General features: G+C 33.6%; 1 protein-coding gene across 13 annotated transcripts; it reads right to left on the reverse strand.

Moving 5' to 3' along the window:
- Positions 1-47,522: 47,522 nt before the first annotated feature.
- Positions 47,523-116,033, reverse strand: PAPOLA (poly(A) polymerase alpha). Of its 13 annotated transcripts, none has more exons than XR_012486624.1 (23): positions 115,809-116,031; positions 100,632-100,805; positions 95,616-95,682; positions 92,906-92,987; positions 91,043-91,152; positions 90,687-90,740; positions 86,234-86,345; positions 85,576-85,665; positions 85,340-85,478; positions 83,743-83,815; positions 81,809-81,929; positions 80,902-80,986; positions 75,384-75,437; positions 74,574-74,693; positions 65,682-65,791; positions 60,125-60,246; positions 57,953-58,092; positions 57,319-57,416; positions 56,906-57,126; positions 54,257-54,319; positions 53,256-53,330; positions 50,905-51,166; positions 47,523-47,794 (listed from the first exon to the last, which is right to left on the reverse strand). XR_012486624.1 is itself a non-coding variant. In XM_074291350.1 (22 exons), exons 1-22 carry the CDS (start codon positions 115,814-115,816, stop codon positions 51,071-51,073), a joined length of 2,214 nt encoding a protein of 737 aa, XP_074147451.1. In that variant the 5' UTR covers positions 115,817-116,031; the 3' UTR covers positions 48,947-51,070. The 13 variants fall into 13 exon arrangements, 8 of the variants coding, with proteins under 8 accessions (XP_074147451.1, XP_074147450.1, XP_074147449.1 ...); XR_012486623.1 differs by having other exon boundaries at positions 54,257-54,322; XR_012486622.1 differs by having other exon boundaries at positions 57,319-57,419.
- Between the last annotated feature and the right edge of the window lie 18,165 nt (positions 116,034-134,198).

Consider the following 134,198-nt stretch of genomic DNA (forward strand, 5'->3'; position numbering starts at 1 on the left):
AACTCAAAACTTTTTTACATTTAAAAAATTGTTTTAACATGAAATTGGGGAAACAATAAAATATTTTTTAATAAGAAAAAAATAAGACTTGGGAAAATGTACTATTGACATCAAAGATGTAGTTAATATCCAATGTAGTAAGAAAATAATGGTTTTATGATGATTTTTTAAATTGTGTCAAAATCTTATTAATGCAATACCAAATATTATGAAAGAAGTATGCCTAGTAAAAGCACAAACATGTTAAAGGTTAAGACAGAAAAAGTTGAAAATTATAAAGTTGTTTGTTGTATAAGTCAATAAATTTAATTGTTTTACTTTATTCTAGTCAATCTGCACACCACTATAAACTATCCTCTGAGTCTTAGAGGTAGAAAACAGCTCAAAGCTTGCCAACCTCTATCTGGAGCTTCAACTTGGGATTCTTGACTCCTATTTTTCACATGAATTTTTAGAGGTTTGCCTTAGTAAGAAGAAAGACTTTTTAACTTCCTGAGTAATTGATAGAAAAAAAGAGAATGTGAAGGATAATGTAGAAAAGTTTGGGTGGGATAGGGAAGAAGGAACTCAGAAGATATGGTCTCAAATTTCTCAGTAAAATAGGAAATTGGACCCTCTCATAAGAAAAGAAGATTGAGATGGGAATAGAAATCTGAAGAGAAAAAGAGGAGGTTTCAAACAGCTGTCATAAGGTGCATCTGGATGACTCAGTAGATAGAGCACTGGACCTGGAATCAAGAGAACCTGAATTCAAATCCAGCCTTAGATACTTGACACTCATCAGCTGTGTGATCCTGAGGTCATAATTGCTTTGCCAAAAAAACAAAAACAAACCAAAAAAGATTGCCACCACAGGAAATGTAATAAACAGTTAATAAGGGAAAATAAGGGTTTCTGGGCAGTAGATTAGTCCAAACCGAGGCTTTCTTCAATGGTGTTCAATAGCTGGAGTAGAAACAAAGAATGCACATATAGGGAGGTGCCAGGATTAGCATTTCATAAGATGTGGGTGTAGTTTGAACAGAGGGGCAAAAGACTCAAGGGCAGAGCATGGTGAAGAGTTCAACAGAACAAGGTTCAAGATTATGAAGAGATTAAATTAAGTCAGAATTGGGTTCCTGGGAGAAAACTAGGGTAAGTCAAGAGACTGAAGGTTTTAGTGAAAAAGAAGAATAAGAGATGAGACAGAGAGAGAGAGATAGAAAGATATAAAATTATAATCACAGAGGAAATTCAGAGCTCAGATTTATCAAAGCAGAATAATTATAGGTGATAGTGAGATCTAAGTTATGATCATCCCTCTATGTGGTTCAAGTGGAGTGAAAATATAGGTTCTGGGAGCTGAGGAGTCTGATACACTCCCAGGTCAGTGTGTGAGAGAATTGTAAAATATACATAAAAATTAGATGTGAATATAAAAGCTTATTTGGAAAGGAATATGGATCCAGGTGTTGAACTCTGAGAAAGGAAGGAGAGTAAAGTGGAGGGCAGAGTAATAAAGACAGAATGAGCCTCAGTGGAATAGATTGATGAGTGAGGGCAGCAGAGGTTGAGTCTGAAAGCAATAGTGATGAGCAAGGAATATTCCTTCTGGCAGTGTGTTGGGAAATATGAGAGAATGAGAACCACATACTAGAAAGGATGCCCAAGAACGCAGCACCTTCCTAAGGCAGCCAGGTTTCCATGAGTTGAAAAATGAAGAGTTCTAAGATAAATATTTTAAAATAGAACAAAAGAATACAAATGATGAAAAGGACTGAGGAGGATGGGAACTTGGAAGGGGTAGGGAACTGGATGATGGATAAGTGGAGTGTGGGACATGGCAGTAGGAGGATTTTGTTTTCTGGTTTAATTTTTCTCTCAGCAGATAGTAACTCTTAATTGAAGGGATTGATTTTGGTAGGGAAGATAACTTTGCCTGAGAGAAATATCACTAGACTGGGATTTCTAACCCCATTTCCTATTTCAAAGATCCTATAAATGTTATGAAAACATATCAGTCTGTTCTCTCTCCAAACACCACAGAAGAAAATGTTGAGGCAGAAATACCATATAAGATGTCTGATGATAAATACCTATAGATTAGGTCCCTGAGGTTTGACTGAATTCATATCTCAATTCAGTCATTCAGTTTCTTCCCAAAATAGTTGAGGCTGATATACTGAACAAAGGGAAGGGATTGTGGCACATTGGAAAATATGCTGGCTTTGGAGTAAAGAACCTGAATTTGAGAATTATACTATTTATTACCTTTACAACCTATTACCATACCCTTTCTAGGCCTCAGTCTCCCCATCTAGGGAAACTAACTGGGACATTTGACTAGATGATCTTCAATGTCCCTTCCTTTTCTAGATGTATGATCTTGTAAATGAAACATGCACTTGGCTCCTGATTCAGTTCAGTGTATAAAACTCTGATCCTGGATGGTTTCCTAATGGAAAGAGGCCTAGTGTCTGGGTGCCAGATGGTTGTGGAGAGCTTAAATATTATTGTTTTTCTTAGATGGATCAGTGAAACAAGACAGAGAAAGCAGTCTCTTCTTAGTAGCCTTTCTCTTGGCCATAGTTTTGAGGTCTTCCAATCCAGTTCTCAAACAAGCCAGGAGGGAAACAGCAATGATGCCAAAGGTAGAGAAGGGTAGGGAACTAGAGGTCAGCAACAGGTTGCCTCTACCTGGGTGGTGAACAGGCTGAAGCATTGTTGATGATTCACAGAGTAAGAATGAGCATAGGCAGAATAAGTTCTGCCTTTCAATGTAGCAGCTTACCATTACTTCTCAGAGTATATAATGGTGAAACAAAGGTAAAGGATTTTTTTTCTGTTTTCCCATATTATTTGGTGATGCAGGGCAAAATAGGAAATTTTTTCACATGTAGCACTGGGTCTTGGGGTGAAAAGGCCTCCAGTCCATTCCCTGAGAAGGTCCAAGACTTGAGGGCCCCATCTCCCTTGGGTCCAATGACAACATAATAAGAATCTGGTACTAAGACTTTCAGTATCCTCTGTTCTCCCATCTACCTATGCACCTGAAAGAAATAGTAGAAGGCTGAAATGTTTACTATTTAATTACTCAAGGAAATGTTCTTATTTTTATATCTAATTTTATTTTATAGGTTATTCAAGGACTACAGCTAAGAGAAATATAAACAGAACCAGAACTATTTATCCAGTGACCAGAACATTATAAAGGAAAACCTTAAATGGGTTAAAGAACATTGACCAATCCCGACTACAGAAGATTGAAAATGAAATACATGTTTCATCTCTGCATACAGAAGTGATAGACTAGGTGCAGAAGAAGAGAGGCATTTCCAGACATAACCATGACAACTCAAATTTGCTTTGCCTGGCTCTAATTTTATTTGGGGGAGGAGAAATTGAGGGAGTTTGAGAAGGATTAGTAATAGTGATACCAAAAAAGAGCAGGGGGAGAGGAAAAAAGATGTAAGCATTTATCAAATATCTTTGAAGTACACAGAAAACATCAGAGTTGGTTTTAGGGGTGGTCACAGAATAGGAAGACAATGCTTATACTACAGCATTAAATTTAATATTTGCTCAAATGAAAAAGCTGTACATGATGGATTCACAATTTCACATACAATCCACATCTGCCTCTAAATAGAAATTGTTTTTAAAACCTACCCAAAAAAGTAATCATCCAGTCTCTTTTTTAAGACCTCTCCTCTAACAGAGAACTCTGCCTTATAAGGTTATTCATTGAATTTTTAAGTAGCCTTAATTTTAGGAAGCTTTTCTTTATTACAAACTGAAATCTGTCTCTCTACCACTTTTACTCAATGGTCCTCATTCTGCCCCTGAAGGAAGAATGAAATAAATGTAATCTTTTAGAACTAGCAGCTGGCACTGGCACTTTATGCCAACTAAATCTGACTTACTGGTGATTCCATAGCCTAAAAGTGAAAGGACTCAAAGTCATATTTCTATTTAAGAACTTTTAAGAGTTAATAAACTCAAAATCTTAGTACTCTTTCTTATTTGAATCCACCACCAGTTAAGGAAAATCCAAATGTTTTAACAGAACAATACATCTCTGTCCTCTTGATCTCTTCTTATACCAAACTAGTCACTAACTTCCTCCACTGTGCTCTCCCTGTATAGCAAGTAATTAATTAATAGATATGAGTCATAGTATGTTTATAATCAGTTACATATATACATATCAAAAAGTTAAATTTAAAAATTATAATTATGAACACATAGTAGCACATTGTAGCTTAATAAATAGAGGAATAACTTACCAGTTATTCAAAGTCCTTCAAAATCTGAGATTGTCTTACCTTTCCAGATTTATTTCATACTATTCTCCTCCATATGCACTCAAGGAACAAATGGGAGAAAAAAATTTTGGAGTGTATATCTAATTTGTAGGCAAAGAAAAATAAGAGAGAATTAAGCCTTTCACAACTTTCTCAAGGTGCCAAGTTAGCTGCTTTTCTCCTCAAAATCCTAGAAGCTATGAACCCAGGCAACTCCAAAGACCAGTGGCAGCTTCTGCCATCCGTCCTGGCAGATAAAGCCAGTGCATTGGAATAAAGCTTAGTCCATCTCTCCACCTTCATCCTTTACCTCTATGTTCCAGTAATTGTACCCAGCTCAGAGCTATTCATGTTGTCCCCTTCAACTATAATTTTCATAGGTCTCTGCAGCTACATTCCAGAGACCGGTTACACCTTCTTTCTCATGACTCTTGTCTTCAAATACTTGAAATCTTTTTTTCTTCAGGTTGGACATCCTCTATTCTTTCAATAAATATTTTTATGGTACAATTTCCATCATCACTATCACCTTCCCCCTGAAAATATTCCATTTCATTAATGTTGCTTCATAAAGATAGTCCCAGGACAGAACATAGGACACAAATGTGACCTGACCAGGACAGAGTATAGTCAAACTATCCTCACCTTCAGTTTGCATTTAATTTTTTTTTATGGATGGAAGGGAGTTTTTGTGCCTTACTCTTTGTGCCTCATTCATATTGAATATGAGTCCATTTGAACCCCCAGGTTTTTCTTAAATGAACCATTGCCTAGCCATGTCTCCCAACTTTGTATTTAGGTGACTGATCTTATGAACCCAAAATTTATTAAATTTGTCTCGCTTGATTTGGACAATCATTCCAACTTATTGAGAACTTTGGGGTTCTTGTGCTTTGTATGAAGTAGACAGTGGTGCAATGATTAGAGTGCTGAATCCATTGTCAGAAAGACCTAAGTTCAAACCCAACTTCAGACACTAACTAGTTGTGTGACTCTGGACAAGTCACTTAATTTCAGTTTGCCTCAGCTCCATCAACTATAAAATGTAGTAATAATAGTACTTATCTCCCAGGGTTTCTGTAAGGATCATATGTGATAACATTTAAAAAGTGATTGCTTAGCATAGTCCCTGGAACATAGCAGGTAGTTAACAAATACTCATTCCCTTCCTTCTCTCCCCTTCCTCTTGTTTTACTTATAATATAACTTAAATGTCTAACAGAGTCTCTGATACATAAGGTTCTTATTATTAATAGTAATCATTAATTGACTAATTAATTAATTAGTAATCTTCCTCCCTTTTCTCTTATTTCATTTACTGTTTTTAAACTGTGTTAGCAACTGTTCTAAGTTCCTAACATAGTGCCTGGCACACAGTAGATAGTTAATAAATGCTTACATATTGATTTTTTTGATTGATCAGGTATTAAATATCCCTCCTAATTTTGAGTCATCAGATTTGATGTCTGGCATTTAGCTTCCATCTAAATGATAAAAGTGCTGACCAACACAAAACCAAAAACAGAGATATACCTCCAGTTTTACATACATCCATTACTAACTATTCCATAGTCTAGATATTCACCAAATTCCAAACCATATGCAAAAAAAGTTTATTATCTTGTCTCAAAACCTGTTCATGTTGCTGACTTCACTATCTATCTGTATGGTAGATAGACAATTTGGTGTCAGAAACGTGGGTTTGAATCTTGTCTGTGATATTATGTGATTTTGGTCAAGTCACTTGACCTCTCTTGTCCTTAATTGCTGTTAAGTGGTTGCCATGTATATAGTTCTCTGATCCCATCTCCAGTTATCTATATATTATCCTTTCCTCTCCCTCATTCCTCACATAAAATTCATCATCAAGTTCTGGTTTGTATTCTCTGTTTTGATTACCACTAACTGCCCTTGTAGCCTTAGTACCACCCATATGATGATTTGCAATAGCTTCCCAAAAGGTTTTCCTGTCTTCACACATTCCCTTTGTATTTTGCCACTCCACTCTGGATCTGAGCTAGAATCATTAAACAGTGAGTGGAAGAAAACTCATTTAACCCACTATATCTAACTGATCCCAAAGCATCTTGCACATTCCATTTGGCATTCTACCTTGAAACTAGATCCTACCAAGCATAGGATTTTGCCATCTGCCTATTCCTACCCCACTTTGTACCTCTCACTCTTGCTCTGTGAACAGTAATCAAATTAATGTTACCATTGGTATTGGAAAATATACAACAATAATCAACTGCCCTCTTGTTCCACTCATCATCCCTGGGACTCCCCAGATCAAAGATTCCTTCCTGGCCTCACTCCCCACAGTAGAATACATCCTCTTATTAGAATGCAAGTTCCTCAAAGAATAAGAGGATTCTTTCACTGTTGTGTTTTGTCTTTGGTAATTAGAACAATATTTGGCACATAAAGTCATGTAATACATGTTCATTCCTTCTTTCTTTAATCCTTCACACCAAAGCCAACTAAGCCTCTCTGTGCAAAGACATGGTCCTATCATTCCTAGACACTAAATCTCAATAAACTTTGGTGACTTCCTATCATCTTCAGAATTAAACATAAAATTCAAAATCTTTTATAATCCACCACCCATCCCCTCCACATCTTTCCCATTTTTACATTTTAAACTATCCAATCACCACTTACTCTGTAGGCCTGTGAAATTGGCCTCCCTTGCAGTTGCTCCCAGATAAAATCCCAGGTAAAATCTTATAGGAATCTTTTCCTAATCTTCCTTAACTCTAATGCTTTCTCTGCGTTCATTATTTCCAATTTATCCTGTATATGATTGTTTACATTTTGTCTCCTCCATTAGTCTGTGAGCTCCTTAAGGGCTCTGTATCCCCAATGTTTAGCATAGTATCTGGTGCATAGTAGAAGCTTACTGAAATTTATTGACTGACTATTTGAAGCCTTCAAAATCTAGAATTGCTCTACTTTTCCCACCTTATTTTATACTATTCCTCTCCACATACTTTTTTCTCCTGTCAAGCCATATTTTTCATTCATTTGCCACCACTGTCATTTGCTTATATTATTCCCTATTCCTAAAATACTTGTCCTATAAAGCCCAATTTGAGTGCTACTTTCTCCATCAATGAATTAATACTCATTAATTAATCAGCCTGTAATATATATAATTATTTTTTCAAAATAAACAATCCCTGCTCTCAAGGAGTATCATGTGTTACACTATGATGTTAAACTATGTTATATGTTAAACTATGAAAAGCCAATTTGTCTGAATAATAGACCAAAGGAAGGAGAATAACATACAATGAAGCTAGAAAGAGAGGTTAGAACCAGGCTATGAGAGGCCCAAGGAGCTAGAAGATTTTATATTTAATCCTAGAGTAAATAAAGAATCAATAGAATTGATTGAGCAGGACATTAACACGATCAGATCCTAACTTGAGGATGGATTGGAATGAAGAGGGATCTGAGACGGGGAACTCAATTAGGAGTCCAATATAATGGTCTAGACAAGAGGTAATAAGAGCCTGAACTAAGGTGGTGAATTGTTTTGAAAGTAGAAAAAGAGTAGCTTTATAAGTAGAAATACAGAAATAGAAATAGCAAGATTTGGCAACTGACTGTCATGTAGAAAGAAAAAGGAGTTGAGGCTAACACTGGGAAACTACAATGATGGCAGTATCCTAAATAGAAAGAGGGAAGTTTGGTAAAGGGGTATGTTGGGGAATTTCTCAGTCCCTATTCCTAGAGAAAATCTTGCCCATGAATGAATTTGAAGATTGGTGGTCAAATAAGCTCAGGAACCCAACTAAAGAGAAAAGATTTATTAGCATTCTAAGGAAGCTACTGACTGAAAGCAGTTTATTCAGAAAATGGTACATGGTTATACAGAAGGTATTTGTTAACATAATCAATAACCAGCATTCTGCATTTAACTAGATTTAACTAGATTCATTATATATTATTCTGCCCTTAAAGGAAAGTCCATTTTTGGACTTAAGTCCAGGCAATGAAAGACTCAGTTGTTTGTTGCCGCAAGCTTGCTTGACCAGGTTTTTGTGGTCTGACTTATAATCAGTCAATTGCAAATAGTAAACTAAAAGAAAAAGGTTGCCATTTTAATCATACAATATGTTTCTAAAATGGCATGCATAGGTGTGCTTAAGAAAGAAGGGGGGGGAAGAAGAGTTCTGTGTTGAACAAATTGAATTTGAGTTGCTTCTGGGATGCCCATCTTGCCAGTCAGTTAGTAATGATGGAGTAGAGCTCAGAAGAGAAAGACTGGGACTGGATGTATAGATTTGTGAGTCATCTCCATTTTTTAAAAAATCATAATTAAGTCCATGGAAGATGATATGATTACCAAGAAAAAGAATGTGGAGAAGCAAGAGAAGGAACACAGTAGAACTTTGGGGTTTATTCCAAGGTACACTATTGTAAGGTGTCATATGGATGATGATTACACAAAAGAAACTGAGAAGGAAATTTTCCCCAATGCCTCCCAGTCAGTAATATCTTTCCCCAATCCTAAATCTTTACAAACAAAGCCATATACAAATGTGAATTATTATAACACTTTGCTTGTACTTATCCTGCACTTATCATCTAGAAATTGTTCAATATATTCACTCCAGCAGGAAGAGATAGAAAGAAAAATTCCATTTAAAATAACCAAAAACAATATAAAATACTTGGGAGTTTTCCTATCAAACAAACCCAGGGACTATATGAATACAATTCGAAAACATTTTTCACACAAATAAAGACAGAACTAAACTGGTAAAATATTAATTTAATATTTATATTTAAATGGGCAGGCCACACCAATGTAAAAAAAAATAACAATTCTATCTAAATTAATTTACTTATTTAATACCATATCAATCAAACTCCCAAAGAATAACTTTATAGAACTAGAAAAATTCATCTGGAAGAACAAAAGGTCAAAAATATTAAGGGAATAGATGAAAAAATTATGAAGAAAGGCAGTTTCTGATTTCAAACTATTTTACAAAGCTGTAATCATCAAAAACAATTTTTGGTATTGACTAAGAAATAGAACAGTATAACTATTAGATTAAGTGGAATAGATTAAGTACATAATATTTTTAACTATTGTTCAGTTGTTTTAGTTGTGTCCAACTCCTTGTGATACCACTTGGAGTTTTCTTGGCAAAGATATTACAGTAGTTTGCCATTTCCTTCTTCAGCTCATTTTATGGATGAGGAAACTAAGGCAAATAGGGTTAAGTGATTTGCCCAAAGTCACACAGCTAGTAAGTATCTGAAGCCAGATTTTAACTCATCTTCATGAGTCTTTCTGACTTTGGGCCAAGTGCTCTATCCACTACCCTACCTACACAGTACACAGTAGTAAATGACTATAGAAATCTAGTGTTTGAGAAACCCCAAAATCTGAGCTTTGGAGTTAAGAATTTAACATTTGACAAAAATTGCTGGGAAAACTGGGAAGTAATTTAGCAAAACTGGCAACATCTCATACTGAATACTCCAAAGATAAGGTTAAAATGATAAATAATTCATAAATAAATTTGGGAAGCAAGGGAAAATACCTGTACCTGTCAAATTTATGCATAGATAAAAGAAGAGTTTCTAATCAAACAAGAGATAGAGAAGATTACAGAAACCAAAAAGGCCATTTTGATTATATGAAATTAAAAAGCTTTTGCACAAAGAAAACTAATGCAGCCAAAATTAGAAGGAAAACAAGAAACTGGGGGAAAGCTTTCAACAAGTTTCTCTAATGGACTCTTCATTTCTGAAATACAAAGAAAACTGAACCGAATTTGTAAAAATAAGAGTCATTCCCCAGATGATAAATGTTCAAAGGATATGAACAGGCAGTTTTCAGAAAAAGAAATCAAAGATATCAATAATCAAATTTTAAAATGCTCTAAATCTTTACTAGAGAAATGCAAATCAAAATAACTCTGAGGTGCCACCTCACATCTTTCATATTAACTCTCATGAGAGAAAAGAAAAAAGATATTGGAAGAAATTCTAATATTAATACACTTTTGGTGGAGTTATAAAATATTCCAACTATCCTGGAGAACAATTTAGAATTATGACCAAAGGTTTGTAAAGCTGTACATATCTTTTGACCCAGAAATATCACTACTAGGTCTGTATCCCAAAAAAGATCAAAGAAAAGGAAAAAGAATTTATTTGTATAAAATTATTTATAGTTGTTCTATTTGTGTTGGCAAAGAATTAGAAATCAAGGGGACGTTCATCATTTGGAGGATGATTGACTGACTAAGTTGTATATGATTATGATAGAACACTATTGTGCTATAAGAAATGATGAGCAGTTATTAGAGAAATGCAAATTAAGACAACTGTAAGATACCACTTCACACCTCTCAAATTGGCTAAGATGACAGGAAAAATATTGATAAATGCTAGAAGAGATTGGGAAAACTGGGTCACTAATATATTGTTGGTAGAGTTGTGAACTGATCCAACCTCTCTAAAGAGCAATTTGGAACTATGCCTAAAGGGCTATCAAACTGTATACCCTTTTATCTAGCAGTGTCTCTACTGGGTTTGTATCATTTCCGGACCCACATGTGAAAAAATATCTGTAGCAGCCCTTTTAGCAAGGAACTAGAAACTAAGTGGATACCCATCAGTTGGGGAATGACTGAATAAGTTATGGTATATGAATGTAATGGAATATTATTGTTCTGTAATAAACAATCAAAAGGATGATTTCAGAAAAGCCTGGAGAGACTTACATGAACTGATGATGAATGAAGTGAGTAGAACCAAAAGAACATTGTACACAGCAACAAGTTTATGTGATGATCAACTCTGATGTAATTGACTCTTTATCACTGAGAGGATTCTGGCCAATTCTAATAACCTCTTGATGGAGAGAGCCATCTGCATCTACAGAGAAGACTATAGGTACTAAGTGTGAATCACAACATAATATTTCCACCTTTTTGTTATTGTTGTTTGCTTATTTGGGGTTTTTCCTCTCTCTCTTTTTTTTTTTTGATCTGATTTTTCTTGTACAACATGATAAATACAGGACTATGTTTAGAAGAATTGTACATGTTTAATCTATATTGGATTACTTGCTATCTAGGGAAGTGGAGTGGTGGGGAGGGAGGGAGAAAAATATGGAACACAAGGTTTTCCAAAAGTGAATGTTGAAGGATATTTTTGCATGTATTTTGAAAAAAAAAAAAAAAAACTATCTTTAAATTTTTATTTATTTATTGCTGAGGCAATTGGGGTTAAGTGACTTGCCCAGGGTCACACAGCTAGGAAGTGTTAAGTGTCTGAGGTCAAATTTGAACTCATATCCTTCTGACTTCAGGGCTGGTGTACTACCTAGCTGTCCCCAAAAAAACTATTTTTACAAAATTAATGAGCAGGAGGATTTCAGAGAAACCAGGAAAGACTTGTATGAACTCATGCAAGGTGAAGTGAGCAGAAGCAGCAGAAAAACATTATATATATATTAACAGCAATAGTATAAGGATGTTCAACTATGAAAATTTAGCTATCCTGGTCAAGGCAATGATTCATGAAAGTCCAAAGGGCTGAAAATAAAAAATCCTATCCACTTGCAGAGAGAACTGATGAACTTTGATATAGATTTAAACATACTTTTTTAAACTTTATTTTTATTTTGTTTGTGGGTTTTGGTGTTTTATTTTGTTTTTGCAACATAACTAATATACAATATGTTGGCCATATCCCTACAAGCAAAATCAAAATCAAAGTATTTCCCTTCTCAAGCAGAGGGGAGAGAGATTCAAGCAGTAGGTAGGGAAAAAATTTAAATGATTCTTTAAAAAATTTTTTTACATGTAATTGGGAAGAATTTAATGAAATAAAATAATTTATATATATAAAATGCAGTTAGTGGCAGTGCATAGAGTCGTGGGAATCCCCGCTGGTCAATGCACAGGTCCAACACGAAGAATTTATAAACCTGAAAAGTCTGAATGGCAAAAGAGAAGTGTATTGGCACCGAGAAGCCAGCTTTGCTAGAAAAACAGACTTCTGAGTGGCAAGAGGTCCTGGCAGAGAAATAACAAAAGGTTATCACTGAGAAGAGGGTCTTTTCATAGCGGGCAGGAGTCCTGGCAGGCAGCTTTGCCAAGAAGAGAGCTTCATTAGCAAAGCATAATTCCTACTTCAGATTTCTGCAAAAATTTGGAGTTCAAAAATGATCATTTTATAAGAAGTCTGGGGGTAGGGGTTCCACTGAATGAGATTACTTCAATGTTGTCACTGCTCCCAGGCCTAGATTTCTAGTTGAATGAGACCACTTAAATTATATCAGGTCCAGATCTCCAGCTGAATGAGACCACTTAAGTTCAAGCTACTAAGTAGGGAATGGTCCTGGCCTAATCTTAATGAAACCACTTAACTGCCCTGAAGGGTGGGTTATTTATCATGTTCCCCAGTAGAATGTAAACTCAATTCTTCTTGTTGCTATTGTCTCCATCTATTAAGTGCTTGATTAATATTGATTGAATGAATGAATTTAATCAAAATCTTCTCTAATTAGTAAAATCAATGTCTTTTTCTCTTGGAAATATTGATAGGGTTATAAATCTAGAATTGGAAAGGATCTCAATGGCTTTCTAATCCCACTACCAAATTTTACAGATAAAATAACTGGTTTGAAAAAGTTCAATGACTTGTGCAAGGAAAAATAGTCAATAAACATAAGGTTTGAACCCAGTCAATAGTCTTTCTATTCTCTCACAATCCCACCCAAATCCTGGACTATTTCTTTAAGGAAAAAAAAAGAGAGAGAAATCATCTCACATTTCTCCCCAGAGAACAGAGTCAAATAACTTGGGAAATTTCTACCAAATTTACTGCTGAGATAGGAAAAAAAAAGCAGTTCCCAAATCTCAAGTGGTGGTGGGGAGGCAGTGAGGGAGAGGAAGATCTTTCTCTCAAATTTTAAAGAAACAGGTGTATCTATCAATGAGATTCTTCTTTTCTTCTTCCCCTATCCCTTCCCAAGTTTTCCAGTGTCTTTTTGTGTCAAATGAAGTTTTCTTTTAGATGACCATAACAAAGATACTATTGATGATAATAAAGGCTTTTGTGGAAAAGGAAACATCCTCTGGACTCTGGTATAGTTTAGCAGCTCACATTAAGGGAATTTGGCATGTGGAAGGTTAATTCTCTTATCAAAACTGTACAAAATCCTAATTTTGCAGAGTAGCAATTTGAAAAAAAAATCCCCAGCAATGGGAAAATGTTGGTTATGCAGCACTAGACATTCAGTACTCAGGGGATCAATTATAAAAACACTCATTCAGCTATTTCTATTCAAATGAACACCTGAAGAGGAGGCCTCAATGGTTTTAAAAGTGTGTGGATATTACTGGATAAATGTTAGTCCAATAAAAGAGATCATCATCTGTTATTTGTGTACATTTAAGTTGACACTAAAAAGATCTTTGTGGAGTAGTCATGGCTGCTTTTTAGGAGAGCATCTTTTATCTCATAGTCTTTTTAACACTTTGTGAACTGAAGAAAACAGACCAAATGCAATGTTGTGTGTGTGTGTGTGTGTGTGTGTGTGTGTGTGTGTGTGTGTGTGTAGATGGGAGAGAGGTAGGATAGAGAGATAAAGAGAAAGAGAAGAGAGGGAGGGAAGGAGGGAAAAGGAAAGGGAAAGGGAGAGACAGCAGGAAAGAGAGAGGAAGAGACAGAGATAGATGGAGAGAGATGGAGGGAGGGGAGAGAGAGAGAGAGAGAGAGAGAGAGAGAGAGAGAGAGAGAGAGAGAGAGAGAGAGAGAGAGAGAGAGAGAGAGAGAGAGAGAGAGAGAGAGAGAGAGAGGGAGGGAGGGAGAGAGAGAGAGAGAGAGAGAGAGAGAGAGAGAGAGAGAGAGAGAGAGAGAGAGAGAGAGAGAGAGAGAGAGAGAGAGAGAGAGAGAGATTTTCTGAATGTGTAATTTTGTTTTAAGATGTAAGGGAGCTATCCACACTTAGGAAGACACACCTGAAATCCGGAAGGAAGCAGCCCATTTCCCTCACCCTTATGAATATGTAATGATGTGCTTGAAGGCACAGTCACGAACTCCTAATAAGAATTCAAGAGTCTGTGTTTGAAAACAGCCATTTGCATTTGCCCTCTGGTCACAGAACATGGACCATTCTTATTCAAAAAATGTATTTGCCTTTTTTTTTTTTTTTTTTGACTGGAAATATTCCCCATCCTTTCTTCCACAATCAATGTTTTGTTTGGGATTCCTGGGAAGGGGAGATGAGATCTAAGTGAGGAAGAACCAAATTAACAAGGAGAGCTGTTTCTTGTTGTGTATATTTCAGGGCAAGAATGATATACTTTCCTCTTTCTGATAGGGGAAAATATGAAGGGGTTGCCCCTCATCAAAGAAATCTTCCTTGAGGATTTTGTGTGCACCTTAAGAGGTTTGCACACAGTAAAACATGGGATTCAAAAGACCAAAATATTGATTAAGGAATAAATAAACAATAGAGATAACTAAACATTCCAATTAGGCCCTGTTTAGGCTTCATTGTTTAACCATTTAAACATACTAAACACAAATCCAACCAAAGTGTGTATCTAAACTGGTTGAGGACCAGAGAAAGGGTAATCAGGAATAAATGTTCACATTCTATTAAATTTTTGTGCCATATAGCAGGATATTGGTCAAACAATTCAGGCAGAGGAATAGCTGACAGTAGATGGACATTTAACAATCGTTAATTGTTAAATAATAATACATAATACATTATTGTATTTCTGATATAAATTCCCTGCATAGAAAGCTTTCAGTCTGTCATGACTCAGAGAAGTATCCTGCAATTTCAAAAACTCTTAAATTACTATGAGGTAAACAGAAAATGAAGTTTGATGAGTTGAGAACCAACAAATAAAATTAGTACTTCCCTTCTTTATCATAAAAAGTCCTCATTCTCTTTCTTTCCCTTTAAATGAAAAGCACTTTAAATATACATCTTCTGATAGCTCCAACTCTTGAGCAAGAATGGATATAGTGTGATCAGGAAATAAAGAATTCATAAAAGAAAGACTAGAAAATTAATCTCTTACACATAATGCTGTTGATTAAGTTTCTGGGCTAATGTAAATTACTGTAAATAATTTTAACTATTCAGCACCTCATGGATCAAATCAGCTTTATAATGTTTACACCTGCTTAAGTCCTGCAGCAGCTCTATCTTCTGGTTTGCCAAGTGTCAGTGAAGGCTAAATACTAATCCCTAAATACTGGAATTTTGAATATTTCTCTATCAAAAAGTAATAGACTAATTGCAATCTTTCCTAGAGAGACATTTGCTTTCCTTGTGAGAGTGCTGATTTAATGATAGGTATTTACATGTATATTGGTGAGAGAGGAGGATAAGTGGTGTGTGGTGTGTGTGTGGGTGTGTGTGGGTGTGTGTATGGGTGGGTGGATGGGTGTAGTTTAGAGGAAAGAATCAAAGGGGAATTAATTCCATTTCTGGGTACTTTCTGGTCTCTTTCTATCTCTCTTTGAGACTTGGAAGAAGTGAAGATTTCACTGAAAACTACTGAAGTTAACAGCCACAGTCAAAGAGCAAAACCCTGATTTCAGATCTAACAGTGACACCTGCAGTTTAGCCCAACACATATCATCATCTCATATTGGGTCAGCAGGAATAGTGGGAAGGGTTTAAGTCAATCAGGCAGTCCCTCTGCTATCCAAGCTGACCTATTCCTTTCCATCAAATGGGTAAATAAATTCTCCTTGCCTCTGGTTACCATTTTAGGGGCTGTGGCCTCCTATTGGTCCAGCTAGAATGGAGACTACAAAAAGAAATGAAAGAAGTCTGAATTGTTATTCTGAGGTGTCTTATACCCCATATTCATCCATTTTAAAGAAATATGAGGACAACACCAGAAATGCATGGCTCCCAATGGTTTGTAGAAAGAATCCTAACAGCAAAGAAGACTGATGGCAGTACCATTTGACACTTTTTTGAATCTTGCCAGATCAGGACCAGAAATGGAAAATTAAATAACTTAGCCAATATCACACAAGTAGTGAGTATCAGAAGACAGAATTTGAACTCAAATCCACTGACTCTAAGAGTCAGCACCCTTTCTACTATATCAAAGGGTGTTTACAAATGCAACAATTTCAATGGAAATAATATTGCATTGTTTATGAATATTGTGCAATAATTCAAATAAATCTAAACTAATAGATATGAAGTCACAAAACTTTAATATTGAAGCAAACAGACCTGCATGCCTCACAGTGAAAGCTCTTTACCTCCAGTGGACAATAAAAAGGCTGTGATTTTTAAACTTTATTCAAGGGGTATAAATGCCCTATTCTCCCAGCCCCTGGGAATCCACCTTTGTTTAACTGCACTATTAAAAAACTTAGACTGGATATAATTGTGACTTCAGATTACAGTACAATTATGTCCTGATTCTTGTCTACATCTTTCCTTCATTTTGGGAAATTCCCAATCTAATCCCATCTCACCTTCCAACTATACACATGGAACATGCTCAGAACTATTCTTATTGGCTTTAGTTTACTGCATAATAGCTTTGTAGCTCACTTAAGGCAGGGTTTACAATGACATAATAAAGAGTTCTCTCATTGGCACCTGAGTTGTTGATGCATTATATTGAAATGCCTCAATTTCCCTGCATTGTAATACCTCAGTTTCCCTGCATTATTATGTTATATCCTGAATAAAATATTATGGCCAACCCCCCTTTCCTTACCCCATTAAGTTCTGGTCACTTTCATATTCCAGTGAATCATAAAATTCCAGATGGCTTATCTCAAATGCCTGGGTATTTCTTGCCTCAGACTCTCTGTCTCTTGCTCTTGACCTTCTTGATCCCCAACCTGTCAGAATTTAAAAGTTATGGTCCTTCCTGAAATTATGACTTACCCAGTGTTTTGGCCTCCCTTGCCTTTGTTTCCCTGATAGCTGGAGTCCTATAAAAGTCTCTGGAATTAATTGCTCACTGCTGAATGTTTTAAGACAAAAGTTCCATTCGGCCGACTAGCTTCAACTAGTCCAAATTCTCCACTATTAAAATATTAAAAACCTAATCTCTGTCTTGCTTCACTTTCTCCAGCATTACATTTAAGACAAAAAGAATCAACTTACCCATTCCCCTCCTTTTTTTTTTTTTTTTTTTTGTCTGGCTCTCTCTTGACTACCAATCTACAAGTTGCATAATATGACTTCAGTGAAAAATGGGCAAAAATGGATTGTTTTCCACCCTAATATCATAGTAACTTCCCATGTCTCTGGGAAAGGGATTCAACTAAGTAAACTTGCATATGGAAGAACTGGCAGACTCTGCCTCTTTTGTGTTTCCTTTCCCAAATAATAACGATTTACAGATTTTATGTGTCCAATCTCAGCAACAAGCTTTTTGAGTTTAAGAAATCTAAAGGATTAAGAATAGGGCAACATTGGAAAGGTTAGATGAAGCATAAGCCAAACAGCCCATTGGAAAATTTAGAGAAAGTTTGGATTTGAAGTAGAAACTGAAGGACAACAACAATAGAGAATGAAGGTGAAATGTAAAATTCCTGTTAACAAATAGTCTTGCAAAGACAGCAATGTCTTTGTGATGATAAGGTCTAAAGATTGGTGAACTAGAAGATCATAATAGGAGTTTTAAGTTGCAGAATCCTGTTAAGTTTCTGAACTCCATGAAGTTACTGAACCCTGTAATGTTATTGCACATTTGTAAAGGTTTCATTTTTGTTTTGATTTTTCTTTAATTTTTCTTAAATGTTAGAATTAAATTACCAATCCCATACCTAATTCACTTTGTATATTGAGTACCTTCCTTTCTGCCTCCCTTTGGGAAAATCTTTAAATTTGTGACTCAAAAAATAATTTACTATAACTAAAATTATGTTCCAGGTAGTCACAACTGGGGGATTTAGCAAGCTGATGATAATGAGAAAATGGACCATCAACTTCCTAGAGGTCAGATTAGTCTAAAACCTGGTCAAAACTGCATGCCTAGATGAACAAAGAACAGGGAGAAGTGCAGCACTCTAGACCCAAAGGCCCAGATTAGCAGTCTAGTTATAATAGATCTTATAACCTCCTTTATAATGGAAGTTTTCCTCAGTTCTTTCAGTAATTCCCAGACGCTAACATAGTACTACGCCTGTTCATCTGTTAGCCATTGATCTCAGTGCTTGTTTTCCTATTCCTCTGTGTTCTCACTGATATCTTTTACACCACCACTTCTTGTGTGTCTAAAAGATGGGCTTTTGCAACAGAGGATAGCTTGAGAACATTGGAAAACTCACAAACAAAAATCCACCTAACAACAAAAGCAGTATCCAATGGTATTTCCTTGAGGGGGTGACTTTTGTCTCTCTGGCACAGACAGCACATTTGAACTCAGATTATTAAGGTTAAATAGATTTTGCCCTTCATGTCTGCCACTTCATGTCCTTGGAGTCCTGGGTGACATGATCTGCTTTAAAGACTGCCCCCCCCCCACTTTGGGACATCTTCAAAGAGGTTTCATTGCTCAGAGAAAACCAACTATCCTGCTGGGAGAATGTGCCGATTCCCTTAGCAAACTGTTAATCTTCTCCACCCACATTCACAACCACACAAAGGCTGTCGGCCAAAGTTCAATTATTTTTGCAAATCTGAATTTGGTATAGGGGGCTATACGGCTTTACTTTAAAAGCTCCTAATCTATTTCCTCCTGTACATAAATATCTGTAAGCCAGGGTGAGTGTGGATGTATGTGAAAATGAACCAACGCAAAGATTTCTTTATAACTTTTCTCAATATTCTGCTGATTGCTAGTTCAGTAGCAGATGTGCTATGCTTAATGATGCATATACAAGAAACAGCCCCTAATCCCTAAATGAACTTCTTATCTCTAAATATATACAGGATAAGCTATATAAACTCAATTTAGCCACTATGCTATTAAATCTACCAGAACTGAAGACTGAAGGAAGATTGTTAAAGCCAAGCACCTGTTATTGCAAGCCAAAGGATAAAGAAAAGAGGGAGCTTTGAAGGCCTTAAGGTCAAAAAAAAGTAGTTGGGTAGGCCTGGATTGTATGTGTGTGTATATGAGGGAGGGAGAAAAAGGAGGGTGTCTCACCTCCTAAACAAAGCTTTTTCTGCATCAATTGTAGGTGACATGTGCTATGGGATGCCATAGCCTCTGCTTCCCTGGGTAATCACCCTCTTGGGCCAAGCAGTTCCCAGTTCTCAGTTTAAAAAAAAAAAAAAAAAAAAAAAAAAGGACATAAATTGCCATCATTTTCATGGTGTTAGGGCAGGGGAGAGACAGAGACAGAGAAAGGAATGGAGTGAGAGACAGAAATCTAAGATTATTGCATCACCGAATGTTATGGTAGGAAAAGACCATCAGGGTTATTTAATACAAATCTTTGATTTGTCAGATGAGGAAATTGAGGTCCAGAGAATAAGTGACTGAGTCAAGTTCATTTAAGTAGAAATGTTACAAAAAGTTCTCTCCCTTTCCAATTCTCTTTCCTTTGCCATTTTTTCCTTCCTCGTCATATTTTAAACACTGGAAGAGTTGGGGGGGAAGGACAGAAAAGAAAGGGTAAAGATAAGATGATTTCAAATCCCACCCTGTACAAATTACTTAATTTCTCTAAACTCCAGTTTAGAGAATAAAATAAGGATATAATTCTATTTCAAATGAAATAATGTATATAAAATATTTTATAAATCTTAAATTTATATGTATAAGTATATATATGTATGTATAGACACACATAAAATAATCTCTTAAGTGTTCTCCACAAAACTACAGAAAATGTCTCAGAATTTCTGAGTTGGAAGCAAACTCAGAAATCAGCTAATCTAAGTCATACATGAATATGAATTCCCCCAACAGCATCTCAAAATATGATAAGCTAGGATCAACATCATCTTGAAATCTTCCAGGGACAGGGGATTCTCTACTTCTAGAGTAGCCAATTCCACTTTTGGACAACACTACTGGGTTTTCATTGGCTCTTTCTCAATTTCAACCTTTGAAAAATGAATCAGCAAAAAATCTAGTAATATTCTCTCTCTCTCTCTCTCTCTCTCTCTCTCTCTCTCTCTCTCTCTCTCTCTCTCTCTCTCTCTCTCTCTCTCTCTGTCTCTCTCTCTCTCTGTTTCTCTGTGTGTGTGTGTGTGTCTGTTCTGTCTCTGTCTCTGTGTCTCTGTCTCTGTCTCTATCTCTGTCTCTGTCTCTCTCTCTCTCTCTGTCTGTCTGTCTGTCTCTCTCTGAATCACATAAAAATGATTATGTCACTTATGTGGAATCTATGGAAAATTTTTTCAAGAAGAACCAAGAAAGTAAGGTTGATAGCAAAAGCAAGTCCAAGAATCACTTGGACCATAATCAGAAAAGGCTTTTTCCCAGGTGAGTGGAGTTGCTCTATTCCCTAGTGGCTGCTTATTCCTGGCCACAGAGGCTTTTCAAAAGTTACCAACATTCACTCATATGATACTATCACATGAAAAAACTAAATGCATTGGCTAATAGGATCAGATTGAAGAACCATTCACCGATACTAGTGCAAGCCTGAACTAAGTCCTCTCAGTGATAGGATTAGATTCTCTAAAGACAGTATGGTATAATGGAAAGAGCATTGTATTTGGAGTCAGCAAAATAGGATTTGAATCCTGTAGCCTCAGTAGACTAGACCTTAAACAAATCCCTCTACTTCTCAGAGCCTCATTTTCCTCTTTAATAAAATGAAGTTGTTAAATTAAGCGATCTCTAAGTTCTCTTTCAATTATATAATAATGTGACCTTGCCTGAGCTCTGGGAGTTCCCTAAATTTAATGGGGGCACAGAGAAAAATAAATCACATGCCCCCCCTTTCCCAAAAATCCTTCCTCAAGCACCCCATAGCTAAAAGAAAGAACTATTGCATATGCAATACCCAGATTCAAAGGTTTTTCGATTACACTCATAGAAAAGCTGTGGCCTAGTTTGGGAAATCTATATTTCACTTAACGGCACACACAGCTGGGTTTAGATTGGCACATATGCTAATATGCAAACTGTAGTATCTGTATTCATAATGACATGTTTATGAAATAGCAGGGAGGGCACCTGGTTCCTTTCTCTTTAATTCTGCACAAGAGTAAACAAAAGGAAACTGTACTTATGGTCAGAAGCCAAGAGTCATCAAGGCACTTACTCCCTAGAAGGCAACTCTTCTATGGAGGAGATTCTGACCTCTTGGTAAATACTTGTTATGTGAAGGATATTCTAAAGTTAAGGAGTTTCAGGAAAAAAATCCAATAAGGAAACTTAGATTTATGGATGCTCCACAACTAGAAGAGGTGAATAAGGAAATGATGATTTATTAAGCATCAACTGTATACAATCACTTAACAAATATCATTTCATTTGATCTTCACAACAAACACCTTTGGGAAATAGGTTTTCTTATTATTCTCATTTTACAGTTGAGGAAACTGAGGGAGATAGGATAAGTGATTTGCTTAGGGATACACAATTGGTTGAGTGTCTAAGGCCATATTAAAACTGGGGTATTCCTGACACAGAGTAAGCTGCTTTATAAAAAATAACCTTAAAGCATAGAATAGATTGTTAGAGCTGAAAGTAGACTTTAGAACCCATCTAGTCTTACCCTTTCTACACTGTCTAGTTTTAATGCAATTAGGGAACTGAAACACAGAAAGGGCAAGTAACTTGTTCAACATTAAACAGCAAAATAATTTAGTTTAGTTTATGAGAAAAAGTGTTAAGAACTTCAGAAACAAAAGAGATCTTTGAAGATTCTAGAAAAATCCACCAATAAATCATTTTTGAGTATCTACCATAACAGTGACCAAGTTTCAAAGTGCTAAATACACTGTAGGTGAACTAATGCCATCATCCCCACCTTCATATCTGTGGTATATTTGTCCCTACTCTCCAACCAAAACTGGAGATCAGTCCACTACACTACGGGAACTGTTTGAGGGAGACAATTGATTGCTATCTATGTTCCACATCTTCCTAGGGAAGGTGGGAGTGGAGGAGGGAACAGGGAGAAAGGTAAGAGGCTATGATGAGGTTAGTGGCAGTTTAGAGAGTTGTAGGAATCCCCTTCTGGTCAGCACAGATCCTTTGTGAAAGAATTCACAAATCTGAAAGATTTAAGTAGCAAAAAGGGACATTTATTGTAGGATGAGAATTCATCTTTGCTAGGAGACTGACTTCCTCAGTGGCAGAGAAATAACAAAAGGCGTTTCGCTGAGAAGAGAATGTCTTCACAATAGACAGAAGTCATGGCAGGCAGCTCTGTTCCAGACTTCTGCAAGGATCAGAAGTTTAGAAACATCCTTTATAGAAATCTGAGTAGCCAGTGCTTCCCCAGGCCTAGATACTCATCTTAGAGTTTCAATCACTCAATATCAGGCCTAGATCTCCCAATAGAATTTGAATGGGGATCTGGCTATCAAAGAGGGTGGGGAGTGATTTGCCTTAAGGCTCAGCCTGAGAAAGATATTCTCTCATAGACTCTATAGAGCCTGGGAGACCAGGAATATCCTTTCTTTTACAGATCAAAATGGAACACAATTTCAGAGTGATAATTTTACTGATTAAAGGAGACACAGTTTCACACCCCGGTCAATTAAGGGGGTGATATATCAGGGTGATAGGCCACATTCTGTGAAATGGACTACCTCTCCTCTCGCACTACTGCATTTGACCACAAACAGCTTAGACAGAAGATGGTATCATGGGTCCAAATAAACCCATGTGAGAGATTCCAAGGCCTTACTACACCACTGGGGAACTCTTATGCAGCTTGAACCTACTCTTTTCTCCAGCAGCAACAAATTCTCTCTCCAAAGGTACCTTATATCTCAAGGTCCAAGGTTATTTCTCAAAGTCTTCTTACCCCATCTCACCCTGTACCTGACCCAGATTCCAGAATTCTAATTTACAGTTTTCACTCCTACTCAGTGTAATTCTGTACCTTTCATTTACTTCCTGGGTTTTCCTTTTGCTCATTTCAACTTTTGAATTCATTTTCAATAATGGAAGAAAATGAAAAAAAGTTAAACACATTTGTAGTTCTCAGAAATACCAGTTGTTATACTAATGGGGTATTACTTACTTGAACAATACCATTTCTATCAATTTTTTAAAAAGTTAAATCCATGAAATAATACAATAATCACTTTGGATCAAATAGATACAAAGCCTAGGCTCAGGAGCAGGTGATTTGATATTATACCAGTAATAGGATAATTTCATTTGCTAATAATAATGGTAACACAACTTTTGCACAAATAAATGTGTTCTGCTGCTACTATTTAATTTCCAAATATTTATAAGTGTGCTTAGCCAGGTGATGGGATGAAAGACTTTGGTTAACAGGCAATTAGCTTTAATCCAATAACAGGGATTTAGAACAAGATGCTAAGTAATACAGTGTAAATCTGATAACAAGAACAGTCAGGGTCAAAGACTATCTTGCAAGGTTATAGATGAAGAAGGCAATACGTCTGTCCTTGAAAGAGTTCTCTTTTGCGCTACCAGAACTGTCACAAGAGAACAGCTCCCTGTAGTTCGCATTATTTCTAAACACTTTGCTCATTATAATCCCTGTAAAAGAGGAAGGGGAAAAAAGGGAAGAAGGAATTTGCCTTCTTGCAGGATCTGCCTAGTTGTCACAATGAAAATCTTAACTGATGCCTTCTTCCCCTCATCACTTCTTAGGATGATGGAAGAGTCATACAATCTAGTGTACAATTCCTGATTCTTTTTAGATGTGCTAGCTATGAGACTTTGGACATATCACTTGACTTCTCTAGGGACTAATACTATCATTTCCAAATTAAAGAAAATTGAAGGAGTTGATTTTACTGGTTCCTAAATCCCTATAATCTCCTATTTGAAATATTACAATATCATTCCTGTTCTGGAAACTTTTCTAACCACATTTGTAATTGCTAACCCTAGAAGGGACTGAAATATTTTTTAACCCAATCCCCTTATTTTATGGGTGAAGAAATGGAGACCCCAAAGAAAGAAAGTAATCTGCTCAAAGAAAGGCACAGGGAATTATTAGTAGACTTAGGACTCAAACCCAGCATAAGAAAGAAAAGAAGAGAAGGGAGTGGCATATAATTTTCATTAAGCCATGAAAGTTTCACTAATTTAAGGAAAGTCTCTTTAGAGTTTGCCTCTTTAAAGTCCTTTTAAAATGCCTTTAAACATCAGTGGTTCCCATTTCTATTGTGTTTTGCAATTTATAAAGCACTTCATTCACAATAGCCTTGGGGGAGGGATAAATAGTACAAATATTATTTTTATCATGTTCCAGATGAAGAAACTGAGCTTCAGAATGGTGAAATAACTGATTAAGGTCATTCCAATTAGTAAGTTACAAATCAAGTACACAATTTCACTTTCCAATGGGCATAATGAAGTGAGAAGGAGACATATCAGACCTTTTATCACATTGACATATCAGTGCTAGGAGATGTGGATATGGAGAAGTTGAAGATAGGGAGCTGCCATAGAAAAGACTAAGACTTCAAGCGGACAAGTCATATTAGACAAACTGTATTTTGCTTCTTGATTTAGTATCACTCTTTCTATTCTGCTCTTATCCACGTCTCTGCTTCAGCATCTGGATTTTCTCCCTCTCAGAGTTTTTAATCTTTGTGCTCCCAAGAGCACCAATCTGACTAGACTTTTCAGTTAATGCTAGCTCATCACCTGTTACAGGTCTGTTCTCTCTACTACCTGGAGTCAGAAAATTATCCTTCTAAAGGGGTATTTACTTAATTAACTCACACCTATTGGTCATGACAGTCTCAAAATTTAGGCAATAGATTTAGAAGTAGCAGGGAATTCAGAGGTTATTTGATCTGAACTCTTTACTTTATAAAGAACAAAATGAGATAAGTATGTGGCAGAGCCAGAATCAAACTCAGATCCTCTGATCTCTTCCCCCTATTTAGTGCTTTGCCTACTGCAACACACAACCAATCAGATTACATATCTGTTTTAATTTCTCTTCATCCTTTACCCCCATATAGCCATTTCTCATCCCCCAACCCAATTCCTGAGAAAATACTTATTATTAGCTACTGTATATAACTTTTCAGCCTTTAGTGAAGGTTACAATTAGAAACAGAGCACCAACAACCAATGTTAATAAAACAAACTTTCCAAAAAAGTTAGATCTATTTTTCCTTCTCCTAAATTTGTTTCACATTTAGAGCCAAATATTATAAAGGTGGACTGGTATTATTAATAAAAATGAAGACCTAAGGAAGTATACATACTTCCCTTTTTTCTTAGTGAGTTCGTGGAACAGAGAGAAATCCAGTTCCCAACTTTGTCCAACTTTGTGCATAATAGGGCAGGAGGTCAGCTGCCAGTTTCTCATGGAAGCAAGAGAAACGATAAAGGAGAATACGGATAAATGCGAAGCATTGCCGTGAGACCAGAAGTTTCATGTATCAGTACTGTCCATATTTCAATTGCTAGTTTATCAGTGAAAATATAAAGGACTATGTTTCTGGTCCTAATTAAATAAGGCTTCATAAATATTCAACCGTGTATAGTATTTGATGGATCTCCAAAGAACTAGAAAGGTTTTCAAGTACAGACTCTTGAACAAGATATATTCCTCTACCTTAAAAGGTTAAATAGTGCTACAAAGAGTGACTGCATGGAAACAGTATCCTCTTACTCAGCATTTTTGCTGGTTTCAGTGACACATTTTTACTCTTAACATAGATGGAAACCAAATGCAAACTGTATTTAGTAGACTTAGGCTCTGTAGTATTAGGAGTAATGTAGAGAAAACTGTTCCTTTCTCTACTCATGTTTTTGGTACTAATGCTGATCTAAGCAACCCTAAAAGACACATTAGTTTTCAGAGCCCTGAACTTCCCATTACAACAAACAGGGTAGGTGGCAGGAGTGAGGGGAGAGGGAAGAGTAGAATTCTAAGACTGAAGAATTGTCAAAAGCATGATATGGAAATCAATGGATTTTATTTTGTTTTCTAAATTATGGATTCCCTAAAGGAGATAAAGATCATTCATAGCAAACTGTATAAGATATTTTGGGACTGAAATTATTATTATTAGTATTAATAAGGATTATGAACAATATCTTGATTAATAATTAATGCTTGTTAATAAGAACTATTAGTAATACATAATTATCATGGGTAAACAATGAAGTAAACCAGAATTCAATAGGTGGAGAGTGAATTAGATTTCATTTAAGAAATTATTTACTGACTTTAATCACTCTAAATTTCTTCCAGGAACAGAGATGCATCTTAAAAAAAAAAAAATACTAAAGCTCCTCTGGTGATGTTGATCTATCAAATAATCAATCCATAGGTATTTATTAAAAACTTACTATTGAGGCACTGTGTATACAAAAACAAAAATGAAATACTCCCTGACCTCAAAGAGTTTACATTCTTCTCAGGGGAAACAACATGTGTTCTTGTAAGAAGATACAATTATGTGTGTATTTACATACACATATATATGTGTGTGCATACAGACAAAATACACTATAGGCAGGTAGATCACATACTGGATAGAACATTGGACCTAAAGTCAAACAATACAAGCCATGTGCTCTTGATTAAATCACTTAATCTTTATTTGCCTCCATTTCTATAACTGTGAAATGGGGATAATAAAAGCATCCACCTCCCAAGATTGTTGTGGGTTCACATGAGATAATATTTTGTAAAGTACCTAGCACATTTTTTGGCACATAGTAGCTACCAAGTAAATGTTAGCTATTATTTTATTACTATTATTATTTTTATACAAAGAATTTATAGTTACTATGGTGATGCAAAAAGTCTTAAAGAAGGCTACTCCTCCTATATGAAACTTAGAAAATAACTGAAAAGGAATATAAAAGGACCATTGATAAAGAAAATCAAAAAGAAACATAAATAAGTTTCTTAATGAAGTACAGAATTGCACATAAAAAACAGAGGCAGGGGGAGGCACTATGTCACATAAGTTCATGTGAATTTAGGTTAGTGTGGAAACTAACAGAATTGAGGAAAAGAGCTGGGATAGGAAAGCATGTATGAGTTTCCAAAAATCTACATGAAGAACTCTGAAATAGGAGAAGTAAAGAGGGGACAAAGGAAAAGAGAATATCATGAGCCCACAGGAGCTCCAGTAATAAGAACCTAAAGCCATACGTTGGCACTGACTTATTAGAACAGAAGCAGGAAATAGAACCAACTCCCATGGATCACCGCAGAGAGAGAAACACCAAGTCACACAGTCCTCGGAGTACTGGGGCCAACAGAAGGAACCAAGGACAATTCAGTTTCTGGATACTAGTATTAGTGGTTGCTGGGCAGGAGGACAGCATGATCTCCCACATACCAATGGGGCCTACTAGGCCTATAACAGGTGACAGAACTGACTTCTAATTGGTGATCATAGAAAGAGAAAAGTGAGACAAGCAGCCACAGGGGACAATCAGGAGACTGAGATAGAAGTAAGGAATTAGGGAAGAAAATTGGGCCTACTTAACTAGATCAGCAACAACTTTGACACTACAAGGGGATCAAACATTCTAAATGGCTAGAGGAAACTGGCCTAAGAATAAAAGCCCATTCCAATAACTGATAACAGCTGAAAATCTGATGGCATAATGGAATCATAGGTTTGGAGCTGGAAAAGATCTAAAAAGATCTTATTGATTCTAGTCCCTCATTTTACAAAGAAAGAAACAGGAACAGTGAATCTAAGTGATTTGTCCAGGGTCACAATAATAAATGCCTAAAGCAAGATTTGAACCTAGTTTTTCTTTACTTCAATTCTAGATTTTATCCATATCAAATATAATAAAGAAATCATATGGGTTAAAAGAAATCCAAGAGGTAAACCCTAAAGAAGAGAGTAACTACACAACAATTATAAGAAGAGCTTCAAAGGAAAAAAGAATATACTTTATATTCAAGAACTATAAAATTGGCTTCAAGAAATGAATGCAAATAGAAATGAAATAAAGAGTGGAAGAAAAAACAAAAGAAGAATTAATGGCTTAGAAAAGTTGGTAGAGCAAGGAATAACTTACCTGTCAGATCCATGGGAAGAACTTCTGACCAAACAAGAGATAGAAAACATGAAATCCAAAATGGATAATTTTGGTTACATCAAATTTAAAAGGTTTTGCACAAATGAAAAAAAAAATGCTATCAAGATTAAAAGGAAAGCAAATTTTGGGAAATAATTTTTATCACCACTGTTTCTGATAAAGATCTCATTTCTAAACTATTTGAAAACTGAATCAAATTTAAAAGAATACAAGTCATTCTCCAACTGATAAATGGTCAAGGATATGAACAGTTTTCAGATGAAGAAATTAAAACTACTTATAGTCGCATGAAAAAATATTCTAAATTACTATTTGCTAGAGAAACATAAATTAAGACAACTCTGATCTCATATCTATCTTGACTAATGTGACAGAAAAAAAAGACAAATGTTGGAGATGTAAAAGAATTGGAACATTAATGCCTTGTTGGTGAAATTGTGAACTGATTCAATCATTCTAGAGGGTAATTTGGAGCTATGCCTAAAGGGTTATAAAATGATCATATCCTTTGATCCAGTAATAGCACTACTAAATCTGTATTCCAAAGAGAGCATAAAAAAAGAAAAAGGATGCACATGTACAAAAATGTTTATAGCAGTTCTTTTTGAGGTGTCAAAGAATTAGAAATTGAGGGCAGTCTCATCAACTGGAGAATGGCTGAATAAGTTGTAATATATGTATGTGATGGAATATCATTGTGTTATAAGAAATGATGAGCAAGTGGATTTCAGAAAAACCTGGAAAGACTTATACAAATTTGATGCTGAGTGAAGCAAGCAGAAGCAGGAAAATAATGTATACAGTAAAAGCAACATTGTGTGATGATCAGTTATGATAAACTTAGCTCATCATGTTCAGAGAAAGAATTGATTGTATCTGAATACAAATTGAAGCATACTCTTTTTAAAAAAAAAAAAAAAATATTTTTCCTGAGGGATTTTTTTGGAGGAGGGGAGATCTATGTTTTCTTTCACAATATAACTTTTATGGAAATGTTTTTCATAACTTCACATGTGCTTCTTAATGAGGGGTTGAAGGTGGGAAGGAAGGGAAAGAATCTAGAACTCAAAGTTTAAAAAAATGTAAAAACTATTTTACATGTTACTGGGCGAAATAAAATATTAAATAAAAATTGTATTAAAAAAGCACCGACTCCCTGAAAACCAAATTAAAAAAAAAAAAAAAAAAAAAAAAAAAAAGATAGATGAAAATATTCTAGATCAGTTGAAACCAGAGGGTAAAGTAAAAAAAAAAAAAAGAATTCATCCCCCCAAGGAAGAAGCCCCAAACTGAGAACATCCAGTAATGTCATAGCCAAAACCAAAATCTTTCTTGTCAAAGAAATACTACAAGTCAGAAAAAAAAATATTCCAAGTACTGAGGAACCCAAGCCAGAATCACACAAGATTTAGCAGCATTTTCATTTTTTTAAAAAAAGAGAGAAAATTTTGGGACATGATATGCCAAAAAGTACCTCCCACCCTCACCCTGGCCTAAAAAAGAGGTTTAAAACTAGAACTCATCCTGAAAAAATTAGTATAATCCCACAGATGAAAAAAAATGAGATTTTAATAGAATAGCTAAATTTCAAATATTCCTGTTTGAAAGGCCAGAATTGAGTAGAAATTTTGAAATGCAGAATGCAAGAGAAACATAGGAAAGGAAATACATCTACAGAAATAGATGCTCTTTGATAAGTAACTTATGTATTCATAACTTCATAAAACCTAGAAAAGTATTAAAAACTATTTTCTCTAATTATATGTCAACAAAAATGGAGGCAGTTACTCAATGAAGAAAATCAAGTTAGCATTTCCAAAAAGCCTGGGCTGAGGGCTTGTAAATCTTATATTTCTATACCGTCGCAGACAAGGGTTTTATAAACAATGACAAAATTCTTATGTTGGTTGTCCTCAATGAATCACTTCACTGGAATCTTAATGTATTTCCTTTCCTTTTTGGCACTCCAGTCCAAAGAAGAACCTAGAAATTTTATCTTAAATTACTCTTTAAAGTCATTCACATCCAATTCCTACAGTAACTTCACACCTTTGATTTTAACAAAGACAAAGTCTATGATCTGGTTGAGGTTTAGAGCTACACAGTTCAAAATTAACATGCAGAACTTTATCTGAACTATTTTTTTGGCCTTCATTGAGAGGTCTGGGAGAATGGAACCAGAATGGGAGGGAATGATGAGGGGGGAAAAGTTAGATTGAAGACCTCTGGCTCTGAATGCTAGAAAAGAGGTAAGGGGAGGAGGTTTATAATGACATTTTACTATGTAATTGGTTTGCTCAAAGACACAGAATCCCTTCTGATGTGTGAAAATTTCCATTTATATATAAAAATATCTCATCATTATATTTCAAGGGTCTTTGCACTGATCTTTTGTATTAGTTTTTGCCTACGAAGATCTTTAATTTTGCTAAGATATAAACAGAAACAAAACCAAATTTAAATAATTAGAAAGATATTAATTGTTCATGGTTGGGTTGAGTCAACCTAATAAAAGTTAAAATACTATTTAAATTAATTTGCAAATCAATTCCATAACAAGGTACCAAAATGTTACTTTATGGAATTACAAAAAAATAATAATAACAAAATTCATCCAGAGAAACAAAAAGTCAAGACTCTCAAGGAAGAAAGATTTTGAGTGGGAAGGAAGGGTGCTATAGCAGATCTCAAAACATACCACCAAAAAAAAAATAATAATCGTAATTCTTTGACACTTTTTAAGACATAGAAAAGTTTGTATCTGAAACTTAGTTAGGCACATATTTCTATAAAAAAGATATACATATACAATAAAAAAGAGTAGCAGAATATTCAATAAATCCAAGGACACTTATTGTTGGATCTGACAAAAACTGTTGGGAAAACTAAAATTAATCTGACAAAATTAGGTGTAGACAATATCTCATATCATTGACCAGAATAAAATCCAAATAGATACATGATCCAAATATAAAAGATAATATCTTAAATAAATTAAAGTAACAGGGAAGGAAATACTTTTAACAACTATAGATAAAGGGTTCTTTTTTGATAACAAGGAATAGAGACGATCTCAGGAAATAAAATGAATAATAAGTCCATAAAATTGAAAAACTTTTGTGCATGTGCACATACACACACACACATACACACACACACACACACACACATACACACACACAGACACAAAACCAGTTATGTTAGAATTAGAGAGATAAAAGCTAACTGGAAAAGTTTTTATAGCAACTTTCTATAAAATCTTATGGAGAATTGGTATGACTAAAAACAGAAGTCATTCCCCAATGGATAAATGGCCAAATGATATGAATAAACAGTTCTCCAAAGAAGAAAAGCTATCAATAGCTCACATCGATAATAATAAGGTAAACATAAATGAAAACAACTCTCTGAATTGTACCTAATCTTTATCAGATTGGCAAAGATAATTTTTTAAAAATGTTGATTATTGGGGCAGTTAGGTGGCACAGTGGATTCAGCACCAGTCCTGAAGTTAGGAGGACCTGAGTTCAAATGTGTTCTCAGACACTTAATACTTCCTAGTTGTGTGACCCTGAGCGAGTCACTTAACCCTAATTGCCTCAGCAAAAAAAAAAAAAAAAAAAATCCTGATTGTTCCAAAGGCTGTGGTGGGAAAGGCATACATGGTCTAGAGCATTCTGGAACTAAATCCAAAAAAGTGATTTAACTATACATAATTTTTTTGTTTCAATAGTATTTTTTTTCCTAATACATAATAATTTTCAATATTCATCTTTGTAAGATTTTGTGTCCCAAATTTTTCTCCCTTCCTCCCTTACCTCTCCCATCTCCAAGACAGCAAGCAATATGAAAGAGCTTAACATATACAATCCTTTTAAACATATTTTTATATTTTTCATGTTGTGCAAGAAAAATTGTGCCAAAAGGGAAAAAATGCTAGAAAGAAAAAGCAAGCAAACAACAACAAAAAGGTGCTTCTATCCACATTCAGGCTCCATAGTTTTCTGTCATCCATTTGGATATGGATGACATTTTCAATCATCAAATTATTGAGAACAGCCAGGTCCATCATAGTTGATCATCACATAATTTTGCTGTTCTGTGTACAATGTTCTCATTGTTCTGCTCACTTCATTCAACATTAGCTTATTGTACATACTTTTTGACTCAATGATAACCACTATTAATCATATATCCCAAAGAGAACAAAAAAGAGGAATAAGATTTGTACAAAAATATTCATAATAATACTTTTTGTTATATCAAAGAAATGGAAATAAAATAGATGCTCATCAACTAAGGACTGAACAAGATTTTGATGGATGAATACAATGGAATATTATTGGAAAACCGGAAAAACATTATAGCAGAAATTAGGTATAGACAGAAATCTAAATACCATATGGATACTCAAATTTGGATATATGACTCAGAAGTAAAAGTTGACATTATAAGCATATTAGAGGAACAGGGAAGAAACTACTTTTCAGATCACTGAGTATGGAAAATTTTTACCAACAAATAAAAGATAAAAAACACCACAGAAGATAAAGAATTTTTATTATATAAAATTTAAAAGTTATTGTGCAAATGTTTAACATAGTGAAAATTAGAAAGGAAATAGGTAACTAGGAAAATAATCTTTGCAGCAACTTTGTCTAATAAAGAAACTGATACTCAAGATATATAAGAAACTGATTCAAATTTTTAAGATTAAAAGCCATTTTTCCAACTAATAAATTGTTAAAGGATACGAGTGGACAATTTTAAAGGAAGAAATCTAAGCTGTCAGCAATAGTATAAAACTATATGCTCCAATCACTAAATGTGAAATTGAAAATATGTAATCTAATATCATTTGCAAAAATATATAATCTAACACTGTGTGTCTTAATAATACTTAAGGATGTTTTTGATTCATGTAAGGATGACTTGCACATAGATTTTGTATTAATGGCAGAGTAAGTGTGTAGGCGAATAGACATTGAACCTATTTTTTGCCTAAGGTTTTGAGGAGATTTTTTATGTCCTTAGTAGCTCTCCCTGCTTCAGATACCTCAAAATTGTGTCTCCTCCACAGTTGATCACTTTTATATAATTTGATGACATACAATAACCTTTTCCATTTTTTTTTTTTTTTTTTGGCTTTTTTGTGCCAATTCTACAATGGATAAAAATACATCCAAGGTAATGAAGTCAGGGTCCAAGTGAAACTTTAAAGTCACCCTTAATGCTCAGAAGTTTGTTATAAATTTTTTTTCTTTTTTGCTTCTATTTATCATCTTTCATCTATATCTGTCCCCTCCTGAATATAAAGTCTCTGAAGTCCTTTCTAGTTCTAAATCCATGATCTTGATAAGCAGCAGGGAGGCAAGAAAGAACAGAGATATCTCTTAAAAAGAAAATAGTGGGATGTTCCTTGGAACAAGTCTTTAATTATCTAATATATATTAGTATTGGAGCATCATTCATAGGCAACTAGGGAATCTACTGACATTATTACCTTAGGAAACTACTGTATTGTGGATAGAAGATGTCCTAAATTAGGAAAAGAAAAATCAAGTTCATAAGTTTTCACTAATGGAATTTTTATAGCCTCATAGTAGTTTCTGGGGGTGCTAGAATCACTTAATTTTTAATCATCTTAATTTTTTATAGCCTTATCATAGGGAAGGAGTTTGCACAGTTCAATGGAACTATGGACTATGCTGTGCAGGGTATCCAAGATGGACAGTCATAAAGGAGAATTCTGACAAAAGGTGATTCACTAGGAAAGAAAACAGCAAAATATCATGGTATCTTTGCAAAAAAAGGACAGTTTTTAAATTATTAAAAAATATATGACTAAAAGAGCTCCTCTAGTCACAGAGTATCCAATATATTACTGAAGGATAAGTACAAGTAGCTCCAGAAAAAATGAAGTGGCTGGGTCAAAGCTGAAAGGAAGTTCAGCTGTGATTGTGTGCTTTGTGACAAAAGGAAAATCTGATACTATAAAAATCAATATCACATAGGAACTTAAAATATAAGCTCTATGAACCAGGGTAAGCTGGATGCAATCCAACTGAAAAGTAAAAGATTAAACATTGACATTTTGGGTATTATTAGTAAACTTAAATGGATTGGAATGGGTTGATTTTATTGGGGTGATCATTATATATACTATTTTAGCAAGAATGTCTTAGAAGAAATGGAGTAGTCCTAAAAAATCACTAAAAGAGTGAGAAAAGCACTAGAATATAATTTCAAAAATGTCAGAATGATATCTTTGAAGACTTAAAACACATTCATCATAGGGGATTGGAATGCTAAAATAGGAAATGAAAAGGTAATTGGAAAAAGAGGCAAGTTTGGCCTTGGAGTAAAAGATGAAGCAAAGCAGAGACTAATAGTTTTGTCATGATAGCTTTCTGGTCATAGCAAACATTCTTTTTTTCAAAGATGACTACAAATGGACATCAATATCAAAACCAAATTGATTATATACTTTGCAGCCAAAGGTAGAAAAGAGCTATCTAGTTAAAACACCAGTGGGAGCTGACTGTGGCTCAGAACATGAACTTTTTATTGCAAAATCAAACTTAAATTGAAGAAAATAGGGGAAACCATCAAGACAATATAATTATAACCTAAATTACATTCTTTATGAACATTATAAAGTAGAAGTGATGAATAGAACTAAGAAATTACACCTCATAGAGGACCTGAAGGATTATGAATAGAAGGTATACAATACTGTGTAGGAAGCAGCAACAAAAACATTTCAAAGAAAAAGAAAAACAAGGAAGAAAAATGCCTGTCTGATGAAGCTCTGCAAATAACTGAACAAATAAGGAAAGTAAAAGGGAAAGAAAAGGAAATATATACTCAAAGTGAATGTAGAAGTCCGAAGAATAACAAGAAGAGACTAATTTAAACAATGAAAACAATAGAATGGGAAAAACAAAAGATCTCTTCAAAAAATTTAGAGATATCAAAGGAACATTTCACATAAAAATTGACAGAAAAGGTAGGGACTTAACAGAATTAGAAGAGGTTAAGAAGAGGTGGCAAGAATAATACAAAAGCACTTTATGAAAATGATCTTAACATTAACGATAACCATAAGGATGTAGCAATTGATCTAGAGTCATACATCCTGGAGAATGAAATCATGTGGGCTCTAGGAAGCATTGCTAACAATAAGATTAATAGAAGTGACAGAATCCAGCTAAGTTATTTAAAATCCTAAAAGATGATACTATTAAAATACTGTACTCAATATGCCTACAAGTTTGAAAAATTCAAAGAGGCCACTGATTGCAAAAGTTCACATTCTTATCCTAAAAAAGTTCAATGCCATTGACTCGCATTTAAAACTGTACACCAAGATCAGGTTAAAATGGGTTCATGAACTAGGCATAAAGAATGAGATTATAAATAAATTAGAGGAACATAGGATAGTTTATCTCTCAGACCTGTGGAGGAGGAAGGAATTTGTGTCCAAAGGAGAACTAGAGATCATTATTGATCACAAAGTAGAAAACTTTGATTATGTCAAATTGAAAAGTTTTTGTACAAACAAAACTAATGCAGATAAGATTAGAAGGGAAACAATAAACTGGGAAAACATTTTTACAATCAAAGGTTCCAATAAAGGCCTCATTTCCAAAATATATAGAGAATTGACTCTTATAAGAAGTTAAGCCAATCTCCAATTGATAAATGGCCAAAAGATATGAACAGACAATTCTCCAATTGAAACTATTTCTAGCCATATGAAAAGATGCTCCAAGTCATTATTAATCAGAGAAATATAAATTAAGACAACTACTACACCTGTCAGATTGACTAGAATGACAGGGAAAGATAATGCAGAATGTTGAGGGGATGTGGGAAAACAGGGCCACTGATACATTGTTGGTGGAATTGTGAATACATCCAGCCATTCTGGAGAATGATTTGGAACTATGCTCAAAAAGTTATCAAACTGTGCATACCCTTTGACTCAGCAATGCTACTACTGGGCTTATATCCCAAAGAGATCTTAAAGAAGGGAAAGGGACCTATATGTGCAATAATGTTTGTGGCAGCCCTCTTTGTGGTTGCCAGAAACTGGAAACTGAGTGTATTCCCATCACTTGGAGAATGGCTGAATAAATTGTGGTATATGAATATTATGGAATATTATTGTTCTGTAAGAAATGACCAGCAGGATGATTTCAGAAAGGCCTGAGAGATTTGCATGAACTGATGCTGAATGAAATGAGCAGGACCAGGAGATCATTATATACTTCAACAATAATACTATATGATGATCAATTCTGATAGATGTGGCCCTCTTCAACAATGAGATGAGCCAAATCAGTTCCAATAGGGCAGTAAATGAACTGAACCAGCTGCACCCAGCAAAAGAACTCTCGGAGATGATTATGAACCAACTACATAGAATTCCCAATCCCTCTAATTTTGTCTGCCTGCATTTTGGATTTCCTTCACAGGCTAATTGTACACTATTTCAAAGTCCGATTCTTTTTGTACAGCAAAACAACTGTTTGGACATGTATACATATATTGTGTATTTCATTTATACTTTGACATGTTGAACATGTATTTTTCGACCTGCCATGTGGGGGAGGGGAGGAGGGGAAAAGTTAGAACAAGAGGCTTGGCAATTGTCAATGTTATATCTGGTAAATAAAAACTACTAAAAAAAAAAAAAGTTCAATGCCAAATAATGCTCTAATTACCAAACATTTCCATTTCATGTGCCAAGAAGTTTATGCTTAAGATTCTGCAAGACAAGCTTCAACAACATGTAAACCAAGGATTACAAAAACATGGCCTGGTTTTCAAAGAGGCAGAGGAACTAGAGACCAAAATGCCAACATTTTCTGGATTATGGAAAAAGCAAAAGAGTTTCAGAAAAACATCTACTTTTGTTCCATTGACTACATTAAAGTCTTTGGCTATGTGGATCCAAATAAAATGTGGCAAGTCCTCAAAGAGATGGGAGTACCAGATCATCTTACTTGTCTCCTGAGGAATCTGTATGTGGGCCAAGAAATAACAGTTAGAATTGAAAATGGAACAATTGATGGTTTGAAATTGGAAAAGGAGTATGATATATTAACACTTTATTTATTTAACTTATATGTAGAATATATTATGTGAAATGACAAGTTAAATTGTAATAGCTTATTTGAAGATAGCTCTTGAAATATTATGCTTTCCTCAGAATCACTATTGATCAGAGAAATGCAAATTAAGCAACTTTGAGACACCAGTACACACCTGTCAGATTGGCTAAGATGATAGGAAAAGTTAATGACGAATGTTGGAGGGGATGTGGGAAAACTGGGACACTAATACATTGTTGGTGGAGTTGTGAATGGATCCAGCCATTCTGGAGAGCAATTTGGAACTATGCTCAAAAAGTTATCAAACTGTGCATACCCTTTGACCCAACCCAACTCTGCTGAGCTTATATCCCAAAGAGATCTTAAAGGAGGAAAAGGGACCCATATATGCAAAAATATTTATGGCAGCCCTTTTTGTAATGGCAAGAAACTGGAAACTGAGTGGGTGTCCATCAATTGGAGAATGGCTGAATAAATTGTGGTATATGAATGTTATGGAATATTATTGTTCTGTAAGAAACGGCCAACTGGGTGATTTCAGAGAGGCCTGGAGAGACTTATATGAACTGATGGTAAGTGAAATGAGCTGAACCAGGAGATCATTATACACAGCAACAACATGATTCTCTTAAACAATGAGATGATTCAAACCAGTTCCAATTGTTCAATGATGAAGAAAGTCATATACACCTAGAAAGAGGCCTATGGGAACTGAGTGTGAACCACAACATAGCATTTTCACTCTTTCTGTTGATGTTTGCTTGCATTTTGTTTTCCTTTTCAGATTTTTTTTTTCTTTCTAGATTTGATTTTTTTTTGTGTGTGCAGCAAGATAACTGTGAATATGTATACATATGTTGGATTTAACATATTTAACATGTATTGGATTACCTGCCATATAGGGGAGGAAGTGGGGGGAAGCAGAGAAAAATTTGGAATAGAATGTTTTGCTAGGGTCAATGTTGAAAAATTACCCATGCATATGTTTTGTAAATAAAAAGAAAAAATAAGGGGGGGAAAGAATATTATGCTTTCCCCCAAGATAAGCTAATCACCTGCAATCTCATCAATATTCACTCAATTCACTCATTTTGGGATACTCCCTCCCCTCTGTTTAGACATCTGGAAGCTAGGATGGTAAACTCTTCCCAATTTCCTCCTTTATAGAAGGTTTTGATCTTTCAGTACTTTGAATGATCTTAGAAAGATTCTGAAGATCACCTGGCAGGATAAGATACCAGATAGTGAGATCCTATCTTGAACTCTACAGCAGAGAATGCAATTCCATCAGGTTGGTCACATTGTTTAAATAGCAAATGTATGCTTGTCAAAAATACTATTTTGTGGAGGACTCATACAAGGTAAATGCTCACAATGTGGTCAGAAAAAAACAATACAAGAACATTCTCAAGGTTTTTCTTTAGAAATGGTTGCATGATATGGGAGACCCTGGCACAGGACCATCCAGCATGCATCACAGTATCTTTCTCCTCAAAGAAGATACTGTGTTCTATAAGCAAAACAGAATTGAATTAGCTCAGAAGAAATGCAAGAAGTGCTAAATTCATTCATCCCAAATATTCAAAAGGACTATTTGTGTCCAACCTGTGGGAGAGTATTCCAAGCTCAGATTGGTCTCATCAGCCAGTCAGACATACTAACTGGATTCTTCCATAGTAATATCATTTTGGTCCTCTTTGAGAATAAAGATCAACCAACCAACTCTCTATTCTTCATTAGCAACCCCCTTAGTAATCCCAATGTTTAGCAGTGTCTAGAACATTAAAAAGTACTTAAATGGTTTTAAAATTGAATTGAATCAATCTATTTCACTTTTTGTGGTGCTGTTTGGTGCTCACTTACACCCATTGGTGCCTACCAATTCTTTTCTTGAACAAAGTAGTCATGATATATAGGCATAAGGCTTCAGCATAGTCTACAAGTCTTTTGCTTCTCTTAATCCTTTTCTCTGAATCATGTTTTCACATAAATTTCCTTCCATTGCTGCCTTTTCCCACCTTTGCATTATCACTGTGTATAGTGGTTTAAGTTTTAGGGTTTTATCAAGTTCTTCATAAGAATTTCTCTAACTGTTCATTCTTAACAATGGATTTTGATGCATAAGGTGCAATTATTTTCAGTGATCTACGTGCAAATACTTGTTATCATTACTGCAGTACAAAACAATGAGATGGAAATAAAGTCAACTCCATCAATTATTTTCTTCACCTCTCCAAAGAATACCTGTGACCTATCCTTCCATTTAACTACAATTTCTTTCTCCTGGTTTCATTCGTAGCAAGAATTTTTATATAATTCTGCTCTTCTAGCAAGTATGTCTACTTATCTATCATTAGGCAAGAATCTTATATTTAAATTTATGTTTGCAAAGTTAAATTTATGTTGGTAGATCACCTAAAAATTAGGCGATTCTTAGCATCCCCAGTACTATTACTAAGTTATAAAAATTCCCATTAGTAAAAACTTATGAATTTTTGTTTTCTTTTCTTATTTTAGGCCAGACATCCTGACCACAATACGTAGCTTCTTAAGGTGATGTCAGTAGGTTCCCTGTTTGCCTAGGAATGATGCCCCAATACTAATGTAACAGATAATTAAATACTTGTTCCAAAGAACCATGCACCAAGGTAACACAGATTGTACATTGTAGAGGAAGGATTTGAATTTAGGTCCATGTATTTCAGAGCCAGTGCTCTTTATACCATGTGGCTGGTACAAACACACAAAGGTAGTAATTTCAGATCTAATTTCTATAGCAGTTTTTACAAAGCTCTTTCCCACTCTCACCTTCACACACACTCCCCCTCCCCCCACCATGACAACTCCGTGTAACTAAAGTTTGAGTTTAATTGGCCTACATTAATGTAAACAAGATGCAAATCAGTGTCTCCTCTAGAATCTATGATCTTTAAAGGGTTTCCCAGGACACTGAGAAATTGAGACATATTTATGGTCACATAGCTAATAGAGCCAGAGACAATATTTAAACTCAAATATTCCTGACTTCAAGGTCTATTTTCCTCTGATTAAGTCAAGTTGCAGCTCAATGCAAGTAAGTATTACTCCCTTTTTAGAGAAGAGGAAGCTAAACATAGGTGAAGTAAAATACAAAGTCAGGCTTCAGACATCAGGTCCAATACTCTTTCCTGTACACCAACACCTTTAGATAATTGGTTTGCAAGCTCTTTAGGACTTAATTTTTTTTTTTAATTTTCAGGACCTAGCATAAGAATTCATATATTAACTCTTTAGTAAATTTTGCTGAATTGAATTGCTATTAGTTTAACAAGTAGTTACTATGTACATAATGCTATATGAGGTGGAGAAGATATATATTAGATTTTTGTCTTAGTCTCTCTCTTCTTCCCCCTGCTCTACCTCCCCTAAAGGATATAGCTTCATGGGAAAATTGAAATGAAGAGACCTACCCAAGAACAAAATGCACCCAAAGTGAACCATCTTGAGAACACGTATGTTCACCTTCTGAGAAATGGAGACAATATTCTAGCCAGGATTAAATTCTCTGTACATTTCTCCCTTGACACCAACTTTGTCTAAAATTCTTATTTCTGCAGCAGCATTGAGGAGCTATGTTGTTGTTGTTGTTTTTCCCCCTATTTGGAGAATGCAGAATCCAAAAAGCTACATACTTAAAATTTTAATTTCACCCATTTTTATTAAATACCTTTGGTTCATCCAGCTTTCCCCAGGCACACACACACCTTCATTCTTGTGTCATCATTTTTTGTTCTGTTTTGGCAAGACAATCAGAATTAAGTGACTTGCCCAGGACCATAGTGTCAAATATCTGAGATAGGATTTGAACTCAGGTTTTCCTGACTTTACAGCCAGTGCTCCTAGCTGCCCCATGTATGTTTTTTTTTTTTTTTTTAAATGGCAGTTCATCCCAGGTAGTAGAAAATCTAAATCCCAACTGAGTCCAAATACTGTTTTCTAAAGGTTGACTGAACCATTTTGGCATCAATATATACTGTTTTGTACAAGGTTGAGGTTCTCCCTTTTTATTTCTATTTTTTGAGTGCTTAGTTGGAAACTGGGTGGTGTCATAATTGCCTTCAGATTCTGAATCTTAAGAGACAATAACAATAGCAACAGCATCTTTATACTGCTTTAAGATTTGTAAAAACATTTTATAAATAATAGCTCATTTTATCTTCATGGCAAGCTTGGAAAGAAGATCCCATTATCTCCATGTTACAGATAAAGAAATGTAGCAGGCCAAAGTGAAATGGCTTATCCAGCATCACACATGTAGTAGAGTAGGATTTTAAATTCAGATATTCCTGACCCAGGTCTTGATCCACTACCACCCTTATAGCTGCTTAGTAATAAATGACTTTCTGCAGCCATAATAAAATTAAGGACTATCAGAAAACAGGAGCCATTATCAGCATGCTAAGATTAATCATGGAGAAACTTGAAATAAAAATTGCCCTTGGCTCCAAAGAATTTTTCTCTCATCCTGTTCCAGCCTTGGAACACGTGCAACACAAAGGTGATAAGATTTTTGACCAGAGCAGTAACCCCCCCCCCCTTATTACAGTGGGTTTAAACTTAAGTTTTCTGTGGTTGTTGTGGTCATCTCAAAACACTTTCTACTTTCTAATTCAAACATCACTCTACTCTCCATAGCTCTGTGAAATGGTTCAAATGTTCTAGACAATAATTTGGAAATCTGGAAGTCTTTAAATATGCTTTTATCTACTTCATATAAAAATATTTCTAGTACTAGTGATTAGGAAAAATTATAATCAATAAAACTGTACTACAAGAAAATTGAGTTACATTTTCAAAAATATGAATATGAAGAATTCAGAGAAATTTGATTAACTTGTACAGACTGATCCAGAGCAAATTAAATAGAGCAGCCTAACAAAATAAAAGGTATCAGAACTTGAATCAATGACAAATTTTATTCCAGAAAATTAAGAGTGAAACAGTATTTCCTTATTTTTAGCAGAAAAGTGGACAATAGATATGAAACTATTGTCAAACATGGTTAAAGGCTTGCCTTATTTGTATTTTAATGCAAGGGAAAATACTATTGTGGGAACTATTGAAATAAATATGAACTTAGTTAAATGTAGTTTGGCAAAAAGGATATTAGCAAATGGAGGATCAAGAAAGGAATTTCCTAAGTAGAGGTGAGGAGAGAATGCATCATAGGCATAGGAATGGTCAAGGAAAAATCATTTAAAAGGAAAACGGATGTTTTGTATGAGAAATATATGAAGTCAGTTTAGTGGGAACACATAGCATGGGAAGAAAATTGTCTCATTCTTTGTTTTTATTCCCAGTGCCTTGTACAAATGGATCATAACCATTGTTGTGTGACTAAGGGACAGCAACATACGAGATGTACCAAAAAAACATTTTTTTCCTAAAGGAAAATGCATTTTGGATAACTTGGGAGACAGAACAGCTTGGAAAGAAAGTATAAGGATTTAGAATGGTCCAAGAGGCATTAAGGGTTGTAAATGTGATTGGTGTCTTGGAAATAAAAGATATAGAACATTGACTCTAGAATGTTTACTTATATAAATCTGGATAAATCACAACTTCACTTGCACTAGTTTGAGGAATCTAGTTTGAGTTTTTTTCATTCAAGTGACATATTCAAATACCAGAAATCTTCTAGTTTCTAAAATAAATTTTTTCTTTTTGCTGAGACAATTGGGGTTAAGTGACTTGCCCAGGGACACACAGCTAGGAAGTGTGTTTGAGACAAGATTTTAACTCAGGTCCTCTTGACTTCAGGGCTGGTGCTATATCCACTGCACCACCTGGCTGCTCCAGCTGCTTAACTTTCAAAGACCAATGCCTCTTTCCAATTTCATTTGTATATTGCTTTCCACCTAAATTTGCCTTCATACATATGCTCTCGTCTCCATGAATTTGCACTAGCCATCCATCCCTCATCCCCATGGTGCACCCTTTCATCTCCTTAAGTATCTCTCTCTCTCTCTCTCACACACACACATGCACCCCCACTCACGCTTTAATTGGGAAGTGACCAAAATGTAAAAATCAGTTTCTTTGGGGGGGACGAAGGCTGTGTTCTAAAGACAGTTATCAGCAAAACACAATGAAAGTTTATTCAGGATGTTACTATGCCTAAATGAGGGACGATGACTTGGAACTATGGTGGGTGACACACAAATGAAGATATAAAAGCAATGCAGAATGGATAACTTAGCAACAGAATGAGGAAGCGGAACCTTGCAGACAAGAAATTGCTTTTTAGACATGTTGAATTTACAGTATGTATTTAGGGGATATCTAGGCAATCTTGTACAAGGTTACAACAACAACCAAAAAAAAAAAAAAAAAAATGAGCTCAGATTAAAGATGAGAGCTTGAATATATTCAAAGGTTACCTCCACTCCCTAACCCCAATATTTCTTGATTCTCCTTACAAAGTCAAATGTTACCCCATTATTCATAGTCAAACCATTTCCAGGATTTAGGATCTCATCAACAAACTGTTACTTGTAAGAGTTGAATTAATAAAAGTCCGTTTCCCCTTTTTAAATGCAAATGTAAAGTTTTGGAAGTTTTCTTATTTCTTGCTCTTCACTTATATTAGGTAGAATTCCTAATGGCCTACATGAGGAATCCACAGAAAACAGATGGACCAACTACTCTACTGATGTCAGTCTTTTCCATATGACTGACTGCAAGAAATGATAGTATTCTGCAAATCATTTTGATTCAAATAACCTTTCTAACCATCATTTATCCTAACCATCAAAGAAATTGACCAAATTTGACCAAATGTCCAAAGAGTTAAAAATGCATTCATATGAAAACCCCAATTAAGAACTTAAAGCACTTTAAAAGATTTTTACTAAAACAATACTGGGTCAGAATGAATTGTTGCTATTTGGAAAAAAACTGTCCCAACACAGCTCGATTCCCTTCCCATCCCCACCAAAATAAATTCATGGTCTTTCAATATGGAAATGCACAGGTGTCTTATTTGTAACTGTATTTGTTCAGAGCATGTCAAACTGAACGACAAAAAAGTGTGAAGAGAGCCTAGATTTTAAAATAAATAAATAAATGTAGTGTAGTGGGCTAATAGTGTAAAAGAGCTCCTTCTAACAGTCTTGGCACAGTGTCCAGGCACGGTCGGCTCTCTGCTGGGGGTGATTTTCTTGGCTGTGAAGGCAGATCATGGCCTCTGTCATTCATGGGGAGTAGTTCTGTCCAACTGTCTCTTTCCGACAACTTTATCATCAATCTCTTTATTAACAGCTCCACTGCAGACAGAAAACGCAAACAAGGACCAATTCTCATGCCAGATTTCTGGAAATCACATAGCACCAGGCACCATACAGTGCGAAAGTTTGTAAGGAGGGTGTTGTGCCAGGAAAAACACAGCATCCACAAGAAATAAAGCAAAAAGTTGGGGAACTTTCAAGTAATTGTTTCTATAATAATATCCATTTTCTCATGCCTAAGATCTTTAAGAATACTCTGGATTTTCATTAATTTTGAAAGATAGGAGGAAATTATTTTAATTCCATTTAACTTGACTTCATTGAGCACTTCCATTTGAAAAGTTACATTAGTCAGAGGTATGAGGTCTAATATACTATTCAGCATTAATAAATAATAAGCTGTTTTGTGCTAAAATAAATGCTTTAGGAATGAAATCTTAATTCTCAATAAGCACACACACAATACTGAGGTGACTGTCTTAAAAGGGTTTTAACAAATAGGGCCAGATCAATGAAAAGTCATTAAATAAATGGAATTTTATTTATTTTTTGTTTTTTTGGGCCAAACTCTGAAAAAAAGCATAAGACTCATATAAGAAACCCAAAACAACAAAATGCAGAGAGATGAGGGAAAGGAGAAATTGCACGTGGGGAGATAGTTGCCAAGTAATGGTACCAAACTCAAATGTACCATGACATACAGACTCAAATTATTCTCTATGCTGTATTGCTTATTTATTTTGTTAAACACTTCCAAATTGATATTTTATGTTTCACATAGCACTACATAGCACTCCAACTTTGTGGGCTAATCTGATACCTGTTTTAGAGGACTCTCAAGAATTAGTGGCATAATATAATTAATTGTACATGGTAAAATTAATTCAGAAAATAAAATCATATATCTATGAATTCAATGCACTATTATCCCAAGGGAACATACCCTTAAAAGAGATTTGATTTTAGTCACCTTTTCTTTTTATACTTTCTGAGGCTGCTATAAAATTATACTATTCATCACTTAGCCCTATGGGGGAGGAGAGGAGGGGGAAGAAGTACTATAGAAATAGATATTTCCATTATTTTGAAACAAATTCACATTAAAAAGTAATTCAAATGGACAATTAATCTTTGAAGATGATCCTTTCTATCTGAAATTTTCCTATCCTAAACCTAAAACAACAAAATAAGGCAGATTTTGGCCCTAACTTGTTTCCCCTTCTACTTTGCTTCTCATTTAAGTCTCTTAAGATAATTACACATCAGAACAATTTTGTTAAAAATACTATTTAATAGCACCAAAAACTTTCAATTTCAAAATCAATCAGAAAATTATTAAAAATAAACTTACCTTTTTTTCAAATTTAAATATCAAGTATTGGTATATAACAAATTATATGTTTCAAGTCTATGGCTGATTACTTCAAATGGCTAAATTAGTTCAGAATTGTGCTAGCTAATGAAACCATAGTTAAAAGATAGTTTTTATATAAATTTACTTGTTCTGGTTTGTTTCCAGACCACATATTGCATTTCTAACCTCAATGAATGTAATACATGTGCTATTATTGACAAAATAGGCATTAGGCAAAAATAAGGATATGCCATTTCATTCATACAACTCAAATCCTCTCTTTAATTAACTCTCCATCCCCACCAACAAAAACCTTGTTCCTGTCCTGATAGTACCAACTTAAGATTTAACATCACTATGATTAAATCAAAATTACAAATATCCCCATAAAGTTTATCCTCATAAAAATTGGTGAAAAAAGTTTATTTATCAGTGGAGTGCAAACACTTCTCTTGCCTTGTTACTAAAAGCTACCCATCCCCCCAAAAAAATGGACAGGGACCATCTTCTCAAATAGTTACATATTAAATGCTGACTAAATTGAATATCATTATTTTTATGAATATTTTAAAAGTTAACATTTTAAACAATAGCTGTTTCAAATCTGAGTATTTGAAACAATACTTTATGATCTTTGTATATATTATTTTCAAATATCTAAAATAGCTTTGTTTTATGGAATCTTTAAGAATTAAAAGTAAAAAGTGTATTAATTAGTACATCATCTTTCCACATGGACATGGAGGTCTTTGAAATGTGAATACTTATTCCCTCAATCCCACTTTTTCAAGGGAAAGCTTATGAATCAGAAAGAGATGAGAAAAGAAAGGTATTTAAAATTCCACCACTTTAAACAAAATACTTGTGGTTTGCTCAGCTGCAGTGACGTTCACAGAATGAAGAGACAAAAGCATGTCTCACATGGGGGAAAAAAGGTTGAATTAACATTTAAGTTCATGAATTGTTTCTTAAATGAAACAACTCCATGGTATAAAGGCTCATGCCAGCTTTCGATTATTTTGGATGCCAATTTGGGTGTTATATTAATTTTGAAATTACTTTAGTCTGACAAGTATACAATAAGATATAGCTAAATTATTGAATCAGCAAATATTTGAGGCAATGATCCCACAGAATTAAGTAGACCATTTGCTTTGATGTAATTGAAGTTCATGATTCTAATTAAAAACCCTTATTTCATTTACTATGTTCAAACCTGAATTAAGATAGCACCAAAATTTTAGTTACATCTTAGGAAAGCATTGTAACTAAATAGGAGAAGGAAAAGTTGGTGGAAACAAGGAAAAAGAGAAAGGAAATGGAAAACCCCCCAAAATACAATTCAAGCTAACAGCAACTAATTTTCCTCGTACTGTTCGTTTTTATTAAGAGTAAAATAAGCAAAAGTATATGCAAAGGATTGTTCAATGCCTTTTTAAGTAAACAGTTTATCTTTTTGTTTAAATGAAGCATTTAAGTGCTCTAACATTTAGATTTCCAGGGCTTGTTCTACAAGTTTGTATATTTAGTGATTTATCCTTTCATATGACAATTACTACTTGGAGCTGCTGATCATTTATTGCCACCTTGAGTGCAGCCAGAATTAATGCTACGAAGAACTCTAAACATTTTTCTGTGTGGAGAGAAAAACAAAGGTTTTAATTAGAAAGGTGAAAAACTATATTCTAGAATATACCCTGTTCCACATAACACACAATTCTCCATTATTTACTAGTATCATACTAAATTAATAAAAAGACAAATGCCAGTTTACTGAAACTCATAGGCATAATATTTTTTTAAAACTCTCTACCCCAAAAGTGCCAGTCGATTTGGAAGATAAGGCAAGACTAATTCTGCAACAGGCTTACAAAAAAAGTAGTTAGAATCAATTTAATTTTATTGGCTAAGATTAAACTACAAAGAGCACAAAAATCAAATTTGTTTCCATTACAATTATTTTTGCCCTGATTGATAATTTCTAAATTTGCAATTTGAATATTCAAGTGCTTTTATAAAACACTAGATACTTTCCCTTAAAAAAAAAAAAAAAAAAAAAAAAAAAAAACAAGTAGCCTGGGACACTTAAGCAGAATAGTCAAAATAACAATACACTAACAGGAATACATCTTTTCCCCCGTAATCAAAAGAACTTGATGTGTAATGCTAAATAATTTGGTATCTTATAAAGAAGAGAAAGTATGCCTCTACAACATTTTTAATAATGAATGATAAATATAGGACTCTGCTGGCTGCTTCTGTCTATAAGCTTTTGGGGGAAAAAAAAATGCAGAAATCACTGCTGAAAATAAAGCAACAGTGCCACCTACTGACAAAGAAAAACAACAACACTACCTCAAAAAATTATGAGTTATTTAAAATAAAGCTAGTGACTACAAATACTGGCTGAATAATGCTTCTATGATAGGTTATTTTAAAGTGAATTTCTCAATCTTCTACATTCTTCATTGACATGTAGAAAGCAGAACAGTTGAAAACAAATACCTGATGAGTAATATAAAATCAATTTAAAATAGGTTTACTTTTAACAACCCTATTTTCCCAGGCATCACAAAAATGACTAAAAGACTATAGCTTTCATGAACATCTAACATGTTAGAAATTAACAAATATGCGATAAATTCTCTTTCATGTAATGTTGTTTTAGTCATTACTACAAATCTTATACTAGTGTAAACAATTAAGCCATTAAGTTCAAATCTAATATAAAGAGGAAAAAAAAAAAAAAAGCAATTTAAGTCAGTCAAAAGAAATCAGGCAACTGTGGGATTGTGCTGTTTTTTATTGTGTTTTCAATGGAGAAATACATCATCTGTTTACAAAATAGCTCTTGAAAAATACAAGGAGTACAGATACTATAAAACAAAGCAAACTCCAGTCATGAGACACTACATACATCATGCGAAAGCAACAGTCTGATCTCCAGATTATGAAAACTAGAATTAAAAAGTCACTATACAGAAAAATTCCAAGTTTCCTGCTTGGAAAAACTTGGGTGCAGTTACATGAAACGTTTAATAAACTGAATTTTATTTTCCCCAATGTGTAAACAAAATGACAAGACTAAATTTGTGCCTGGCAATTTCGATCTAAACTCCATAGCTACACAAAATACACAGACACCTTGTACGCTTCAACTGTTAGTATAATCATCTTTTCATAGGTGGTAGAAAGGGAGGGCAAGGTGGCTGCACAGGGCAGAAGATAAGGGAAATAGAAATATTGTATACTAGACATCTTAAAGAAATGGTGAAAAGAAAGCCTCAATTACTGCATAGCCTAAGGGGAAAAAGAAACTACACTCCAACTTTATAAAATTAATTTAGAAGGACAGTGGAAGAGTGTAAGTAATTGCAGTTTAACATGAAAAATGCACATGTAATAAGATGGAGCACAATGGGGGATTCATAAAACATGCTAATCAGAAAATATGGGAAGATTTGTTGGTTTTGCTTTTCCCCCCCCCCAGATTAAGAATAAGTAACTAAGTTTAAGCTTGCTATCTACATCTGGTATCCCTCACATTTTTTCTAGATACTGGTATTCTGTTGCAATCAGGAAGGACTTTAAAATTCCTTCTAAAGAAAGGAGCTCCTAAATCTTTTTGATAAGACTGAAGAATAAAACAAAAAGGAGTAAAGAGAGCTGACTAGATGTCAAGTGCTTGCTAGAAATGAGTTTTTTAAAGTATGCTTTTTTTTTCCTATCTAATATTTACGGATAATTTTTGGTGAGCCATCTAAAAATAAAAATTAGTTTTTTAAATTCTTGGAGAAAATAGCTTTGCCTTTATATTCAAAATTGGAAATGTTTTACTTGGCTGCAGCAGGAAATCTATGGAGTGTACATAGAAAACTTTTTATATTAGTGATCAAATGGCCATCCTAAGAGATGTTATGCTTTGCAGGCACCACTTAGTCACCCAAAAGTTTGAAGCATATAAGACCAAAAATTGATGGTTTGTGCCATGTGGCCACAGGATGGTTTGTTTCACATCATGGCTTAAGAAAATACTGGCAATAATTTTTGATGAAATTACTCCTATTGTGTGCATACAAACTGGGGGAAAAAAAAAAAAAAAAAAAAGAACAAAAGCTCTTTTCAAAGAAAAAAGATTGAAGGCAAGGGAGAAGAATGGAGCATTGTTAGCTCAATGGGAAAAAAATATTAGCTTGTTTGATCGCTGATTTGTATGCACTAAAAAATTTTATAAATAAAACCAATATACTACTTCTTAATTATGTCCCATTCAAAACCAACTATTTCCCAATTATTCTTTTAATTTGACATACCCCAAGATTTAACATTTCATTTTCAAGGGTTATGGTTACTTCAATGGGACTGAACTAGATGTAACCATATTATTTGTCTCCAAGTACAATAGTATAACCACTGTACAATGTTATCCAATTTATAGAATGATGAAGAAACTTCAAGAAAAAATAAAAATGCATCAAGCTCAAGATCTAAAAATTAGTTCTACTTTCTAATAAAAAATACATAAAAGTGCATCATCAATATAAGGAATTCTTATGCCAGTTTGTATTGCAAATTTTTCAAACAATGCATCAAACAGAAATCCAATCAGATGTTAAATATGGATACAAATATAACTTGAGGTTCTTTCCTCTTTTTTTCTTTTAAAGGCAGTAATCCTTTGAAATAGTTAATGCAACTGTTGCTAACACATTACTAATAGTACTCCTGGCTTCACATACTAACCTGGACTTCCGATCAAGTGCTGATTAGCCCAGTAAGGGAGGTTCACCAAATAAACCTAAATCCATTTTCAGTCATGTCTAGTCTTGCACCCTCCATTCTCCTTTTTAGCATTAGAAGACAACAGGTTGAGTTGGCAGATATTGTTTATGGACCCCTGAGGTTGTTTTTACCGGTTCAATCTCAGTTTTATTGAATTCTTGATAACAGGAATAGGATTTGCAGGGAGAGCAGGGATATCTGAAAGGTCTGTACTGGATGTTTTCTGAGAAAGAAGGTGAAAATAACAACACTGTTGAAAGCTTTGTAACTTTTCAATGTAACTATCAATTTTTCACTTACTATGAATTGAATGAATGCTGGTTCATCATGGTAAGAATGTATTATAAAACCAAACACTAGACAATCAATCAGAATTATATGCAGAATTAAATATGGACATATCTGGGACATATAGAATTTGAACAATATGTCGATGTAAACAATCTAAAATGAGCACTCTTAAAAAAAGTGAAGTTGACTTCAAAGGAGCATCAAGTTAAAAAAGTCTCACACCAAGTTCAATCAATAATTATAATCTTGAATTTAAAAGAGCTTCCTTTTAAGGGTGAAGATTCATTTCATTTCAATATCCATGTTTCATTATCATAAATCATACATAACAGTAAAACGCTGAATGCCCTGTTTCCTAATCTTGTTCAAGTTTCAAGTAGTTTTGTTTTTTCCCTTCCTACCAATAATTTTTCAAAAAGTTTTTAATCACAATACAGGTTTATTTCTTATTAATAAAAGTGCAGGATCCTCAAAAAAGGTGTTTTTGAATGTCACAAAACAACAGAAATAGTAGATACTAGTAAATATTACATACAATAGACTGCCTTTGTAAACATAAAAAAAAAATTTAACTTTTATAAATCACATAACCAAATATTACTTCTCACCGATAAAAATACCACAAGGGAAAATATAGCTATACTCATTTCTTATTTAATATTTCTCTTCAGTGGCAATAACATTTCCTTAAACAGTAATGCCATGCAGTAACTGACAAAAGTGAAGAAAAGTATTAGGCTAAGTTCTCCTAAGAATCCTAGGAAAAATGCGTAAAGCAAAGTAACTGATTTATTTTCCCTCCATATGCATTTTTTTCTTCTGCATATTTAAAATATGTAATGATAAGGCATTAGGAAGAAAATAAAGTCAAAACAAGAATAGTAAGAGACAGAGAGAGAGAGAGAGAGAGAGAGAGAGAGAGAGAGAGAAAGAGAGAGACCCAACAGATTATACTCTTCCTTGAGAGCAAAAATGTTTTCTATTTTTGTCTTTAATAAATGCTTGCTGGTTTATTAAACAATTTAAAAGGAGTACTGATCAGGTTGTACTGGTTTGCTTTTGAGAGACTTGTCAAATTTACTGAAATCAAACTCTGCATACCTTCTGTGCAAATGAATAGAAATGGTTACGCAAGAAAGTGACATTTTTATGCAATTTAATTTTCACATGTCCACCAGATATAAAATTTCAGAAAAATACTTCCTTTGTAGCAAAGAGTGAGCTGGACATCTTAGTGCTGTTTACAATTCAAAAGAATTAAAGTTAAAATAGCAGTCATTTAAAAAGGGGGGGGAAGAGTTCACCAATCAATGTGCAAAGAGTTATTCATGAAACATACAAGGAAATGCTGCTGGAGGGGACAGTAAAAAAATTAAATTTAAAGATAATTATTTGCATGCTACTCAAGAGCTATCCTTTTTATTTCAATAACTATAATCACAAACACTACACAAATTCATTTCTTACTACAGCATACAAAAAATTTCCTTTCTTGTTTTTACATGTGTATATTTCCATTTTATATACAAGTCTTTCATTTGAAAATTAACACAGAAGGATCCAAGAGTATCTCTGCTACAAAGCAATAATGAACACAGTGAAATACTACTTGGTAAGGAAAAATACTTAAGTTACATTAACAACAAAAAGTCAAACATTCAAAATTACAAAGAATTACATATTTCAAATGAAATTTTAATCTTATCCTTTGTCCTGTAATCCAAAAAATTTTAATATCACAATGGAATCATGACAAGTGAAGATTAAATAACACTTGTTATAATATCAAATAACTACTACTAAAGAGAAGAGTCAGCATCATTACACACTAAAAAAGAAGAGATTGGCCAAATTTGGTCCCTTAATTGTCTTCAGCCTGCACAAAAAACTCATTAGTTGAATAAATCATTTTCACACAACTGATCTCAAAACAATTTCATAAGCACTCTTATTATTCCTGAAGACTTACTCATTTTAGGAACATTAAAAAAAAACAACCCCAACTCTACTTGCTTTAGTACCTGAGCAGCCAACAGAGGAGCCGCTGTCTGAAGAGTTTCAGATTGAGTTGTACTTGTTTCTGTATCAAGTTGTTCCTAAAGAGGGGGAGGGGAGTTATTAATTTTTAAATGAGAGTACCACTGGATTTTTGTAGCTTAATAAAGAGTACCATAAACTAGATAGGTGGGAATCCTATCTAGGATTTCCAATAAGAAGAGAGCTTAAAAAAAAAAAAAAAAAAAAAGACTAAAATCATATAACTAAAAAGCAACGTTTTTATTGTAAGCTAATATTCTGACTCAAATATTTCATTTGTCACTTTCCATCACAACAAAATATCTCAAGATCTTCAATCACCCTCCAACTTGGGTGTGATGAAATAATCCACTATACAAATCAGTACTGATTTTTTTTGTGTGTGTATAATGATTTTTTACACTATAAATGAGTACTGAGAAAATAATTAGCAGAACACAAAATTTAAGTAAACCTAGGTGAGAAAGGGGAAAAAAAATCTAACTTTTGTTGGATTTACACAGAAATTCAAAATTCAGTTGGGATAAAGAAATTAAGATCAAAACCATATCCTATGTACAGGGAAAAGTTAAAACAGTTTTTCAGCAAGGGCTCCATAAAACTGGATTTTCTTTAACTCCCATAATAAAGCGCTAGCAGCAGAAGTGAAGAAAAAAATTGTTAGAATCGACAGAAAGAGAGATTTCACAATCTTCAAGTTTTACAACTAAGCTTAATTATTTGTAATGTAGTGCACTATAGCAAAAGAAATGCACACACACGAACATTTCCATCTCAGCAGCAAACCCAGACAATGTTTTCACTGGACTAAAAGGAACTGCTATTTTGGTTACAAAAAGAAAAAAGGGAGAGAAAAAAAAAAGAAAGTTAATTGTGGAGAGGAGAGATAAGAGTGTGGAATGAAACCCTGTCATCTAGCAAAAATATATTCTACCTCTGTGAGAGTTGGGTAGCACTATTTTACACATGGAGTAAAATAGCATACCTTGATTTCCTGTTTATCATGTTCAATCAAATCAAGACAGTTGGCATCTTCACTTGTCTCATCCTGCTATTTAAAAAACAGAAAAGAAGGAGAAAAGCTTTAATAACAAAAACACAAGTTTAAAATAATCAATTTAATCAAGTTTTTTTTAATTGACTCATAAATTATTTTAAAAGAGAAATTATTACTCTTTCTAAAAGTAAATTCTAAAAATTCTAACAAATTTTATCCACAGGAACTGAATTTTTAAAAAAGTACAAAAAAGAGAATTAGACAAAAAGTCACATCTATTTTATGCATACATTCCAAATGCATAAAGATAACTGCAAAAATAAATCTCATAAGTAATCCATCTGATCAAAAAAAATTAAAAACTCAAAGTTAATTAAACTTTGTTACAAAATACAACAGCTATTGTTAAAAAAAAAAACCAAAAAACCAAAAAACCAAAACAAAATCAAAAACAAAAACAAAAAACACAACTTTCCTCTAAGCAATCCCAAATGATTTAGACCCAATGTTAGTAACTTTTCAGGGGAAAAAAAAAAATTTGTGAACTATTTGTTTCTGGTTTATTTACAAAATAAACTAAGAACTTACACAATGAACATAAGTTGGAGAAAATAAAAGCAACCTCAATTAAATGGGGAGAATCTATTCCTCTCTTTAGAGACTTCAGATTTTTATTTATTAAAAAATGTTATTGTTATATACTCAATAGATGTAAAATTACATAAAACTAAAAAATATTTGAAGGATTTTTTTTTAAATGCAGGTGACTACATTCTTGTATAACACTAAACAAAGAATCTGATTTTACCTGCTTCTCTACCTCTTTCCATCCCCCAGATTTATATCTCCTTTTTTCAAGTAAAGAGTAGCTTTAAAAGATTTAATTTAGATGCTATTCTCAAAAGACCATCAGAAAGACATGATATGCTTGCTAGGGGTGGGAGGGAACAGGACCCTGGCAGCCGCACAGCACAAGGGTGCAATATTGCAAGGGTGAATGCTGAAAACTATCTTTGCATGTATTTTGAAAATTAAAAACAATTTTAAAAAAACTTAAAAAGCATGCCATAAATTATCTCAATTTAGTGTCATGAACAAATTCAAAGGAAATCCTTTGAAAAATAGCAAAGGAAAAGTAAAAAACCTTTTAAAATAAATTTTAAAATCTTAAAATCAATTGCAATAAGGAGAAAATATACATTAAAAAGAAAAAACAAAATTTGGATACAGAGGAACGGTTATTAACTGTGCAACCTTGTCACTGATTCTCTGGGCCTCTATTCATTGAGTTAGAATGAAAGGTTCCTTTTAGCTCCAAAATGCTGAAAATTCTCTTTCAGCATTTGAAGGGAGTCCATATATCATCTAGTCCAACATCCTTAGTTAAAAAATTAGATGTGAAAATGAGACCCAAAGATGGGAAGTGATCACGCAATATCACACAAATAGAATAATAATGATATTTAAGTTTAGATTTTCTATCTCCAAATACATTCTCTTTCTACTAAATAATTCTTTAAAGGAAAAGGAGATGTGGAAGGGTTGCCCATTGAATCTTGGAAAGTCATTCTCCTATTCTAACTTCTCATATCATTAGCGATTGGTTAAGAGGATAAGGTGCTTATTCTATACTACATCTCTAAAACTACTCTGATATAATACTTAAATTTTCTGACCAGTCAAAAAGGGATTCAGAAATTGAGTTAGATGCTTTTTCTTTCAAAAGTTTCACAACAAAGAAAACAGGAATAACTAAGCCAGGGACATAGGTGAGAATTACTATTCTTAGTGGATTTCTGATCATAATAGAAAGAACTACTAAAAAAATTAAATACAAAGATGTAAAATGGAAGCTCCTTCTAGTTTTCCAGGTATTATTTTGTAAAACTTTCCAACTCCTTCTTTTATCAGGTATGTGTACTGAGCACCTACATGAAATACCAAGAGGACACAAGATATCAAATCAAGACTATAATTTCTAAATTACACAATATAGACTAAGAACCAGAATTCAGATCTGTATGTCATTGTTACATTTATGCTGTTTTTAATCTTACCAGACTATAACTCCTCTTCCCGGGCCATCACTCCCCAATATGGGCAGGTCTTCCCCATTAGAATGTAAATTCTTTGAAGGTATAAGTAGTCTTTGTATTTGCATTTCAAGTGCTTAGTACAAATACATAGTGAATTCATTCATTCATTCATGATCATCCGAGAGCTACTATCAGGAATAAGACTTTAAGGAAGAATAAATGGAGGGATGTTCTAAAGCTAGGAGTCTTAGAAGGCTTCTAGGACCTTTCCACATTTCATAAATAGGAAAGTCAAAGACCAATAAGGCTATGTGACTTATCCACAATCACAAAAGTACTAAGAATAAGAGGTGATATTTGAGCCTCTGTCCACTGCTTACAGTCTGTTCTATTTTCACAATATGCTGTAACCCCAAAATATTCCAGATATAACTATTAAAATACCTGGCCATCTAAAAAACTTTCTTCCTCTCACTAAAAGTTACTTTACTATTTCTCCAATACACAAATGGTAACTAGAATTTAGATATAATTTCCAAGGAATTCATAAAAAATATTGATGAACACTTAATAATCTGAATTAAAAAAAAAAATAAATTACCTCTTCTGTTTTGGTTTTCTTGGGACTCTCTTCTTTATGAGGTGAAGATGTCCTTTTGACTCCTGCTATAGAAATAGGTACTTTTGTTGCTGTGTTTCCTGAAGGTCTTGGTGGTTGGTTTACCAGACGTGTTGAGGAAACAACTCTGGAGACCGTAGGCTTTGGTGGTGGAGAAATGGCTGGCTGTGTGGCAGTTTGAGGAATGCTTTCACTTGAAGTACCTACAATGGAAATAAACACATATCCCATATAAAAGTTTCCTGTATCCCTCTGTATTAAATTTAGGAATATTTTACAAGTGAGTAATATAATAGAGTTGGAACTTTTTAAAAAATACTATAGCTATAATCTACTTAAAATCACAATTGAAGTCATAATGTCACCATTTCATATTGAATACTGAGTTTCCTTACCCCCTGAGCTTTCACTGGAATTTACTTGTGGCACAGAAACCTCAGTTGCCTGGATGTTGGTCACAGATGCTGCTGTTACAGCTGGAGCAGGACTGTTTCTGCTAATGCACAAAAAGTAGTATAAGAAAAGTCAATACACATGCACAAGCTATTTTTCAGTGTGGAACCCATTACCTCCAATAATACTTTATATACAAGTTATGGCTTGATTCAGTTAACAAATGTGAACATTGCTCAAAAAAATTAAAATTAATTGATTAAAAGGCTCATAGATTACCTTAACATTTCTTTTCTTTTTTCTTTTTTTTTTTTCATATCTAATAGTTTTTATTTACCAGATATTTGCATGGGTAATTTTACAACATTGACAATTGCCAAACCATTTGTTCCAATTTTTCCCCTCCCCCCCCCACAATGGCAGTTTGACCAATACATGTTAAATATGCTCAACATTTCTTTAACTGGAATTTGGGAATCGGAAAAGGCCAGGTTTTTCAATTATTAAAAATCTCTTTACATCCCAACTCTTTTGCATTCCTCAAACATTTTCCCATATTGTCTAATAATATCTAAGCACATCATATCTGCCATTCAATGATTAAACATGAATACCTGTTACATTTTCCTGTCTTACCCCTGAGAGCTGCCAGAACTATTCAATGGACTGGTCTTCATAGCACTGGTAGGAGAAGGCACAGACATGCTGTTGTCACTATCCATAGACAAGTCTAGGCTACTATCATTTAGAGCTGTCAATCGAACTTCTGATGAATGCTGAAACCAATAAGACAACAAATCACACATCTGTATTTTACCAAAGACACTTAAGAGATGATTAATAAGTGGCATTTCAAACACAGTTATGAATAAAATTTGTGAAAATCATCCAAGTGCATTTTTTTTATCATTTTTATATAATATCAAAATTATAAAATTTATTCAGGAACTTGGAGATTCAATCCAATAATATATTAATAACTGCATTCACAAATATGGAAAGGCTATGTGATTACACATAATTCCAGGTAAATCCTAAGAAGTTATCTGAGAAGTTAAGTGATCTGACCAAGGTGGCATGACTAACAAGTTCACAGAAGCAGAATTTTAACTGTAGTTTTTTTTTTTAATAGCTATCATTTTACTTTATGACTACTATTTAAATTGCTCTAGGAATTGCAAAGAAATAACGAATAAGAAACTTATCAATTAATAAAAATACAGACAACAGAAATTAAGGAATCAAAGCTAAAACTTCAGACAGTAACTTTTATTTTCACATTTTGAAATTTCCACTGATTTAAATGTGAGCCATTTAATGCTATCCTGTTAACGAACAAAGATGAACAGGATACTAGACTAATATTCATTCAGGGTTTTTTTTTCGCCTTAAATTATAAAAAGTTAATAGTGCTCAATGCTTACTACACACATAACAGGATAACATCTAGAGAGACATGGTTCAATTTGTATTCTATAATTTACGTAAAAAGGAGTTTGTATTTCTTTCTTCATAATTATAGATTAAAAAGATAACACAAACCTAAATTAAGATAGGTATCATCTGATAGTAAATCTGTGAAATCAACTCATATCCTGAAAAGAATTAAATTTTAAATGATTTCCTTTTTTTCCTTGCTGATCCAATTGGGGTTAAGTGACTTGCCCAGGATTACACAGCTAGGAAGTGTGTTTGAGAACAGATTTGAACTCAGGTCCTCCTGACTTCTGGGTTGGGGCTCTATCCACTGCACCATCTAGCTGCCCTGAAATGATTAATTTTCAAAACACTGAGCTGTTTTGTTCTAAGGGTGCAGTAGGAGAGATACTTAAGGTTTCCCCCACCTTTCGATAATGGTAATGACCGAGCCATCCCCACTTCCTTAACCATTCTCCCTTATTATTTTAACAGCTTACATATTTTTAAAACTTCTAGTGAACTCTTAACTTGATTATATTCTTAATGAGTTATTATGAATTGATCAATATCAATCTCATACATATAAATTTAAGAATTTGCAAAAATTAGAAGAAAAGAAAAAGAAAGCTAGAATACAGGTAACACCATATATATGTATACATGCATATACACAAATATGTATATACACACATAAATACATATTCTGGTATTGATAAATTTAACTTTTGATATGTATAATAATATATAAATATATATCATATTATGTATAATACATACATTTTATATAATTATACATATATTTTTAAATATACATGTTTAAAAATAAATTTTGTGTTTATCACTGTTCATCACATTAACTATACTATACAGGTAATAATTCATTTCATAAGAGGAACTTTCATTTCTAACATTTTATATTTTGTTGCCATTTAAAGATTTCCTTGAAGTAAACAACCATCAGTTTAAAAATATATCAATCACTTAATAGTTACACAGATTAATTAAACCAAATAAGATTTAACTGGTATTTATAACTAAATCTAAATGACTTAAAAAGTTTTTACTTGGCAGAAAAAATTTTGAATTGCATTATGCTTTACTATGATTTTCATGTTGACACCAATCAAATAACTAAGGTTCTCAAAGATCAACAAATAACTCTCTAGGTTTATATAATTTAGAAAGAAAATTAAAACAGATTGCTACAACAAATTCTGAAACAGAATAAACACATTAACACTTAATACAATGCAACCTAATAGAATATATAAAAATTCTTATGGCTTCTATTTCAGTTATGCACCTCCTATTATATTCATTGAGAATGCTAAATTAAATATTTAATGATGATGAGTTATTAATACTTTTGTTAGTTATTTCTAAATTTACCTTTTTCTTTTTCTGAAGCACGTGATTAGGTAGGAGTTGATGAAGTTGCCTTCTTTTTACATGCATTGCAGCAATTTTCATATCCATCTCAAACATCTTGCTGTTTATTGCTTGCCTATAAACTACAATTAGAAGAAAATTATGATAATATTTAAACAGTTTTCAGAAAATCATTTATTAACCTGAAGGAAATTTTCTTTTCTCCCTTATTTTTTTTTCCTCTAAAATGGTTTTCTAACCTGATTATCACAACTTGCCTAAGATATATAATTGTGTAATATATATTGAGTAACATATCAGGAAACTAGTACTATCCTAATTGAAAAAAGTAAAAGGAAATGGAATTAAAGTTAGAATAATTTCCTAGCTATATGATTTCAATGCAATTCCCTACCCACCTTCTGAGACTCAGTTTCCTCAAGTATAAAACATAGAAATCAATACTTACACAGTAAAATAATTATAGAAAGAAAATATAAATTAAATCATAAATTAGATCATAAAGCATTGTAAAAGAATTACCACGCAAAAAAAAAGGAAAAAGAACCATTCCTTGAGGCTGATGTAATTCAATAAGAATGTTTTATTATGTTTTTCCTTCTTATAAATCCCTCATATAAGTAACAAAAACCATTCAGTCTTATCAAAGCCTGTATTGCCTGATGAAGAGAACTACCCAACATATATGATGTAAATTGTCCATTTCACTAACATTTCTATATCTGAAAGACATGTTCTTTCAGGTCACTGTTAAATCAAATATTTAAGATATGAGATGGTATAGTATCTTCCACTGGGTAAAAATGGTAACTTTGATCCAACACTATGCCTTATGCTATGTTGAAATAGAGTATTTTGTAATGGATAATACATTTTAAAAATTTCATTCTCATATCTTTATTCTGCATATATTTAACCTATATCAGATTGCTTGCTGGGGATGGGTGGGTTGGAACACAAGGTTTTGCAAGGATGAATGTTGAAAATTATTTTTGCATGTATTTGTAAAAATAAAATACTACTAATTTAATTTTATTCTCAAATGAACAAAAAGAAATCAAAGGAACCTTTAGGCAGGAAAAATCATTTCTGTTTGATTTAGAAGACTCAAAAAGGGAATGTATTTATTATGACATGTTTCAAATAAAATTTTTCATTTTTAGATCCCAATTAGGAATTTACAACTTTCTATCTTTTTCAAAAGTTTTGTGTTACAGTTTTCAGTTAAGAGTATAAGCATTACCACTATTAGATGAGGGGAGGAGATTAAATAAGCTTAAGGGGATATCAACACACAAAGAATGTAGTCATTACTATTCACTCATTATTAAGCATATATTATTATTCTAACTCCTTCATAGTCCACTACTTCTCATTATTTTTCTACATATGTATACGAGAGTATAGCAACAAGCATTTAACTATATTTTCTATAGCTACATAAATAAAAGCATTAAATGCTTATCAATATATCCGAATGTAAAAAAGTAGCCTTGTAGTACTGAAAGGTGAATTATTACCTAATAGACAATTCAACATAATAAAAACAGTAGTTAAAAATAGCCAGTCCAATTTACATATCTCTATAACTCTCTCAAAGCTTAAAATTGCTCCATCTCATATTTTTTGAATGAAAGAAAACATCCATTAAATAATAAATTAAAGGTTACAGATGTTAAGACTTATATAAGCTAAAGTAAATTACTATAATGAACAAAAATGATTTAAATAAACCATTTAACCATAAGAGCATTCTATCACTGCAGATCACATCAATTAACAATTCTGTATTAAGTTCTTCCTATTACTGGATTAAATACAAAAAATAAAATAATCTCTATTTCTGATGATTAGAGAAAGACACAAAGACAGTAAGTACAAATAAACACAAGATAAGGAAAAGTTCTAGCAAGTAAGATCTTGAAAGACTTCATTTACACAAAAGATTATTAAGCATGTTTGCATCACAGATCCCTCTTGACAATACACTGAAGTCAATACACCTCTTCTAAAATACATAAGATTAGAAAAGAAAACAAAGTGAAATCATTATCAAGACATTTTAAATGCATAGATAGATCCCAGGTTAAAAACTTCTAATGAAAGAGGTAGATCATAAACCATCTTGAAGAAACAGAAGAATTCTATAAAGCAAAGAGAAAATATAACCTAAGAATATCAAATAGTCAAGTACAAAGAACACAAAGAAGGCCAGTATGGCTAGAATGCACTATGTAAAAGAGCAATATACTAATAATGTGCAATGAGACTGAAAAGATAGTGAAGAATTCACTAAGAGAAAAAAAGAGGGGCACAGATAGATCCTAAAAGGTTGCAAAACAGATAAAACTTCAATTAGAGATTATGCATTAAATAATGAAAGTGTAAAAAACACTAGACAATGGAATCCAGAGACCTGGTTTCTAACACTTACTATCTATCTGTGTGATCATGAAACTCTTTAGAGTTTTTAAGGCTTTTAAGCCTTCAACCATAAAGGACAATCATACTATCTGTTTCACAAGGTCACCTAAAAGCAACTAAAAAATGTGAATTATATAATCAGCATCTGTATTTAGCAAAATTTCAATAAAAAGAACTTGCCAAGAATAAAGATCCTAGAAAAATTTAAAGAAAATTAAAAAGACAAAAATGTAGAATAGTGTGTAAAAAGTATGTAAATAGTGTGTAAAAAAATTAAGGCCACTTTGAGACACAGTCAAAATTGTAGTTAAGAAAGAACCAAAGTAAATTACAAGTCTCATCTTCACCTCTTCTCAGGAGATCTCAGAGTAAAAGATTTCTGCACATTCATTCAAAAATTCTCATTCTCATTCAAATTTTTTTTTATTTTATAGCAATTTTTCTGATTTTATAATTGAAGTCTTAAAGAATATTTGGTTAAAAGTAAAATATTCCTGTATCTTACCCAAAAATTGATAACAACGTATTGTTTTAACAAAAATTAAAAACAAAATGGAAACCCTTTAACTTTAAATTATCAGAGACAATGTAATTTTAATCTTTGTTTTGCTTGGAGCTTCTATATAATACACAAATCTATTTTTATGTCTAAGGGTGAAAGTCAAATTATTCACTAGCCAAGTTTTCAAGTTTCCACTGCGCCACCTAGCTGCCCCAACACAAATGTTTTCTATGTCTAGCATTCTACAATCTACAAAATTGATTTTCCATTATAGACTAACCCAGTAGTGGCCAAGTCTAGTAACTTCCATTATAGACTAACCTAGTAGTGGCCAAGATTTCAAGTTTTGGAGAAACATCCCAGAGTACAAAATTTTAAACCATATTTATAAACCAGGAGTTACTGTTAAATCTTTTTCTTTTGGGGGGAAGGGAAGGAGGGAGAGAAGGCATACAGTAGAGAGAGAAGGAGAAGGAACAGGGACTATTATAAATACCCACTGTCCCTGGAAGGAGAAAAATCCAAGGATTTAGAACTGAAAAGGGACTAAGTCGGGAGTCGGGAGGCATTTAGGGTTAGGGTTAGGGTTAGAGTCGGGAGGGTTAGGGTTAGGGTTAGGGTCGGGTTAGGGTTAGAGTCGGGAGGCATTTAGGGTTAGAGTCGGGAGGCGCATTTAGGGTTAGGGTTAGAGTCGGGAGGGTCGGGAGTCGGGAGGCGGGTTAGGGTTAGAGTTATTATTACCTTCTCCAACTCTCTCATTTTATAGATAAAATAACCCTGATCAACTACACTGCCCACTCTCTGAGAAAGGTTACATCCATTCTGAACCATGATAAAATAATAGATATTCTGGATTTAAATAGTAAGATTGTGCCATTAAAAAAAAAAAAAACAGAAATATCACAGGAAGGACATGAATTCAATGAATTCACAAAAGAATTCACAAAAGATCAGAGACCATTCTGATTACATGAAAACATTTTCACATGAAAAAATACAACTAGGATAAGTGGTCCAGTTAAAATGTTTGTAGTCAAATATCTCTGTTAACAAGCTGCTGTCCAATATATATTGGTAACAAAATATTTAAGTCCAAAAGTCAATCCCAAATAGATAAACTATTATATGAAAGATGATCCAAGACTCTAAAAATAAAAAGAAAAGCCAATCAAACCACCTAAAAAGTTCCACCTCGAACACCAAATTAGCAAAGATTACAAAAGATGGGAACAGTCAAGGTTGTAGGGGCTATGAAAAGACCGACAAACACTAATGCACTGAGTACAGCTATAAAGTGATCCAATTATTACAAAAAGCAATTCTAAATTATATGCTAATGAAATGGTTAAAATGTCCATACCCTTTGACTCCTAAAAACCTATTTCTAGTCTCTCTCTCTCTCTTACTCATTCAAACACACATGCATGCACACATGCATACACAGAGGTTATGTTGAAAAATGTATAAAATATCAAGAAAATAAAGATAAGAATAAGTTTTATTTTTTATTTTTTTAAAAAGCCATTTATACCATGATATAAGTCAACCTGATAATAAATACACACACAAAAAAACCTCCTTCTCAATTTTTTCCTATAAAAATACAATTGACCTATACTTGCTGTAAAGATCAAACCTCCTATGGCAGCTGGTGGATTAGGTGCAACCTCCAATTCCAAGATTCAGAGTAGGAGGCAGGGCAGGAATGCCAAGCTATCCAGATTTCAGTACATTTATTCAGATCACTTCCAGTTCCAAGCAATCCAAATACAAGGGTTCAACTAGATTGTATACAGATGAAATAAATTTTAAGGTCAGTATGTCTGTCCTATGTTTAAAAGTTTCCCTTACAACAAAGTAGATTATATTGACACTGAAGCTAATAGCAGTAATCTAGATTTCCTTATATATTAGATAGTAACTATATCATACCCCTAAAACCTTTAAAAATCAAATCTAAAAACATGTGCTTCACTATCCAAATTTTGTCTTTTTGTTACAGTCCAGAAAACTTTCTGCTCTCCCAAAAAACCATAAAATACATTTCTAGGAGACCATCTTCCTCTTTCTGCCTTTTTGACCCCTTTCCTGAAAATATTCATAATTTGTTGTGTCTCCATTCTACTTATTTTGTTTATAATCTCTAGTATCACTATGTCTGTAAAATAAGAGACAGAAAACCACCCAGACATGCTACAGTGAAAGATCATCCCTCCTCTATGAAAGCATGATGCTTACCTGGCTTACTCAGCTGCCCTGATTTGAAGGAGAAACCTGTGGGCAGTAACTGAAAAACTTAAATCTTACAAATGAAACTAAAATGGTATGCTTCCCTCACTCTCAGATGTTTCTCTTCCTTTGAATCTTCATGTGTTTGCCTCTGATGACTCATCTTAGGTCTTGGACCTTCCTGACCTTCTAGTAATCTATGTGTACCATGAAGGCCTACTGCTTTATGCATTATTGACCTAATTATTTTCTGAAATGTGTACAATCCCAACTGCAAAAACAAACTAGGGTATTTTCACAAATAATACTACCACAAAGATTATACCAAATTCAGTGAGAATACATGCTGATTATCTTAAATTTAATTTTTTTTTTTTTTTTTTATTAAATCAAGGATCTTACCTGTATCTGTGAAAGACTGAATGTCATATGTAAGGTCAACACTGAGGTTTTCAGAGTTTTCTGTTTTTTTAAATACTAATCCAATCACCCACATTGTACGAAATTCTTCCCTGAAAAATATTTCAGTACATAGTAGTCATAAAATTTCTGAAAACCTTTTCAACTTGATCAATCTGGACATTGAAAATTTTTCTAAATTAAATTATACATAGTAAAATAATCTTTATAACAATTTTATCAGATCACATAATTGAATCATCAAGTAAATCTTGAATTACACAATATCCAAATATTTAGAAGTCTTGTCTTAAATACAACCTTTGTTACAAGGGATGGCTCTGTATGTGGGAAAGCAGGGAGGAATATATTCGAAATGAAGGGGTAATGTTAAAGCAAAGGACATCAATAAAAAATAAAATAAATGCAGTCAAAAAGTTAATGTAAAAATTTTTGATTCAGCAATCTCATTTTCTATGTCTTTGATACTATACACATCAACAAGTTCATACTGACACTTGAAAGAGCTAGAAATAAAGCAATATCCTGAATATAAAAAGAAAAAGACTGACTTCAGCCAAAGAAGATCAAACCAAATTCTTTGAAAGGAACTTCTAAGCTTCTAGTTTAAATGACTGATTATAGAACTTACCTGTCTGTATTTGTGAAAGACAGATTTAGAGCTACAAGAGAACATCTAGTGGGACAGTAGAATAGTGGATTTGAACTTGGGTTCAAATCCTTGCTCTGCTCTTAGCAAATTTAGTAAGTTTACTTAACTTTCGTGGGCTTCAGATTCCTCAAGTATAAAAAGAGGCCACTTCTAGGTGATCCGAGTTGCTTTTCAAAATCTAGTTATGTGACTCTATGATCTCTAAGAATTAATTACTGTCTAAAATAAGCACTATGTTTGGACCTAAGTTCAAATTCTGGCCCTATTACCTTATTTAGACAAGTTACTTAAAATTACTGGCCCTTTTCTCTATTACAAAAAGAGACCATTCATGTTTATAGCCACACCCTGTGCTATAATCAGAACTATTACTTCTACCTCAATTACCTATCAATCATTTAGTAAGTACCTACTATATATCACAAAGCCCTGATTATTCTATGTCCTCAAGAAGCTTATATTCAACTGAGGGATACAAAATGCATACATAAAAAGCATATACAATTTGGGAGAAATCCTAGTAGCTATGAAAAAGCTATCAAAAGCTGAAATAGTGTTTGACCTAAATTTTGAAGGAAACTAAAGATTCTATGAAGTGAAAGTCAGTACAAAATAAAAATCTAAAACGGGAAGATAAAATATTATGTATGAATTGAAAGGTCAGTTTGACTAGCCTGAAGAATATGAGCAACGGATGAGGCTGTAAAAGAAGGAATCTAAAATTAATAGAGAAGTTAATAATTGATCCAAGACAGCAAGAAGAAAAGAGAGGGGAAATTGAGTTGCAGAGGATATGACACAGCAAGGCACTAAAGGTTAAAGTAAAGCCTACAATTTAGGAAAATCATTTAAGTGGCTATGTGGAACACAGAGTGGAGTTCAGAGAGCTTTAAAAGGAAACTTAGTCAAAAAGCACCTACAAATAGTCAAAATAAAAGGTGATGGTAGCTGGCTTTAACTGGTATACTGGCTGAATGAGAGAGCAAAGAAGGAAATATGTATAAGATATGTTATGAAGGCAGAACTATCATGTCTTAGGAATTAATTGAATGTGGGAGAATGAGAAAGAGAAGAGGAGGAGAAAGAGAATGAGGACTCAAGAGTATAAATCTGAGTGACTTAAGATAATGGCAGTAAACCTAACAAAAATAGATAAATCTGAAAGAAGGGTGTTTTAGGGGAAAGATGAATTCCATTTTGAATATGCTCAATTTAAGATGTCTACAGGATATCAGATTTGAAAAGTTCAATAGAAAATTAGTGATAGAAAACTGGAGATTTAAAGAGAGAATGAGGTTAGCTATAAAAATCTGAGTGTCAATTGCACAGATAATTGAATCCATGGAAGATGAAGAGATCATTACAAGAGTTTTTGGAAAGTGAAGAGAAAGTGGGACAAAGCTTTGGGGCACACCCACAAGGAGGGGATTAGGCATGTAAGAACCAGGAAATGAAAAAGATACTGGTCAAAGGCAAAAATAGCAGAGGTCAAGAATAAATAAATTAAAGGCCACTGAATTCGCCCAGTAAGAGATTTTAAGAAAAAAATAACTAAACTATATATAACCACTGACACAACAATACCACTTCTAGACATATAACCTCAAGAGGTTAAAGACAGAGAAAAAGGACCTATATGAATAGAAATATTTATACAGTACCCCTTTTTGTAGTAGCAAAGAACTGGAAACAAAGGTGTCCATTAATTGAAAAGTGAATGAACCAGTTGTGATATGTAAATATGATGAAATGTTATCGCACCAAAAGATACAATGGATATGACAAATCCATAGAAACATTGGTACATATGAAATAATGCAGTAAAATAAAGAAAATCAGTATAACAATTTAGAAGACCACAATATGATAAAGAACAAAAACTTTAAAAGATTTGACAACTCTGCTGCAATGTTAAGTCATGACTTAAAAGGAACTTGATGAAGCATGTCTCCTACTTTTAGTCAAAGAGGTAAACTAAAGCAAAATGAGCCATAAAAGTGAAATGAAATGATTCACTTGTCTATACTTACTTGTTATTGAGGAAACCTTCTATGGTGGAAAAGGAAGAGGGAGAGGTTTACTGGGTATTTATTAAAATGCAAAAAAGAATATCGCTAAAACTACATGAAAGAAAATAAAACCTAATTTAGGAGGATATACAACTTTGTAAATTTAAGATACACTTAGACATCTATAACAAAAAAAAAACCTGATTTTCATATACAATCCTCTTATTCTTTGTATATTGAAAAAATAATAAAAAATAAAGATCAGTGGTGGTTTAGAGAGAAGTTTCAGTTGTGTGACAATGTCATTAAATGGAGGCAATGAATTACAGACAGATTTTCTGAGACTTTGGTTGTGAAAGGTAGGAGAGATAAAGGATGACATGGCGTGAAAGAATGAAAGAGTAAACTAAGAGTTTTTCAAGATGGACAGGTCAGCAGGCAGCGGGGAAAAGAACCAGTAGAAACAGATGATGATGAGAAGAAAAATAAGAGAATGAAGATGAGGAGGAGGAAAAACTTCAAAGGGGATAGGAAGAAGAACACATATATAGTAACTGGCTTTGAAAAGAAAAAGGGCCAACTCTTCATCAGAAACTGAGGTAAAGCAGGAGATTGAGAAATGATTTCCAAGTCTTAAGCTGTCAAATACAGAATAAGAGAATTAACAACAAAATGGCCTCTACCTTCTCAAAATGAGATAAGGTTCTCAGCTATAAAAAAGAAGGGATAGAAAGCATAGGAAGGTTCTCAGCTATAAAAGTGAAGGGATAGAAAGCATAGCAGAATTGAGGAGAGCAGAAGGTTGAGAATAGCCAATGTTGGAACTGAGATGTAATAACTAAATTTTATTTATCACTTACTAAGTTTAGACAATATACTAAGAAGCAAACACCTCACAAATACTTCATAACAACTTTGGAAGATACTGATGAGGAAACTGTGACAAAAAAAAGTTAAGTCACTTGCCGAGGTCACATAGTCTGTTGCTTTGCTAAAATGATGTCAAGTTGATAATAGATATAAAACTGTGATGGGCTCAGTGGAAAAAATTTGTATGACTCTGGCATAGATTAGCAGCTCATGAATAGTAATGGAAGATTATGGTGAAAAGTTATCCATGACTGGGGTTTGGCTAAGTATGAGCTACATTAAGACAAGGGGGTAAAGGAATAAAGGATCTAAAAGTACAAAAAAATTAACAGCTGAACTGATTCACAAAGAGGTCAGACTTAGATCGTTTTAGAAAAGTATATAAGGAGTGATGGCCTCGGTTATCATTTAAGGGAATGGTAGTGAGGATTCAGACCAAAAAAAAAAAAAAAAAAAAAAGAGGGCAGTTGAGCAGGCTAAAAGGAATAAGGTATAGATGGAATGAAAAGTTATAGTTGGATACAGAAATTAAGAATCCTTGTTGAAATTTGTGAGTCATGGTAACTACACAATTAGTATCCCCATTCCTGCTGTGGCTGAAATAGAATGGAAAATGGAAAGACTGAGGAACTAAGAGGTCATAATATTTGCGCAAAAAAAAAAAAAAAAACCAACAATGAGTATGTTGAAGTTATCTAATGTAAAGAACAGTGATTAAGGTAGAGGGAAAAAGGGAAAAAAAAAAAAGGAAAATGATCTGGAAATTCTTTAAAAACTACCACTAGGAAATGAACTGGATGATATACTTGCATTGGGTGACCCATAAAGGAGAAGGGAATAAATGTGCCAAGAGGACACAAAAGAAAAGTACAATTAATAGTGAATAGACTGAGTAAGCAAAGTGTCTTCTATAAAAGATCTAGGTTTGTATAAATGATATAAAGAACATAAAGAGATGCCTAAAAGACACAATGAAAGGGGTAGGTGGAGTATATGAAAAGAGTAGGATTTATACTAAAGGGATGGGACAAAAAGAAATAGTGGCAAAGAATAATTTTCATGTGGGCAACCAGGAAGTTTCTGATGTTGAAAAAGTATGTGATGTGATTTTGCTAAGCATAAGCATGTTAGTACAATAGGAGCTCACATTTTCAAAAGTCCTCTGAATAGAGAATATCAGTTCTTTTTCAAGCATTAGAAGAAAGAAGCTTACATTTGATGTTAACAATGCCCTATAAGTGAAATCCTTATGGCAAAAGACCTGGCATCTGAGCTTTTAATTCTAATCTAAGTCATTAAAGTGAGGCCAGTCAAAGACTCTCAAGATTGGAGGAAAGATGGGTAGCTGGGGAATGAGGATCAGACTGGGTGGCAAAAGTATCTGATAAAACAAAGTATGATAGCTAATTCAAGATGCTACAAGTTAAGCATGGGATTTCTTTTGTCTCAGTAATGGTAAGAAAGACAAGTTCCAGCAAGATACAATCCTAGACAAAGCAGCAAACTTCACCAATAATGGCTGACCTATATTACACTTGTAGTGTCACTTCACAATGTGTCTTTACACATTGCCCTATGGTTTCCTTCTGGTCTACTGCAAAAGTCTTTTAATTCATCTCAGTCTATATAACTACTCTTTCTCAATCAAGTCATCAGAAATGTTAAAAAAATTTTTCTAGAAACACAGATTTATTACCCCAATCACGCAAAAAACTTGGCTCCCGATTATTCCTAAGGAAAAGAAATACAAACTCTTTTAGTCTATCATTTTATATATCTTCAACCAACTTTAATTGTTACTGTGGAAAATGACTCCTTTTCATAAACTATTTCCTAACCAAACTACATTATTTACTATTCTCCAAATTATCTCCCACCTTCTTTAAATTTCTTTGGGCAGCTCCCTCATGCCTTTAATATACTTGCTCTTCTCCACATTTCAGAATCCTGCTTTGTAGGCAGACTTCTGTAAACCATATTCTACAGGACACAACATTTTTACAATCAAAGATGCAGAGCCTGCACCTTTGTTTTGCTGGTTTGTCTTAAATTCGATTCAGTAAAACACATTGTAATTTGTAAGGAGCTAAGACTTCCTTAAATAAATTATCTCCCACCTTTGCATTAAAAAATAATGATGGGACAGAAATTACTTTGTCCACAACCTTCTGATTTGGACATTCTCATAAGATATTCTATCAATAATGAGATATTCCAAACGATTCTCTAAGTGACTTGCCCAGGGTCACACAGCTAGGAAGTGTTAAATGTCTGAAGCCACATTTGAACTCAAGTACTCCTGACTTCAGGGCTGGTGCTCTATCCACTGTGACACTTAGTTGCCCCTACATTAAACATTGAAAACATTGCATAGCTTCCTATATAAAACCCACAATTATTAAAGAATTGGGTAATATAGTAAAAATCACATTGATGACATACTACTGAAAGGATTCCTTAAAACTTATCCATAAACCCTGGGCAAGTCACTTTACCCCAGCCTCAGAAAGGAATTAAAAGTTGAGAATCACATAAATAATCATGAGAATGCTAAAAAAAAAAAAAAAAAAAAAAAAAAAAAAATTTTACCAATAACTATACTATTATTGAATGATAGCAACCACTGAAGGCAGGAGAAGTGGTCCAGCAATAACAATGGAATATCTCGAAATCTAGTTAGAGGTTCCAAGAATGCTGACTACATCCCCTATTTCTATTTAACATTTATGAAAGAACAAGAAAAAAAACAAGGTGAGAATGGCTTGAAATACTGTAAAGTATAAAATATTTGAGATCACTGATCCTATGCCATATTTAGCTACCTTCCTTCAATCTTTAACTCAGGTGCCATCTCAACCATTAAGTATCTCAATCTCCTTAGCTACTATACCCTCTCCTTCCTCAAGCATTCCCGGAGTTTTGTCTGGAGTTTTATTCTCCCTACACTCTAATACATAGTTCTGCTCATCCTACTCCAGTCCCAATAAAATTTAGACTCTTTAAGGTAGGTTCCATTTGGGTACTCTATTTTATTGCTTCAAGGCATATAAAATACAATGTCTTGAATATAATGTCTTGATAAATATAAATGAAGTCCTCTACCAGAGTCATCAACATTATCAAATGAATATGGCTTCCTGTTAAAGTATTTATACTGAGAAAATTTTGCCTGTGTTGTTCATAGATTTATTCTGCAGTTACACTCCTTACCTAGTAAGTTATTAAATTTAGTATTTTAAAATCGCCATTCATAGCCACTTACAATTCTCAATCCACTACCTTGCTACAAAGGTACTTCAAAAAATGAAAACAGTCTCTGCCCTCAAAGAACTTAATACCAAGTATTAGAAGTGGAGAGTCAAAAATTCCTAACTGGGGGAACTAGGAAAAACTTTCTGAAGAAGGCATCAGTATCATGAAACAAACTAGATCCGGGACTCTATAAGGTAAAGATGAGAAAGGAGATCCCAGGTTTGAGGATACCCTTTGCCAAGACTAAATTATGAGATGAACTGTCCTGTGAAAAATTAATTTGCTAAGTCTGGAAAGATAGGCTGGAACCAGATAGAAGGTCTTTAAATATCAGAGAAATTTGTATTTTATCCTAGAGGATAAAAGAATCCAGCTATGTCAAGAGTGGACTGGGAGAGGGAAGAAGAGCGTGGTACCAGAAAAATCAATTAGAAGGCTGTCATAATGGTTTGGGTAAGTAGTTCTAAAGGGCCTGAACAAGGGTGATGATTAGAGAAAAAGAAACAGATGTCACAGAGATAGAATCACCAAGACCTGTCAACTGATTAAATATGGAGAGTGAAAGAAAAGGAAGAGCAGAAAATGACTGAGGTTCTGAATCTTGGTGATTAGAAGAATAGTGTTCATGATAGAAAAAGGAGAGTTTAGAAGAGGGAGGAGTTTAAGGGGAAAGATAATGAGTTCTATTTTGGACATGATCAGTTTCAGATACCTACGGAGACATCCAGGTGGAGATATATAGCAGGCAGTTGGTGATGCAGAATTGGAGCTCAGGAGAGAGATGAAAGCTGGATATGTAGATTTGGGTGTCATTTGCAGAGAGATGCTAGTTGAATCCATGGGAACTGATGAGACCACTTTTACAGGAGGGCCTAGGACAAAGCCCTGGTGTACACCCATGCATAGAGGGCAGGACATAGATGGTGGTCCAAACAAGTAGACCGAGAAGGATCAGTATCAGTCAGGAGAACCAGAGAGCAGTGTCACAATAACCTAGGGAGGAAAAAGTATCCAGGAGCACAGGATGGTCAACAGTATAAAATGTTGCAGGGAGGTGAAGAAGAATAAGGACTAAGAAAAGGCCACTGGATTTAGCACTTAAAGAGATTTCTGACAACCTTGTAGGAAAAAAAAAAAAAAAGCAATTTTAGTTAGGTAGTGAGGTTTAAGTCAAGTGGTTCAGAAGTGATGGGAGGTGATGAAGTAAAAGAAATAAATGTAGACCATCCCAAAATAGTATTATGAGATTTTTCCCCCCTGAATATTATATGCCCAAGATGGCATTTTTAGAGAGCCAGTTATAGTGCTACTATTTTCTAAAATGTTAAGTAAACCAAAGCTCCAGAATGATTTTTATAAACTAATTATACATGTCTATACTGTATTATGCTTTGCTTCCCCCATAACTTAATAAGAGATATTAATTCAAACCTTTCATGTAATTAGATACAGTCCATTTTTCTACAATCCCTAGGTCTTTTCTGAATAACACTTAAATGCTCTATAAATTTAATAAAGATATTGCCTATAATTTTAAGATAATGAAACATATAATTTTCTACAAAAAGAAAAAGAAAAAGCATGTTTGGTTAAACTTTTAATTATACATTGTCAATTAACCATAGCATATCCCTAGAAAATCTAACAAATGAGTTGAACTATTAATATAAAATATATATTTAAAACCACCACATAAAAAACAAAGCTAAAAATGCTAATAAGATTAAATATACTATTATATTCCAGTTTTAGCTGCCAATATGGACAAGTGCTTTCTTAAAACGTAAAACCATTTAGTCAAGCTTCCCAATTTGGGAGAGAAAAAGAACTACAATTTCAAAAAATGAAAATGAAGTAAGCATTTCACATTAACTAAAATTACAAGCTTTATGAGATTTCAGTACTTTATATCTAATTTCTGTAAGGTCAAACTTTTTTTTTCTTTTTTTTTTGAAGACAAAATAAAAAAAACCAAATAATTTTCACATGGGTGGATTTAGATATAATGTCCTCTGTATCATGGAAATTTAAAATTTGTTTTATCAGATTAACAATTTATTCTTATTTCTACTAAAAAAAGAATATACTTACTTGTCAGGATTTTCCTTGGGTGCTGGAAATGACTGAGGATTCACATGAGCCAGTGTAATAAATTCATTCTTCTCCAAACTTCCAACCAGGATTCGGATTTTTGATTCCACCAAGCCCACCCTGAACAAATGCCACTTAATATTACTAACAGTTGTTTACTTTTAAACAAAAATAAAAGTTAAGCAAAATATACAGAAACAGAAGAAATATACTGAAAGGAGAAGTTAAGGTACTCTTTCAAAAATTAAGAATACCAAAACAAGCAATTTAATGGAATCACTGTTCCAAGTAACTCAAGAAATCATTAGTAACTTAAAATTGTTCTACCTTAAAGGTCAGGAAGTAATAACTATCCTTTAAAAAAAATAATAATAAATTTTTTAAAATTAAAAATAAAAAGCTTTACTCAAATCAGGAAATTCAAGAAACTGAATTTTCAAGACAACCAGTCTTTGCTCAGGACCTTTAAGGAAAAGAGATTAACAAAGCAGTTTTAGAAAGTTATAAAGTGAATTTCAAATAATAGTTAAAACAACAGTAGCAAGTAAAAAAAGAAAAACAAAAAAACTGAAAAAGTATTACTGGCAGTTACTTAACATCCATTTACTTTAAAAAAAAAAAAAAAAGGTGAGTCCTCATTCCAATGTCCTAGCAATTTATAGGTCTAAAAAACAAAAAGTCAAATTGAAGAGTTTATTTATTTAATTCTTCCTATGTCCATTTTATTTTTTTATTTTCATCTCTGCTTTATTTCAAAGGGTCATTTGGAAATTTATGGTTTCTGTTCTGTGAATCTTATCTTATACTCACCATTCTAGTCGCTGCTTTTCTGTTGGTGCACTTGCTAGAAGTACAATATAATGCCTTTGAAGATAAAGACAATATGCTATTTATTTTATTTATATGTTTGGAGTTGGATATTCAAGCCACAATGCTATAAGCTTCGTTGAATTGTTCTAACTTGAGCTAGCCCAAAAATCTTTGAAATGTGAAAATCTCACCCTATGCACATTACTGGATTACATTAAGTTTATAAATATTCCATAAGTGTTCAAACTACAGGATATTTTATTTGCTTCTGAAAGAAATATTCATTAACAGATTGTTACAAAACATTTCAAAAACAAGAAACTAAAAGAAATTATAGTAATAGAAAGGTACACTGAAAAGTGCTTAAAAGCTTTTCATTCAACATATAAATTAAAATAAATTTGTTTTATATGGACAGTGAACAAAAGTCTGCTTTATTAATAGATATTAAAGATAATTATGGAAACTGTTAATAACCTAGTAAAGGAAAATTGAGTTGAAGTATTTCTCAACTATTTTAAAAATCAGGCCTAAAAATAAAAAAATGTTACTTATTAATACAAATATGCACAATTATATCCAATCTATAATGTGACTCAAATTATAAAGGATAACTGAGATCAAGCTAAAAAAGTTCCATAGAATCAATCTAAAAATTTTGAATGCCTCATCTTGATCAATAACCTTGTGATAAGCATTAAAGTGTTCATTGAAATGCATAATTGATAATTTACTGAGCTATCAAAAAAACTTTTAGTAATCCATTATAGAATGGTATGTTACAAGAGTTGAGACAAGGTTTCTTCCAAAATATATTATCACAAAACAGATTAAATTTATTAAGTAGAAATAAGTAGGAATCCAACCAAAATCAGTACGCTTTATTTATCTTTGAAATAACTCCTTGTTCTTTACATTAAAAGATTAGCAATAGTCTTTGGACAAAATGTTTTGATCTAAATCATGATAGTCATGATAGTTCTAGTTTGCCAAGAAAAAATGTGTTAAATGACATTATGGTTTTTAAGGATCAAAACAAGGAAAATGAAAATACTTTTAAAAGTTTAGCTATATTAAATTCATATTCTACATTCATTTTTGGTGACAAAGCATTGTTGGCCAATAATTAAAAAGACTGATTTCAAAAAAGTTATCTATGCCTTAAAAAGTCACCCTTTAAATGTAGGCACATACTAACATCTCACTTATCAAGCAAATTCAACTATATGAAGCAGAAACAAAAACAAAACAAAAAACCACCAAAACAAATTCAGCAAGTCTCTCAGCAATCAAAAACAATTATTTTTAAAGCTACATAATAAAGATTATATATTTTCTTGTTAAAAGCTAACATAAAACCTGATTGCTTTTCTGTATAAACAATGTATAAAGACTGTTCATATGGTTTTTCAACCCACTGGAGATTAGGTAGGAGACTACTAAAGAGAGAAAAAGTGAGGAAAAGGCAAAATACAAGGCAGACCAAATTTTTTATATCATTTTGTCTGGCTCACTACTTAAACTTTTATACATTTTATTACTTATCATGCTTGACTGAACTTACATTCTATTATAAATGCTTTAAGAATTCCTTCTAAAGTTCCCTACTTTTTCATCTTTTTATTCCCGATGTTTTAAATATAGTAATTGCTTATGAAAATGTGTTCAAGGAATAGAAGTAGGGTGGAACTTCATATATGGGATAAATAGATCTACATATAATAAAAGACTGAGACAATTTTGATACTTTACAGGAAATAATGATATTGAAGATTGGATAATCAATAATTATAGTGCTATTTTTGTTATTATTTTTTATTTTGGTGCAGCAATAGGAGTTAAGTGACTTGCCCAGGGCCATACAACTAATGTTAAGTGAGGTCAAGTTTGAATTCAGGTCCTCCTGACTCTAAGGCCAGTGCTCCATCCACTGCACCATCTAGCTGCCCCTATGGTTCTATTTTTAAAGAGCAAGAATGTACTTAATACCTTTTTAAAATAGATCAAAAAAGACAGAAGGCTAATCTAAGGTTTGGTACTCAGAATTTTAGTATTTAAAATTATATGGAAAATGTGCTTATTTTCTTAAACGAAATGATTCTGGAATAAATTATGTGTCTATAGAGATGCCACAATTCGAATAAGCATTTCAATTTATACTGAATGATAGAAAGCTGCAAACATTTCTAAATGATATTTAGGACATAGTCAGATATATTCTACATATCAGACTATATATAATATATTGACTATATTCTATAGTCAACTTCCAGATAATAACCCTTGAAGGTAAATTGGAAAGATCCTAACATGCTAAAAATTAGGTATTTATAATAAATGGGTCTTCCCCTGCCTTTCCAACCTGAGCATACTAACCATGTGTTCCCTCAACCAGCTCCAAAAAAAAAAAAAAAAAAAAAAAAAAAATTTCCCCTCAAATATGTATTACATCTACCCCCCAAATTTGGACAAAATATCAGCCTAAAAAAAAAGGTGGAAATTATTTTTAAATGGTAGCTGTATTTGAATTGCTTGTTAGAAATCTTTCAAAACAATTTACAAAAATGCTATCAAAATTTAAAGTTTAATGAATGAGTACTTTTGTGACAGTAAATCAAATGCCTCCAGAAAACATTTTACACATTAATGTTTCAGGTGTTAGATATTGAAATGAACAAAAAACTTTTTTTTAAAAATGGCAAATAAAAATCCTTGGATGAATCAAGAAAATTACCACAAACATGTCTGATCTAATCAATGAAGAAGTTTTACCCAGGATTGAAAAGATTTGTGGTAAATTCAAAATAGAATTCTTTAGGTCACTGATACTTAAATTAGCTGCCACATCTCATACTGACAAAGTTAGAAGTGTTATTTTATTTTTAAAAAGTGTAATATTAGCTATTTTTTTAAAAAGAGTAGCCAGAAGATTTAGCATTTGAAAATAACTTATAAATAAAAACACACAAAGGACAAATGGTTGTAAAATCCAAACTTGAGCCAATAAAATTTGGATGCTTCCTACACTGTTCTTTACAGAGATATTTAGGTATGTAGAAAAAATTGAGTATAAAAATCAGAACGTTTCATTTATCCTTATACCTCATCTACTAATCCCTTTTTTATTCAATCTTTTTTTTTTAAAGTTTATTTTTCATCAAGCCCTTTCCTTCATTGTCAATGCTACTAGGTTATCTTGAACATGAGGTAAAGTCAAAAGATATTCCCAAAGTTGTATCTTTCTTAAAGAAATTTGAATCTCAATTTTATCAATATAACAAAAGTTACAAACATTCTTGAGAGTAGTTGAATGTCTTTCTGCTCTCAGAAATAATCATATAATACTAAACATTTCCAAGATAACCACAATCTATGCTATGTCTTCACATTTAAACATTTAATAAATGTTGACAACTAGGTTTCTGAAGGCTTGTTTATTAAGAAAAAAAAGGAAACAATCTTCAAATTTTCTGGGTACTTTACCTCAAATATAAACACTTGAATCTAATGAATGGCAGAAGTGCACGTAGTAAACTGTACACTAAGACAAATGTAATAATGAAAGATGCTACACAAATTTAGGGAGTATAACAATGCTACGAGGAAAGCATACTTCTGAGAAATCAACTTTAACAGTAAGAAAAACAACTTTGCCTGGCTCTCATAATTTATTACATTTTTGATACATTTTAATCACTTGAGAGTATTTTGGAATAAAATCCTATAAAGAGTACCTAAAAACTTTATGTCATCTAGAGGGCATCATTGTTAAATATTCCTAACTCTTAGTTCCCTTTGCAAAAATGGATTTCCTCATAGAGGAATAACAAGGGGGAAAATTTGTATGATATATCTAGCATTTGTCATAATTTTAAGCATTCAAGTTTAGATCAGGTTTGTTTTTCTTACACAAAAAATACATGTATTATCACCAACTTGATATGACGTTTTTTGACATGATAGAAGAAAGCAAACTATCATTATTCATTAAAAAGGTGCTTTTTTGACACATATACAGCAAAATATTATAAACGCTTTCAGGTTAAGTAATTTTTTAAAAAGCTAAATTATAACTGACTTTAAAAGGTACCATTTAAGAAACTCTTTTAAAAGGAAATCAAGGTTTTTCCAAATAAAAAATTATATTTAAAAATTATTTAGGTCTTTGAGTTCTAAAGAAGAAAATATCAGTCTGTTGCAATACTTTATGCAATGACTCCAATTCCCAATACATTTTAAATTTACAAAGGGTAAATTTGGGTGAATGTGACTGTCAGAAGAGTGTTATCACTATATATTTATGATGAAGAATAGTATTTTTGTTCTTCTGTTATCAATTACTATTCTAATTGATTTGTATTAAATTAGAAACAATTGTAACTAAGCTTATGTCAAACATAAATGGTCCTCAATGGTAAAAAGGGGAGAAAAAAACTATACACAAACAAAATTTCCAAAGAAAAGGAGAGATTATTAATAAATTATTTAAGTTGTCACTGATAACACAATCTTCCAAATGCAATCCCCAGAACACAATTCAAGTGCTCTATTACTTTTTTTTTCCATGCAAAAGGTACAGAAACAAAACACAGAGACATTATGATGGTCACCATTCATTTTTTTTAATTGGGGAATAGCATATTAAAATCTTGCTTAGATTATTACATAACACAATCCAATACAAGATCAGATGGTTAGAAAAGTGTCAGATCTTTTAAAAAAAAATTGAAAAGAAAAAAAAAAGTGGGACTCTGGCAAAATTTCAGCTCAGGGCAAATAAAAATGCAGTCCATTTTTTTTCAAGTAAGATTTATTATAAAACTTACAATTTTCATCAAAATCAAATACAATTAAACCAGGCTTCTGACCTGTACTAAGAAGGTATTAAACCATTAAAGTTAAACATTTTATGTTCTAGACTACTAGGAAAACTTCTTTTAAATATTGGAAGGGATTTCCTTATTATGAAAAAATAAGGATGGGTAATGATATGTCATAGCCTAATGATAACACAAAACAGTTGGCTATGTACTGAATAAACTGGTGAGATGTAATTTTACAAATTTATGTGACTGATCTTTCCAAATGTAAACTTTTAACAAGAACTTCTATCCTCTAATAATCTTAGTTTTTCATCCTTGAATCATCAATACATACCTTTCTACTGGCCTAAAATATCCAGATTATTAAAAATAGAAAAACCACATATTTGTTATTTGTCCTTCTAGCCAAATCATTGATAATAATGTACACTCACTAAATGTTTTCATTAATGAAAACTAGCTAAATCCTTTGGCAACCAATTATAAAAGCTAAATACTATCTTGAAAAGGAAGAGATGGGAAAATAAATACATTCACAAAAAGTTTGCTATTCTAAATATCTGAAGATTCACAGGAAAATGAGAATCCTCAAATCTAATTCTATTGGAAATGTTTGTCTAACAAAGTGTCATATATACAGATTTATCACTGTGAATATTAAGAAAGCAATGTCTGCCATGCCTTAAAATACATACTTGTACTTTTGAAAGAAGTTGGGAGCTTCAAAAAGTTTGGACCACTCTGCCTTACTCAGCAAAATTTCATCTGTGATAGCAAGACCTAAATTAAAGACATATTAAACTTCTTTGCATATTTCACTATAAATATCAGCAGTCTGACAATTAAAAAATCTTTATTGAACCACATGCATACATTATAATGAAACATAGTTGCTAATTAAATTTACAAAAATTTCCTCATTTTAGACCTACTCATTATGAAAAAAAAAAATATGAAGTTTTACAATAGGGGTCATTACTGAATCAGATAAGCAAGCACCAATAATAATATTCTAATATTTTTTATATAAGTAACTCCAAAAACTAATGTTATCTGGTTTTTCTCCTATTAAAAAATAGATATTGAAAACATATGTATTCCCATAAAGGGCAACACAAAGTTGGAAAATCTTACAATATGTTTTGAATTTCATGTAGTTTTGGAGTTCTTGATGGAAAATAGAAGGTAATATCCCCATTCTTGCCCAACTTCCTTCCTTAAGGGCTTTATCTTCCTGTTTGCTTAGTCTCTGCCTGTGGAAGAGACTAGAAACTGTAATTCTACATGGCAACAGTATATTATTAAGGCACTAGATTTGACCTACAAAAATTGAAGTGAAGACATCCCAATATTCACACAATATTTAAAAATTAAATCTTTTACTATTTGTATAAAGTCAAACATAACATCTGAAAGGAAAAAATATATAACTTTACAGCATTTAAGTAATGAATTCTCTAAAATATGCTATAATTCTTAAATTGTGAAGTTTTTGTTTGGAAATTGTTTTAATCAATATGGTATAATATAATGCTACTAGGATTATAACAATTATCTTAAAATTTTGTACAGGAAGAAAAGGGTAAGGATAAAAGAACTTACCTTGTTTAAACTCCTCAACCATGACCATCCGTGTAGAAACGGACACATTGTACGTAGAATTCTGTTGTGGGTATGCTGGTGTAATTATAGGCATAAGATGGTACCTATCACTGGGGTTTACCTATATATAACAACAGCCAATCAGTTTCTTCAAGTACACATGCAACAGAAATTTGGACTTTTATCCTTTTTGATAAACTGAACAATGACCAATTTTAATTGTATTCATTGATGAAGGTGAAATCAAGAAAATGCAGGTCAGTAAGCCTTGTTTTGAAATTGTTTAGATTATCAGAGAATAAATCTAATCTATCAGTCAAAAGTTTCATGTAAGTAAATGAACATGTTATACTAAATTTTTCAGGATACACAAACGAATATAGAATGTAAGAAAGACTAATGCAATACAGTACCCTAAACTTTTTTAAATAAAAAAAAAAATTGACTGAGGTCAATTAGATTCATTTTTATAAAACTGCTATATTTAAATATTTGCTCACAAGTGCTTCTAATAATCTACTTTTACAGCATTACTAAGAACAAGGTACCTAAAATGAAAAGATAAACTTTGTGTACCCTAATTATTAGGATATTAATATAGAATTAGAAATGTTCCCCCCACCTCCAAAAAAACCTCAAGGGGCAGAGGAGAGGGCAAAACTGTACTTTCTAAAACATTATGCTTTAAGGTCTCCAAAGAAAACTTCTAACATTTAAAAAATTAAAATTACAGCCATGTTTTTAAACACAATTGAGAACAAAGAATGTGTAAGAACTAGAAGGAACAGACATGATCTAGCCCAACATTTGAATTTTATAGATGATGAAACTGAGGCCCAAAGAAGGCATTGCCACTAGTTAAAACAAATAAATGGCAGAAATCAGACTTAGATCTTGTCTCCTAAATCCCTACATATCCTCTACACTTTATTGCATCGCATTATAAATTTTACATAAGTGATCTAAGAAATACTTAAGTCACACTATTCATGTTGGCTTTGCCTTTCAAAAAGGTCAACAGCATTATTTAAGGATCCAGTTCTAGACTTAACGCTGAGGAGCTGAATTGCTGTTATCTCAAATATAAAAGTAATTGTAATTCAATTGATCTATCCTTGAAGTTTGGAAGCTTTTGTATATATTTAGTCTTTTTTAATAAGAGAAACAGAAAAGTTTTAAATGCAATGATGAGACCAGTAAAATCAATATTGGCATAAGAAAAAATGTATATAAACCCACTAAGTTATGAGTGATTTTTTAAAAATCAATTAAGTCTCTCATTCTGAGACCTGAATTTTATTTTTCAAATGAAAAAAAATTGTCAAAATGAATTTTTTCAGTAGTGATGGTTAACACTCCAAAAGAACTACAATTAAAGCTATCACTTCAAACACATTATGCAGTTTCCAGAAATTCAAACCAACTGTAACAATTACATCACGGATGGTTAAAATGGTACTTCTTGAAAGTGGTCACATACTAAATGATTTTGTCAACAACCTTTGTTTTACAAATCAGTTTCAACAAAATGTTTACATAAAATAAATACAGGGAATATTTTTAGTAGCCTTTTATTTTGTTTTCTTATGCACAGATGCCCGTACAACTTTTACTTACATAGTAATAATCGTATTATTAAATATATATTGTAGGTTGCAAATCTCTTACTGAAGTCAGTATGTTCAGCTAGATAATATATATTCTTAAGTATGTTGTAAGTTCACAGGGTACAAAGTAATTATATCTATAAATTATAGGACCATTACAGCTGATGTTATAATGAAGAATAATAATGAATTGCTGACACAATTGCCAATAGTCAGCTACTTCCATAAATACCTAAAACATGAAGTCTCCATGGAGTTTTTTTAAGCAGTTGATTTTACTTTTTACTGTACAGTGTGAATTTATAGGGGAAAAAATAATACACTAACCCTTGGGTCCCATACAGGCAAATTAAGATTGCATTCTTCAGGTTGTTTCAATAGCACTGGATTTGGCCATTCCCTGTTTAAAAAGATTGTAGCACTCGATAAGACTATTGGATATTACCATCTATACTTTTTTTTTAATAACAATGTATTTTGTGAAATGTGATCCTTCTTCATTTTGCCCTCTTGACAAATCAACAGATGAAAGACTTGTTATTCTGTTTTCTTCAAGTTAAATCTACGTAAGGCGCCTTCTTTCTAAACTATAGAATCACAAGAAGAATTTGAAAAATTTCCCAAATTGCAGCCCTCAAATATGGCTGGCAAAGCCATTATATAGTAATTACAATTGGCTCTATGATATCTTGACATGTTCTTCAGATCAAATTTAACCATGAAACAAGAGAAACCCACCCTTTCAAAAAGAGAATCTGTTCTTTATTCTAGGCTCCCAATTCAGAAGCAACTGGAGAAATAGTTATGCCAGTACAATCAACTTTAAAAACTACATGCAATAAACAAAAGATTCTCCGCTATGATTAACTTAGGATGGATAACAACTGTATAAAATAAAAATACTTTTTCTATATAGTGGGATCATTTCTTTAAAGTCAGATACTTTAAAATTAGCTACAAATATCAGCCCATTTAAAGGTAGCCAGTGGACATGTCTACGACTTATCAGCACTATTAGAGCAAATTAAAAGTATTTGACTTAAAATGTGTAGATGTTCATTCTAAGTAAGGAATCAAAAAGAGCTGCAGATAGGTAACTACATAGAAATGCAAGAAAATAAACCCCATGACCTAAAACAATACTTTAGGAGAATAGTAAAAATCATCACAGTTTATAAAAAAAATGCAACTGAATTCCATAAAATGACAACGGAATAACTATTTTTCTTATGCCTTAAACATTTCAAAAATTAAAAAATTAAAGTCACTAAATCATTTCATAAAGATAAAATAACTAAAAACTAGTCTTTCTTAAAGAAACTTCTAAAAAAAAAAAAAGAATGTTCATAATATTTACAAATTTTAAAAGGTGGAAAATTTTATTAACTATCTGAGAAAAGCAAATTTAGATTAAGTAACTTTTCAAATGTCAAGAAAAATTTCTTTTTGCATATAATTGTGAATGTAATCTTCTTATACATTTCATGTGCATGATATACCATTAATATGTTACTGGCAATAACTGATTAACTGAGTGCTCCCCAAAATATACAACTTAATTTTAAGTAAAATTTTTAAAAAGGTCCCAAGTAAGGAAAACAGGAAGAAGGCTTTCTCAAAAAGTTAATGATTATCCCAAGTTACCATTTTTATTTGATTATACGTGACATTTAGGTTTAAATTAAAGTGAGATTATGTGAAGATTTCTTAGTGTGAAATTATACTATATTGCTAGCCTCTCTCATTTTTGGGGGGTGGTTGGAATTAGCAATGGGAAAAAACACAAATTCTAGGTCCCCATTAAACTAAACTGTTAATTATGTACAACTTCAAAATCTGGAACCAGCTGCAGAAGTGTCATAGAAATAAGACTAAACTTCAGTGTCTACAATCAATTTTATTTTAATATAATCTAAACACATACCATTTAGAAAATACCAAGAAAAATTTATGTACAAGAGTTGATGCTATTGCATTTGGATAAAGCTGGCAAGTTCTTGCTACTAGCATAGCCCAGGAAACACCACCGAGGAAACCTAATATATTGGAATAGATGTTGTGGCCTGTTGATAAAGGGGGAAAAAAAAAAAAAAAAAGTAAGTTATTGGGGAACAAAACACACATCTTTTTAATTAGCTACCTAGCAAATTCTGAACTCACGTTTGGCCCAAAGTTTGATAGCTCTCAGAGTTAACCTGAAGTTGTCAATGTTTGGTACTAGATGTAAAATTTCATCGGTTACCCTGCAGCCTAATGAACAAAAGGGAAGGAAAAAAACATTTCAGATTATTGAAAATTCATTTTAAATCTATCAATTTATTGAAACTTTCCTAGATCAATAAATAAGAAAAAAAAAAAAAAAAGATTATTTTATGTATTGTAAAGTAAAACACAAGTACAGTAAAATACAAGACTAACATACAGGATACTTTCAATAAAATGGGGGGAAAGAGAGACAACTATTTAGATTCATGCTTCAGCTTATAACTGACAGTCATTCTCATTATGGAATATTAACTATAAGGAATTCATCAAATATAGATCAACCTAAGTTATTAAGAATAACTTGTTCACATTATTGCTTGAATCCTTTAATTCATCATCCAAATTAAAAGGATAATGACATATTAAATCCTTTAGATCAAATGTTGGGCTATTGATTTTTTTTTTTAAAAAAGCATTATACTGGACACACTCTTGAACCCTATATATTAATCCTGTCTCATACAAAGATGAAATAATTCAAAATAGAATTCAACTATTAATGCACTAGAAAACTTATTTGATAAGAAAAACTGTTATTATATATTTTACATACCATTAAGACTTCTTATGCATCTAATATCTAAATTTTTTAGTAGACTGTCATCACGCAGGTCCAGATCTTCAGGAATAGTCTGCAGTGCTAATCTTGCAAATAAAATATCGATCTAAATGAAAACAAAAAATAATCATTCACAACTATCAAACAAGTGAATTTTCCAAAAAAAATTCAGAACACATGGAAAATTATTCTTCTATTAAGTGTTCTATTAAGTGTGTGTTACTAACGTCACGTTACTATCCCTGGATAATGGATAATCTCCTATTAGTTCCATGAAGAACACTTAATTATTCACTATAGATAATTTCTATGCAGATGTAATGGGTAGTTCAAATCACAGCTATAATATTTCTAATTTTGACCATATTTAGTCAATTCACTTAGGAATCTATATGTATACAATTATTTACATTGGTTTAATTTCATTTATTAATATTCACCAAAACAGTTTAGCAGAATCAGACACTTTTAAATAGATGTTTGAAATGGTAAAAGAGAACTATAACACCATTTCCAAATGATAAAGATTAGAACTACACACTGAAATATAGCAAATTATTGATAATAATTTTAATCTATAAATTTACCTTAAGGGCTTCTTACCAATGCAAAAAAACAAAAGATAAGTTACTTTAAAGAATACATATCAGAAAAAGTAGTGATAAAGCAAAAGTGAAATTGACAAATGTATTTTAGAAAAGAAATACTCTTCCCAAATCTAAACATAAATCTGAATTTAAATATAAACCATTTTCATTCCTCTGTAGCTACATAATTTCTATAGCATGGGATACCAACAAATAATAAGACATCTGACACAGAAATAAGTATTTTAGACTAAGAAGATTATACAAGTTTCTTGTACAGAAACATTCTAAAAACCCTCAATTCCAATCAAAGAAATTTAGTAAGATGCACTTTCAAAATTGGTCCTATGTATGCTATGTTTGCTTCATTTTTCTGAGACATAAGCAAACTCTAAGTTTCAAGGTACAACAGAATACCATATACAATACAAAGAATAATCTAAAAACGAAATAAAATAGTGTACACATAACTAATACCTAGAAGATTAGTATGGAAGTCAGTCATGTTCAACCCCTGAAACATACTACTTAAGTCACAATAAGCACGTTTTAGTTCCTCCTATTACAACTAATGAAAATCATAGGTTACAGTAGAAAACCTATTATCCTAGAAGGACTCTGGTATGGCACCCTAATATGTGTTGGATAGCTGAGAAATACAATCTCATGTGTATTGCCACTATTAAATTCTTCCTAATACATCTAATTTTAGTATAAAGTGAATAATAGTTAAAAACATTATTTAAAGAGTAAAACTATTGAGTATTCCTAATGATTTCCCACCTCTAAAATCCTGTCCAATACAGAAATTTCCAACCAAGAACATTATTTTGGAAGTATAAATAGATGTCACAAACACATTTGAACACTTGTCCTACATAATTTAATAAAAATTCTGGATGGAAGAAGTTTTGGTTTGATATCTTCCCATTCTTTAGAATTTTTAATTTAGCAAGGTTGCATAACTGTTAGTCTAGTTACACAGATAGGTAGGAATGTAGGATAAGATTGGACTAACAAGGTACGAGTTGCAATTCAGTTAAGACAGAAAGAGAACCAAGCATATAAAATATTGCAGAATTGACACTGGGAAGAGAATGTACCCAGAACAAAAAGGATGACCTGGGCAAGTAATGAAGGGAGGCAAAACTGACACAGTAAAGACAATAGATTTAGGCAAGAATAAGGCACTGGACTGAGTTGGAATGGCAGGAGATTCAATACAAGAACTGCAGAGTTCTTGATGACAGAAATGGAACTACGAGTGATGGCAAGATCATAGGTGAGACCAATTTTGTAACTGGAAGAGTTAAAGCATACAAATAAGTTGAATAGACTTGAGGAACTGGGAAATTAGAAGATGTGAGGGAACAGCAACATTTAAATTGATATCCTATATTGTAAGTGGGACTCGGTATGACAAAAAAGTCTGTAATGAAGGAACTGAAGACACTGAGAAATGAAGGATAACTAGGTAGGGCTAGTAGATAGACACAAGGATATAGATTGGGTGATAAATTTGGATAGTATGAACTTAAAGAGACTAAATAGCAACAGTAGAACTGTAAACAGCAGTGGGAGCAAAGAATATTCCAAATATCAATCTAGGAACTTGTGGTTTCTATTGCATGAGAAAATATAACTGAAAAGGATAAAAAGGGATACAATATTATTCCAGGCAAACCAGGTTTAAGTAAATAAATGCTAAAAGGCAGAAATGAACTGTCAAGGAAGAATTGCAAGGTATATATAGTATACCTGTTGAATTATGGTAAAGAGTTCTAAAAGACAATGCAAAGAGTGAGTAGAGCTGGATTGGCATATAGAAAGGTCTAGAGCTGAGGTGGATGGGAATAAGGAATGAGGAAGTAATTCTTATGAAGCTAAGGAATTAGCAATCACAGGGATAAGAGAAGTGTACAAGTTGGAAGTTTGCCAACATAAGAAGAAAAAATTTTTTAGTTTAGAAACAATGCAACCAACTGAACTTTCCTATTATATGATTTCTGGCCAGAGTTTAACAAACCTGTTTTAACTCTGCATGTACTTTTTTTTTTGAGGCTGGGGTTAAGTGACTTTCCCAGGGTCACACAGCTAGGAAATATTAAGTGTCTGAAACCAGATTTGAACTCCGGTCCTCCTGAATTCAAGGCTGGTGCTCTATCCACTGTGCCACCTAGCTACCCTTGCATATACCCTTTGACCCGGCAAGGAGTATGTGAGTACTGTATTCAGTCTGTATTCCTAAGGAAATCATAAAGGAGGGAAAAAGACCCACGTGTTCAAAAATGTTTGCAATTCTTTTTGTGGTAGCAAATAATTGGAAAATGAATAGATGTCCATTAATAGAAGAATGGCTGAACAAGCTGTGGTACATGAAGGTAATGGAATATTATTGTTCTATAAAAAAATGATGAACAAGCTGATTATAAAAAGGCTTGGATGCTGAGCGAAACAAGCAGAAGTAGGAATCCACTGTATACCAACAGCAGCAAGAATATGTGATGATCAAGTATGAAAGGCTTAAGTTCTTTCTAAGCAGTTCAATGATCCAAAGCAATCCCAATACACTTTGTGGAAAGAAAATGCCACCTGCTGTATTCTGATTGAAGTGGATATCTAATTCAACTCCAGTTGATCAATGATGGACAGAATCAGCTACACCAGTGAAGGAACATTGGGAATTGAGTGTAAACTTTTTGCACTAGTCTTTCTACCCAGGTTACTTTTACCTTCTGAACCTAATTCTTACCGTGCAACAAGAAATTTGGTTTTACACACATATATTGTATCTAGGATATACTGTAACACATTTAACATGTATGGAACTGCCTGTCATCTAGGGGAGGGGGTAGAGGGAGGGAAGGGAAAATTCATAAAAGAAGTACAAGGGATAATGCTGTTAAAAAAAAAAAAAAAATGCCATCTGCATTCAGAAAAAGCTCTAAGGACAATGAATGTAAATCAACACATGCTATGTTCACCTCTCCCACTACTTTTCCCTTTTGCTCTGATTTTTTTCCTTTCATACATTATAGTCTCTAAAAAGTCATGAGATATCAATAAAATATAAGCTCTCTGAGGGCAAAAAGTACCTCACTGTTGTCTTTATAATGCTATTATCTGGAACCTAATATAGTGAAGCTCTTGATGTTCACCATACAATGGGCAATGGAAAAGTACGTATGTAATGGTATGAACAGAGTAAAATATGGTACAATCAAGTGAAGAACGTCAAAGAAAGTCTGGGGGAAAAAAGATTGAGTCTATTACATATATAAAAAAAGTATCTTTGATGCAAAAGGGCAGCTACATGGTACTACAGTCAATAGAGAATTGGGTCTAGAGTCAGAAAAACTTAAAATCAAATTTGGCCTCAAGACATCGGACAACCTTGGCAAGTCAATTTACTCAACTGTAAAATGGAACACATAAGTTGTAATTTGTATTACTGAAAGGAGTGCTCCTCAAGATGAGATCATAAAGGTACTAGATAATAAAAATATAAGAATAGCGTAAGACAGGGGCAGCTAGGTGGCACAGAAGATAAAACACCAGCCCTGAAGTAAAGAGAACCCAAGTTCAAATTTGAGCTTAGCCACTTAACGTTTTCTAACTCTGTGACCCTGGCCAAGTTGTTTTTTTGTTTGTTTGTTTGTTTGTTTTGTTGAGGCAATTGCCTCAACAAAAAAGACCACCACTGCTACCAACCATCTCAAATAACTCCTATACCTGGCAGGAAAAAGTTAATGCGCATAACCACCCAGTTCATTAATCCTATTCTCCTTAAACAGGTTCCACAGTCAATTATTATAATTATGTTACAAAGAGGCAAGGTGGAATTAAAGATTTTATTTTACCTCTATACCATCAAAACATAGCTTGATAACTGGTACAAACGCCTCTTCAACAGCCTGAAACCAAATTGAAAAATTTTAGTACCTAGAAAACTATATTCATATTACCATGGTAATTAAATTTCAGCAATATGTTCATATTAAGTAAAATAATTCTTTGGGGAGAGGGGGAGGAGAGAAACAATCCTAGGGAAAGATAGAACTATAACACTGCTTTATATTTTAACTATTAGTTCACATAGCTAGAAACATAACTACAATTACTCAAAAAATCTTATATTACTAATCTATGACTGAAATCTTCTATCCCTTCTAAAAATGATAAAATTCACCAAATTAATAGATGCATTAAACTTTACCCTTAAGTCTTTTACTTCTTCCTGTAGCTTCAATTTTTCATAGAATGAGGTGAAAAAGTCACTTCGGTCAACATGTCTTGGTGCAACACACAATGCATCAATATCAGCACCTAAAAGAAATAAATTCATCAAATTGCAGACAGCACTCAAGGGAATGGAACTCTCTAGATCAAGCATTTTCAATCTGGAATTTGTTAATTTAAAAACATTACTCTGTAGATTTCAAAGACAGCCAAAGGAGTTCATGACAAAAATGTTTTTCCCTAATATAGTTAATTGCATTCCATTTGACATGGGTCAGAATTTTTCAAAGAAATATAAAATTTTAACACTAAGACCATAGAAAACTTTTGAATAATTAGGATTTTCAGGATTATGTACTGCCTCATTACAGTATCACTGTACATGCATAACTAAGCATGAGCCTAATCATCAAAATTCATTCTCTGCCTCTCCCCCCATAAACACTGCTCAAGAGTAGGAGGCTAATATGACACTGATACAAACTCATGATTTCACTTTAGTAAGGGAGACATTTCCCTCAATGTAAAATACATAGCATTCTGCAACTTTAAAGTCCTTAAGAGAGATACTTGAGACACTGGGAGAGTAAATAATCTGTGAGGGTCACAAATCCATTTTGAGACAGAAGAACTTGAACCTAAAACTTTTTGACTCCTAAGCTGATGTCTATCTACATCACATTAAAAAAAAAAAAAAAAAAAATCACTACCTCACAATATTAATGATCACCAGCTTTTCAATCATTGCCTCTTCTTAAAAGACATAGGTTGCCTCCTACAGAAGTGAGGAATGACTGATAAATGATGCCACTAGGGGAAAAACTGTTTTAGATAATCATCATCAAAAACCAGAAAACAAGCTAGAAATTACTTTCATTCAATGTTCTTAATGATTTGTTACTTTTCACTACTCTCAATCCCAACTCTTTATTCAAGTGATATCACCTCCTTAGCACAGGAGAACTAGCTCTGAAACTAGATATAAAGTTCAAATTCCACTTTTTTTTTTCCTGAAGCTAGGGTTAAGTGACTTGCCCAGGGTCACACAGCTAGGAAGTGTTAAGTGTCTGAGATCAAATTTGAACTCTAGTCCTCCTGAATTCAGGGCTGGTGCTCTATCCACTGCGCCACCTAGCTGCCCCTCAAATCCCACTTCTAATGCTTACTGCCCAGGTGGCCGTAGGCAAGTCACTTAACCACACTGGACTTTAGTTTCCTCATCTCTAAATGTGAAGACCAGCTCCAGATATACTGACTACTGTCTAAACTATTTACTTACCTACCAACACTGAGATTGAAATCCTCACATGCTTTCAATATTTCTGGATCAGAACAGAATAGAATGCCTTTTTCCACAAAAGTTTTCCCCATAAATAGAGCCTACAAAGGACTCCTCCTTCTCTATTTCTAGTTGCTCCACAATAGCTCCTCCTCTCAACTCTCTCAAGTACCTAAATCACAAGATTTTATAATAAACTATAACACTATGTATTGTGGACATAGCAGGTATCCAATTAATACAGATGAATGGCTAATGGCAATGACAAAACATCAATCATTATGTCCTTTTCCCTCATCCCTTCCAAGTTGAGCAAAGGGAATATTGTTGGTGGGACGCAAAGTATAAAAGGGATGATCCTGAAAAACACTCACCTCTACCAATTTGGAAACTACCAATTATAAATTTCCCTTTGTCTCACTGAAATCCCTACTATGACATGCAGGGAAAAAGTGACATTCTTCCCCTCTCCCCCAACCAACAAAAACAATCCCTAATACAAATATAATAAAATTGTCCCCAAGTAAATAAAACAAACAAACAAACAAAAAAACCTTTTACCTTTTGTATGAACTCCTAATCTGTAGGATCCAAATGTAAAAATTTTTCCTCCAACATTTTCAATTACAGACTGTGGAAGATTCTATTAAAACAAAAGACAAAAGGTTATCCTTCAAATGTAGAAGACTGAAAACATTTTTGATTTTTATTTTCCAAAGAAATACCAAAAATGTTTTGAACAGACTTGGATCTGAAAGGTCTTCAGGGCTCCTACAAATTGTGTAAGCTCTATAAATAGATATAGCCTTCACAAGCTAACTTTCAAAAACTTTCAGAAATCTCATATTTAAGATACAGCCTCTAATTTATTAGGCTTGTGAATGAAGGCCCATACCATAACACATACAAATCCATACATATATACATCCTCCTTAATGACTGCAATATTCATTTTTAAAATGACAACATTCTCCATCTTTTACTACAAAGATAAAACTATAATGCAGACCAACTCCTTCCATAAGAATGATGTAATAACTGAAATTACATTATCAAATGACTAAAAAGAAAATAAATGCATCAAGGTACAAGTCTTTTAATAATTCTTTTATGCACAGCCTACAAAATGAATGTGCTCTATATTTTCCTTTATCCTTCCCCTTCTTCCCTCTCTACTCCGCTTTTCTGTATAGATGTACATGTTTTATGTATATGTGCGTATAGACATAAAGCTTTTGCTTTATGCAAATCAATATTAAGCAAATACAACTTTACCAAAAGAAGTCTAAAAGATAAACAAATCCCCCCCAAAAAAAAAACTATATTAAACTTTATCATACACTACTGTGTGCTCTCCGCCCAGGCCTCTCCCCCTTCCTCCCCCTTGGTTCAACACTATCATCTCCTACTCTCATCCAAAAAAGCAAACAAAACAAAAAAGCCTCCTAAGTTAAAAGCAGAAGAACTGATAAGCATGGAGACTGTTACCAATGGCTGCCTGTGGCTTGAGATTCCCAGAACTGAGAATCCTTTGCCCCACCCATCCAAAAGTCAGGCTCCCACAGATCTGTCTTCCATCCATCTCAGTTTGGGTTATTACCATGTTTGTCCCTTGGCCTCTATGTATTCTCTTTCTCCTGTTCTCAATTCTCTATCCATGGAACCCTTTTGAACGATTTGCCAGCCCCCTTACTCCAGCAGGCTAAAACTGCTTTATGCAGAGATAAGTGGAATGATCCACTTATATAAATAAAGAATTGGGGAGGTGTTTTACCATATGGAGGGGAATATGTGCATTGCATTAATATACACAATGATGTTTCTTCTGTACACTGACATTTCTTCCAATGGGAATTATTTTAAAACCAAAGGCTGATCTACCAATTCTCCTTACTTTCCAACAATTATTTTAAAATTTCACTTTGCTTCCTAACTTCCCAGCTTCCTTCCAAGTTTCATCTGCAATTCATCTTTGTCAATTGCATCTTTATTTATTATCTCCAATCATACTATTGTTTGTTGTTTGTATGCTGTCTCCCCCATTAGTCTTTTAGCATACTTCACTGCAAAAGTATGAAATAAAAAATTAAATTTAAGGCATTAGAAATATCTACAAGTGTGTTTCAAAACATCTGTAAGAATAAGGCAACATAAACATTAAGCATATGCACTTGCCACCTCATGTTCTGAGTATGGAATGGAGTCAATTATATAGTTAGCAACAATAGAAACAAAGATAAGATGTTTATTTCAGTTATCCATAATGTACCTTAAAAAACTTCCTGGCCCTTCTGAAGTCATATCTGTTATAGCCCTTTTGAGATACTATTCTAGGTCTTCATTTTTGTAATAAAGCTATAGAATAGGTAAGCTACCTCAAGAAATTAACCAGCATTAACCATACAATCACTGATTGTATGAATAAAATGTCCTGTAGTGAGAAAAGAATTAAGATTGATGAATGCGTACACTGTCCCAGCTTTGGTTACTCAACAAATAATTTTCTAATTGGATCAAAAGGAAAACAGCTAATAATTTATAAGTTAGGCAACTATAACTCTAAAAGACTGTCTAAAATCAATTGATAAATAATCCTAAAATTTAAAAGCAGTACAATTCTTTGTAATCTCATTAAAAGAGATGGAAATGGAGGCAGCTAAGTGGGGATAGAGCACCAGCCTTGAATTCAGGACGACCTGAGTTCAAATGTGATCTCAGACACTTAACACTTCCTAGCTGTGTGACCCTGGGCAAGTTACTTAACCCCAGCCTCAGGGGGAAAAAAAAGAGAGAGATGGAAATACAAACATATAAAATATAATAAGAATTATTCACATTAGAAATTACTTCATAAAAGGAAGATTGAAGGCTTGGTTTGAATAGCAATTCCCCCACTTTCATATAACTTTTCTACAACACAGCTATTGTTTGAAGCCAGGTACATCAAAGCAAGAAATGAGTTTAAATTCTGAAATGCAGTAAACAAACATGTATCTAATTTCTTTTTTTTCTGAGGCTGGGGTTAAGTGATTTGTCTATCCACTGCGCCACCTACCTGCCGAATGTATCTAATTTCTTAAGCAAAAGTTTTAAGATTTTATATTCGTAACAACCTAGTTATAAATCTTTATATCAACAATCTAAAATGTACTAACCATTACAGAATTTTTTATCTCCAATTTAGTTAAGTGTTTTACAAGTCTGTTCAATCTGACTAATAGAACAAAGCTTATTGCTACTATTCCACCTCTAAGTCTTAAAATTTCCATACCTTGCTTTCACTGATTTCCCGTATCCATTCTTTTACCAGGTTATTTAATTTTCCCAAAATTAAAATCCTGTTGAGAAAACATTTAACATTTTTCTGTTATCATTTATTTACATGTTCATCATTCAATATCATCAATAATAAAATCAATAAAATAAATGCCAAAAAGCTTTTTCATAGCTAAATCATTTCAATAACAAATGTATGGACTTGTATTCTCTGATGTCTAGGCTATATCATTAGTATGCAAATTTGCTTTTATCTTTTATAAATGGTAAAATTATATGTATACCAAAGAATTGTTTTAAAATAAATTTTAGATTTATTTTCGGTGTTTTGATTAGCATGTCTATTCTACATACCTATATACAAAGGGTCACGAGTGAAAAGTGGTACAAGTGGAAAATTTAAGAAGCCCCATTCTAAGTGACTGTTACATCATAAAGTAGTACACAAAGTTCTCCATTTCTCCTCAAATTCTTAACTATACACAAACCATTTAAAAAAAAAAAAAGGGGGGGGGAATTTCTTGGGAGTATACAAAGGCAGCCAGAGTGGAAACATAACCTATGACTTTCCATAGAATATAAACTATCTTGATTAAATTTAATCAACCAAAAAAGTTCCAACGATCTCATGGGAAAATTTGCATGTGACTTTGAACTATTCTTCTTTGTTCTGTGTCTATAATATCTGAACTGGCCCAGGGTTGTCCTGCTGCCACCCAGAACAAATGGCCTCTTCTGAGTAAGCTCTCCCATTTAAACTAATTAACCTCAATGAAAACTATAACAAAATTGTCATCAGTGCCCCTTTATTTGGTATCTCATTCTCTTGGAGAGTATGTCACTGCAATTGCTATAATTAGAGCAAAACAAATTTCACCTCCTAACATTTGGTACAGTTGACAGGATACTAATTTGGGCTTGGGAAGTAAGGCTTCCTCAGAAGGAATACTGGCCATTCTCATTCTCATTCTGGTAGACATGCAAGAGAGGAATTCCAGCTTGGTTACCTATGGCCTAAACCATACCAATAAAGGGCTGTCTGGTAAATACATACTGACTTGTACCTTGTTGGGTCTTCAGAGTAATTTCATATGCTGGATGTTTTATATTGCTTTCGAGATTATAAATCTAGGCAAAGATAAAGAGAGACCTACAAATGGCAATTGCCCTCTGTATCATAAGACAAAAAATTTCCTCTCCCTGAAGTCATCCCTTCCTCCTTTTCTGACTGCACACAGAGGAACAGGGAGCAGAGAAAAATCTCAGTAAAGGGAAGACTGTCTGGAATATGCTTGATAAAGGAATTATCATATTAGAATATGCAAAAAAACAAGACTGGCAAAGTTTCAAAAGGTTATTAATTTCTCAGGCAGTCTGTATTTGTACATGTGTGATAAATAGCATGATCTCTAGAAATACCTAGTAAGGCAAGCAAGGTGAAATATTTTAATAATGGGGAAAATTTTTGCTGGCAAATCCTTCTATGCCTTGTTAACTGATGGAAACCTCTAGAAATTTTTTTCTCTACCTTTACATTCCCAACTTGTGTCCAGATTCTAGAATATGTAAGACAGATTAAAAAAAAAAAAAAGGGGGGGGGGGGCATGTGAAACTTTTATTTTTACATCTATACATCTATATTGTAGTTTGAATGTTTTTACAAATGTTGAAAATAAATGCTAGCAATTAATTGGATTAATATTCTTTTAGATTTTAAGGAAATTAGGATGGCATCCTAGAATGACATATTTATTGGTTTCATCTAGAGAAGATTACCTTACTGATTATAGAAAGATGAGTTTGGAATGCAGGCCATTGAAGTTTTAGGAAAAAAAAATTAAACTTGACACTAAATTGCCTGCCTATATTATTAACTCTTTCCTGGTTCATGAAAAGACAAACCTATTTAAGAGAAAAGGAGGGGAAAGCCCAAGTCTTCCTAAAACTCCCAGGTGAGCTATAATTGTGCAAGAAAAAATCCTGCCAATTAGGTCCATTACTTAATAAGAAAAAATTTTTTAAAAAGGGAAATGGGAGTAAAGAGAAATTGATAATTACTGTGTGAGGAAAAAATACAAAAGAACTTGAAGATTCTCTTTTATCAAAAAACTGGAAAAAAAAAAAAAACTGAAACCATCTGTTTAAGAAAGACTACCAGCTCTGTGAAAAGATCTTCTTTATGGAATTCCTAAACAATGAAATTGGGTTACTGATAATTTACAAGTTTTGTTGTCTTTACAACCCAATGAGTTTGAACTTCAGAAGAAAAACAAGCTAAAGATTTTAAGTGTGTGTTAGAGAGAGATTCTGAGTAAATCCTGGCAAATTTTTACTGCTTACTATAACTCCATAAAAGTGAAAATAATTGTTTACCTGGCCTTAAGCTATGATTAATTAAATTTGCCAGTTGAGGTAAAAGCTTTTGGGGTTATAACTAATAGTACTTTTTAAATTAAGGTATTAAATTAAGTTCTCTGGCAAATCAAATCAGTAATCCACCATTGCAAAGATATGCACTAAGATAATTGGAGGGAATGTAATCTTGCATTTTTACAGGTAGAGATCTGTATCTGGGCTAACAAGAAGATGACTTTAGCATACCATAGGTTCAATTTCCCTGTGGTGTAATTTACATTTAAACAAGACTGGTTATAAGACTGAATTGTTACTGTCAATTTTGTCTTTTATCTGGTTAAAGGCCCTTCATCTTCCTACATGTGTTGAGTGATTCTGTGCCCTGAAGGACCAGATAATACTGCTTTAATTATGTTTTTTTTCTTTTATAGCAAATTTCTATAATCAGAGCAAATAGTAGGTAGAGGATATGAACACAATACAATTATATAAGATGGAATTGCTTTCAATCTCAATGTGGTAATCATCCCCTATTCCAAACATTTAAATAAGTTATTTGTACTTGTCATCAATCTACTAATACTTACATAATTATGTGTAAGATTTAAGTCCCTGAAATATTTCAATCTTTCTGAATGCTATGGAAATAACTAGATAAAAATATTAATCTATTAATTTATAAGATTAAAGCCAGAAACCTCTTAAGGAACAGAATTTCAGTACCAGCAGTCATCACAGTGAAGAGTAATATTGGCATAATATTCATTCCATTTAAGTATCTGTAATAGTTGAACATGTTTTACCACAGGTTAACAATTTAATATCCAGTTCTCTGTATACAACTCAAAATCAACTAAGTGTATCTATATGTTTAGGCCCAAATCTTTTGTAAAGTCATGCTCATCCTCAATAGCATTTGACCCTCCTAAAAAAACTAAAAAGAAAACTTTTTAAGAAAACAAGATCAGACAATTACATGTCAAATGTAAATGATTCTAACGGGGTATGTAAAAAATATAAATTCTCTTGTCTCAAGTGAACTATGGGTTTCTAATTGAATATTCTTTTAGCTCTGTTGTTAAGATTAGAGCCACAAGATTTAAATCAGTCTTTATCATATGAACCAGTAATAGGAGAAATAAAATTTCAGAGGCTGTAACAAAATTTTTGAGATGTATTTTATAAAGGATTTTGGCAGAAACTTTTGAGGAGTGTCTACAAGTAACTTAGAATGAGAGAAGCAAATCTACTAAAGAATTATCCCCGAGTACAAGAAATTTTCAAGACTGCCAAAAATGTTTTCAGAGACAACTTGCAAGATACTTTTGAGATCCAAGAAGAAATGAGTTGATTATATTTAACTGACTTGAAATATCTATTTAAAGACTTGTTTTCTCAGTTATTTTGATGTCATGAAAATTTCCCCTCTAAAATTAGTCCAAGGTTTTAGACATTTTAGTTATGATTGTACAATGATTGATCAGTTTTCCTATTCTTATATTAACTGATCCGGGAAAATTGTGGAAAGTCTCCCCTTGACAAGAGTAAATTGAGAAAAATCAAATGATCATCCATTTTGCAAATGATTCTAATACCATTCTGAATCAACCTCATTGGGTTGTAGAATTGCTCAAACCTTTGTCTCTGAATTTGTCTCCCAAGCTAGCTGAATTTCTGAACAAGTTAAATTTAGATATCTATTTCTCCCACTAATCACCAAATGGTATTGTTTCTTCTTTTTAATGTCCTTAGGGGTAAAATGAAAGAAAATTTTGTGTGTGTGTGTGTGTGTGTGTGTATGAGATAGAAATTTCTATAAAATTGCTATGAAAGGAAAAAGGGCAGTTTTCTTAGTGGTATATGTTGTATGACTACATGTCTTTGTATGGTATTGTTGCTTTGGATTTTACTTGTATTCACTGGTAGGAAACTCTGCTTCTTCCATGTTAACAAACCACCACTGCTTAGGCAACTTTGAATAAGATATTATCAGAAAGATTGGATGAGCAGGTCATAAGGGGGAGTGTACAAGAGTAGCCTGAGTAGGTATATGATTTATGACTTTCCAGGGAAGAATTTAAACTATCTTGAATAAATGTAATCAGCAAAAGATGTTCCAACAATCCAATAGGAAAACTTGCATGTGGCCTGGGGCACTAAATGCTTTCTTTGTTCTCTTTCTAAATGATACCTAGCCTAGCCCTGGGTTGATGAGAAGATCCATGATATTGCTTTGGCTTACAGCCACCCCAGGAGAATGGTCTCTGTTGAGTATGAGTAAACTCTCCCAATTAACAACCTTAATAAAACCCATAAATAACTAAATTGGTGTAATCCCCTCTTTCTTTGATTTCTCAGTATTCACTTGGAGGGAAAGTCACCAGGCAATTACAATTCTGCTCCTTTACAGGAAGAAGCAAGCCAAAACACCTGATAAAACTCAAGTTTGTTTTTTGAGGAGGAAGATGAAAAGAGACAAGGGAAGATGGAGAAAGGAAGAACACAAAGCATGACTGATATGAAACTGGAACTTAAACATGAATAAGTGACCTAGATTTGGAGAAAAGGAAGAAAGTAACACAATTTAGAAAAATATTTCCTGTGTAAAAATTAATTTTTCTAATAAGCAATACTTAGAAAAAGTAAATTCACTTACCTGCGCTGCAGTTCCTCTTCCTCTTCAAAAACCCCAAAGGGCTTTAGGGTTTCAATTAGTTTCTGTGTGAGTATGCAGTCTGTCTCTTTGGGGGCCGCTAAACTGATGGGAGAGGTAATGCCATAATGCTTCTGTGGCGGTTGTGTTTGTTGTGATCCCTGGGTTGTAACTGGACTAATAAATGTAATTAGATAAAATTACTGCAAAAAATTTCTACTATTTTGTAACAAACATGCATGACTAGAGAATGTTTTGTGTAATCCAAAACCAAGTTAAGAGATAATTGATTCTTACTAGTATTATAAAAATACTAATTTACTTGATAACAATATAAGAAAACAAGTGATAAAAGACAAAATAAGAAAAATCCTATTTCCTCCCAATTTGAAGTTCTAAAATAATGAACCAACTGTTACAAGGAGGGAAAAAGGAAATTTAATTAAAAACTCATAAGTTTGATAAATATTTTAAAAACTAAAATATTATCTAGATGAATCCTTACATCCTGAGAAAATTTTTGCCACTATCCTTGAAATTCTTCAGGCTGTTATATAACAGTGTTTCTTTTACTTGAACCAAGAACTCTAAAAAGCCAAAATTTGTTCCCTTAATGTTATGTCATTTTTGCCCAAATAACAAAAGATTCCCTGGATACTGCTCAAGATCTAAATTGTGTAGGGAAAAAAATAGTTAAAATAAAAGCAAAACAAAACTGCAATCCTCAGTAATAAAATATCATAATCTGCATTACTAAAAAGAATATTCACATATGTAACATCACAGTTCCACTGGCAATTCTCTTTACCCTTCCAAATTTCCAGCTTAAAGTACGACCCCAAAAGTGGTGGCCCCTTCAAAGAAATCCTTGGGAAATAAAACATCTTTACCAATACTTTACCTCAAAGAATTTTTTGAACTTCTCTTTTGGAAATGCCTTCAGAACTTAATTGTAAACAGAACTGGATTTATTTATAAAAAATCAAACATCACTTAGGACTAAGTTGGGTGAATTGAGTTGGTTGACAGTGATTTCTTTGATATATAATTTTTTAATGGAAAGTATACTATGATGCAAAAACTTATCACAGTGAAGATAATCCTTGATTCACAGAGCTTGATTCATACTTTTTTTTCAAGAACTATCAGAATAATATTTATAAGTAAAAGCACTACTGACTATATGACTTTGTGGTATTAATCCAGTACATTATTAATATAATCTCTGACATTATATTAATAAAAAATTACAATATTTATAATAAACATTAAAAGTAATGATATTAATAATTAAATTATTAACACTTCCCAAGATACAGCCAGTATCCTGAGGTTTTGAAACTTATTTTTGAGTACTTTTTTTTGAGACTTTGTTTTAGTTTATAGTAGAAAGGCCATGTTCCACCATATTTCATCTGTTTTGCTCAGAAAGTGCATTAATGTTCTCAACTTTAAATAAAAGCTTATCTAAAACTTCAACTTCTTTCTTTATCTCAAAATGTACAATATCTCCAATAACTCTCATTTAAATTGCCTTTCAGAATGAATTTTTTATATCTAAATAAAACTTCAACAATAATTCTTATATTTAGCTATCTACCTATATTTTATATTTGAATGAACAAAAAAAAACTGGCCTTTTCAAAGTATCCACTGGTTTTGGGGTGTATATTTAAAAACATTCTACCATTTCTGAATTTTAAATTTTATATTCAAGGTGGAGGGAGAGAGCCCCTCCTCAAAAGTAATTAACTGAAAGAAATTCAACAATTCAAAAAGGCAGGTTAACTTCCCACAACATCTGCTACTGTTTCTTTAATGTCTTCAGGGAGAAAAAAATTAAACTGATAAAATTACTAGTCGGTTATCCACATTACCTTTAAAGTTGCTACTTCAAATTAAAACATGTTGTAGTATGTCTATGACCAATCAAGTCTTTCTAGCTTCCATAATGAAGATATTAATAATCAGGTACACTAAAAAAGCAGAGCTTGACTTTGTTATTACTATTTGATTCATATGTATAGTTTCACCATGTAAGGAAAACTCAAATACACAGTTTATTATTAACTTAAAGTCAGAGAGCTGCCTGGGGCAATGAGAGGTGCCTTTGAGAGACCTCCCTCCAAATTCTCCCCTCCTCCCCATAATAGTGTAAATTATCTTGTTCTTATATTTTTTGTTAAAAACACAAGATCCTCAAAGGACGTGTAGAAAACTGAGGCAAGACTGCAGAACACTACCAGACAGAGGTAAGGTCTGAGTTCCTGATCCTTGACTCCAAAGTGGGTACTGTATCATACTGACCTTGACTGTTCTTATGCTTATTGAGGGACTGTTCATTTTTAATCTTTGTATAGCTAATACTAGGCATACTACATGGAACTAAAGACACTTAATAAATGCTGACACTGGTCTCCTTTGAAGTTATTTTCACTAACTGTTCTCCATACCTTGATTGCTCTCCCCCCTCCTCATTTCCATCTTCTGGCTTTCTTTAAAAGTCCCTAAAATCCCCTCCTCTACAGCAGTGGTTTCAAATTAAAAAAAAAAAAAAAAAAAAAAAAAAAAAAATAGTGACCACTAAACTATACTTAAGGATTTTTGCAAGCCATATGTTTATCTTAAGACTAATCTATAAGACAATTATCTATGTTTTATTGTATTTTTGTCAAATGTTTCCCAATTATGTTTTATTCTGGTATGGGCTTCAATGAGTATGTGTATTTGATACCAGGTAAATCTTTCCCATTCCCTGTTTATTTCCAAATAATCTTGTCCATAGCTTATCTGTACACAGTTATCTGCATGATGTCTTTCCCATTAGATTGTAAGCTCCTTGAGAACAGGAACTATATTTTACCTTTCTCTGCATCACAAAATAAGGTCTAGCATAGTGCCCAGCACATGCAAGGTATTTAATACTGAATGACTTGCCCATAGTCATGATATACACTGGATCTTTTTATCCCAATTATACGTAAAGACTGTTTTCAACATTCATTTTTGTAAGAATTCAGAGTTCCAAATTTTTTTTTGTTCTTCCCTACATCCCTCACCCCTTCTTTCCGAAACTGCAACCAATCTGATATAGGTTATACATGTACAATCATTTTAAGCATTATTTCCATATTAGTCATGTTGTGAAAGAAAAAACAGGACAAGAGGGAAAAACCACAAGAAAAAAAAAAAAAAACCTGAAAATAGTATGCTTCCATACATATTCAGACTCCATAGTTTTTTCTCTGGAGGAGGATGGCACTTTCCATCTGCAGTCTATTGGAATTGTTTTGGATCACTGTATTGCCAAGGAGAACTATTATAGTTGATCACTGCACAATTACATTGTTCTGGTTCTACTCACTTCACTCAGCATCGGTTCAATACAGTAGGACTTCTTAACTCTATCCAACTCTATCCTGACTCTCAACTACAAATAGATATAGAACAAGGGACAGAGGACATCTAATCCAAGTCCTACATTTAAATAAAGACAAGGCCTAGAGAGGGTAAGTAATTTGCCCAAAGTCACAGAAGTAAATGGCAAATCAAGACTTGAATCCAGGTTATATATTTTATCAATATATACAATTCTCACCACATAGAATACTATCATATGCGTAAATGGATCAGTAGACTATGTTGAGGACATTACAACAGCTTACCTGACTTATTTGACTCTTAACCCATAAAGTTAACTCAATAAAAAGGGACTTCTCCCTTGCTTTTTCGTAAAATTAAAAAAATACCAGTATCTCTTGGGCTGTCCACAGAATCAGTATATTTTCTTTTTTTTTAAAGTATTTCTTTGATAACAGATTCTAGTACTTACTTTCAAGAAATACCAACCAATGCCTAAACATAACCTTTCAAAGTATTTTCAATTTTTAAAATTTGATTAAAAAATTTTATCAAGAGAAATGGAATCTTTTTGGGGTGTGAAATGGAAAAAAAATGGATGGCATAATTTTAGTTCCAACTCCTTGAAAACTTGGGTGAACTAGCAAACTGAACGACATCCATTCTATTATTGGGGTGGCAATGTTTTTAAACATTTGTATATTTTGCTAATATAGCAAAAACTACCATTACAAAAGGAGCAAACATTTCAAAATTTAATACAAATGAGCAACTACATACTGTTGCCGGAGTCATTTTCAGTTTTGTCTGACTCTTCATAATGCCAATTGGGGTTTGCAATTTTCTAGCTCAGTTAATAAAAAAAAGGGAAAAAAGGCAAGCAAGATTAAATGACTTTTCTAGGGTCATTCAGCAAATATGTGTCTGGCTGAATTTAAACTTGTGAAGCTTTTTGAGTCTCTGGATTCCAAGCTCAGGGTGCTCTATCCACTGCACCACTTAGATGTAAGGTAGGGGTAATAAGACTTGAACAAGGCCCTCCAGATTAAATCAAAATCAAATTTTATTTTGATTTTCTGGGGCTTAAAACATAAAACTGGTAAATGTGAAGACAAACTAAAAAATATGCCTGAGAAGAAAGGAAGAGAATCTGTCAGCTTCAGAAGGCATGAGACATGACAAACACCCAACATCATCATAACATGGAATAAATTTTAAGAGAAAGAAAGCCACTCATTAATGAATTTTCCTGAATGAGCTTCTGAGTATAGTCAATCTACTGGTGGTAGCACAAAGATCAAAACATTAAACCAGAAAAATTAAAAACGAGAAACTGCATGCACTCTTAAAACAATTTCAATTTAAATGAGCTGATGACACCAAAAAGAAATGAAATAATCAACCGAGTTTTTCTTTAAATTTTCTCTGAGGCAGAAACATCTTGATGCCATTGAAAACTAAGAAATATACTATAGCCAAAGTAGACATTGTTTTTAAATAAGCTGATAAATTTCAGAGGATACAGCAAGATTATAAGCAGTACTGTCCCATAAAAAACTAAGAAACAGAAAGATAAAACAGCTTAAAGAAATTGAGAAATATAACAAGGTCATGCAAAAATCAGCTAAGAGTGAATCCAGAATGAGGACAATTTAAAAATGAACCAAAAATGAACCTCCTACCCCCAACATTCTAGAATGCTAATAACACAGGCCAGAGATGTAGAATTTAAAAGAAATAGGCATGGCAACAAAGAAACCAAAGATGGTGAGGGGGAGAGGAGGGAACAGTTGGATTAAACCCATACACAAAATAGAATGTAATAAAATGTCATTTAAGTAGGAGTTATGGAAAGGGACGCATATTTTGAAGGGAGGTATATTTGAAGGGAGAAGAGAATAAGGAGGAGGTTTCATAAAGCTGATATTACAGCTGGGAAGGATTTCAACAAAAATATAGGGGAGGGGCAAAGGAAAAAGAAAAGCAATGAAGATTTATTAATACAGGAAAGAAGACTGGGAAATAGTAGTATTGTTTGGTTTGAATGTTGTGAAAGTACAAGGGAACATAGGAAGATAAAGAAGCTGAAAAGACAAGCTGGAAAACTAAAAAAAGCCTGCTGGATAACAGAGCATCTTGATTTCTAGATTGAGCTATTGGAATCTTTTCTTACAGGGACTGAATGAATTAATTATTCCTTACACAATTGTCATTAAAAATTTTGAGCCTGCTATTGGGCTTAAATCCCAAAGAAATACTAAAGAGGGGAAAGGGACCTGATTGTGCCAAAATGTTTGTGGCAGCCCTTTTCGTAGTGGCTAGAAACTGGAAGATGAATGGATGTCCATCAATTGGAGAATGATTGGGTTTTAAATTATGGTATACGAAGGTTATGGAATATTATTGCTCTGTAAGAAATGACCAGCAGGATGAATACAGAAAAGTTTGGAGAGACTTACATGAACTGATGCTGAGTGAAATGAACAGAACCAGAAGATCACTGTAAATTTCAATAATGCTATATGAAGATGTATTCTGATGGAAGTGGACATCTTCAACATAAAGAAGATCCAACTCACTTCCAGTTGATCAATGATGGACAGAAACAACTACACCCAGAGAAGGAACACTGGGAAGTGGATGTAAATTGTTAGCACTATTGTCTATCTACCCAAGTTACTTATATCTTCGGAATCTAATATTTAACGTGCAACAAGAAAATTGGATTTACACACATATATTGTATGTAGGTTATACTGTAACATGTGTAAAATGTACAAGGGATAATGTTATAAAAAAAATTACCCATGCATATATACTGTAAAAAAAAAATTTTGTAATTATAAAATTTAAAAAAAAAAAAAATTTTGAGCCTAAAATGTCTTTTGAACTAAGACTTCATTACTACTAGGATTATAGCTCTAGGAAACCAGTTTTCAAAACGTCTATGGTTGCACTTTTTTGTGATAGTTAGGAGTTGGAAACAATTATTAAGAAGCCAAGAATGCTTGAGAGCATTCAACCCCAATAAATACAATAGGGCACTAGTAAGAGCAAAGAAGCAAACCATTAAGACTTTTTTCTTTTACTTTCCCTTGTGCTTTTTTTTTTTTTTCTTTTACAATTTCAGTTCATGGCTATCAATATACAATTTTTAATTAATACAAAAAAATTTTTTTGCTTATTTACACTATCAATATTATATATCTTATACTCAAAAATTATTTCAAAAACTGAAATGTATTGCTTCTATAAACTTGATAGGTCTAATACAAAAGTATCAAGGATATTCAATGTTTACCTTATCACAGAATTAAACAATTTCAGTGCCATCACATGCTCTTACATGATATTTATATTTAAAAGGTACATCAAATTTTACAAAATAAGAATCGCAGTTTCACGTGCAATTGTCTGCTTATTTCCATAGTATACATGCAATGGGAATACTTGTTTTATTCCACAAATTAAAAATAATTTTTTATATTACTTTGGCTACTGAGTATGGAAAGCTAAGACTGGAGACCACCTAAAAGGCAGTGTGGGTTAATGAGGGTTTGAACCAGTATAAGGCATGTGAGTGGACAGCAAACATATCAGAAATGACACATTTGGCAACAGATTGACATGCAGGATGAGACAGGGGACTGAAGATGGCATGATGGTTAAGTCAAGGTAACTAGGAGAATGGTGGTGTTTCAACAGTAAAAGAATGCATTTGAGATAGGGAGAATATTTGGGGGGGGGGGAATAAATTGTTTTGAACATATCGAAATCAAGATGTTTATAAGACATCTAGTTCAAAATGGCCAAAAGGCAGCTTAATGGTGTGAGATCAGAGCTCATGAGAGATATGGGGTGGTTATATGGTCCTGTCAATCATCTAGTAGGAAAGAAGCCATAGGAGTTGAGATCACCAAACAAGATAATAAAGAGATAATAGAGAAAAAAAGAGGGCCCAGGAGAGAGCAGTAGGAGCTCCTTATAGTTAGGGAGTGTAACCTAGATGACTATCCAACCAGAGACTAAGGAGAAGCAATCAAAAAAATTGGAAATCTAGAAGAAAGAGTATCCAGAAAAGGGTGATGACCAGTGTCAAAGACTTAACTCCGAAGATATCTTAAGAGCCATGTGACCCAAACTATACATGAGCAGGAATGTCCTCTAAAAATTTCCGGGCTTCTTCAGGTAGTCAGTTCCATTACTTGATAGGTCCATTTCCTTAAATAAAGCTTAAACTGTCTCTCCAGTTACTGATTCTACTTCTGCTCTTTCCTGGTTCAAGTAGAGCAAGTAATCCCTTTTCCACAAAAGAGCCTTGCTTAGCATTACCATTTTCTTACCATTCTATACAACAGAGTAATGATTAATAAATCAAAAAAAAAAAAAAAAAGATCAATTCAAAGGTATAGTTCTATGAGCTTGATCATACTATTTAAAGACTTGACACAATGAAGCCCTCAAAAACATTTAAAGTCACCAAATTATAACACTGGATAAGTAAATCTCTTTTGAGTATTCTCATTTATTAAATAAAGAAAAATGTGAATGTTAATTAATTTTAAAATATTCTACAAGCTTAAAATTAGATCTCTGGTAAAATATAGACATAGGTTGAAATGTTGTACTTATAATAGGCCCTATTTAGATTCTATATTAATATCCAGATTTAATTTTTTAAAGGCCTATATTTAATATCTATATCTACACTTGTCAAGATAAAGAACTAAAATGTATACAAAATGGAAAGTGATATTATTGATAATGAGGCAGTATGGTGTTGTGGATAGAGCCAGACAAAATCAAGCCAGCTGAATTCAAGTCTTAACCTAGAGAAAGCAGTTAAACCATCACTACTCTAAACTCTAAATTATAAAATTATTGCTTATCTGCACTGGGTAGGAAGGTTTTTTTTTTTTTTTAAACTTTCTTATCTGGGAGATCAAGACCTGTTCACAATATTATAACAGATTAGGACCTATTACTTCATTAATATAGAGAAATTCCACTGATTGCTACTTTGGATATAACTAATATTGAATTTTTTAAAAATTATATTCCCAAAATATAAGCCTACTTAAAAAAGAATTCTATGTTTCCATGTTTGGATTTATTAGTTAGCAAAAGAATATCTTTTTACTATTTTCCATATCCTAATAAAAGTGTTGTTTTTTTCTTTTCAACTTTGAAAAAGCTGAACTAAACATTTTGGTTTTTTGAAGTCTTAATTCCAGTTAGCCATAAAGGATGTAAACAAGTTAACACAGAACCACTCTTCTAAAAGTACGTTAAAAAAAGGTTTGTGCTATTCTTAAATTAGCATGTCTAAATGGAATTACATATATATATAAAATATATATACATACAAAACACACATATCAGTCCTACCAAAAATAATGCAACTTTCATGCAAAATTTAGCTAATATTTAAGATCTGAGTTTTTTTGGAGTCAAGCAATCATATGATCATAGATAATTACCCTAGGGAATGCTTTAACTCAAGTCTTGTACATAATGTGCTTCTCTGTGCTAAGCAAATACACAAAAAAAAATGGTTACTACTCTTTATATTCTCTAGAGAGAAATGAGAGTTGTGTGTAAAATGCACATACACAACCCCCCTCCAAATAGCCAATCAGCTAATTTATCTGGCCTGCTCAGCTCTATTTAAATGCCTCATTCAATCAATCAATTTATTAAGCACCTATTAGATGCAGGTTACTGTGCTAGAGATACAAAGACAAAAGTGGAAGTCCTAATTTCTCTTACAATTTAGCCACGGAAAACATAGTTATCCCTTCCAAATTTCGAGGGTTTGTGGTACAGTGCCCCTAACAACATGAAAAATCTATTGTGAAATTTTCTGGCCCTCCCTTCATAACAGAGAACTCTGAATGCTTTTTTTTTTTTCCTTTTATGGAGTATTTACAGTACCTTATTGTAAAATTTGAGTATACTTATGGTATTAAAAGATAAAATGTTGATATCATACAATAATGGTATATATATTATATATGTCTAAGTTTGTGTCATCTGCTGGCGTTTGTATGTCATCTGAGGGCTCCACAAAACTCCCCAAACCACCAGCAAAATATTGAAACAGCAATAGGGAGAGTCACAACGGGAAAGGATTAACTATATAGTAATATAAAAGATAGATATAAGCCATTTAGGAGAGGAAGAAGATACTAGTGACTGTAACATAGAGGCTACCATGGATTCTCCAAGGCTATTCCAGGCAAAGTATAGGTTTTTACCAAACTAAAGTTCAAAGTATAGGTCTTACCAAACTAAAACTAAAAATTACCTATGAATCTAGATAGCAACTAAGACCAAGCATGCTTATCAAAAGAAGGTTACTTACCAAGTAATGTATTTAGTGCCAAAGGAACTCTTCATGGGTCTCAATTTCCATTTAGTGGAAGGATTATACATTGATATTATAAATGGCAAAATAATAAAAAACATTCCCATCTATACTTACTAAGACACTGTGGTTTAAATAGATAGGCAATAGAAGCAATTTTGTTCATGAGAAATAGCATAGGTCCAGCCTTTCTAATTCTGATCTAAAAAAATTTAAATATCTGATATTATTAGACTTCTACATACACATACAAAAAAGTAGAATTCTCTTTTCCCTATGCTTCCTCAGTCCAAAAGCAAAAAGAAAGAACTAAAGGAGTAATTAGACTACCAGAATTGAGAAGCCACTGCCCCTTTACTGAGACAGCTGTGGATGGCCAAGGCCATTATTCACCCCCTTAGATATGTCCCAAGTTAAAAAAAAAAAAAAAAAAAAAAGCCTAACTTTTTAAAAGAATCAAAACTTAGATAAAAGAAATGAGTAAAAAGAACAATTTAACTCCTGAAACTCAGAGCAAACCAATGGCTCATAAAAATAAATGAGCAATCTAGAAAGTACATAATTTGTTAATGAAGCCAACCACATGCTACACAAATGAACATATCCAGTTTATTCTTGTATTACTTTTTTTTTTGCTGAGGCAATTGAGGTTAAGTGATTTGCCCAAGGTCACACAGCTAGGAAGTGTTAAATGTCTGAGACCATATTTAGACTCAGGTTCTCCTGACTTCAGGGCTGGTGCTCTATCCACTGCCACTTAGCTGCCCCTCTTGTATTACCTTTTAAAAATTTTAAATTTTTATAAATGACTCTTGTATATAGAATTTACTTAGTCCTTCAGGGTAAAGTAAATCTGAACAATAATATTAACATAGAAGGCAAAAGAAAGGTACTATATGACATGGAAGGCAAAAGAAACCCAACATGAAACCCAAGTTTTTGTTGTTTTTTTTTTTTAAAGCATCTGAATTTTTATTATTTTTTAATCATTTTCAAGGCAAAAAACAACAAAAAGGGGGACAATATATTTCTACTAAAAGCCACAATATAATCTCTGCATTTTTAAGTTAATCTCCTTTGTACACACTAATAGCAAGATTATGTGATGATCAGCTAAGGTGGACTTGGAGTTTCTCAATAATGCAGTAATTAAAAATAATTCTAATAGACTTGGGATGGAAAATGACATCCGCATCTAGAAAAAGAACTATGAAGAATGAATGTAGTTCACAGTAGAGTATTTTCACCTTTTTTTGTTTGCTTTTTTCCCCCTTTTGATTTTTCTTGCACAATATGACAAATATGGAAATATGCTTAAAATTACTGCATATGTTTAGCCTCTAGTAGATTGCTTGCTGTCTTGGAGAAAGAGGGAGGGATGAAGAAAAATTTGGAACACAAAAGTTTTACAAAAATGAATTGTTGAAAACTATCTTTACATGCATTTGGTAAAATAAAACACTATACACAAAAGGAAAACAGACACTTTTAGGGCTAGAACAAAAATGATAATTCCACTGAATACACTTGTACCTGGAGATATTTGGAATCTCAAGGTTTTTTAGAGGACATTATGTAACCATTTTTTGCCTTATACAAATGGACCTCATCTTCAGTCACATTTTAGTTTTGTGGAGTTTTTTTAAACCTAAATCAAGAAACTCGAGTTAATAGGAATAATAATAGCTAGCCATTTGTATAGCCACTTATTTGTAAGAACTTTGCTAATAACTTACTTGTATATCTCATTTGATCTCATAACAACCCTTCAGTGTTATTATTGCCCCCATTTTACATTTGAGAAAACTGAGGCAAGTTGAGGTTAATTAGCTTGCCCAGCAAGTGTTTGAGGCCAGATTTGACCAAAGATCTTCCAGGACACCAGGTTCAGCATTCTTATCTACTACTGAACTGCTATTTAAAGGAAATAAGGAGGATTGTGGTTCTGGATTCTAAGTCACTCAGGGTCCTTTATTTGCAACATTGGAAAGAATATCCACAGTACTCACATCTACACTCAAAAAATCACTCATCTATTAACTGAAGTAACCAATGAGAAAAAATAAGAAAATTAAAAACCCAATTACCTACCTTTGCAAAAACTATTTATTTATAAAACTGCCTCAAAATAATTAAAGCAAATTTTAACTGAATTAAATAGATAGTGCTGGATTTGAAGTCAACTAAGTTTTGACTTCTACCAAGATTCTTACAAGTTATGTTATCATGGGAAAAGTCACTATTAGACTATTAGAGTCTTAGTTTCCTCATCCACAAAATGAAGATACTTATTCTACCAAAAGTCATTATAAGTGAAGTCTATCAAATTTTAAAGCACTATGTATATGTGAGACTTGTGTTTTTAGGAACTTAGCTAGAAAACTTTTCCCTTGAAAGGTCAACAAAAAAGAATGAAAATACAAAAATTTATACTTATTTGGTTTAAATTTCTTCCAGCTCCCCCCACCAAAAAAAAACCACACAAAATCATACTATAAGGGTCTTGAGAAAATTTATATGAAATGTGTAAATTCACAAAATTGGACAATATACACATTGCAGTAGCTAATTTAAAAACTTCAATTAATTCTGAAATTATCCTTTCTATCTTCAAAAAGGAAAAAATTGCCTGCATTAATCTTCAAAGTGAAACTGGGAAAAGCATACAAAAAGTTCAACATTCAAGACCACACAAAAAGGACTACAAAAATTAACAATGATTTGACCCCCAAAGTTCAATAGAATCAAATAGAAAATAGAAAAAAGGTCAGGTCTTAGTTCTAGGATTTTTCCCATACAAGTTTTTACAAAGTTATTTTAAAAAATCACCGTCTTATGTTTAGAAATTGCCAATGTCTAACATAATGGACATTGAATGTTTGTGGAACTAATGATAGCTCTATTTATAGTTAGATTGTTTTGTGCCTCAACTATTAGCTCATTTTATGAATTAGCAAACTAAGGTTCAGAAAGATTAAATGAATTTTCTAATTATACAGTCACAGAGCTAAAAAGTACTAGTCAGGATGTGAACTCAGTACTCTATTGACTATAGTCAGCCTATATTGTTCAAAAAAAAAAGCATGTCTATATTCAATTGACTGGCTACGTGGAGTTCTGTATATGCTCCAAAGGCTACCTTAATCTTAGATTTGAAAGTTTTTAAATGTACATTTTAAATTATGTGTTCAGATCATATCTGAAGCATTGTGTTTTCTTCTGGCTTTCCCATTTTAGGAAAGAATTAGCTAAGCAACTGTCCAAAAGGCAACAAGGATGGTTAAAGAGCCTTGAAATCAGAACAGGATGAATAAAGTGAAGGTGCTTATTTGACCCAGAGAAGGATGAGATAGTTGTATTCAATTATCTGTTAACTAGAAGCAATTATAAAAAATTTTGGTTTGAAAAATTTCCTAAAAAAATTATTAGTAAAAAGCTACCCAAAAGTACCCTCAGAAAGTAGCAAATTCTCTGTTATTAAGTGTTTTTAGAGCAAAGAACTTCTCAGCAAGTAATCTTTAGATCATGATCAGATAATAGTTTGTAGTAGGCTGGTTCAGAAGTCTCTGTCAACTCATATTCTATGATGGAAAATTATAGCTTCCCGATCAAATAGTATAAAATAGAATTAAGCCACAGAATCAGAGAGCTATAAGGCATCTTGGTGTTTATGTATCCAACCGTTATGTTTTACAAAAGAAGAAACAGAAGATTATCAGTAATAGTAGTAGCAGAGCTTGGAATCTTAACTGCCAGTCCAGTTGTCACTTTATCAAGCTACAAAGATAAGACAGTCTCTAAAAAAACATAAAGCACAAATTATTACTTTATTTCTTAAGACTATCACCCTTAAATGGATACATTTTCTATCAATTAAAATGTCCATTATTAATGGGATAAACCAATTTTCTAATACAATTAATCCAATGAAACCATAATGACATGAAGGCACAAGAATCCATTTCAAACAATTGGGGTTTCTTTTAATCATTGATGAATATAAAAATATTGTGAAATTGTTTCAAATCATTCTATTTAAAAATTAATACTCAGATAATAGGATATCTATAAACTCAAAGCTTTATAGAGAATTTTGTAGTATAGAAATAAATACCTTTCAATTACAATACTGATGAAATTACATACAAATTTTAATCACATCTAATACACTTGCTCTTTTAAATAATCTTTTGTAAAACAAAAGATTGTAAAACAAAAAATTGCTGCTGTTATTAAATAATCTGGCAAATTCAGTCTCAAACTGGACCTGATACACATATAATACAAATGCATTAAACGACCATTAGGTGCACTCCAACAAGGAATTAATATTCTTATTAAAAAGGAAAATGTGGATATAAAATTTAATGCTTTAAGTTATGAAACATTTGATCTGAAATTAGTGTTCCTCTTTCTTACACATAAACTTTCAAAAAATTTAAGAAATACAATCTCACTATTAAGACTTCAATCATGTTTCAATGCAGCAGGAAAAACATAATAGTTCTATCATTGTATTTTATTCTTCAAAAAAAAGAATTAAAAACATTCTTCGAAGAGGTGCAAAGTAGAGAATAGAGGCCTAAAGGGATCGATCCTTATGTACTCAGCAGTCTCAGCCTCTAGGCAGAAAGAGGCAGGCAATCTCTTCCCTTCCCCTTCTCCCCCCAGGTACCGGATCCCAAGCAAGTTAAGGAATAAAGAGTAGCACGGCTTACACCTTTAGTTACCCAACTTCCCAACTTTCCCCCCACCCATTTGCTCATTCACGTGGCTTCAAATAAGCTTGGTGCCTTCTCTTCCGGAAGGGACAGCCCCTTTCACTGCAGATAGAAAGGTACAGGAAAAACCAAGAGTTTGAAAAAACAAAAACAAAAAAAAAAGGTGCTGAGGGGCTGGAGCCTGGAACTCGGATGCCAAAGACTAACCATGAACTCTTGTTCAAGAAAAGGTGTGAGTGAAGAAGAGAGAAATCACAAGAATCAAAGTGCTGGTCATTGCTCGATAAAAGGACTGGGGTGCTATTTCCAGTCACGCGACAAAATAAGGTTAAGGAAATGTAAAAGCCTAGAGCTGGAAGAGAACACAATCAAGACCCTCACGTAAATTGTGGACGATTTCCTTCCAGGGCCAAAACTCGAGGGGATGAGGGTTGGGGGGAGGACAAAGGGGAAGTGGGGAAGCAGGTTCCTCCCTCTCCTCCCGGAAGGGGAAGGCCCCCAGCCCAATTGCTCCCCTGACCCAGCCAGGAAGGAGTTTGGGGGAGGCGGGGTGTTAGGAAGGAGAAGGGAACAAGAGAGGATAAGGCTCTTTGCAAGTCTCCCTCCCAGAAGTCGGCCTCACCTTCTCTTTCCCTTCCACTTAGGCCCCTTAGGGCCTGTACCGTGTGTGTCTTAGAAGGGGGTGGAGGGGAATGTGGGGGGAGGTTGAAAAACAGAATCGAAATGACTTACAACGGCATCGTCCCTCGCGCCGGCACCGCCCAGTCACTTCCCCCCCGCAGCCGCCGCCACAGGCACCCTGGGCATGATCTGCTGAGGGGGGTCGCCTCAGCCCTGGCTCCAACCCCACTCCCGCGCCCGCGCCCGCCGCTTTAAGCGCTTCTCCTTCTTCCCCTTCGTCCTAACATGGCGCCCGAGCGCTACCACAGCAACGTTCTAGAACCACTCACGCCCCCACGTACGCCTTGCGGACGCCTGCGTACCAGCCAACCCTGGGACTCGCATTGCCTCACGGGAATTGTAGTTTTTCTTCCTTATAAACCGATTGCTCTCCCTGTCCTTTTCCCAACCCCAGTAGTCTCACCCGGCCTACTTCCGATCCTTTTTTTTCTATCCAGGGTTAGAGCGACCTCACTTTTCGGACGCCCGCCGCGTCACTGGGCCGGAGCCCATTTGGATCGCTGGTGTAGGAAGAGGCGGGAGGTGGTCAGAGAGATTCGATGTGAGGTGTCCGGCCTTGAGAGAAACGTCCCCCACCCCACTAGAGACCGCCGAAGGAGGCTCGCTCCGTGCCGGCGCCTGGGGCTGCGTTGGCCCGTATCTCTCGGTGGCCTGAGTTGTGGCTGGTTTTTGTGCGCCGTCTCTTTATTAAATCATCTGATTTCATGGAATCTCGAAGTGGAAGGAGAGCGCCGGGACCGTCCGTCCATACGCTCAAAAGAGCCGCTCCAGCCTCCCCGGTGTTTGCCCGAAGTTGGGAAACTCCCCGCTCACTCAGAGGGGCCGTTCAAATCACTTTTGGACCAGTACAATTTTTAAGGAAGTTTTTCCTTCTAGGAAACCTAAATTTGTCTCTTCCTTCAAGTTTCCTTTAGTCTGAGACTCTTTTTGGACACTCCACAACTTGTCAATGACCTTTCTACGATGTCCTTCATCCATCTCCCCCAACTAAACACAGTTCTGTAATTCAATTAATGTAAATAATTAATATAACTCCCAAAAAACTCTATTTGTCCAGTGCTAAACTCTGCCTTCCTGAATCAGTCCGAGAGTGAGGAGAAATTCCTCAGCCCCAAGGCAGCCCACTCCATTTTTGGGTAGTTCAGAATGAGAAATTGTTAAGGTTGGAAAATACTTAGATCATCTAACCCAGTCCTGCTGCTTTCTTGAAAGAGGAAAGTGAGGTCAGAAAAACTCGTTGAGACTGGAACCTGACTCTCCCCCCAGTTCTTTAAAATACCCAACACAATTATTAATTACACTGAAATTTGCCTTCATAAATTCCACTTATTGTTCTTTATTCTATCAAAAAACAACTGATCAAATTCCTCTTCCACATAACAATTCATCAAGTACTATAAGACAGCTGGGGTGGCCACATAAAGTTGTTTTAAGTCCTCACTTGGATGTTACAACCCTGCATCTCAAATTGGAAATGGAAAAAAAAAATGTGTGAACCATCAAGCTGATTATCCTATAATCAGTAAATTTTATGCTTATTCTTAAAGTGTCACTTACTGTGGCTATATAATAGAGCATTGTATTTAAAATCACAATCAGTGTAAAACCCAGCTCTTCCACTAACAGGCCTTAAGCCCTTGGGCCCATTTAATCTTAGTACGACTCAGTTTCCTTATCTAAGAACTAGGTTATTGACATTCAGCTCTAAAATTATGATTCTATAAGTTATCATGAAGATGATTTGTAAGATCTTAGAAGTCATCTTTGCATATTATTTCTAATTAAATGGTTATCCAGCCAAGTTGCCCAAAGACTTCATCTTAAGGGAGTTTAACTCCTGAATTAACTCATTCTCCTGAACAATGCTGTTAGGAAGTTTTCTCCTAAAGCAATCCAAAATCTATCTCTCTGAAACTGCATTATTACTACCAATTTTGTCTTCTGGAGAGGAGGAAAAAAGTTTAAAAAAAAATTCCATGTGGCAATTCAATTTAACATTTATTAAGCAACTAGTGTCTAAAAAAAGACAAATTATTTCATTGAGCTTATATTTTATTGAGACTAGGAATGGATAGTATATCCATACTAATTAGCATTATAATAGAGAAGAAAATAAAAGATTCAGATAAGAGTTTTATACATATATATATATATAGCCCTAGCCTATGGTACATAATAGTTGAATAGTTTGGAAGAAGGCTTGGGTGACAGCATCTCTTGCCTCCATCCTATTGCAGCTGCAGTCTCTCTGTAGTGTCATTGCCATAGCCACGAGTTCCCTGAACTTCTTAATAGCTTCTCAATAGGCATGCTTCTCTTGCTAACCTCATATCTTCCTGAAAAACCTTTTTTCTTTCCTTCTATCTTATGGAATGGAGGAAGTTATCTTCCAGAGTCAATATTATGGTCCTCTAAACAAAAAAAGAGGAGGAGGAGGAGGAAGAGGAGGAGGAGGAGAAGGAGGAGGAGGAGGAGGAGGAGGAGGAGGAGGAGGAGGAGGAGGAGGAAAAGGAGGAGGAGGAGGAGGAGGAGGAGGAAAGAAGAAGAAGAAGAAGAAGAAGAAGAAGAAGAAGAAGAAGAAGAAGAAGAAGAAGAAGAAGAAGAAGAAGAAGAAGAAGAAGAAGAAGAAGAAGAAGAAGAAGAAGAAGAAGAAGAAGAAGAAGAAGAAGAAGAAGAAGAAGAAGAAGAAAGGAAGAAAAAGAAGAGAGGAAGGAAGAAAAAGGGAAGAGAGGAAGGAAGAAAAAGGGAAGAAAGAAAGAAAGAAAGAAAGAAAGAAAGAAAGAAAGAAAGAAAGAAAGAAAGAAAGAAAGAAAGAAAGAAAGAAAGAAAGAAAGAAAGAAAGAAAGAAAGAAAGAAAGAAAGAAAGAAAGAAAGAAAGAAAGAAAGAAAGAAAGAAAGAAAGAAAGAAAGAAAGAAAGAAAGAAAGAAAGAAAGAAAGAAACATTTAGACATATACAGGACACAAAGAAATCAAATGCAAGGTAACCTTGAAAAGAAAGATGCCAGCACTTGGAAGAATCAGGAAAGATCTGCAATATATGTTACAACTGAGTGTTCATCTAGGGGTTGCTTAAAGATTTCCATTGACAGGAAATCTACTAATTTCCCATGTAGCCTATCATACTTTGGAATAATTCAAATTATCAGGAAGTTTTAGCCTAATGTTTAGTGTAGCTGAGATCTTAATCAAACCTGGTCTTTGAGAATTCAAGGTTCAAGAAATACATACATATATACATGTATTTAAATCATCATTCTTTCCCTTATTCTTCATATCCACTGTGAGCTCCAGTTTTTCTGTCCTTCACTTTTTGAAAGTCATTTCTCCCATCTTAACTTATTGGTGATGAACCAGTTCAACTATAATTCTATAGTGACCTGAATTCATCTTCTGTGGTTAGCATTTAAGTTTCCCGTCATACTTTTTGAGTTTCAAATGAATCCTTGGCTATCACTGAATAAAATCTATTCTTCACGTCCCATTGACCACTTCTTTATTCCCATCTCCCCGAACACAATCCAACCAATATCCTACTCAAGATCTACCCATACTTTTCTACTGTGCTCTTTGGAAAGCCAGCTCCATAAATAATAAATTTTACTTTTACCTTAAATTTTTCCTTTCCCACTTCTACATCTTTTTGTATTCACTGAGAACTCTCTATTTCCTGATAACTCACATACTTTGGCCATTTTTTTTTTAAATCCTGGTTACACTTTCACTAATGCTTCATCAGCGATAGAAGAGGATTATTCTTTGCTTCCCATTGATACTCCAAACTCCACGATTATTGATAACCTCTTCTCCTTTGATATTCATTCAATTCATATTTCTTACTCAATCAAGATTCTGTATAGGCTTCCCAGACCTTTTTCTTCCTTGCTCAACTAGTTCAATTGATTGGCTCTGTCATTCTTTCTTTCTCAATTCCAGCCCTCATATTAGAGAGCTTTAACAAACATATATACCTTCCAAACCCCTAACCTCACAGTTGCCCAATTTATTAATTTTCTGTGACTTAATTCTTGACTTTTTCTCAGTTATACTCAGAGATAGTCATAACCTGGATCTTGCTATCACCCACAAAAGTTCCTACTTCCATATTAATGAACTCTGAAATTTTTTTAGTTGATCTTAAGCTACTGGCATTACAACCTTTCAGTTATCTTACGACTCTTTCCCTTATTATTCATATCCACTGTGAGCTCCAGTTTTTCTGTCCTTCACTTTTTGAAAGTCATTTTTCCCATCTTAACTTATTGGTGATGAACCAGTTCAACTCTACAATATCTTCTTCTCCCAGATCTCTTGTCCCCTTACGCTTCTGCCAGTCTTACCTTATGAAACTCCTAGTATCTATTTGGCTTTAATTCTATTCACATGTTGCTTAAGAAAGCTTAAAAAAAAATCATGAAAATATTCTGATTAGATCCCCTAAAAATTTCAACTGAGCCTTCACTGTAGCAAGACAATCCTTTTACACCTCCCTAATAGATTCATAATCCAACTCACCATAAGTTTTTCTAAATTTTTTTCATCCTCTTTAAAATGTACTAAATCATCCTTTCATCCACTTTCTGAGCTGAGACTCTTGCCTCATATTTTGCTGAAAAAAATTGAACCTATTCAGTGAAAGTTCTTCCTTCACATGTGCAAAAATGTTTGTGGCAGCCCTTTTTGTAGTAGCAAGGAATTGGAAACTGAGTGGATGCCCATCAGCTGGGGAATGACTGAATAAGTTATGATATATGAATGTTATGGAATATTATTGTTCTATAAGAAATGATCAGCAGGATGATTTCAGAAAGGCTTGAAGAGACTTATGTGAACTGATGCTGAGTGAGATAAGTAGAACCAAGAGAACATTGCTTTTTTTTAAATCTGATTTTTCTTATGCAGTATGATAGATGTGGAAATATGTTTAGAATTGCACATGTTTAATCTATATTGGATTACTTGCTTTCTAGGGGAGAGGGCTGGAGGAAAGGAGGGAGAAAAAAAAAGGAGGGGAAAAAAGGAGAGTTTTGCAAGGATGAATGTTGAAAACTATCTTTACATGTATTTTGAAAATAAAAAGCTATTTTTTTTAAAAAAGAGCTTAGTAAAAAAAAAAATGTTCATTTCATATCACCAGATGACATCTCCCCTCCCCCCCACTAGGGTAGACATACTTGACAATTCATGCTCCTCAGGCTACATTCATGCTGGAATATATTAGTGATGATTTTTTTTTTTACTGATTAGCATTTTCTGCAAGTGATTTCTGAAGTCCTTCATGTCTGACAGAACAATTTTTGAGATCAGGCTAAAGAGGAAGGTGTACATTGCTCCTCAAAAAAATCCTACATCCTGTTCAGTTACTAAGAACATGCTGATTTTCATGATGAGTTTTTTATGAGATACTTTTTTGATTCCTCAGGAATTGGAGAGTCATGATTATTAAACTTATCTGAATGTATCCTTAAGTTGGAGAATTCAGAGCTTTCTTTGAATCTGTTACCACCATTATTCTCAATCTTCTCAACTATAACATATGATAGAAGGAAATTGTCAGGCTGTGTGAGTATAGAATCTCAGACTGTTCTTTACAATATTTTAAATATTACTTTGCCAGTACATGAATGAATGAAGCATTTATTAAGCACTTAGAACTGTGTGGAAAAGGGATAAAAATAGGAAAGTAAGACAGTCCATGATCCAAAAAGTTTATGTTCTAATAATGGAGAAAACAACACATATGAAAGGTTTCAGCTGCAAGATCCCAAAGTTCTTAAGATTTAGTGGCAAAGTACACATTGAAACCTCTCATTTAATATAATTTTTACTGGAAAAATCCTATCAGTTTTTTATGTAGAACCATTTGATATTGGACTTGAAACAATGTGAGAGTACTGGGCTGTCTACTTCAGATCAGAGGGAGATGGTAGTTAAGGTGGTAGTTGGAGTTGCCTGCATAATGATTCCTCTCTCTCCTTAAAAGTACCTTGCTCAGTCAGTTAGGCTGGCTTGCTTGCCCTATGAATAGAAGTTGGTGTAATTGATTGGAACAGTTGGCCCCAGGAACTGCTTCCTAAATGATGGCCATGTTAAGTGGGCAGAGTCAAGATGGTAGAGAGGAGACAGGACATTGCCTGAGCCCTTCTCAGCTTCATCACTACATCAATAAATGGATTTTAGAGTGACAGAAACCACAAATGTTCAGCTATAAATTCCCAGATTAATATATCTTGGGCAGGGAGAAACATAGCCCAGTGCAGGCAGAGAGCAGGGAGGCCCAGTGCAGGGAGGTGAAGGAGGCTCTTAGCCAAAATAGAACATTGTTTGCCACCCTGTCCTGGTTCACAAGGCCAGTGATTCAGTAACAGCTGGGAAACCTCCAATGCCTTTGAAGGCAAATTGTGAGATCCTAAACCCCACCATAACAGGAGAGACGTGGCTAGGCCATTCAGCAGCAGTGGGAAAGCCTGAAGCACCACCAGCCCCAGCACAGTCAGAGATAAGCCCTGTCTCCCTGAAATCTTGCCTGTGTCCTAGGAAAAGAGTTCATCTTTTTAAAAATGCACACACACACACAAAATTTTTTTTAAAGAGCTCTGACCATAAAAAGCTACTATTGAGACAGAGAAGATAAGAATACAAACTCAAAATGGAAAAAAAATACTGAAGAAATCAATTTCTTAAAAAATAAGTTTAACAAAATGGAAAAAGGAAACAGTTCCTTAAAAAATAAAATTGTCAAAATCTAAAAAGATTTTTCTTCCATTTTGCCAATTCTATTTTTTAAGGCTTTGTTTTTTAATCTGATTTTGATAATTTGACAATATACTTTAAAAGTACAATTGGCCAGGGGCAGCTATTTGGTGTAGTGGATAGAGGACCAGACCTGAAGTCAGGAGGACCCGAGTTCAAATGTGGTCTCAGACACTTAACACTTCCTGGCTGTGTGACCCTGGGCAAGTCATTTAACCCCAATTGCCTCAGCAAAAAAATAAAAATAAAAAATACAATTGGCCAAATTCAAAAGGAGATTTAAAAAACTAACTGAAGAAAATACTTCACTAAAAATTAGAATTAGACAAATGGAAGTGAATGATTCAATGACTTAAGAAACAATCAAACAAAACAAAATAGAAGAAAATGTAAAATATCTCATGGGGAAAAAAACTGACTTAAAATAGATCTAGCAGAGACAATCGAAGAATTATTGGACCGCCTGAAAGCCATGGTGAAAAAAAAAGAGTCTAAACAACATCTTTCAAGGAATCACTGCTCTGATATCCTAGAACCAGAGTGTAAAATAATCATTGAAAAAAAAAAAAATCCACCCATCACTTCCTGAAAGAGACCCCAAAATGAAAAATCTAAGGATGATGGACATTTTAGAAGCAGGATCAGTAGTCTGGAGGTTGTTGCCAATCTCAGGGCTCTTATCCTATCTGCCTGTTAGTTGTAGTTGGTTAGCATTTGTTGCTGGTAATGATGAGGAATGTGCATTCTTTTTCTACAATAATTCTTTTGCAGCTAGGTCAGAAGCAAGTCTAGAGCTCTGGAGCACCCACAGCAATTGGGTCCAGAATCCTGGACGGTTTCCATTAGAATTTAAGAGAACATAATAGTCAAAATCAGGAGTCCATATACGGCCCACTGACGATGTTTATGCGGCCCGCCGGGTTATGGCAAAATCAGACTGGAAGTGACGTTCGACCTAAACTAGTGTTAGCAATGCACACTTCCCGCTGGGCTGAGGGACAGTTAACTGCCCCCTGTTTAAAAAGTTGAGGACCACTGATCAAGATAATGGTGGTGGAGCTTGCTGCTTCCCATCTACCTCTCAGTGTACTTGTTGCTTAAATCAGCTAGAGCTGACTCTAATCAATTCTGAATCTCCAGAGATCTTTGCTGGATCTGGACACCTCAGAATTATGGTGTCTGCCTAACTAACCTTTCTTTCTTTCTCAGTCAGTCCTTAAAGCCTCTGCATATAGGCTGTTAATGAATTTGTTACTAATTTTTTTTGTTTGTTTTTGTTTTTGTTTTTGTTTTTAATAAAATGATACCATAAAAAAGGATGCCATAAATTTTTAGTTCTGTCATTGGTGCACATTTCTCCTGTACATTCTGGTGGAAAGGCCCAGGAAAGATAGATGGAGGCAAGGATTAAATTTTCTGGGACCTGGGGAAACGGTTGGGTAATTTTTTTTTTTTTTTTTTTTTTTTTTTTTTTGGTACCTGATCATTCTCCTTGGAATTCAGCTTTTAATTCCATATCCACACCCCTCTCTCAAATGCGTCTGGCACTCATGTGAACATCTAGAACATACATGACCAAGATTATATTCTTTAACAGCAGGGTCTTGCAGATTATTCTGGAGTTTCACTTAGCAAAAGAGAAAGTAGGGTAGAGACAGAACCTTTGTCCTACATTTTTACAACAGCAACCAAATTACTACTCTCTTAAAACTAAGCCAAAATTTATCTTTTTGCAATATCTGTTCACTGTTCCTAGTGTACTCCCTGGAGCCAGCCTAAAGGAATTTAAATCCTCATCTACATTCTTCAAATACTTTGACAGCTATCATTTTCCCCTTCTCTCCAAATCTTTTCTATTGCAGGCTAAACAGTCTCAGTTCATTCAATTGTTTCAAGTACAATGCACTAATACAATTTACATTTTCATGGAATAGAAACAAAGTGCTACATTCTACTGATTTAACTAAAATGACTTATTCATAGTATACAAACCACCAATGGTACACACACTATTCTAAAAGGATCAACAGGGAAACTTATCATACTATTTCATTATTACCCTTGGTTAGTTTTATATAAATGAGCAAAACAGTACATTAAGTAGTTCCATGATAGCAGTACAGTCTAGAACTCCAGGAATTTGAATGTTCATAAAAGATCATATTGTCCAAAAAGCACTGGAATTGTAGAATACTTCTCTTGCTACAGGATGGTATGTTCCTGACTCTCACTAGGTTATCTCAAAGACAGAAATATTCATCTCAGGGTTACTGGTGAGTCATCTATACTTAAAGAAAACACCTCAGTCATCCAAAATTAGTAAAGAAAGAAAACAGCACAAGGAGCCCAGTCTCATTCTTATCATTTGCATTTCATAACATTCTCTAGTTCTTCCTTGGCCATAAATTTCTTTCTTCTTCACAAATCTGAGTAGACTATTTTTTGTTCTTATTTGCTTATGGTGTCACCCTTTATTTCTAAATCATGGACTTATTTAATCTTATTTTGGTATAGGGTGTTAGAAGTTGATCAATGCCTGGTTTGGGCCATACTATTTACAGTTTTCTTAGCAATTTTTTTTTTCTTTTTTTCAAATAGTGAGTTCTTATCCCAGAAGCTTGAGTCTTTAGATTTATCAAACACTAGATTGGTTATTGACTATTGTGTTTTATGAATCTAACCATAATAAAACACTTCAAATTTCATAATGCCAATTGGAGCTATGATTGCTCAGGGACCAAGAGAGTGGAGTTCTTTCCACCTGAAATTTGTATTTTTAACAATACATATATTCCTACTCTGGAATATCCAAATGCAAAAGTTGCTGAGTTTGTACATCTAAATTCTGTTCATAATTCCAGATCCAACTGGAAAATACAAATGAAAGTAGTCTAGCTGTACCAGACCTAAAATTATAATAAAGTGGTGGTCGTCAAACCATTTGGGACTGGTTAAGAAATAGAGTAGTGGATCAGTGAAATTGGTTAGATTCATAAAACACAATAGTCAATAACCAATCTAGTGTTTGATAAATCTAAAGACTCAAGCTTCTGGGATAAGAACTCACTATTTGAAAAAAAGAAAAAAAAATTTGCTAAGAAAACTGTAAATAGTATGGCCCAAACCAGGCATTGATCAACTTCTAACACCCTATACCAAAATAAGATTAAATAAGTCCATGATTTAGAAATAAAGGGTGATACCATAAGCAAATAAGGAGAACAAAAAATAGTCTACTCAGATTTGTGAAGAAGAAAGAAATTTATGGCCAAGGAAGAACAAGAGAATGTTATGAAATGCAAAATGTCTAATTTTGACTACATTAGATTTAAAAGTTTTTGCACAAACAAAACCAATGCAGCTGAGATTAGAAGGGAAGTAGAAAGCTGGGGGGAAAGTTTTATAGCCAGTGTTTCCAATAAGGGCCACATTTCTAAAATATATAGAGAATTTACTCAAATTGATACTATACAAGCCATTCCCAATTGATAAATGGTTAAAGGATATGAACAGATGACTTTCAGACAAAGAAATAAAGCCATTTCTAATAATATAAAAAAAAATGCTCTAAATCACTATTAGAGAAATGAAGATTAAGACAACTTATCTTTTCTTGTCATCTTAACCAATCTGAGAGGTGTGAAGTAGATTGGTTAAGATGACAAGAAAAGATAATGATAAATGTTGAAGGGGATATGGGAAAATTGGGACACTAATGCATTGTTGGTGGAGTTGTGAAAGAATCCAATCATTCTGGAGAGCAATTTGGAACTATGCCCAAAGGGCTATCAAACTGTGCATACCTTGTGATCCAGCAGTATCTCTACTGAATTTGTATCCCAATGAGATCATTAAAAAGTGTATAGTACCCTCATGTCCAAAAATATTTGCAACAGTCCTTTTTATAGTGGCAATTTTAATCTTGTTTTATACAAGAACAAAGGAACATAGTGTCCTTATATTTGCACCAATCTTAGAAAACAGACTCTAGATAGTGTAATTTTGCATATATGAATCATGAGTAATTAGATAAGGGAGGACAAAGCATTTGATAAATTTCCTTTAGTGTTCAGTTGTGCTTAAGAACTCATCAGTCATTTTTTCTATTTCTGACCATCTTTTCCTTTTTCCCTCTCAGACAGGGTAGGTTTATAACCTGGAATATATGTCCTTGTTTTTAAATATTTTGATCATTGTGTTTCTATATCATTTGTTTCATTTGTATTCTTTTATGTCCTATGCATTAAAAAAAAACTTTGTTTTGAGAAGGGATTGGTAAACTTTACTAGACTACCAAGGGGTAGATCCATGACACAAAAAAAGGTTAAGAATCCTTGCTACTGGGGACCTACTGTGACTAGACTTCCTCATTGATCTCCAGTCCTTTCAGCATCCTGATTATTCTATTCTGAACTTGCTCCAATTTGTCAATGCACTTTCCAAAATAATACTGTCTAGATCTAAAAAAAATAAATCAGATGTGATTTGTCCAGGGCAAAATACAACAGAACTATCAACTCCCTCACTCTGAATAGTATATGGAGAAATTAGAAAAGTTCAGGTTACCCACTAACAGTCCCTCCTCTAAAAGCTACAGAGAGCATTCCAATTCTTATCTAAGGAGACTGAGCTGAAAACAGTAGTTCTGCCTAATTGAGTATATAACTACATTACCTTTTTTGGTTTTCATGTCTTAATGTTGAATCATAGTGGGTTTCAAACCCATTAAATCTCTATTACTCCCATCATTTTTATGGAGAATACTTGGTCTTTCCCATATAAAATTCCAAAGGGCTTTGTACTTGCACCACTTCCCCCCCCCCCACTTACTTCACTCGCATTTGTGTTATAGTTATTTGTTTGCATATCTTTAAATCATACAGCTGTTATTTGACACACTTCTAGAGGAAGATAAGACAAAAGAACAAAATCAAAACTGTAAACAACAGTAAAGTAGACAAAACTATTTCTACATGCAGATGAAATGGTATACTTTAGAAAATCCCAATCAGCAGACTTAAAACAAGGCAGCAGACACAAAATAATTTTTCAAAAATCATCACATATTATAAACAAAAACCAGAAGAAATGCTAAGAAAAATTCTATTCAAGTTAAATAAAAATAAAATGACACACCATGATAAGATTCTTTTCAGTGCACCTAGAAACACTCTTATAGAAGAGGGAGACAAATCAATTAAGACACAGTTAATGAACATTGTTGTTCTTCATTAGTAAAATAAAAACTATAAAACTATGTAAATCAATTTATATATTTACTGTCAGAGTTGTCAAAGTGATGAGAGATAGGAAAGGGGGGCTTTAGTCGGCGCAAAGATTGTGACGGCACAGTGTAAATGAATTTACAGGCCCAAAAACCTAGATTGATTAAAAAAAAAGGTTTATTGTAGAAATTTAGAAGTAAAGTCAAAGGTAGAAAGATGCCATGGTGGTTGCTGGGCAGGAAGGAACCCTTATATGGCGGGAAGGATACCATTTGGGGGGGGGAAGGGCTCCTGCAAAGAGAGAGCTCCAACTTGGCTCTTTTATATCTAAAAGGGGCTTGTGGGCAATGCCCCAAGTTCTTGGTGGGCTTTTCAGATGAGGAAGAAACTGTTTGTGGGGGATTGGGGAATCCTGAACAGATGGGGGGGGGGGCTGAAAAACCCAAGCCAGCTCAGATCTGGTGGGGGCTGGGCCCAGATATTCAAAAGGGTGCTTTTTGACCAGGATTTGTGAATCAAAGGTCAGCCATGGGGGTTGGAAAATCAGAAAGGAATCTTAAAGGGACCTCAACCCCCATCAAAAGTATTCAGAAAATACTTTTTTAATTACATAGAATAATAACAAAATTCAATGGGAGGAACAAAATTTCTAAGATTTGAAGGGAAATACTGAGAAAACATGAATAAAAGGGGCGTGGCATTACTCAGTGGTCATTAGAACTATTGGTATTGTTTATTAAGCAGAAAAGTGGAGCAATGGAGCAGACTAAATAAACAAATGGAAACAACTGAAAATACCCAAGGGAAAAAAAGTCATTTGGGAAAGGACTCATTCCCTGACAAGAAATTAAAAATAAAACAAAACAGGAAAACTACAAAATAGCTTGGCAGAAATTAGATTTAGTCCAATATTTTACTTCAAATACCATAATCAATTGAAAATGTATATGTCACTTAAATAGAAAAGGTCACACCATAAAAAATTAAAAGCAATCTTTCCCAACACTAATGGAAGGGGATGTCTTAATCATACAAGGTAAAAAGAAAATCATAAAAGATAAAATAGCTAATCTTGATAAAACTAAAAACCTTTTTGTTTTTTTAATGTTAATTTGTATTTTAGTGGTATTTTATTTTTCCAAATATACACAGATAGGGGACAGCTAGGTGGTGCAGTGGATAGAGCACCAGCCTTGAATTCAGGAGGACCTGAGTTCAAATCTGGTCTCTTAACACTTCCTAGCTGTGTGACCCTGGGCAAGTCACTTAACCTCAGCCTCATGGAAAAAGAAAAAACAAAAAACAAAACAAATATACACAGATAGTTTTCATCATTTATCTTCTCAAAATCTTATATTTCAAAATTTTTTCCCTTTCTTCCTCCTTCCCTTTCCCCAAGAGAGGAAGCAATATGATAATAGATTAAACATATGCAATTCTTTAGAACATAATTTCATATTCATCATGCTGAACAAAAATAAATGAGATCAAAAGAGAAAAAAAACACAAGGAAAAAAGAAAACAAGCAAACAAATAACAATAACAAATACAAAAGGTGAAAATTTTACACTCTGATTTACCTTCAGTCTTTATAGTTCTCTCTCTGAATGTGGATGGCATTTTCCATCACAAGTTTACTGGAATTGCTTTGAATCATCTCATTGTTGAAAAAAGCCAAGTCTCTTTTCAGTTGATTATCACATAATCTTATTGTTGTTGTGTATAATATTCTCTTGGTTTTGCTGATTGTTTCTTATAGAACAAACATATTCCATTACATACATATACCATAACTTATTCTGTCATTCTCTAAGTAAATGGCATCAATTTCCAGTTCCTTGCCACTACAAAAAGGACTGTGGGTCCTTTTCCCTTTTTTATGATCTCTCTAAAAGCTTTTGTATGAATAAAATCAATATAGCCAGAGGTTACAAGAGAAATACTAGAGAAGGAAAAATATGTGCATCCCATTGATAAAAATTTGATGGTGACTAGGTAAGAAAGAAAAGAAAATCATAAATGTTGGAGGGGGTAGGAAAATTAAGACACTAATGCATTATTGAAGCTGTAAAATGATCCAAACATTCTGCAGAATAATTTGGGACTATGTCTAATAGTATATGAAATCGTATATATTCTTTGGTCCAATACCACTACTAGGCTGTACCCAAAAGACATTTTTAAAAAGTGGGAAGTGGGGAGGAAAAAAGGACCTATTTATACAAAAATATTTATTGCAGTTTTTTTTTTGTTGTTGTTTTTTTTTTTTTTTGTAGAGACAAAGAATTGAAAACTGAGGGTATGCTCATCAATTGGGAAAAAGCTGAATAACTTGTAATATATGATTGTAAGGGAATATTACTGTGCTCTAAGAAATGATTAGCAGGCTGAATTCAGAAAAACCTACAGATTTATAGGAACTGACAAAAAATGAAGAACTAAAAGAACACTGTATACAGTAACAGCAATACTGAATAATGATCAACCAAGAATAACTAAGGCATTCTCAGCAGTACAGTGTTCTAAGACAATTCCAGAGGTCTCACAATGAAAAATACTATCTACCTCTGATAAGGTCTCGATTTAGGGAACCAAAATGTGATTAGGGTTTCTGGTGGTCAGGGAGTTAAATGATGAGGTCTAGTGGCAGGTTCGAGGTTCAGGGAACCAAATGGAGAGGTTTGGCTCCCCTGCACCCCCTTGGGATTCGATGCAAGGGTAGGAAGTTTTGGGGGACTCCCTTCTGGTAGTTCTCTGTAAAGGAATTTATAGACCTGAAAACCTAGATTGATAAGAGAGGTTTATTATAGAGATTGGGGAGTAAGGTTAGAAATCCTGACAGAGAAGTATAAAGTCTGGTAGGGAAATAGGTGAGGGTAAAAAGAGGGTGGCTCTGGAAAAAATATTCTAGTGGACAGAGGCTCCTTGTCATAGCATGGCATAGCTGACATGTTTGGAACCTCTGCAATGAGAGGATTTTAGATTGGATCTTTTATAATAGTTTTAACTACAAACTACAAGCTGAAGAGAACTCTTGGTTAGAGTTCTTGATGGGGCTGGATACAGCTTGAGTTGAATTGAGATCATCTTTATCTGAATAGGGTTAGAATGCTTAACTCAGGACTCCACCAGCCCCACCTAGCTAAACCACTATATCTGATTCCCTGGGGTGGTCTCTCACTGAGGCAGGGTTTAAGGAGATTTTCTCTTTCAAGGATTTTTAGAGATTCAGGGTCCCCTCTCACCTCTACACTATTAACTGCCAGAGTGTGAATGCAGATCTAAGCATACTGTTTTCCACTTTCTATATTTTTTAATGTTTTTTCCATTTGGGTTTGGGTCTTCTTTCACAACATGACTAATATGACTAATATAAAAGAATTAAAAGTATTTGGAAAGTTATTTGGAGGACTAGAGAAAAGTCAAAGATGGCACCTAGGCCACAAGTCAAAGTGATTGGGAGGATGGTATCATACCCTTGACAGTAACAGAGAAATAAGGGGAGGGTTTTGGAGAAAAGATGATACCATAACTAATATGTTAATATGTTTGCATAATTAAATATGTGTAACATATCAAATTGCTTATTGTCTCAAGGAGGAGGAGAGGTGAGAAAGGAAAAGAGAAAATTTGAAATTTAAAAAATGTTATAATAATGTTGAAAATTGTCTTTACTTGTAATTTCAGAAAATATTATTTTAAAAAATAAAAACCTGCTATTCAAAATAAACAGAAGATTGACACAAATTCATGACAATAAGGAGCCATTTCCCAATAGATAGTAATCAAGAAATAGGAACAAAAAAATTTCAAAGGATGAATAAAAAATAAGTTACAAAGAATAAGTAAATAGTAAGAAAAATGCAAATTAAGGCAATTCTGAGGTTTTGATTCACATCTTGCAAATGGGAAAAAGTGAAAAAAGTAGGAGCAGTTAGTCATAAAGGGGCTAAGGACAGGAACTATGAAGTGGTTCAATCATGTAGTATTTCAATTATGCAAGAGAAAAGTGATTAAATTTTACATTTATTTTGATTTAGCAACCAATCCTTATCTCAAGCTTCTTCATCTGCAAAAGGAAAGAATTAGATAAAATGACTTCCAAGTTCCTTTTCAACTCTAAATATAATAATATGATAATGTAATTGAATAAATCATTAAATGGTATGAGCAACCTATAGGGTTGTATTTCCATGTAGGGACGAGGACTTAGAGAAAAGTCACATCAGCTGACCAATTAAATTGTACAAAACAGGATATTGCACTGCAAAACTGATAAACTGATTTTTAAAAAAATCAGCCCAAAATAAGAAGTGTTTAAAGGTAATTGAAGCACTCAGTATGCATGCTTAATGAGTTAATCTTAATTTCTCCTCCCCAAAGGAGTAGTTTTCTGCCATTTTTGAACATGGGCTTTATGTTGAGGGAGGGGGAATATGTCAAGGAGGAACATGTAATGGGAACACCAAGAAGTCTGTTAATTTCCTCATCCCCAGAACACTGGGGGAATGAGAGAATGGTCTTTGCAGCATATATCTAAAACAAGGAAATTGCACTTTGATTATGGATAAATCAATGGAGGTTTCAAAGAAAAGAAAATCACAGGAGTGGGGGAATATCAGGACAGAATATTGTATTCATTTCTGAAAACATCCTTACATAAAATGTTTTAGCTTAACTCATTTTTGCCATAAGGGAGAGTTCAACATGGAGAATGAAAAATAACAAAAAGGGACCATAAAATGAACTAAAAATAAAATAAAATAAATTACATGTGGCACAGTGACTACTAACCCAAAATAATTCAAATAAACATTTCTCAGAGCCAGAGCAGAAAACAGTTTATTCAGTTCCTGCAGGAAAGGGGCATCACCTCCAGTATAATCTAGTGAAGGGAGGCAAAGCACAGGAAGAAAAGCAGGGTTTTTTTATACTCTGAAGCAACTTTATTATATTATGGGTCATGGCTGTCACTGCCTTATTATCACAGCTCACTATCTGTCATGGGAACCCACTCCACCCAAAGCAGTTTGTGCAATGTTAAGCAAGGGTACCAGGCAAAGTTGTGTAGAGAGATTAAGTGGCTACTAAACCTTAGCATTCTTCCAGGGGTTATGTTAATACCACTTAATCTCTCCTCTTATTTTTGACCATTTGAGTACTTCCCATATCAATCCTGATACAATTTTTCAACTTCTATATCTATCTCATCTTCAGGACTTCCCCTATCTTCTTGACTTAGGGGATCCCATCCCTGATTCCCCATTAATTAGATATTACAGAAGTTACGGGACATGAATCTTCACTTCTCATGACATAGCCAGTCCCTGCTGTCAAGGAGTTTACAATCTTTTGGGAGAAAATAAACTCTACCTTTGACTATTCCTTGATGTCCTTGTGAGTTTCAGTTTTCTAATTTGTTTCATTTCTCCAATTTAATTTTCATAACTGTGGAAAATAAATGCTCACCCATTTCTCACAATCCCACTTTTTTCTTTTTAATAATTTGGTTTCCATATTCCTTTCTAAACCTTCACTTTTGGCTAATTTTTTTACATCCCATTTCGTAAAAGTCTATTAACCTCTGCACAGCTCTCCTTACATAGGATGGATATTAATCCCTGAATTATCTGCTAATTCTTCTGATAAGGTTGTACTAGGAGTGAAACTTACAGTTGTAACACATGGTCTTCCTCTTTCTGCCATTATCTAGAGTCATTCTACTTTCCCAAGCCATTTTGCTAGTGGCATCTAACTATTCTGTTATTCCCTTCATTGCTTCTCTGGGGTAACTTATCCAATAATTCACCAGAATAGGAATGACCATTCAAGGTTTGCTTGGGGCTCATCCAACAAACTACCAGAGCTACCCTCAGTTACATTCCAGACTCAGGTACATGTCACTACCATCCCTAGATTTTGGAATTTTTCACCCTGCCATGAGAGGCAAGATGATTGCTCTCCAGAGGCAAGGGACTAATATGGCAATTGCCCCCCAGGAATATTATTTTGGGAACAGGAGGAATTCACTCTTATATTTTTTTTCATATACAAAGGGAATGGTACTATCTGGACATGGGACAATCTATAGCACAGACATAGAAATTGATTTTTATTCAGACTCTTTCATAGAGTACTTTACTAATTCTAGCCAGGCATTGATGTCTATCACCTTCCTTAAGTCCTTATCTTGATTTCAAATTACTTGGAATTACCTATTACATGTATAACCAACTTACTTTTTGGTCTGCATTTTCTAAATGTCTAGTCCTTATAGCAAACCAAACATTATTCCAAATTGGACAGGCAGTTCCATAACTATTAGGACACAATTGTACCTACTTGTCAAGGCTAGTCAAGCCTCTACAATTCTATGATTTGACAAGTATCAAACTGAATTGTTTATGTGATATCCTTTCCCAGTAATATTAACTCAAATCTTAACCCAATGTCTCCAACTTAAGC

Source organism: Sminthopsis crassicaudata, chromosome 2, assembly GCF_048593235.1.
Source record: "Sminthopsis crassicaudata isolate SCR6 chromosome 2, ASM4859323v1, whole genome shotgun sequence".
Lineage (NCBI taxonomy): Eukaryota > Metazoa > Chordata > Mammalia > Dasyuromorphia > Dasyuridae > Sminthopsis > Sminthopsis crassicaudata.

Excerpts from the sequence above, each read along its gene's own strand:
- PAPOLA (XM_074291347.1), bottom strand. Across the intron at positions 80,987-81,808 it reads GGTTGAGGAGTTTAAACAAG|GTCTTGCTATCACAGATGAA; the intron begins GTAAGTTCTTTT and ends TCTTTAATTTAG. Across the intron at positions 53,331-54,256 it reads ATGATAAACAGGAAATCAAG|GAACAACTTGATACAGAAAC; the intron begins GTATGCTATTTT and ends CCCCCTCTTTAG.